At 35.1% G+C, this 143364-nt stretch overlaps 12 protein-coding genes and 2 pseudogenes across 20 annotated transcripts in view; 5 read left to right on the top strand and 9 right to left on the bottom strand.

The window, feature by feature from the left end:
- The window catches only part of NAT12 (nucleobase-ascorbate transporter 12), an 11916-nt gene extending 760 nt beyond the window's left edge, over positions 1–11156 (bottom strand). Inside the window, exons 1-9 of the mRNA XM_059574442.2 lie at positions 10451–11156; positions 10026–10123; positions 9759–9929; positions 8451–8551; positions 3558–3693; positions 3334–3384; positions 2915–3202; positions 1931–2165; positions 505–791 (exon numbers count right to left, since the gene is read on the bottom strand). Coding sequence (XP_059430425.2) covers positions 505–791; positions 1931–2165; positions 2915–3202; positions 3334–3384; positions 3558–3693; positions 8451–8551; positions 9759–9929; positions 10026–10123; positions 10451–10967 — 1884 coding nt within the window. The 5' untranslated portion in view covers positions 10968–11156. The remainder of the gene's footprint in view (positions 1–504; positions 792–1930; positions 2166–2914; positions 3203–3333; positions 3385–3557; positions 3694–8450; positions 8552–9758; positions 9930–10025; positions 10124–10450) is intronic.
- A 6760-nt stretch (positions 11157–17916) lies between these two features.
- LOC132164483 (phosphoglycerate/bisphosphoglycerate mutase family protein) lies at positions 17917–22793 on the top strand. 2 transcript variants are annotated; one of them, XM_059575003.2, is made up of 9 exons: positions 17917–18363; positions 18574–18679; positions 18820–19036; positions 19125–19243; positions 20740–20832; positions 21585–21638; positions 21711–21746; positions 21931–22038; positions 22265–22793. In XM_059575003.2, exons 1-9 carry the CDS (start codon positions 18014–18016, stop codon positions 22637–22639), a joined length of 1458 nt encoding a protein of 485 aa, XP_059430986.2. In that variant the 5' UTR covers positions 17917–18013; the 3' UTR covers positions 22640–22793. The 2 variants fall into 2 exon arrangements, with proteins under 2 accessions (XP_059430986.2, XP_059430985.2); XM_059575002.2 differs by having other exon boundaries at positions 17919–18363; positions 21711–21809.
- A 711-nt stretch (positions 22794–23504) lies between these two features.
- LOC132164202 (PPR containing protein) lies at positions 23505–26320 on the top strand. The gene is made up of 3 exons (XM_059574639.2): positions 23505–23780; positions 23910–24013; positions 26054–26320. Exons 1-3 carry the CDS (start codon positions 23611–23613, stop codon positions 26083–26085), a joined length of 306 nt encoding a protein of 101 aa, XP_059430622.1. The 5' UTR covers positions 23505–23610; the 3' UTR covers positions 26086–26320.
- A 12542-nt stretch (positions 26321–38862) lies between these two features.
- Positions 38863–40481, top strand: LOC132164289 (DUF868 family protein (DUF868)). 2 transcript variants are annotated; one of them, XM_088519245.1, is made up of 2 exons: positions 38863–40212; positions 40410–40481. In XM_088519245.1, the coding sequence occupies exons 1-2, from the start codon at positions 39318–39320 to the stop codon at positions 40436–40438; spliced, it is 924 nt and encodes a 307-aa protein (XP_088375371.1). In that variant the 5' UTR covers positions 38863–39317; the 3' UTR covers positions 40439–40481. The 2 variants fall into 2 exon arrangements, with proteins under 2 accessions (XP_088375371.1, XP_059430757.2); XM_059574774.2 differs by lacking the exon at positions 40410–40481 and having other exon boundaries at positions 38863–40378.
- An 8491-nt stretch (positions 40482–48972) lies between these two features.
- LOC132162800 (uncharacterized) lies at positions 48973–52066 on the bottom strand. Its single transcript, XM_059573028.2, has 3 exons — positions 50934–52066; positions 50795–50836; positions 48973–49157 (listed from the first exon to the last, which is right to left on the bottom strand). The coding sequence occupies exons 1-3, from the start codon at positions 51658–51660 to the stop codon at positions 48973–48975; spliced, it is 954 nt and encodes a 317-aa protein (XP_059429011.2). The 5' UTR covers positions 51661–52066.
- A 217-nt stretch (positions 52067–52283) lies between these two features.
- On the bottom strand, positions 52284–53715 carry LOC132164506 (Stress responsive A/B Barrel Domain-containing protein). Its single transcript, XM_059575027.2, has 2 exons — positions 53568–53715; positions 52284–52655 (listed from the first exon to the last, which is right to left on the bottom strand). Exons 1-2 carry the CDS (start codon positions 53684–53686, stop codon positions 52457–52459), a joined length of 318 nt encoding a protein of 105 aa, XP_059431010.2. The 5' UTR covers positions 53687–53715; the 3' UTR covers positions 52284–52456.
- An 11155-nt stretch (positions 53716–64870) lies between these two features.
- On the bottom strand, positions 64871–65959 carry LOC132164493 (dehydration-responsive element-binding protein 1B). The gene has a single exon (XM_059575014.2). It carries the CDS (start codon positions 65838–65840, stop codon positions 65139–65141), a length of 702 nt encoding a protein of 233 aa, XP_059430997.2. The 5' UTR covers positions 65841–65959; the 3' UTR covers positions 64871–65138.
- Positions 65960–74480: 8521 nt separating this feature from the next.
- Positions 74481–80084, bottom strand: IPT2 (tRNAisopentenyltransferase 2). Of its 4 annotated transcripts, XM_059574548.2 has the most exons (10): positions 79787–80084; positions 79616–79695; positions 78661–78729; positions 78345–78417; positions 78152–78273; positions 76969–77043; positions 75993–76415; positions 75262–75337; positions 74975–75126; positions 74481–74821 (listed from the first exon to the last, which is right to left on the bottom strand). In XM_059574548.2, exons 1-10 carry the CDS (start codon positions 80025–80027, stop codon positions 74690–74692), a joined length of 1443 nt encoding a protein of 480 aa, XP_059430531.2. In that variant the 5' UTR covers positions 80028–80084; the 3' UTR covers positions 74481–74689. The 4 variants fall into 4 exon arrangements, with proteins under 4 accessions (XP_059430531.2, XP_059430529.2, XP_059430530.2 ...); XM_059574546.2 differs by lacking the exon at positions 79787–80084 and having other exon boundaries at positions 74964–75126; positions 79616–79752; XM_059574547.2 differs by lacking the exon at positions 79787–80084 and having other exon boundaries at positions 74964–75126; positions 78152–78270; positions 79616–79751.
- A 3048-nt stretch (positions 80085–83132) lies between these two features.
- Positions 83133–85133, top strand: LOC132164616 (RAB6-interacting golgin (DUF662)). Its single transcript, XM_059575152.2, has 4 exons — positions 83133–83477; positions 84149–84259; positions 84743–84823; positions 84943–85133. Exons 1-4 carry the CDS (start codon positions 83220–83222, stop codon positions 85015–85017), a joined length of 525 nt encoding a protein of 174 aa, XP_059431135.1. The 5' UTR covers positions 83133–83219; the 3' UTR covers positions 85018–85133.
- A 2126-nt stretch (positions 85134–87259) lies between these two features.
- Positions 87260–96705, bottom strand: LOC132162799 (pleiotropic drug resistance protein 2-like; annotated as a pseudogene). The gene is made up of 19 exons (XR_015913009.1): positions 96347–96705; positions 95539–95659; positions 95367–95455; positions 95091–95175; positions 94406–94696; positions 94241–94331; positions 92854–93754; positions 92151–92315; positions 91879–91982; positions 91577–91736; positions 91395–91475; positions 90648–90778; positions 90190–90522; positions 89619–90081; positions 89168–89301; positions 88838–89065; positions 88395–88566; positions 88035–88289; positions 87260–87804 (listed from the first exon to the last, which is right to left on the bottom strand). The product of XR_015913009.1 is annotated as a pleiotropic drug resistance protein 2-like (transcript).
- A 14825-nt stretch (positions 96706–111530) lies between these two features.
- LOC132164679 (protein BUD31 homolog 1-like) lies at positions 111531–112780 on the bottom strand (annotated as a pseudogene). The gene is made up of 4 exons (XR_015912927.1): positions 112771–112780; positions 112102–112198; positions 111810–111997; positions 111531–111719 (listed from the first exon to the last, which is right to left on the bottom strand). The product of XR_015912927.1 is annotated as a protein BUD31 homolog 1-like (transcript).
- Positions 112781–121600: 8820 nt separating this feature from the next.
- On the top strand, positions 121601–122994 carry LOC148584015 (uncharacterized). Its single transcript, XM_088518844.1, has 2 exons — positions 121601–122045; positions 122833–122994. The coding sequence occupies exons 1-2, from the start codon at positions 121625–121627 to the stop codon at positions 122877–122879; spliced, it is 468 nt and encodes a 155-aa protein (XP_088374970.1). The 5' UTR covers positions 121601–121624; the 3' UTR covers positions 122880–122994.
- A 2044-nt stretch (positions 122995–125038) lies between these two features.
- On the bottom strand, positions 125039–125550 carry LOC148584014 (uncharacterized). Its single transcript, XM_088519188.1, has 2 exons — positions 125331–125550; positions 125039–125236 (listed from the first exon to the last, which is right to left on the bottom strand). The coding sequence occupies exons 1-2, from the start codon at positions 125493–125495 to the stop codon at positions 125189–125191; spliced, it is 213 nt and encodes a 70-aa protein (XP_088375314.1). The 5' UTR covers positions 125496–125550; the 3' UTR covers positions 125039–125188.
- Positions 125551–127846: 2296 nt separating this feature from the next.
- LOC132163592 (pleiotropic drug resistance protein 2-like) lies at positions 127847–137165 on the bottom strand. Of its 2 annotated transcripts, XM_088519187.1 has the most exons (20): positions 136614–137165; positions 135809–135929; positions 135637–135725; positions 135366–135450; positions 134685–134975; positions 134522–134612; positions 133138–134038; positions 132450–132610; positions 132178–132281; positions 131876–132035; positions 131694–131774; positions 130996–131126; positions 130539–130871; positions 130140–130430; positions 129968–130051; positions 129517–129650; positions 129187–129414; positions 128743–128914; positions 128383–128637; positions 127847–128151 (listed from the first exon to the last, which is right to left on the bottom strand). In XM_088519187.1, the coding sequence occupies exons 1-20, from the start codon at positions 136970–136972 to the stop codon at positions 127882–127884; spliced, it is 4341 nt and encodes a 1446-aa protein (XP_088375313.1). In that variant the 5' UTR covers positions 136973–137165; the 3' UTR covers positions 127847–127881. The 2 variants fall into 2 exon arrangements, with proteins under 2 accessions (XP_088375313.1, XP_088375312.1); XM_088519186.1 differs by having other exon boundaries at positions 134522–134975.
- Between the last annotated feature and the right edge of the window lie 6199 nt (positions 137166–143364).

The raw sequence follows: 143364 nt of genomic DNA, 5'->3' as shown, positions 1-143364 counted from the left end.
CTGTAATAGACTAGATATAGGGTGGGTCTTATATTTTTCAGTTTTCCGCTAGGGCTGCGCAAATGTATTGTGCAGCTAGCTCCTCATATCTATTTAGCCATATAAATTTGCAAAGGATAAAAGGTAACAGCCGCCAGATAGAATACTCACGACTAACTCCAGAAAGATTGCCAAGCAGTTAAATTGATAAGAACCAATTTATTAGTTGGTCCAATTAAGATCCAGGTAGCTTCCCAAGCAAAAGAGGCTAATTTCCAACTTCTTGCCACCTCGGGTTTTGTTAGGGTAAAGAGGTAGGACAAGGCAAGACAAAATACAGTTATTGTCTACCCCAGACACACCCGTAATAATAATGTGGGCGGATTAGGGGCAATTATTATCGCATTACCCAGCATTTTTTGCTATCATTCAATTGGAATGATCTTTTCATCAGGCTAAAAGAATAAACGAGATTGACTGAATAAGAAACATTTTCTTATACAAAAAGGTCATAGAGAAGCATACCCCTCCATATTTGCTGTGGAACGGCCCATGAGATGCCACAGTGTAAGGCTGAAAATAACTTGGGACAGAGAAGTTGGTATTTGGAGAGATGCCATATTGCTGAAAGTAGGCAGGTATTGAAAGAGAAAAAAACAAAGATAATCCGACTATGATAATATTCCGAGAGCTTCCAGCCTCACTATAGCGTAGATTTGACAAGCCTAATGCCGTAAGCATTGCCCACATGAAGCACAATAACGCAGCCACCATGACTTCGGGAATTGACGCTATAAATCCTCCAACTTTACCTGTGTAAGGCAAAAACGTTTTTAGGTAAGTACATAATAAAGTTTAGGGAATAACACACAAAAGAATGAGCTTTATGCTGCAGCTTGTTTTAAACTTCAATTAATGATAATTTCATTATAATAAGACCGAAATGTCGTGTCCCTACATACCACCTGTATCTACACATTGTTTAAGTAGTAGAGTCTCAAAGTTACTTGACCTGTAAATTTAAATCCCAACAAACCCACACCCTCATCTCCTCTTCTTCCAAAAACTAAATAAAAGAACTTTGACTGCTTAATGAATGGTTTGCAAGCGTGATGATAAAAGTATACCAATTTGGTATATACAGCCAACGTCAGAATCCAACATGTTAATTTGGCAAGACATCTCTTGCACAACATTTGGCAGTGTGTGCGACTTAGCAAAATCATACTTTGTGGTATTCAAAGTGAATGTGGCACTTTTGCACCTCCACTGCTTTGGGTATTTTGACACTAACCTCAAACTAGCCCTTGTTTGTTTCATCAGCTCAAAAGGCTAATTAACCCATGGCAATCTGGGTTGAGTTGTAGTCATAACTTAAAATTCAGTTCCCTATAATCACTTTCATTCAACTTAAAGACGCATAAGCACCATTAGCACAAAGAACCACCAGACACAGAGGTTATGACGCAAACCTGCCTTAGGCCCATTCTGAACTACTCAATCTAGAACTAACCAATATGCACGTATATTATGCTAAAGCTAGACAAGATATGTCAGGACCTGATTATTAATTTAGACAAACTCCAGTTGTGATTTGGTTAACAGCAGAAAGAACACAAACTGCAATATCATTGGAAAGACAAAAGCAGGCCAAAGAAATATGGCATATACAATTGGTGACTGAAAAATTGCAGAGAAATGTTCAGAGGACACCCAAATGGGTGGCAAAGGATTCATCCAAGAGACCAGTAGAATTCCATTAGGTCTTCTAACAATGCACCCAAAGAAACAAAAGTGTCATTGTAGTTACCAATCTGTGCATATACAGCTTACAGTTGATATGCTATGGTGAACATATCTATCGCATAATTGACGAACAATGGCAAAAGATTTTGTATTTAGTTAATATGTTCTTGTTAAAAAAATTTGGAAACAGAAAACAGATTCTCACCTACAAGGGATAAGGCTATCAGAAAGCATGCACCAAACACAACCGCTCTGCGGCTTCCCATTTTGGTCACAGCAATAGTGTGTACATTTTCAGTTAGAGTGGTGGACCCTGTTCCTGTACCCCAAAGACCAGCCAAGACACTGGAAAGACCTTCCAGACCAATCCCTCGACTAAGAACCCCTGGGGTTGGAGGTCTTGATGCCACCAACAATGAAGATGCATGGTATGATCCAATCTAAGAAGTTCAAAAACAAATCAAAATCAGAATCAGACCAACCATATAAGTCTGCATGGCACATCATATGAGCAGATTTATACAACAAAATGTAACAATGAATAAAAAATAATACAAGCATTCATTTATCATTCTTGAGGAACTAAATATGATGTGTTTGACTTATTCAGACATCAATGCGATATTCAAGGTGATTTTATAACAGTAAAACAACATAAAAATCTGTTCAACTAGCCTAAAAATTTCCAAGGATTCTGCAGAACATGTAGAGCTGACTGAAAAACATTGCAAACTAAGGACTGGTTCTGTAATAACATTAGTTTCACTGTCCATTGATTAACTAAGTTTAAAATTCAAAATAAGTCAATAAAGATGGCATCCTTACTAGTGTAGTCCCAAAGTCGGTGTTAATGAGATTTTTAAGGACACAAAATTGTGTACAAGGGCAATATAAGGGCTCTGATCTATCTACCCGTAGTAGGTAGATCAGAGCCCAATACCAAAGCCAGGTCATTTGCTATACACCTTATCTATATAGAAAAGTAAACACCACTTACCATAGGGAAAGTTGAGGATCTCACATTTATAATTACTTATTAGTATGTTATAGAATGATATATAAATTATGAATCCCCACAAGATGTTTTAGCTGTGAACTAACAGAGAAAATTGAAAAGTAGATTAAATTTAAAAGGAAAATGTAAATCTCCAAGAGAAGTGTAAGTCATGAAAAATGACAGGAAACTAACCGAATCCACTGATGAGATAATAGACACCATACACATAACTAGAGCCATTTTCCAGTGGAAGACAGGAGTACCCCATTGTAATGGATAAGGAAATCTGAACCATGGGGAAGACTTTAATGCTTGAGAAGTATCAACTCGGCAATGCTTCATCCTTGAGACATGCTTTCTGCAGTTATCTGATATTATGTTTGAGGCAGGTACATTTGCATCACAGCCTTTGTAATTATAGACTCCAGCTTCAGTTAGAAGGAAAGCAGCTGCCCATGTTATTGCCAGGCCCAATGGAACCTGACAATCAAGTAAGAATAACCACATTACATTAGAAGCGACATGTGCAGTATTATTTCAAACACACACTTTGTTATCAACAATTGGAACAATTGGAAAGAGGACAGAATAAAAATGTAATTCTAACTTACCGCATATATTAGAAATACACGATGACCAAAAACAGATACCTTACGAAGATACTGCAGAGAGTAGGGAAACAACAAATTAGATGTTTCTGGCACACAATCCAATTACAAAGAAAAGTCAGACATTATAACATTTATAGCAAGATGAATTAAACTAAGATGATATTACAAAAGGAATAAAACTCCTATAATTGAATACATATCTACAGTAGCTTCACCATACTTACAAGAGAAAAAATAATAACTAGTAATATCTGCACCGATCCAATCTCAAGACAGGTACCAACTAGTGGGAAACCATAGCTAAAAAAAGAAAGTCCAACAGCAGCAATAGTTGGGGACACAACAACTGGATTGATCAACCTGAAAAGAAAAGGCAAATGAACTGAGGTTTAGTTATTGGGTGTATAGTACAAAACATCTAACACTTAGATGCAACAATTTAGAACATTATGTTTTGCACTCAACAAAGAAAGATACTGCATTTGTAAAACCAGCATTCATGCTCTATGCTTTAGTCTAACATCATGCAAGTGCTAAATGCACAGTAATGACTCAAACAGATTCAAGTGAAAATTTTGAAAATTTATGTTTCTCTAAAACTTTACAGCAGTAAAGCTATGGAAAATTCAGAAAATAATTATCTACATTTTCCCACATCAGAAAATAGTTTCTTATTTAATGATTTAGTCCAATTCGAGTAAACCTGTACATGAATTAGGTTCACATCTTTCCCTGAAAATTCAGACCTCAAAATCCCAAACTACCCATCCATCAGATAGCTTCTAAAATACCAAACACTAGTCTGATCACTGTTCACAGCACAGAAAGTTCCCCATTTTGTCTTCAAACCAAATTGTTATGACCATAGTGTTCCACATGGTTAAATTTATAAGCTCTTCGGCACCGTCCACTTCCAATCAGTTTTCAAGAAGTGAGCTCTACCCAGTGTTTGTATCATTTGGTATTACAGCCAGCCATCACGTCAAGTATTGAACCAGATGCAGTTCATCAACTAAGGGATCAAATAGGTTGCGACTTTGTTGTCAAGTCACAGAGGGGACGACCTATAGGTTGGATTAAAATGTCTTGGTACTATATATGGGCATAACATTACGTAATTGAATACTGAAAAATAAGTGGAGCCACCAAAAGAGAAAGTGTTAGTACTGGATCAATAACGATAGATTGGCTGCCGCGTACGTAGAATGCGGAGTGTGGTGGTATGTTATGATCCTAATATCCCACATGGTTAAGTTTATAAGCTCTTGGGCACCCTCATTTTGCACACTAAATCAAACCAAAAATAAACCACTTAATAAAGCCACAATAAATCAAATGAAGTAGAACCATTTTTTGCCTACAAGTTAACCAAGCCAACTAACCAACGGGAGGCCTAATCCATAAATGTAAGAAGTCAAAGCCTTAATTTAGTCGATCAGCTCGCCCGCCACCCCCCCCCCCCCCCCCAGCCCCCCCCTTGTTCCTAGTCCACGTAAATTATTAACTCAAACCCTAAGCATAACAAGTGAAACAATACTAGCCCAATGTTCATGAGATCCATAGATGCAGGTTTCTATTGTAACTTATCAATATTGAATGGGCTTTTAAGTTAGCATGCAGATTTTAAGTCAGTCATTTATACCACTCTCACCTACACTCTTTTTAACAACAGGAAGACTTGATCCCCTTTAATCACAAGAAATATAGATGTTATAGTTTATTTCACAATCTACTAACCTTGCTTTAACTACACAGACTTAATCCCTATAAGCATGTGAGAATGTGACATAGCATAACCTGCCTCCTATTTTTTATGAAGAGAATGAATCCTTTTATTGAAGGATCAGAAAAAAAGTAGGTCCGGACCTCCTGCGGGAATGATTTGGAAGATCCAAAACCATAGAGCCTGGTTTAATGCAGTGCATTTGGAAAGAAAAGAAAAAAGAATGCTCGAAGTTTAAAAGTTAGTGAGAAGACGAGTTCAAAGCTACAAATTTGTTTTCTTAAATCACTCATTGAGTGATTTTCTGTTAACGACCTTCTCAATATCTCTAGATTTGTAGATTTTGCACTCTCTTTCCTCGTTCTTGATCTTGTTGGGTGTTTTTCTCTTATATACTTACTATGTACTTAGGTTACGCCCCTTTGGTTTTGATGAATTTGCTTTACTTTGAAAAAAAAAAATACTCTATAAAGTATACTAGTCTATGGTATCATTTTTACGATCTATATAATTCAACTGTGAGGGGAAGAGAGGTAACTTTGCCCCCTTTTGATAAACCCTAATCTTAACATGGTATCAAAGCTTTACCATCATCGCCAACCATGCTCCATCTTCTCTTCCAATTCCTTTGCCACCATCTTCCTTACCATGTGTGGATCCAAGATCACCTGTTGCATCAAAATCTGTCTATTGCTCTTCAAAAAGGTACATGCTCTTGTGACACTAAACATCCTATTAATCACTGTATCTTTCCCATTCTTTATCTTCCGCCTTTTTCAGTTTGAGCGTTGCTAGGGCTACTATAGCTTTTACTACAAGCCCCTGACATGGCACCAGCACCAATGATGCCAACCACTTCACCACCTCCTCCATTGCTACCTTTAGAGACCCACAGCCAAGCTGTGGGTCTGTGAGCATTAAGTTAATGTGGCTGAATATGGGGCTATGTGGAAAAGAGGGTTAGGGTTGTGGTTGAATCTAGGTCAGACATGGTAAGTGCAACATATATTGTCACGTTAGTTTGTAAGGAGCTTGTAATAAAGGTTGTAGTACCCCAAACTTTTTTCCTTCTAGTTTACCTCTCAGTTCGTTTCTATTTCTATTCCCGAGATAGTAAAGGATGCATTATCTTATCTGGATTGAAAGAAAGCCATGGAAATGGAATTGAAGCTCTCCACCATAATGACTTGAGATCTTGTTTATTTTCTAGTAAGCAATCAATTGGACGCAAACGGGTGTACAATATTAAATATAATTTGGATGGCTCAATTGAGCCTTTGAAGGCACAGTTGGTTGCTAAACGATACACACAACCCTACAGTATTGATTATAATGAGACTTTCACCCGTGGCCAAGACCTCTTCTATATGGGTGTATTTCTCTTTCCACTAATCCGGACTGGCCTTTATTGTAGTTGGATGTTAAAAATGTTTTCCTTCATGGTAACTTCGTAGAGGAAGTCTACATAGATCAACTACCTAGATTTATTGCTCAAGGGGAGTATCAAGATAGTGTCAGCAAGTTAAGAATGCCTTATTGCCTCTTGTGGTGTCATTGGAGGGAAAGAAACAACATAAGTTTCAAGAAACATGAGAGAACATTGGTGAAGCTTGAGTCTTTTTTTCTTTTCTTTTTTACTCTTTTATCTTTATACAATTCCATTTGTAGCTCCTTTGTTGCTTAGTTTTCATGATTTTCTTGTTTTTTTTTTTTTTCTTCTTCTAAGTAGGTGTTTCTCCTGTATAGTCCATATGTACCTGAATGCACTATTCACTTTTAATGATATTTCAGTTACTTATATAAAAAGCTCTATACAACTTAAACAATTACCAAATGCATGATATTGTATCCAGGTAGAAATGGTTTTTGCTACACATGTTTCAAACCAAAGACTTAAACAAACTTTGATACTTTCTTGGTATTAGAGCCGCTCAGTCTAAAAAGGGTATTAGTTTATCTCACAGGATATGTTTTAATTGATTTGTTGGGAGAACTGATTTATCCCAACTCATTGATGTTCCCATGAACCGGAATCACAAATTTGTGAAGGATGAGAAATTATTTGAAGACCCTGGAAGAAATCATTGACTAGTTGAAAAGTTGACTTACCCTCCAATTACTAGACTAGATATCTCATATGCAGTCAATGTTGCAAGTATGTCCTTAGAAGCTCCTAGAATTCCACATTAAGATGTTGTTAACCGTATCATCCATTATCTTAAGCGAACCCCAAGTCTTGAACCAATGTATAGGCTGAATGGGCATCTTAGAATAGAACGCTCCACTGATGTTGATTGGACAAGCTCTCCTTCATATAGAAGACTACTTCTGGGTATTATTCATTTTCAAAAAGTAATTTCACCACATAGGAGCGTAAGAAACAGACGGTAGAAGCACAATCCAGCACAAAAGTCAACTATAGGGAAAGTAATCATGCCTTTAGTGAGTTAACAGGGTAGCAACATTTTGTGACAATGAAGCCGCTATTCATATCTCCTCTAATACAAAGTCTTTGGATTGTAGTCAGTAAGAATTTATTTGTTCCAAGTTGGACTTATATGATATGTATGCTCCAATTTGAAAGGGACTGAGAATATGAGATGGATGGCATTATGATAACAAAGTATAATCTAAGGGGAACACTAGTCTATTGTATCATTTTACAATTTATATAATTGAACTATGAGAGGTAGAGAGATAACTTTTCCTTTCTTTTGATAAACCCTAATCTTCACAAAGCACACAAGCTACTCAAAGACTACATTACATTGGAAGTACCACATTCAAACATGGGTCAACGAGCCACAAAACCAAGTCAAAAGGATTCCTTAATTGAAAAATGTCTTGCTAGGATGAGTGTATGCAAAATGGAGAAGCACCCATTTTGCAACCTTGTCAGGTAAACATAATCTCCAATTCAACATACATTGCAGTTTGCACAACTCACAAATGGACATTTATAGCCATTAAACCAAGAGTGAATGGGTAAAACTATAACCTTAGATCTCAATGGAAACTATAACCTTAAACATAATCTCCAATTCAACATACATTGCAGTTTGCACAACTCACAAATGGACATTTATAGCCATTAAACCAAGAGTGAATGGGTAAAACTATAACCTTAGATCCCAATGAAACTATCCCTCATATTTTAAGTTCATGTGTGATCAACATAATTGATTCTATGAATATACCAAAATATCAGAAACAGGGACCAACAAACAAATCATAACTTTAAGCAATTAGTTCATCAATACAATTAAAGCAACTTATCCTAATGCCCCTCCAAGCTTCCATCAGTTACTGATTCTTGCTTCGTAAATGGAATGGCACGCATTTGCTAACAATGAATTATCAAAGGTCAAAAGCTATAAAGACGCCGGAATCATACCTCACTAATACAGACATAAGTCCACTATATCCAAGTATTGCTTGGAAAGCTGAAGCTATGATTATAGCGCCCTGTAGCTCCTTCATAATATGCTTAAATTTCTGCATGTTAAATGACTCTCTCAAGTCTTTCAAAAATTCAACAGAGTAAAAGTGCTTGCTCTAAATTAAGATCATTTTAGTGAAAATAAGGGACTAGCATGTAGAAAAATTTTGACAAAAAGAAATTGAATTGAAAAATAAATGTAAAGGTAAAGAGGATTTTTGACAGTTAGGCTGCTAAATGTACTACAACTAAGCATGCCCATATAATTGTGTGTTTATAGATCACAGGTGATGGGTTACTAAATACTAACATGGTATCCTGGAGCAGAAGACGAATTGTGAGGCACAATTATTAGATAGTTAACTAGAGATAGTCACATAGCATTTGTAACAACTTGAGCATTATTGATTGAGTAATGCTAGATACCACATTTTTATCCTACAACTATCATATAATGCTAACGTGACAGTCGTAACCAACAATTGGATTAGTCTTAGTTAAAAATAATAATAATAATAATAATCTTAGGGTTGGTTGAGACTGATAAGTCAACATTGTGAGATAATTGTGTAATAAAAATGTGATTTATAGAATTTCTCTTACTAATTAGCTTATACCGTCTAAATAAATGCTAAACAAAGAAGTTGGGAAAAGTTTGATGACGATTTCATTAGTTAATAACACTTTTCGGCTTTTTTTTTTTTGTGTGTGTAAACACTTTTAGTGTTTTACCATGTAGATGGTCTTAAATAGTTGGTAAATATGATTGATTCACCAAGAGAGAAAGAAACAGAGATTCTCTAAACCGGCTACTATTTTCTTTTTGTTATGGAGAACAGCCTTGTAATTGATTGAGATAAAAAAATAATTTATCTTTGTTCTTGTTCAGTCATTAAACCCTCTTGAGAGTTACCAACAGATCTAGAAACATCCAATTTGCACCATCAGGCTCTAAAAACGCTACGATTTAAACAGATAACTAGACGTATGCAAACAGACTAATTATAATTAGCAGCTGCAGCTCTTGAGACTCTCCTCCATACAATAAGAAACAAGCAGAGCAAACAACATCTGTGACATAGCAGAATACAAGCAAGCTTAATGCTGTAGCCATCAGTAAGTTATTCTATATCCTTTGTATGCGTATATGTGTGCGTGTGTATATAGCTAGACAATATAATGGTACTAAATGGTGACAAACACAAAAGGACAGCCATGAAATTCTATATTTAACTACACCAAAGCATGATAAGATGAGCTTACATTTCCATTCAGTCCTTGAAACTCTGGGGAGTTGATTATTGCCAACACAGGAGCCAGGAAAACAAACGATGGACCCTGTATCAAGGGCAACCTTGACCCAAACGACGTATGCAGAAGTGTGGTCACTCCCGACACAAAGAGCACCGTTGATACCACATTTGCAGTATCCTCCTAAAACCACTAAATCCAATCAGACCAAGCAACCCACAAAACACTTTTACTTTTCTTACTAAACAAACAAATATTATGGAAGTTGTAACTACTCACATAAGTTCCACCCATAGCGGGAACAATTACCAGCGGAATGAGAATCAACGAACCCAACATCGAAATATAATGCTGGAACCCATATAGACCAATGGGAACTGAAAATTTGTAGAAACAAACATAAGCCATTACAAAATATCCATACACCCGAAATAAATAAATAAAATCATTTTTTCCGTCTACTTCAACAACTTGTAACAACCACCAATAAAAAGATAATTCGTTTTAGAATTATCCATAAATTATATAAAAATCACTTCTTTTCTCTCAAAATATCGAATTGCGACAATAAGCGGGGAGTTGTTGGCAATACATCAAACACACCCCCAAAAAAAATTGTAATAAATTCAAAAAAAGAACACATTTTATCTTTGAATATCGAATATAGTAGAGCAGACCATTAAACAAACAAGTGGAAGACTCACCAAGACCAGGGCTATCTCTGAGCTCATACTTCATATGCGCATGCCTACCCACAAAATCATCATCATCCACAATCGGTGGCAACACATCAACCACTTCCTCACTCCTGACCGGCCTCCGCGACGCCTGGTCCGTGGGCCCGCCTTGGGCCTGCCCGTTCTGGCCCGAGCTCTTCGGCGGCCCATCCGAATCCCTCCGTTTCTTTACCGTCCGATCCTTATCCGTCTGCGGCAGCGTCGGAAGAACCTTCTCGCTCTCCCGCTCACCGTTCACGGCCCGAGCCCGACCCGCTTCGAGATCCGGCTGCGCCGCGTCGGGCTCTCTGGCCTTTGGCTGCGGCGGTGGAGGTGGAAGCGAAGGAGCCGCAACCTGGCCGGAATCGCTCGCATTGGTCTCCCCGGAGAACTTTGGCCGGAACCCAGTCCGCTTGGCCCACGAAGAAGGCGGCATTGCCGAGGACTCCGGCACCGGCGGCCACGGACCCGGACGTTCTCGGGTTTTCGGGTCGGAGTTCGACATTTTGACAACAAAAACCAGCAGTATCTATCGCATAGTTCAACAATGCGACCACAGATCTGATCTCCCCCGTTACAGCTTCGAGTTGGTGCACAAAGTCCAACAAATGAAGCCCCAAGATTTTCCACAACCTAGAGAGAGAGAGAGAGAGAGAGAGTTGGGGTGTGAGAGTGAGTGCAGAGAGAGAGAGAGAGAGAGTGAGAGTAAAAGCCAAACGGTACACAACAAATGTAGTGGTGGCCGGAGGAGCTAAAACCGCGTTTTATTTATTTATTTAGTTTACTTTCTATTTTTGTTTTTTGAAATTAATTAATGTCTTCCTGGCTTTTCCAAAATAATTGGATGTCGATGATTTAGGTCGCTGTTAAATTGTTAATGTTTTTTTTTTTTTTTTTTCATGGAAGAGACAAACCAATATAAACTATTTTAAAGAAAATCTAAAGAGAATCTAATGTTGGATTTTGTCAAAAAAATATATTTTTTCTTTTGAAAAAAAAAACATTTCAGTACTATAAATTCGTTTCTTCCAAGCCTTTACCTTTTTTCTAGAATAAAGTTCATAAAAAAATCTATATTGTTTAAAGAAGAAGAATGGTGTAGTGTGTAAATATAACTAATATTTTTTTTTAATAGAATCTTTGATTTTATTCTACTCAATATTAATTTTTTATTTATTCATTATAAAGACAATATACTTGCCCTTTGAAATACGTTCTAGCCTGGTTGACCTGTTTTTAGCCTGTCTACTTCTTACTTTTAATATTTGGGAAGTTTGATTATAACTTGTTGAGCTTTTCCAGAATTTTAATTTATTCCTAGAGTTTTTTAAAATGCACTTTTATCTCTTTAGGTTTTTCAACTTTTTTATTTCATTACTTCTATCCAAATCTGATTAGTTGGCACTGTCTCCATTAATGTCACGTAAGAGCATTTTCAGCAGCTATTTTAAAGTTGATTCATTTTTCTATACAAAGAAAACTTAAAAAAAATCACAAAAACGCATCTACAGCAGCTTCCTTATATCTTCCTTATACATTAAGATTACTACAGATATTGGGTTCAATTGTAGCAATCCACATAGTAAAATAATCATAAAAGGACATTCTCTCTAAACATTCCCAGCAGCTTTCTCATCATTTTTCCTACATTTAATAATCTAAACTACTTTTTGCTTCTTTATGTCAAAATACATCACAATAGCTTTCCTTAATAATTCCTTATATCATTAAAATATATATATTTTTAATTATATTATATATATGAGATGAGATATAAGAGAGAATTGTGAGGCATGAAAAGAGAGATTATATATATATATATATATATATATATATATATATATATAATAATCATAAGGATTGCAATAGTAAAACCCAAAACATTGGGTTCCACTGTAGCAATCATAATGTTTATGATTTATTTAGGGAGTCTGCTGTGAAATTTTTTTGCGATTTTTTGGACATTTCTTAAATTTAGGGAACAGACTCCCTTATAGAGAGTCGGCTGAGAATGCTCTGTAGTTTTGCCACGTCACACGCTGCATGATAAAAATCTTGCAAGAAGGGGAAAGGAGAGAGCACACTCAGTAAAAGGGTTACCGCGCAAAGAAGTTGGTTGTGCAACCACCACTCCACCCGCACTAGAGGGGTAGACTCCCTTTGCAAGGGGGGGTTGCACCCTCTCATTTGTTTTATTTTGGTTAGTTTTATAATATAATAAAAATTAATTCTTTAATATGTGGACATATAATATGGCAAAACGGCTTTAATGTCACTTAAATCAGTTTTGAATAAAGTAATAAAATGATAAATATAAAAGAAAAAAAAATTAAGGAATTAAAATTTAATTTTAAAAATACAATAAAAAAAAAAATTGAAATGAAACAAAATCTCAAAGGAATTATCAAGAAGGATAATGCTAGACATTTTAAAGAATTCTTTTCAAAATACTTTTTAAATGACGTGACAAATATTTTTTTTAAAAAAAATTTATTCTCTCTTTTAAAAATATTTTAAGAAAAAATAGTACTTATTACATCATTTGAAAATGATTTTTAAAAAAATCATTGTGACACCTAGCAGTCATCTATCAAGCAAGTTGTTGATGTTATTTTATAGGGCATGGACGAATGGTCTTTCTTACCGTTGGATAGGCAGGTACAATATTTTTCAAAATGTAAAAGAGGTATCCAGCCAAATTGATAGTAAATAAATAAATAAACGTGGGCCTACTCATGAAAGGAAAGCTCGCGGGAAATTGCCAAAAGCATCGGATTTTTTTTTTTTGAGGTGTGAATTGTATTAAGCCTTGCCCGCAAAACAAGCTTTTGGCATATGATAATGACTGTAAAAGGCTGACTTTTGGATGTCATTGATAATGACTTTGGTAATCAATTTTTTTTTTTTTTTTTTTTTTTTTAAACCAGAACAAGTTGAATCAAGTCGTGGCGTAAATTTAGTGTTTTATACTCTCTAATAGAAAATAGATATTTTAGCTTAAAATACCAAGAAATAATATAACACAAAGTACTTCATTGACAAAATACCCATTAACAAAACCACCATAAAACCATCGAAACCACCATCGTAATTAGTTTTGGAGACTTAGGTGTCGGTGGCTCGGAGGTGGGATGTGGGGTTTGGTGGAGAGTGGTAGGCATTGGGTTAGAGTGAATGAAAAAGTTCATAAGATTGATTGAAATTAAATATGCAATGTTTTTATGCCTATTGCATTTAATATTTTATTTGATGTGTCAAATTTCTATTGAAAACGGTAAAATGGGGTATTAGAGCACGTCATGTTAGAATTGACTCTCTTTTGCTTTTGTCTTTACAAAACAATCTTAAAAATATATAATAAATTTTTACATTTATGTGAACAATTTTTTTAAATCAAAAACAAAAAATACACGTAATATACATTAACAAATAAATAATCGTGTAAGCATAACAAAAATAATGATATAGTATATAGTATTACCGTTTTGTTTTAAGATGGTTTTTAAATTACCCAAAACTCTTTTCCTATTACAATAAGATAATTGTTTTTTTTTTTTTTTTACACGTTCGCAAAAGTACAAGGAAAGTGGATGACGGATTCGAACTAGTAACCTTTACTTTAAGAGGCGTGATTCCAACGAATTAAACTATTTCTTAGAGACTAAAAAAAACAAAGGAATTTTATCCATCAATGTTTATCCAATTAATAAAAAAGACTTTTCTTAAAAAAATAATAATAATAATAATAATAATAAAGACGTTGATAGCAAAACATATGCAATACAGCACATCAAAATAAGATAACAAAACAACTAATGTGACTAGATGGGTCCAGGAACTATGGGAGTGACATGACCCATAACAAGGATTTCGGTGAAAAAGATAAAGTATGATTTGATATATATAATTTTTTTTTTTTTTTTGAAAGGTTGATTTGATATATATCAATGGGTATTGAGGCACTCTTCCATCACGACCAATAAAATCACACAATTAAGCATGTAATGCACTATAAGTGCAACACATTCCCATGCGGCCATGCCCCTCTCTCTCATTCTTAAAAGCTCTTCCATAGTGTCTCCTCCATCGTTAGCCGCCGCTTAACCATTTGTCGACCTCCTTCTTTCTGTACATTTGGACCCTACATGCCATCGTGGAAAACTTGAAGCGATAGTTTTTTATTTTTATTTTTTAATTGATTAACGAAAAGGGTTACATGAGAGAAATATTTCTCTTTCCTGATTCGAAATGAAGAGAGAATGGACGATCCTAAAACCGAAAGAGGGGCGGGCTCCCTAACAACAAACCTAAAACAAACTATAACGGTGCAAAATTAATTACAAAGTGTAAGAAATAGGTCTTGAAGTAATAGTCTAAAACATGAGAAATGTTACTATTCTTTTTGGAGTTTTCCTAATCCTATATGGTTATTGTTTCCTAAAAAAAAATATAAGGGACTAGTGTGGTAAGTTTTTTATGTTTTTTTAGAAAACAATATCCAAGTAGGATCATTAAAAATACTAAGAGAAATCATAACATTACTCTTAAAGCATTTACATTGAACTATTTAGTTTGGCTTTTCTTTAAAATTTTAACAAAACTCACAAAATATGTCATATAACAAATTGTTCGCTCAACGTTAAATTAAGCGTTATGCTTTCATGCTCTTTAAATACAAAGAGCCCAAAAATAAAAGTTGTTTATTTTTTAATGTTCTTTCTAAAGTAACTAACTAAATCAATGAAAGTAGATTTTTAGAATTAAATTTAAAGAAATTTTGAAGAGCTCAATATGAATACCCTTAATCGATAAGACAGACATGCCCCCTTAGGCTCTGTTTACCAAAGGAGTGTACCAGACCCAAAAAAACATCTCTCACTCAAAATCAACCCTAATATTTTTATTTTTTTATATCAAATCAATCATTTTTATTACTATTCAAGTAAAAAAAAATATCACTACAAAACAATTTTTTTCAATTTTTCATACAAAACATTTTTTTTTTCTCACATCAATCAAATCTACTACAATTTCAGTCCACTTTATTTTTCAAGTCCTGTGCCAAACACACCCTCTAAATTTCGTGTGAAACTTATACAAACAGACAAATTCCGGGACCATCCAGCTCTCCACAAATGAAGCAAAATTGATAAAACGATGGATGTTTAAAGGAAGAAGCTAGGTTTTGCAAGCTGGATTCAGTTGTGCGTACCAAAGCAGATAACCCCATTTGGGAAAGCAACCGTTAACTTTGGCTTCAGGTTTTTTTGTACATTTACCAAAATGGCAAAAACACCAACTAGCCGTTTGAAGACGAAAGCGATGTGTCTGAAAGTTCGGTGTAAAACGACACTGCCGTCTCTATTACGCTAGCGTGTCCACAGGGGCTGGAATATGTGGATTATGGATGCTTAGAATGAGTTGTTTGGTAGAATTTCACTAAATAAATTTATCTTACTCTATACTCTATAGCATGTGAACAATAATGAAAAGAATATAAACGTACCTTCTTTGTTTGAAAATGAGTATGTCATCTTCCTCTCTTTGTCCTGTAATGTTCTGTGTGTAGAAGGCATTAGTCTCTCAACCCTAATTATTCTGATGACCTAATGAAGTCTAATGGGCTAACTTCATTATATATGTAGGGTGAGCGTACATGACTTCCTCAAGTGCTTATAGAATTGATCCAGTTTATTATGGACCCAAATATCACAATGACTATGCAGCCCACTAAAAAATGAAATAAAATACAACATTGCTGAGGTAACCTTTTTTGTTCCTTTTTTTAATTTCCTCATTTCTGCCACTTATATATAATGATAAATGAATGTTTGTATGCTGCTGTCTCTCTTCGGTCCTCTTATTTTGTAAAATTACCATTGAATCTATAAATATAGAGGACGGGAGAAGGATTGTTGTATAGGCTAGGGCCCAAAACCGAAGGCCCAATTGAAGTAAAGATTTGTTCTCCTGAAAGTCCCAAAATTGATTAGGCAGCCTCAAATAAAAAACCCGAATCGGCGTTATTCTGATAGTTCTTTTCTTGTTTTGCAAGTACCCGTTGCCGGATCCGACTTTGTAAAATTGGTATCATCAGTTGGTGCCTTTTGTAGGAAACAATGTTTCTCATCTCTATAAGTGTACGGTCTGAGCAAGGCCGACTGTTTCCTTTGAATTTGTGTTCACCGTTTTCTTTTCGAAAAATGCTATAATTACTAAATTTTTTTTCTTCAAAATTGGTTTCCAAATAACACCTCACTTAAAAATTAACTTTAAAGAGTAAAATTTGGTAAATTTAACATTTCTCTACTTTGCATTAGGAAATCTTTGCTCAGCTGTGTTAAATCAACAAGTTACCTCCTAAACATCTCTCTCTATCTTTTAAAGAAAACCACTTATTGGGATTTTTAAACTCACAAGTAAATCCAGGGCAATGAAAATAAAAAATTTCATTAATTCAATAGGGAATTATTTCAACCAAATCCTTAAAAACCATGACACCTCAAAATTTCTCTTAACTTATATCAATTAAAACTTTTATTAACTACTCTATTATGTGCCACCGAGCACTTGTTATAAAATCTCAACTTGATTCATCTTGCCTAATAATTACTCTGGCCAAGAACAAGAAGATAACTTTGAATTTTTCAATAATTTATGAAATGTTTTCATATCAAATTCAATTTCTTCCTTTGAATATCTTAAAATAAGATAACTCTTAATTTTTCATTAATTTAATGTTTACATAGTAAGATCTCTTCTTCTTGATAACTATTTTGGAATTTCAATAAAATAATGAGTTCATAGTAAAATCCATTATTCTTTAATAATTATCTTGGAATTTCGGTTAAATACTTTATTAGTACTTGGGTTTACAGTTTTTTTTTTTTTGTTTTTTTCTACCTAGGGTTCAAAAACTGTCATAAATGGTATTTGACTTATGGGAAAAGACAAACTTAATACTTCCGTTAAGTTCCGTCACACATGTATCATATAAAAATGACACGTGTCATAAAAATTAAAAATAATAATAAAAAAACCAAATTAAAAAAAAAAAAAAATTGAAAAATTCATGGCATACCAGAGCCACCCCCAAGGCCTTTGGGGGCGGCCGGCCACTCCCATTGGCCATGGGGAAGGTCGAAGCCACCCCTAGACTGGCCTTGGGGGTGGCTGGCCACCCTTATTGGCCAAAATGGGATGGCCGGTCACCCCATGAAGTTTTTAATTTTTTTAAAGTTTAGTTTTATTTTTTAATTTTTTTTAGGACATGTGGGATTTTTCTGTGATGATATTTGACATTCCTTTAATTTGGACTATTAAAACCTAACAGAGGTATTAAGTTGATATTTTCGTTTAAATCAAGTACCATTTAGACTGTTTTTGAACTCAAGGTGAAAAGTATTTAACCTAAGTTTTATCAAGTGCGTCTTAGCACGTGGCATTTCCTCACCGTCTCCTCCTCTCTGAGGATTAGACACAACGGTAACCATACAAAACCGTTAACACTCGAAAGCTCCAACAAACACCTCAAGCCAAAGATACTTCCAAATGATTTCGATCGGACACCCTCTCGTCCTCCACAACCGTCTCCTCCTCCTCAACTGTAACCCTAGCTTCTTCCCCTCCACTACCAGACGGAGCCCTAGCTTCACAATCCGATACTCCTCCACCGTCCGAGAGAGAGAGCTGGGCTCGGAGCTGTACGCTTCGGCTCCATTCCCCCCGATAAAGGCCGCGAAGAGGGTGGTCCTGGTGAGGCATGGCCAGAGCACGTGGAACGAGGAGGGTCGGATCCAAGGCAGCTCCGACTTCTCGGTCCTCACCAAGAAGGGTGAGGCTCAGGCCGATACCTCGCGCCAGATGCTCATCGACGACGCCTTCGATGTCTGCTTCTCCAGGTTCACTTTTGTTGCTGCTCAAATCATATTTCGCTACCATTTCTTGCGCAAACCAGCAATAAAGCCAAAAGTAATTTAATTGAATGCCTTTTTTGTGAAACTCCGTTTATCCCTTAACATGTTAAATCATCAATTGTCGGTTAAGATTATAGGAAGTGGTAAATTTAGTTATTTAATCAATACTTTAACAAATGTGGGCTTTTGTTTCAGCCCCTTGATACGATCGAAAAGAACGGCTGAGATCATTTGGGGGGCTCGCGAGGACGAGCTGATTACTGACTCTGATTTGAGAGAAATCGACTTGTACTCATTCCAAGTTAGTTTTTATTTATTTATTTATTTTTATTTATATTTTATTTTATTTTATTATTATTTTAGTTTTGGTTGAATTTGCTTTGAAAATTGGGTGAATTTAGATACTGCATTATGGTTGCTGAGTTTATTGGTGGAATGTAGGGCCTCTTGAAGCATGAGGGAAAAGCAAAGTTTGGGGCAGCTTTTCGGCAATGGCAGTTAGATGCTGCGAATTTCAACATAGATGGTCATTATCCAGTGAGAGAGTTGTGGGCGCGTGCTAGAAGCTGTTGGGATAAAATACTAGCCCATGAAAGCAAGTCTGTTCTTGTGGTTGCCCACAATGCTGTTAATCAGGCTCTCGTTGCAACAGCGATTGGTACTATTTCCTTCGTCTTCTGTAACTTTATGTCGACATGTGCAAGGTGTGATTTTGAATAAAGTTTCTCTCTTTTTCCAAAGAGCAGGTTTGGGAACAGAGTATTTTAGGATTTTACTTCAGAGCAATTGCGGTGTTAGTGTGCTGGATCTTACCCCGCGACCTGAGGGTGGGTCACCATTAATTTGTCTAAATCGTTTAAATCAGGTATATGGCACCTTCATTGATAGAAATTAATGGGAAACTATATATATGTGTGTGTATGTATATGTTATTTGCTAGTACTATCATGTTGAAGATAGTGTCAATAAAATGTAGGTAATGCTGCTTCTAGGTCTGAGCCAGTGAAGGGTGTAAAGACCCAAAATCAGCATTTTTTGAACCAAAATAGTTGAATGGATGCCATTTTTAGGGCATAATTGCCAATTGCACTTGTTCCATTGGAAGGCTTATTTGTTCTGAACTCTATTTGATTATCACTTCAAGGAGCTCTCTCTCTCTCTCTCTCTCTCTCTCTCCCTCTCTCTCTCTTACTTGTTTATCATTTGGAAAACCAAGTCACTCACAAAAGTTAATTCCAGTCCATTTGAAATACTGCTTTTGCTTATGCAAAACTTAGTTAGGGAAATATTACTCAGATGCAGCTACAACTGAAACAACTATCATAATTCATACCACCCAGATGGTGCTTCAACCAAAATAATATGGTTTGATAATCCGTGTGTTTGGATGAAGACATAAGCTTTGTGCTTTGATTTAAAATTTTGAATTCTGTTCTGCATATTTATCGACTTGTGATCTTGAGCTCTTGTATAAGTATCTTTGCTTATTCATACATGCATAATCTGATAAGTGACACAATCAAATATTCTATAAAGAGGTAAGTGGACAGTTATAAGCCATCTATTTGAGGTTTCTATGGGATTGTGCTTGTATAAAAAAGTTAATCATCAAATGTATTTCGATTTGACAATGCAAAGACCCCAGAACAGATTACTATTTTTGGTAATTTTAGTTGTAATTTGGGTTTTGTGACATATTATATGAACTTGAAGAGGCTGTATACTAGTATTTTTATCTCTTGAAACTCATTCGTCTTAGGTTTTCCACAATCCAAGTGATTTTATTCCATTTCGCTTTTAAGTTTTAAGGATTCTGCTGCTATATACTGATTTAACCTGTGTTGCATGGACACACGGCCTAGAGTGAGTAGACTCAATTGGATTCTCTTATTGCTCGCTTTGAAGGCTCAAATGCATTTAGTAATTCCATATTGAGAAACATTAGGTTATTAGTTTTAGGAAAGTGTTGACTTGGAAATTTTATATAATGGAGACTTAGTTAGATACGAGCTGCTGAAGTTCATGGTCAAGTATGTTATTCTTCAATAGAAGTATCAAAGTTGAAGAAGCCTTTTTCAAATGACTTGAACCCAGATGGTAAATTTTTTAGGCACTGCTCTTTTCTGGGACTGAATATTTTTATCTCGAAGCTTTTATATTCTGTACATCATTATTGGAGTTTTAATATTTGCTGGATATATGAATTTCTGAAGATTACCATGCCACTTGCAAATGAAATCCTTTTCTTTTTTCTTTTTTTTTTTTAATTCAAGTTGTTTATGTGGTGCCACAATCTCAATGTTATATAGGTTGTGTAACAGGTTATGCTGTCCTTTAAATGGTATTGAACTATTAATGCAGACCCCAAATTCACCCATTGCTGCTTCTGGAGGCAGGAAAGCAAGTGAGCGGATCATACTCGTCTGTCATGGAGCTACACAAAGTAGTACAGAAGTAAGAAGGATTGGCCAAAAAGTGTTCACTAATTTTCTGAAATCCACAAAATTAGTGTTAATAAAAAAAATGAAAAGATTACAAAAACCTTAAGCTGCAATGATAATAAACCTAAAAGAAGGAAGTGATTAAAAAAATACTAAAAAGAAATTGAAACTATGATTTTGCCTAGAAAGAAATAAAAAAGTGACCGTGATTTTGAAAAGTATTAAGAAAAATTATGAAAGTTGTCACGATTACATAGTTTAAAAGTAAATGGTTCAGTCTCAATTTTGCTAGAGACAGCATTCAACATAATTAATTTCATCGGATTTAAATGAATTGAAGAATATTGTTGTTTTTTCTTCTTTTTTGCATATTGGTAGGCAACTACCAACAATATAATAAAAGTCTCTCAATCTTCGTTTCCAATCACAATCAAGGAAACATGTCCCAAGAAAATGTTGAAATGGTAATCCCATATATATTTACTAACTTATAAAAAAAAATCAAGTTTTTTTTAATGATAAATTTGGAAGGATAAACAAAAATTTGAGGAGGGGTGTGGGGTGTTTCAAAGTTTGCATTTTAATTTAGAAGTTTTAATTGAGAATAAGACTTTAACTAACATATACTAGATATTGACTTTAACTAACATGTACTAATATTCTTGAATTGTCTGACATTCTCCAACATAAGTCTGCATCCACTTGGTTTTGTATCTTCTTTTATGAATGTCATTGACAGATATTATTGCCTTGGATGTTGAACAGGCTAGTGTATCTAATTCTGGGGATTTACCAATGAACATGCTCGGAATTATACAGGTACAACGTCTATACCATGTGCACAACAGGTTAAAAAATCATTATCTGATTTTCTTCAGTGGCAAATGACAGTCCCAGAAAACTGCAGAGCTACTCCTTGATTTGAGAGTGAGTTCTCTAATTAGCAGTCCTATGAAAGCTTGTACTGAGACGGCCATGGCTATCTCCAGAGTAAGTTCATTCTTTATGCTGTTGAGTCAGGATGTTGCAAAAGCTCTCTCTCTCTCTCTCTTAATTGTCTCTTAAGAGGTGGCCTTTCTATTTTTACTCCAGCTAGCCTTACTGATTGTAGGTACAAGAAGCTGCAGATTGCTTGGGTGCTGATTGTGTGCCACGCTATCTGGAGATGAAGCAAATTGAGTACCTTGATGTTGAGAGCATCCTTCAGCAATCAAATAGGGTAAGAGATCTTAACCTTGAAGTTCTCTAGTTCTTGTTTGGTTGTGAAAGGTTGCAAACTAAGACAATATGAAAATCATGTTAGGAAAACTATGACTAAACTAGATTGTTTATATATTCATACTAGTAAGTGAGTAATGGCAAGAACTTATATGGAAATGGACTGCAGTTTTTACATGCATATGCATATATGAACTTACCTATGCTTCTGTGTATGTTATTCTCAGGATGCAACTGAGGTTTCTGGTCTTAAGTCTGGTTGGTTAAATGAATATGATGATAGAATCACATCAACAATATGGCATCAGTCTGAGAAGGCTTGGCAGTCACTATTGAGTGAACTATCCGACGATGCCGAGCCAGAAAAGATAGTTGTCGTAGTCGGCCACCCTGCAATTCACATAGCGTTGATGGGGCACTGCCTAAATTTGACTAAAGATTGGATGGGATCATTTCATCTTGATGCAGGGAGCATCAGCGTTATCGACTTCCCGGATGGACCTACCGGACGGGGTGTTATCCGGTGCATAAATTACACTGCGCATTTGGGGAGATGGTCAATACCCATCACGAGATCGATTGTGGATGATGAAAATTTTTAACTGTAAATGTATATATATGTATATATACTTGTTAAATTAACTCGGAAAGAATTATATTTCCATTCCCAAGTATAGGAGTATCAGTGTATCACTGTATCAAGGTGGTTGTAATCATAATGTAAATCAGAGGAAATGAACTTCTGAATTTCCAACACGCCAGTTAGTATCCCATTCTTTATTTAACATGACTTCTTTGAAGCTTCAAAGGCCAAACGACCAGTCAAAAAAGTAAATCTTTTTCCTTGAAGATTTTATGGGTGCTGCAGTTTTGGGGTTCATATAATGTTTAATCTGCTTTAATCTGCTTTTTTTTTTTTTTTTTTTTTTGGTTTTTGAACTGTCACCCTATTTGTAAATACCCATTAAAACTTTAAAAAATAACAATCGATCTCCTCAAATTATGCAGAACTTATGTTACCCCATTAGCATTTTTCTGTTAAATTGGATGGAAATCACCTAGTGTGACCTACATGTGACCCATTTTTGACTGAAATTGTTCAATATGAATCCGCATCATTACAAAAAAAAAAAAAAAAAAAACAGAAAAAATATACAAACAAAAGCAAAAAAAAAAAAAAATAGTGATTTTTTTTTGACATGTCCGCATAAGAGGGGGATGAGAATTCGAATTAGTGATCTCCACTTCATGAAGCATGATCTTCAGCCGATTGAGCTACTTTTTGGAGACAAAAAAAAAAAAATAGTGATAATCGTTCATCTCAAACTACTAGAAACTTTTTTTTTTTTTTTTTTTTTTTTTTATAAGTACTACTAGACACTTTTACTTTGCCTATGAGAAGCTGAGATCCAATTGAATTCATCCCAAACAATCAGATGGGCCTGGATATTAACGCGGTCGGCCCAGTCTATTCCAGCAAGACCATTTCATTTCAGCGGGCACATCTGGTGGTGGGTTTTGCAGAGGTTTTAGGGTTCGATTCGACTCGAGACTGAGCAAGAAAGAAACAAAAATGGCAGCTTCGGTGGCCGGAAGATCCAGACTAGTGTACGCTTTGTGCAGAGCATCGAAGAATTCTTCTTCTTCTTCTTCCTTTTCAGCGCCCAGAAGATTCTCAGTGCCATTGCGTCCGTCCAATTTGGTGCCTCGTCGGTCTCCAATTTCCCCTCCTCCTCTTCTAAGGTATCACATTTCTGCTTCTTCTTCTTCTTCGTTGTTAAAAATTCACATTTCTTAGAAATTTAAATCTCTGTGTGTGTGATCCGATGCTTATATCTACTTCGGTTTTGAATTTTGATCGGGTTAAAAAAGGTTGGTCCGACGAGAATTGTGCTCTCTTCAACCCGTCCACGCCGCAATCGCTTCCGCTTGCCTCGTCTCCAAGCTCTCCAGCGAAGTTAGCCCCTCCGCCGAAGGTAACTCGCTCTCCCTTCTCTCTAATACATATATTGCAATTACTGGTAGAGTCCAAAGGACGCTGGAGCTTTTCCTCTGTTTTCCTCTCCTCAAATTGTTTCATTGTGACTTATACTATTGAGTTCTGCAACCTTTTTCGGTGGGCAGAATGCTGAAAACTGTTTTGGTGGTGGGTATTGTAGCGTGCAATCAGGTCTTAGTAGAGCTAGATTGATGCACAATTACATACTAGAGAGTGGTGCACATTCTGTGAGAGGACAATTACAATAATGAATAATGTTAATCTTTCAGGCGGATCAGTGATGTGTGAGGCATGTAATATAATTAGTTGTGATAAGCATTGGAATTTATTTGGCTGTGTTGACAATGTTTGATCCATAATTTATCATTTCTTTTGCCAACCATGTGATCCTCCATTGATATGTGGGAAAGAAAAGGAAGTGCTTAAAAATGTTGAATGAAATCTTGAGAAGGATGCCAGTGCAATTTTCTTTTTCTCTTCTCCTTGTACACGTCAAAGAACCTATAGCCATTGGGTCATGGAAAGTTGGTGAAGTAAGAAAATTTATCAATAAAGACCTTGACAATCAGATAGCACAAAAGTTAATGTAACACGATGCCATGTATTGGTGGTCTTTAGAACAATCTATGATAAGAGAACATATGGATAGCACAAAAGTGAATACAGCATGACACCATGTATTAGTGATCTTTAGAACAATCTAGGGCTGAGCGTCGGTCGGTAATGTCGGTTTTGGTAGAAAAATTTTATTTTCGCCTTTCGAACCGAAAATGTCGGTAAAGTCGGTTATTTCACCGACTTATTCCGCCAAATTTTATTTATTTCGCATTTCGAACCGAATGCGGTCGGTAAAGTCGGTGTCGGTCAGAAGTCGGGAAAGTCGGTTTCGGTCATGTCGGTATGTGGAAAAGTGGCAAATTTGTCGGTAAAGTCGGTCGGTATAGTCGGTTCGGTTAAAAAACCTCTTCCGCCTACCGAACCGAAAAATTCGGAATAAAAAAAATCATGCCGCCTACCATCCTCCATCTAGTCGGTAACGGCCGGTGTCAGTCGAAATCGGTCGAAAGTCGGTTAGTCGATAATTTGCTCAGCCCTAGAACAATCTATGATAAAAGAACATGTCAGAACAAATAGTTACTAAATTGTTACATTAAGGGTGGTAGTCTTTTAGGCTAAGAAAAAGAGAGAGAGAAAAAAACAAACAAATGAAGTTGAATGTCTTTATTTAAGGGGGCATAAAAAAATGGAACCTGAAGAAACATTGTCTGAACAGGAGCAAAGATGAAAAAGGGTGAAATCTAGGAATTTAACGGGGTAAAAACTTTCAGTGAAATGAGCTATGTTTGTTAAAGTTTTGAAACTATGTTCGGTGGGTTCATATTTAGAAATTGTTGCCTATAAGGTCCATTTAAGAAAATTGTTTGGTAAGCTTTTTGAAAAGTATTTTGTGTTTTCATAGAAACAAACACTACGTGTGTAACAATAGTTTTTTATTTTTTTATTTTTATTTAAGGTGTGGAAGCTGACCTTTTTACTAATAAAAAAATGAAAAAAGAGAGTGTAGGCGCGGCCACTCTCTATTTTTTTTATTGTTTTATTTTTTTTGGAAGTAATAAATCATCCTTCACACTAAAAAAATTAGCGCATGTTTTCTCAAATTATTCCTATAAGAAGAGTGATAAGTTATCTAAAAAGTTTGTTGTGTTTTATTTTTTGAAAAGTGTTTTGTATTTTGTTTTTTAAAAAGTATTTTGTGTTTTGATTTTTGAAAAGTGAATCGTTTGTTCAATGTTTTGAGAAAAGTGCGCTTGAGAAGGTTAACAAACATAGCCAACGTTTTCATTTTTTCCTCGTTCCCCCTCTCCCTTCAAATGGAAAGGAATATGTAGCATTAAACTTGTTTTATCTGCCCTCTGTTGAAAGGAATATTTGTATTTTCAGGTTTGTTGAAAAGTTATTATTGTTACTCTGAAAAGAAAATTTGTAACATTTGTTTTCTGCCCTCTGTTGATGACAGGTAGATTTGCAAACTATCTCAGTCCCATCTAGTACCAAGTGGATGGAAAGATCAAGAGTTTGTTCTACTTCTTGTTGTTGGCTGATTAGTAGTTTTGTGGAAAAAGTTGGAGTTCAGGTCTTCCAGGCTTAATTGTTGAACATGATTTTTGCCTTTCTTTTACTACAATAGCAACCCTTGAGCTATTTCCTGAAATTCTCCTACTTTGCTATATGATAAATTTGATTTAATTTTGATGAGTCAATCTATGTTTTCCTGTTGTTTTCAGCTATTACCTCATGAATCATTTGCAAAAATATTTGGATGTAGAAGCAGTAACAATAATGTACAATGGTTATGCTGGCAATGATTGAGTTAAGCAAACCATTAAAAAATGATGCATCTCTTTCCAGGTAGTTTCAATAAGGAAATTAATAAAAAGTCATCTTTTGGTTTCTAGAAGCTAATTTGGTAATTGTTTTATGTAGAAGACACTAATATGCTCTCTGTAGGGATAAAATTGGCTAATGTTAGATCCAGATTGTGTTCCAGAGTTGAGGGGAGGATATTTTCTATCATATACTTACAAAACTCTTGCCATTTCTTTTAAGAGAAGTTTGTCTAGAAACAGAAATGTACATTAAACATTGGATAATTCAGACGTCCTAACATTGTTTGCTTGATCTTGGTGAATAACCTGGCAGAAAGTTCGAAACAATTCTAAAAATTGGACAGAATATTACAAGCTTTGGGAATATTTTAGGTCGTCAGTTGGTGGCTGGGACAAGCAATTTTGTGCCCATGCAGATGTTTTGATGTTAAACTGTTGCTAACCCTGAAGCTCTACTTGGCACATCCGCATATTGAAAGAATTGGGGTGAAGCGTGGGGTTGCAAGTTCAAAACCTAATAGCTGCTTGTGTAACTTACCTATATATAATAAAAAAGGATTTGAAAACCTTGAGCATCAGAAATTGTGAATAGCTAAGGTGTATTAGGGTGAGAGATTGTGGAATACATTCCAGATTTATTCATTGCATTAGTTTTGTGTTTTTGTACTAAAGTGTCTTATATTTGCTATAGACTCATCTGAGAGAAAATTAAACAAATGAGAGGTGCTGTAAAGGGGACCTGTGGTCCTCATACTGTTGGGTGCTTGTTACATCATTTATCTTGGCATTGCTTGATATGGTTGCTTGATGTATGATATTGAATACTTCATTGCAGCAGCAGCATAAAAAGAATGTATATTGTGCATCTAATCATGAAGGTTTAAGTTGTAAGGACTTAGGTTTGATTTTATCACAAAAAGTAGTGTGCTTGATGCTCACGATAGTCAAATATGAGAAGCATCGATTGCTTTAAAGAAATAAGTGTCTTGGCCGCCCTGCCTCTGAATAGCTGCTTTAAAGAAATAAGTGTTTTGGCCCTTCCCTTCTGAATAGCTTGAGAATGACTCTTTAATACTTTCATTGTCGGTGGTCTGAGGCTCCCATGTGTTGTTATTCAATACGACATGCTGGGTTGTGATGAGACATTGCTTTTCTGACATGGCTGGCTAGCTATTTAGGCCTGCTCTTTTGCTTTGTAATAGTTTGTAGACCTGTATGCATAGAATCAAGTTGGGCCTGATCCTTCACCACTCCAAAGGGAAAGATGCATAAAAGAATTGGACAAAGGAGAAGAGTGCCTTCACAATGATTATACTCTGTGAATTGGACCAGAACTTCCTTTACGTGCTATAAAGTTATAATACAAGGATTCGAGTACCAATGTTATGTGACCACACAAAATTTCTTATGCGGTTTAGATAGTTTAGGTTTTTGCAAAGGTCCATATAATAAGGTTGTTGAGAGTTAGGGGTGGCGATTCGTGATTGTGTGTCGAGGCATGGGTATAAAATTATGTAGGTCAATTCTAATTCAACCAATTTAATTAAACGGGTTATATTTCTCAACCTTAACTTTACTAATTTTATGTTGGATTCGTATTGATTCATGGATTGTATTAAAAGTTGCCAGCCATTATATCAGGTGTCGGATTTGGGTCGTGTTGAGTCGTGGATATAAGATTATATATGTTAATCTTAACTCAAACCATTTAATTAAACGAGTCAATCTTCTAAACTCTAATTCACTAAGTTTGTTTTGAATTCATATCGAGTTAATAAATCGTGTCAAAAATTGATTACCATATTGATAGAGTGTCACTTTTCAGCCAATAAATATAAGAGGAAGTGAGGAAGTTACCGTTGTGATACACCAAACAGGTTCCTATCTACTACTTTCTAGAAACGCTGTTTCTAGAGAATGGAAGACTTTTTAGGGTCTTAAGAAGGAATGTTATACAAAATTAAGCACCACTTCGTCCCCCAAACTAGCAACCCAAACAAGATCGAAGGAAGAAAGAATCAAAAAAGAGGGCTATTGGGTGCTTAACATGACCTTTCTCTACAAAGAAATGTTCGTAGTACCCCAAAGCTTCTATGAAAATGTGTAATGCACAAACTAATTTGTGGGTTATTATTGGTTGAGGAAAAGGTCCACTCTCACACAACCCCAATGCCGTTGAATTAACAAAATAATAATAATAATAATTAAAAACGTCATTAGCTTATGCTTTGACACCAGAAGCATGTGACACGTGGAATCAATCCCTTGTTAAATGAGCTAAAATTGTTAATTGTACTTTTGCAGGCACCAAAAAGAAACAAAACATCAATTTGTTCGTCTACTACAAAGTAGCAAATCTTGTGAACGAAAACGAAAGCAGATTCTCTCTCCTTCTGACAAATATTTTTTATTTTTATAAAAACCAAAGCATAGAATGTTTCTTTTCTTTTTTTATTTATTTATTGTTTTAGGAAAAAATGTAAAATTAGTCCTTGTGATTTACCTGATTTACAATTAGCTTTATGTAGTATCAAAATGAATTCAAAGGTCCTTGAGGTATGCTATAAAAACAATTTAGTCCATACAGTCAAATTCTGTCCACTAATTTAACATATTCCGTTAGTGTGACACTGATTTAAATGGGACAGATATCACAATTTTATTGGCTTTAACGTTTCACGCTATCAGAATCTGTTAAGTAGTGAACAAAATTTGACTGTAGAGACTAAATCGTTTTTTTAGTATACTTCAGGAACCTTTGAGTTTATTTTGATACCATAAGGAGTTAATTGCAAATCAAATAAATCATATAGACTGATTTTGTATTTTTTTCCTTTATTTTATTTAAAGGGTCAGATTTTCAAGTTTTTGATTGAGAGGAACACTGTCGAGTCTTGTATTTGGTTGTGGGCCATAAACAACGTAAGATTGCTGTTGGAAAGTAACCCATTGTCTCCTTTGTTATTATATACATATTGTCTCTCAAGCATTCGTAATAAATCATTTTCCAATTTTATAATTTCAAGTGGAAATTTAAAAAATAATATTGATAAATTTTATATTTGTTTGTTGATCCACTATTTAATTCGGCTGGTACTACAGAACGTTTTGACCTTCCCAGAAAAATTCCCCATGCTGGCTACATGTGGATGAAAGAACTGAAAACAGATATAAAAATGTATCTATATTAATGCATGCACTTGGTTAAAATATATCAAAATCTCTTACAATTTCAAAAAAAAAAAAAAAAAAATTGTAAATTTTCAAATTATGTGAGTTTAGGCTGTTTTTTTTTTTTTGCATTAAAAGGCTTGAAAAATGCTACTTATTAGAAAGATGGCACGCTACCGAAACAACCAATTTTTATTTTTTATTTTTTCTCAAAATGCTCATTTTTCACTTTTGAAGAGACGATTTTTTTTTTTTTTTTTTTTAAAAAAAAAAATCCTTTTCACTCGAAGCTTTTTTACAACATAAAAAACGAGAACTTGATGAAAATAACTCATTGATAACGTGCCATTTTTTTAACAGGTAGCATTTTTTAAGCTATTCGATGCAAGGAATCGCTTGAATTCACATAATTTTATAATCCCTTATCTGGTTAAAATGGAGAGGAATCATTTCACAATCCCGACTATATTTCACAGATCTAATGATGTATACATGCCATATAAAACTGTATACATCATTAAATGTATTAAAACAAAATCTGAAATATAAAAAATCTTATTTCACCGTATGTAGAGTGTCAACTTACACATTCACCGACAAGAGATGTGTATCCCCTGGATCTGGATGACATAAGAAACTGATGGAAGAAAGAATTGTGAAATGGAGTGTCATTTTCATCAATTAATCAGAGTTTTTTTTTTTGAGTTAACAGGGAAATGAGCTGTTGAGAATTTCCAAGAAGCAACAAAAAACCATTGGCCTCTTCAGTTGCTGTTTATTGTATAATATCTTTGACTTGGTGAATTCATTAATGGTAGCGTGGGACTCTGGATTATTTATTAATTATTTATATAGAGATTAGGCTTGGAAGACTAAAAATAGCACATGCTATTGGATGATCAGATGTCATTGTAGGGTTTCATAATTAAATGGTTCTACTGCACAAATTGTGGTCATGGGGCTAGTGGGTGTGTGAAGAAGACACTCAACTAGCTAGTTAATGCTTCCTACAATAATTATCAACTTTAGCGATGCAAGACAAAGGGAATTTAGGTAGAAGAAGGATATATATAGAGAAAAGGGGAAAAGAAAGCGGATCGAATCACACGATTCAAAGAGAAGGAGAATTTGATAGAATTTCACTATCAGAAGAAGAAGAGAAAAAAAAAATCGTTTAATCATCATTTCGATCTGTCTCATTGGAGTACGAAAGAACACTTGAATAGATACTAACAAAACCCTAATTTTAACTTGTCCGGCATCGTTTAGGGTAATTTTTTTTGTCATGATTGGAGAGCAAATTGTTTACAAGCAAATTGCACTCTTAAGGTTTTGAGGGGATTGTGGACTTGAGAGTCTAACATGCATACACCAATGATCCTTAATTTGATTATACATTGGCTTAAAAGTCTTCTCTAAAACAATCTATGTGCCTCTAGTTTTTATGTCCCTTGATGACTGTAGAAGATAACATTTGCAGCTGAAACTCAATGGCTGAAAGCAGAAACCCTATTATATGTATCTTTTGCTGATATTGGAAAATTGTTTTAACTTTCCAAAAAAGTATAGTCTAGATATGCAATGCTAAGGTTTTTTTTTTCTTTCCTAATTTTGATTTGAAAGCTATATATGTTTGTGACAGTGACTTATAACTAGATGATAATTAAACTCTTGATCTGCATTTATATGCTGTCGATCTAGATGAATTTTACTCCAATAAACCATGCATGTGCCCTGTTTTGGTCTCAGAAAAGTGTTCAACACACTGCTAGCAACCACACATGATCAGAAGCTAGATATGTTTATGACTAAACTTGTTTAAATTTTTTGGAGTATGAATTTTCTCTCTCTCAGCAGTCGATTGTTGAAATATTAAAAAAAATAATAATAAAATATGAAAGAGAAGGAAAAGAGAGCGAAGTGGAGAGACGTATGGGTACATTTTTACTATATTGAATTATCTTAAACAATATTATATAGGTAGATTTATAGAGAGACAATAAGTAACGAACAAGAAACCATAGTAAACCCTAAAATACACAAGGAATGAAATAAACCCTGGGAAGGAAATACAATAATAAAAATATAAAATATTCTAACAAAGAAAATAATATATTCTAAATATTCTAAGAAATTCTAACATATAAAGTAATAGGCATTTTTCTATCCTTTTTAATTCTAATGTTTTCCATCTTTGATTGTCTTGATCAACTCATATTTATGAATGCTTGCAGCCTTCTTCTTCTTCTTCTTGTAACATCCCCACTTGTAAGTTGTAACATGCATTATTTAATATGTAACATATATGCATTATTTAATGTTGCCTTCAAAACAAGTATATATATATATTCTTATTAATAACTTACTTACCACACATTTAATGGGTCCTCAAACAATGTCATTATCCTATGTTTCATTCTTATTTTGGAGAAAAAAAAAAAGAAAGAAAAGAAAGTAATGATTTGAACTAAAGTGTAAACACATATATGTGTGGGAAATTCATGAGCTGGCCAAGTGGGCTTTTCCAGCCAGTTACTTCCTTGAAGTTTCAAAGGAGGCCAATTCAAAAAGTCTCCTGGCCAGGGCATATGAAAAAATTCCCCTTGATTTAATGCACATTTGATGGTGGGTTTTCCTAATATAATCGCTTGTGTTTGGACCGTTTGGTTGGTGGGAATTTCTTGGTATTATTTATGATGAAAAAAGAGAAAAGTTTTAATTTCTTTCTGGATTCCAATCTCTTTTTGCATTGTTGCTCGCACGTCTGGTGTGTTTAGGTAGACTTGCCACTTTTGAGTGTGCATAGCTTTATCTTTACTAATATTTTCATAAAGGAAAAGTTTGGGAAAGTTTTGTATTCCAATATCTGTCTTCTCAACGACCAAATGAAGAATAAAGTTGTTCCTCTAACCATCAACAAAGATTGAAAATCTCAGATTCCTATGGAGATTATTGCTCAATGATCATCATATTAACCAAAGCTCCAACAATTTGGAGTTCTAGCATTCTTTGATACAAGGGTTTATTAGTTTGAGCAAATATTATGGAAGATAGTTATGTTATTCTAGTAGAAATTGCTCATTAAAGCAGCATGTGCCTTTTGAATTTCTTTTATCCATTATATTCAATGTATAAGAACCGATCGGCGAAGAAATGAACGGAATTTGAGGATTTGGGTCTCCTCTTATTCTCTGCCCAAAGAAAACGGAGATAGTGAGAGAGAGAGAGAGGCTACTATGTTGATTAGCGTTATCTTTGCCTGAACAGAAGGTCCTACGGGTAAATTCCTTGTTCAAACATAGCTTCCTTGCTCGGGTAGAAGAGCCTCTCTCATATATTCCTACCCAAAAGGAAAGAAACAAGGATTTCCAATTATGAGAAATCCCGGTCTGGATATGTAAATATTTTAAGAAAAATTTTCAAAAATGGAGCCCTAGTTCCATGCCTTCTCATATGGGGTCCAAACCTAAAAGCATGCCCTTCAAAGGTACCTAAAGAGCAGTGACAATTCCCTTTTTTGATGTTTGTTATGAAAGATTCCCCATCCTTTCTCTGCTTATCATTCAAATGGTTCTTCTTCTTTCTCATTATATATAGAATAGAGACAACATATGTACCTGCTACAACAAGGCATTGTCTTTTTCCTTCTCGTATCTTCACTGTACCAGTTAAACTTCCACTGCAGTTTTATCATATTTATGAATCGTGTTCTGAGGGGAATTGGTGGAGGGAGGAGGGGTTGACCTAAAACTTTGGAAGACTTGATAATCATATTGATTTTAATGTTCTTTCTTCCCCAACTGCAACCACATGATGTTTTTTTTTTTTTTCTTATCAAAGGATGTCACAAGTACACCGGTAGGAATTAAAATAGTCACGCAAGGCTTCTTTGTTATTATATTCTTAATTTCATAATTTGTATTGAGAGTAGAAAACAGGAGACTGAAGGGAGAAGTAAGGGAAGTCGACGAGTTAGTGTTTACAATTTTTGACACGACTCGTAAATCTAACACAAAATTAACAAATTAAATTTTAAATAATCTTATATCTATAATTCAACGTGATTCTAATTTGAGACGCAAACATGTCATTTGCCTTTGCTTTTAATCATGAGCAAGGAGTTGGTGGGTCTGCAGCCCAAATTTAAGTTGTGGGCCAACACTCACTATCATAATCATCACAGTGCTCCAATCATCACTCCTTTTTCTTTTTTCTTTTTCTATTAAACTCTATAAAAAAATCCTTAATTTCATATTAAATGGATTGAGTAGTGATCCTAATCACATTTTTATTCTATAATTATTTTATAATGTTAATGTGACCGTTTTAATTGGACATAATTTTTTTCAAACTAATTTGGAGAAAATTTCTTCTAACCTAATCTAATAAGTGCCAAGTGTTATCTCTCACATGTTTTTTTTGTTTTTAATATTCTTAACACTCATTTCTTGTCATTGTACTAATCTAAGAACTTAAACATTAATTTTTTATAAACTCAAACATGTTGAATAACACTTTTCACTTATTAAAACAGGTTGAAAGAAATTTTCTTCAAACCAGTATAGAGAAAATTTGTATCCGTTTTAATTTTTTTTAAATACTAATTTAAAGATTAGTTAGGATTGTTACATTAACATTGTAAGATAGTTATGAAATAAAAATATAATTTCTACCATTACTATTACATTATAATATTTCTATCATATATATGTAGGGGCGGAGCTAATAGGAAACGAATGACCCTTTTAACTTGTCTAAATTTTTTTTAGACCAAATAGAGTTGGCTTAATTGTCCTGATTGCGCACCCTCATTCGCTTGCTTGCTCACTCACTCACTCACTCACTCATGGCTATCTGGCAAATTGGCAATCTCTTAGCGAATCAAGCTCAACTAGTAGCTCACTTATCTCTCTCCGGGTCTCTAAGGTTGATTTTCGTTTGAGTACTCATATATGTGGGGCCCGTTTGTAGAACCCACATTGACCCACAAATTTAATGATGATTTTGAAAAATAGATGTGTCTTTTTATAATGTGTTTTTTATGTATAAATTGTGATGTGACATAAATGTGAAAGTAGTTTTGAGTGTAAGACAAAAAAATGGTCACCCGCAAGGCGTGTGAGAACTTTTCCATCAAAGATAACGGTATGCACTAATGGAGTAGTAGCCTTCTTGTCCCATAATAGTAGTTTAATATATCCAGTGTCACATATGCCAATTTGTAAGGCTCTTTCGAAAATAACTCAAGGCCTTAAGTATATTTTCCTCATAGAAATGGGCTCTTCCACGAAAGATGCTTGAAGGAGCTCCGAATAAACTCACTATTAAATTTGGGATGTAAATTTCGTCTACATTTGATGGAATTACGAATGGAGTTAGTATTACAAGTTTATTTTGTCTAAGAGAGTATAAAATATATCAGGGACACGTTCTACCACTGAGCTATATATATATATATATATATATATATATATATATATATTAAAAAATGAGCTCTCATTTTTCAAATAATCTAGAAAATGGATATTTATATTTTTGTATTATATTTGCATAAGAATACTGTAATATGTTTGGATTACTATTTTCAGTGGCACAACAAATTTTATCATTATATTTAACAACACAATTATCAAAATTCATATTTTTAATTTCATGTTTTACTATTTGTATCAAAGACCATTAATTAGTATTTGATTTGATTTTTTTTTTTTTTTGAGTTATTAAATTTTTTCTATGATTTGGATGATTACATCATAAGATCAAATATATATATTCTAAACTAAAACAAATAAATGCATTCTAACACAAAACATACACGATTAGACACGTTTTAAATAATAATAGTAATAAGAGAAATAAAATAGTATATATGTACTTTTATATATTACTTTTCTTGAATGTACAATAAAAATTGAGAAAAAAATAAATAAATTTAATCATTTGGATGAATATCCTAAATGAGTTGATTTTTGAAAAGGTCTTAAGAAATTATACTAGGGTAATATATATAAACTATTAAATTTATTTTTTTTTATAAAAAAAATAGACTATCTTATAATCCTTTTTTGTTGTTCTGAGTTTTTAATCAAATTAATAATGTACCTAGTTTTCTTTCTATTTATAATATTTTTTATTCCAAATTTTAATAGATTTTAAAAATTTAAAATCGTATAAAGCATGTTATCCATATAGAAGTCGCTGCCCATGGTTGGAGACTACAGATTGGGGCTCTATGGATATAAATTTAAGTCGTGGGACCAACATTCACCATCATAAATTCATAATCATTTAATTGCCCCTATCCCCTATTTATAAATAAGTAAATAAATAAATAAATAAATGGGGAAATTTTACTTTGACCCCCTAAATTTTCACATGATTTTACAAACTCATATTGAATTTTTAAATCTCTCACTTTTGAACCCTGAACTGCTTTTAATTAGGACCCTTCCGTAAATTTTAGTTGTTAAAATTACAAAAAAAAGACTCAAATATCTCTGATTTTCATTTTTTTTTTAAATATAAAAACGTTTTGGAAGTTTGAATTTTATATAAAAGTCAGGGATATAAACGTCATGTAATGTTTAAAATCTAACGGAGGGGTCCACATTGAGATAAATTCAAAGTTCAGGGGTCCAAAGTGAGAGATTTGAAAGTTCATGAGAGGTTTGTAAAATCGGGTGGAAATTCAGAAGGCCAAAGTGAAGTTTCCTCTAAATAAAATCATGCTCGAAAAATTTATAGCATCAAGTGTCACCCCTTCACATATCACTATGATAAACACTTTTTTAAAATAAATTATAAACGAATTATCTCAACTCTTTATTTCTACAAGAAAGAGATTATTATTATTAAGATTCAAAGTAATTAAAACCAAAATTGCCATTAGTATCTCAAATTTAATGGTATAGGATAATCTTCTTAATCTTATCATGTCCCTTGTCTACTTCAATTTTTATATTTATGTTGGAAGATGTTTGGGTACTACAACTTTTACAATAATTTATTTACAAATGCACGTAACACTTCACATATTATTAAAGTATAATGTAGACTACAACTTCGTAGTTTACATTTTAAATTTTTAAGAGTAATGACACTTTTCATCCTCATTTCACAACAGTGGTGTGTTTTAAGTGTTTTCACTTTTGCCGAATATCAAATGGCTACCTCAATTTTGAAATGTATGGTAGGTGGTACATGTATACATCTAATAAATAGAGATAGTACTTACGTCTATAAAAATTAAAGTTGATCAAACTCATCGTGTTTCAAATCGTGACACCTATCTCATTCAAACCTATTCATATTATTTAAAATTAAAAAATAAAATCTACAAAATGAAAAAAATAAAAAATGAAAAGCGCCCACGGGGGGTGGGCGCGCATGTTAGCCAACCCTAGATGGGGCTGGGATGGCTCGCAGCCACCCCAAACCTCCCATGGGGCTGGCCGCTGGCTATAGGGGAAGCCACCTCAATATATATATATATATATATATATATATATATATATATATATATATATATATATGAAAAATAAGTAGGATTAGGGGTGAGCATATTCACCGAGTGCCGAGTTTCGACCGAGTGCCGACCGAGTTCCGACCGAGACCGACCGAGACCGACCATGACTGACAAGAAGACGGACGGTAGGCGGCTGGAATTTTTTTGTTTCGACAATTTTCGGTCGGCAGGCGGTATGCCTTTTTTGGAAGTCGGTTTCCGACATTACCGACCCGACTTTTACCGACTTGTAAAACGACGTCGTTTTGATATTTATTTTTCATATTAGTAAATATTCGTTATATTTTTCTAACGAAACTCGTCTAGCTCAGTTGGTTGAGCGCATGCCGGACGCCTACTGGTCGTGGGTTTGAGTCCCATGCTGGTCGCCTTTTACTTACATTTTTACTTATCAAAATAAAATATTTTCCTAGTCAAAACGGCGTCGTTTTGTCTTGAATTTGTGCCCTATATAATCTCATTTAGAACCTCTCTTCCGTTTCCCCTAACCCTCGCCGCGGCCGTCACTCTCATCTTCCTCTCTTTGTCACTCTCCTCTCATCTCTTCCTCTCTCTCACTCTCATCTAATCTATGCCTCTCTCTCACTCTCCTCTCATCTTTGCCTCTCTCTATCACTCTCACTCATGACTCCACCTCTATGTTTATTTTTATATGATTTTTATTTTATTTTTTTGCTGTTTGGTTGCCAAGAAAGTGGAGGAAAAGAGGTATTTTCTTGCTAAGCATGTTTTAGAATTTAGACTCGAGTTTCTGTGCCTTTTTTGGTTCAAGTTGTGTTCCCTGATTTAGTATTTTTAATCTAATTAAGAATTCTTTTTCTTTCTGATGTTTGGTTGCCGAGAAAGTGAAGGAAAATTTCTTTTTCTTACCGTTTGGGCTTGATTTTTCAATCTATTTTCTTGCTGATTGTGACCCAGCCCAAACCGACATTACCGACCGTCACCGTAACCGACTCGGCGGTGACGGTCGGTGGCGGTACAAATCATTGTCGGAAAAAGTCGGTGAATTTACCGACTTTACCGACTTTGGAGCGGAAGCAAAAATTTCCTACCGTAACCGACCGTAACCGACCGACGCTCACCCCTAAGTAGGATAGAGTTTTGTTTCAAACTGGGTCAGAGAAAACTCTTCCAACCTATTCTATAAAAATAACATGTGTCCTCTGCAAGTGAAAAACACATGTTTTTTTTAATTACAATGATAAAGTTGGAAGAAATTTTATTCAAAAAGCCTGTGCTTCTCAAGTGACATATATTATTTTTATATAATAAGTTGAAGGACTTTCCTTTAACTCAGTTTAAAAGAAAACGTTGTCCAAATAAGTAGAAAGAGCAGTATTTTTTAAAAATTATAGAAACTCCCATAGCAATCTTTCTGTTTAATTTCCAATAACGTAAAGAGTTTAATTCCTATTTCCAACTCACGGTACTGGTTTGATAACCGGCATAAATTACCGTTGGTGTCAACCGTCAGAAATGTGGTAATGAAACGACGCGGAAAGTCATGAGTCATGACCCTTAAATTTTTATTTATTTATTTATTTAAGGTTTCACTGTTTATTTCGAAGACTTAATGAACAAAAAAAAAAGACTAAACCCAATTAATTAAAATAAATAATAATAATAATAATTCATAACCTTTTCTTTTTCCCCCATTAATTATATCTTTATGCCTAATTACTAAACTCCCAAAGCCAGGAGCTTTAAAGCAGACATAAATCATGTCACAACACAAACCAGACCATGACTAACTCCCTTTTCTACCTTTTTCGTTTCAGTTTCTTTTGGTTTTTTTAATTTCTCATATGAACTGTCACAACTGAGATTAAAGAAAAGAAAAAGAAAACAAGATTTTTTTCTTTCTGCTTCCATCTCTCCTCATCACAAGCCAAGGTGTTTGTTGTGTTGAGAACTGAGAAGAATTGTGTATTTATTACATACGGGTCTGTCAGGAACCCTGGATTTTCCTCCCCTTCCACCTGTGTTTTTTTTATCTCCATTCCTGAGCTTCCTCTTTACTTTAGAGAAGATTAAAGAAGAAAAGCACCTAACTTCTCCAACCTCCAACCTCCAACCTATATATTCATTTTTTTGTTTTTGATTTTCGGGACAACCCAAAAGAGAAAGAAAACCTCCAGATCTCTCTCACACAAAAAAGAACAAAAGGAAGGAAAAAAAAAAAAAAAGAGAGAAAAAGAATGAGAGACATAGTTTCTTGTTTCAGCGAAAGCGCAGTGAGTGTGTCTAATCCTTCATGTTCCAGCTACTCAAACACAGCTTGCATCAATCCAAGCCTTTCCCCTTCAATCCAAAATTCCGTCGCCTGTGTTTACAGAATCACCCTCTCAACCCAGAAGAAAATCTTGATCACAGTCACCTGGTGCAAGACGAATTCCGCTCAAGGCCTAAGCATAAGCTTCGGGGATGACCCATCGGCGGCGGCGACGGCCTTCCGGCTCAACACGAATTCCCGGTTGTTCAGGAAGAAGAAAGGAAGCAAATTGATGGAATCCGGTAATTCGAACATCGAAGTTATCTGGGATCTCTCTAATGCCAAGTACGAAGCAGGGCCTGAGCCTGTCGAGGGATTCCATTTGCTCATCATGGTTGATTCAGAAATTGGCCTAATTTTAGGCGACATAGCCGAAGAAACCGTCGCCAAGAAATTCAAACCGACGACTTCTGCAGCAAATGTCTCTCTGATTTCGCGGCGGGAGCATTGTTCGGGAAATACCCTTTACTCAACCAAGGCCCAGTTCTGCGACGCCGGCATTGCGCACGAGATTTTGATCCGGTGTACCGGAGAAAACGAGGGGTTGAGGTCGCCGGTTTTGTCGGTGTGCATCGACAAAAAGACGGTGATTCGCGTGAAGAGGCTGCAGTGGAACTTCAGAGGGAACCAGACAATTTTTGTCGACAATTTGTTGGTTGATCTGATGTGGGATGTGCATGATTGGTTCTTCAATCCTGCATCTGGATATGCTGTGTTCATGTTCAGGACGAGAAGTGGCTTGGATAGCCGGCTTTGGCTGGAGGAGAAGTTGGTGCAGAAGGATCAAGAGAGAGTTGAATTCTCTTTGTTGATCTATGCCTGTAAGAACCAATAATTTTTTTCTTTTTTCTTTTTTCTTTTTGTTCTTGTTTTTGTTTCTTCCTTTTTCTTTTCATTGGTGTTTCTTCGATTTTTACCTTTCAATATTCTTTTTCTTTTCTGCTTGAAAGGAATAGACGCTTACTCTTTTATATGTAAAAAAATTAACTTGGAGTTCTTTTATTTTTTTTTTTTGAAGGGAACTTGGAGTTCTTCAATTTTACATAGAACGACTTGTTTTGATCTCTTTAGAGGGGTGTTTTTTTTTATTATTATTATTTTTTAATGTTGTTCATATGATGAAAAAGGGTACAAGAAGATATAGGCAAATGAACTTTTGGGATTCTGATAGATATCAAAGAAGATTTGCTGAAAGGCCAAATAATGATTTTCAAAGGTGTGTCCTAGCTATGGAGAGTGCTTTTAACCTTAAAAGGAAAAAAAAAATTAAAAAAATTGAGAATCTATTGACAATGATCGGTGCATTTTTGACTCAGACAAGACAATATGGGATTTCTCTGTTGCTTTTAGTAAGAGTGTGTCTTGTAAGGTTTACCGAACAAATTTTTTGGCTTGAAAAATGTTCATATATGATTGAGTTCACCTCTTTGTGTCATTTCAAGCTTTTCAAATAGTTGGTGATTATTTAACATGCATGATATGTCTATGTAATTAATTTACTCTTTACTTTAATGAAATATTTTTACGAATTGGTTACTCTTTTTATTAACAGAGAGTTTGAGCTTACACATAAAGTAAAGTGGTAAAATATTAAATAAATGGTTAAGAATAATGTTATATACTATATTCCTATTTATTGGCTGATGTGACAGTGCTCATCAACATTTGGATGAGACTGCTACATCAATCCAATAGAATGGAGGTATAGTATGTAGCTTTACGCAATGATTAAATTCACTTGTTTTTATTTACTTAAACTTTTAGAATAATTAGTGATTTATCTGAGTTGCAAAAAAAACACTTATTTTATTTAGCCACACAACTCAATAGTCCTCGATTCATTGCTAGTTAAACCGAGCTTGAGTTTTGATCTTTCAGGTTTGCTTTAATGAAGCTTAGAAATGATATGCATGCAGTGTGTTAATGTAACTCGTTTAAGGATGTATATGCAGAAATTTGAAATGGAATTGGTAATTTATGAAATTTACTTGTTTAGTAACTAAATAGGTTAATTTTAGAAGAAAACAAATATATTTGTACTTCATCTAATAACTACACAATGCACAAAATAATACTTTAATGGGAGCAATATCTCACTGTCTTTATATCTCATATGAAGAGTCTTTATATCCCTTGTAATCCTTTCTTCTTTATTCAATTGAAAAAAAAAAAAAAAAAAGGAGAAAAAAAAAGGTGTCTTTATATATTTGAAAAAAATGTTCTAACAATCCGGTTTCACTTTTTATCAATCGCTTTCTAAGGTTTAAAAGTTATCAAATCACTCTTTTAGGTTCGCACCGTTATTAAATTACTCATTCCATTCTCCTTAGTTGAATTTTTTAACAATATTGAGTGCACACGTGGCCATCAGGTTACATCATGTCTAATAAAAAGAAGATAAATGTCCAAACCATTTAGTCGGTTAACTTACATTAGATACACGTCATGTTGGATTGTTATCTCGACCCATAATTTAAAAATTGTACTTATATGTTAATAAGGAAAAAAAAAAAGCATCTCAAAGGGGTTTAGGAGTCATGGAAAAGAAGCAAAGATTGCAATGAGTTTGGTTGGCAATGTAATCGACATTGACAACACATTCAAATGTGTCAATGCGTTGTTGGAGTAGATGCTCGAATGTGACACAATGCGTACTTGTTCGACAAGACGATGCCAGAAGGCGGGATACCGTCTGATTAATACTTGAGGACCGTGCGATTGTTGTCCCGGGAGCAGTTCATCTAAAAATGCTTCAAACACTTGAATGCTGGATGGATGTTCATGGTCCCCCCTTTGTCATAAAACCAGCACCATCCTGAAAGAAAAAACCAATGAGTGTGCTTGTAATCGCCCCAACACACCTTGCTAAGGATGGTGACCTCCACTCCCCACCAAACAATGTCCTTAGCCCTTTACATTTGTCTTCATGTTAATAACCTAGAAGAAGTACTTCTCAAAAAGGTCTAGAAGATCATGGCTAAGTGTGAAATATTAGAACATAGTTGCTGAGAATAATGGTCAGATGGAAGATTAATGTAGTCCCTCGTAGACAAACGAAACGAAGAATTGAAAATGCTGAATAACATTTCTTCTCCGGTCTCATAAACTTTATTTGGGAGTTGTTTAATTAGTAGGCATGCGTGCTAAAAGATCTGGATATACACAAACAAACATTATTACCTTAGAAGGGACAATTATAATTGCAGCAGCAGGCAACAACATCATAAGAAGAACAGTTTCATGGGCAGTCTTGTCTTAATCATGGCATTAAGGGAGGAAGAGTGAGTGAAAAGGTTGGAAGAATCCCAAAGATGGTGGGATACTAATCATATCATACCAGGATTTGTTGGGTTGGGAATTATTGTTTGGACTATTTTGATTTTTGAGCATAAGTTTTCAAAGATTTTATCATGAGCATTATGAGCACCAGCGGTCAAATTGATTGTACATCACGGCCTACATCTTTGAATTCAGGGCCACCACACTCTAGTGTTGCTAGGACCAGTACTACCTCCCCTAGACCCTGGCTTTCACAACTTCCCTTTCTTTATTATTATTATTATTATTATTCTTTATAGATTTTCACATTTTTAATGTAAGAATTGCTAGCAATTCGAGTAAATTTTAAGCAATCCGTTCAATTGTTGAGGTTTGTATTGAGAAATAATTTCACATTGTCTGTGAATAAGACTTTGAGCATGTTTATAAGGAATAGACAATCCTCTCCTATAAAGCCAATTTTATGAAATGAGTTAGGTCCACAAATTAATATCAAAACCTACTACAGGATGAATGTGGCTCACACTACTTATTCTATGATAAGAACCAGAAAAAATACTAGCCACCCGCACATAAAGAGGGTGTTTAGAAATAATCTCACATTACCTGTTAACAAGACCTTAGTCATGTTTATAAAGAATGGATAATTCTCTTCTATAAAACCGATTTTATGAAATAAGTTAGGCGCTTAAATTTTTTCAGTAAGTAAATTTCATAAAGACTTGCATTTTCTTTCCGAATTGCTAGCAATCCGAACAAAAAATAGTTCACCGTTTCATAGAGGCTTCCGTTTCTTCTCCTCTCTCCAGTTTACTTTGTTTATGCAAAAACTTGAATCATTTGACTATTTTAACCATTGGGTAGCATGAAAAATCCTTCTTGTTTACTCCATTTATATTGGTTGGCTGTTGATATTAAGGTATATTGGATTTTGGGTGTTGGGTGTTGGCAATAAAATAATATTTTGAAAAAAAAAAAAGTAAAGAAAATAATAAAAAAATCATTGAACATCCGAATCCTTTTATTGTGAAGTTGCCTAATTTATGGGAGTAATTAGCGCGTGAGCCAGCTATAAAAGGTAAAACCTAAAAAGGCTGCCGTTGAAACATCCCCTCTGGGAAATTCTGTGTGCAAGCTTTATAGTTTGAAAGCATTTTTAGCAATGAATTAAAACTAAAAGGCTGTTACAAAAAAAAAAAAAAACTAAAAGGGTAGTCCGATCATCAATCTTGTCAACTACTGTGCTGTGTGCTCCTTTACCTACCAATCCCAATTTCTTGATGGTTTATATAATTATATGTTATCTAAATGGCCACCAAAGTTGATCATCGGAAGCAGCAGCTATTTTAAATCTTCTTGCAGATGATAAGCTCATGATTGAACTTGAATTTTCCTAACGGGTGGAAGTTCCACCAACTCTTGGAGGAATTAATAAGCTTGATTGGTTGACAAAGACCAAAAAAAAAAAAAAAGGGGTCGATGCTTTACAAATGCTGCCATCAATGAGCTTTCTTTCTCTACCCTTCTCCGGGGCATATCGTATTTCCAAAGCTATAATTTGATTTCATTTCAAGCCACAACGGATCACCTACCCTAATTTGCCATCTACATAACTCAAAAACAGCCCTTCATAAATCAAAACGACCGTATGTGTTACGATTTTAAGTGTTTCATATGTGTTTGGGTTATTTGACATTAGTTGTAGAAGGAGTTGGTGATTAGTTTATAAGTGTGAAAAAAAGTCTCACATCTTAATCTAATTTTTGGGGTTAAGAGAGGCCTAAGGCCATTCAATAGTAGTATCACAGCTCATGTTTAATCAACAAATTTCGGTCCAATAGTCCACGGGAGAAACGGGTTGTTCTGCTTTGATTCATGGCCCGATGTGTGACGAAAAACTTCACTTCTTGAGCCAACTTTTGGGGTTAAGAGACGCTTAAGATCACTCAACAATATGATTTAAGTGCAATCTTAATTATGTGTATATAAGCTTTTGGACATTATTCCTTTATAAGTCTTATCATTTGTGTTATTTGGGATCTAAAATAAGCTCTACGTTCTGGGTTCGAGTTATAGAGGGGGCCACCAATTATGAAATAGAGTAGAGAATGTCAAATTTGAAAGCATAGTAGTATATTACGCCACAAGTGTTTTATACAATTTTCCAAATTAGGTGTTAACTTGAAAACAAAGATATTAATTTGAGACAATGAAATGTAATTGGATAGAAATTTCCTTGAAACTGGTTTGGAGAAAATTTTCTTCGACCTACTCTAATAAGTGACAAGTGTCATCTTTCACATATTTTCTTTAATATTTTAATAATCATTTGTTGTTATTTCACTAATTTAAGAATCAAAACATTAATTTTTTAAAAACTTAAAAATATTAAATATCACTTACCACTTATTAAAGTTGGTTGAAAGTTGATTCGAAGAAAATTTGTGTTCAAACGTAATTTGCCTTTTTTTCCCTTGTTCTCTTCGTGAATGAGTTTTGACTTTGTTTTTTTCTTTTTAAATTTAAGCGGATGTCACCACTTTGGTAAGTAACTGTCGCTATTAATGATTACAATATTAATTAAGCTGTACGGCAAAGGAAAACCAAAAAAAGTACAAATTATAAAGGAAACCAAACCAAACCAAAAAGGGTGGAAATTAATTAAGCGCATTTTAGCCATTATGACTAGGTAATAAAACGCCCGGTTTGCTTGAAGTATTTAATTTTAGGGATAATAATTTTTTTTTTTACTCCTTAGGATTTAAACTTTTTATTTTTTCATCTTTTAGATTTCATTTTTATCACAAGAGGTATATGTGATTTTCATAAAAATAGAGATAGTACTTTCGTTAAAATTTCATCCAAAACTTAACGGAATGCCACGTTAGCACCAATCAAATGAAAATCATAGGTACCTCTTGTGATAAAAATGAAACCCTAAAGAAGAAAAAAAATAAAGTGTTTAAACCTTAGGAGGCAAAAAAGTATTTAATCTTTAATTTTAATTTCAGTTTTTTTATAAGAAAGAGAAAATACTCTTATCTCACTTCTATACCATTGAGTTGATGTTGTTGTGCTCACAAGTTATTGGATTAACTTTTATTGAAAGAAGAAAAAATTTAAAAGGCTGATAAACACTGCCATATTAGCCCAGTTATATGAAAGTGAGATGAAAGTTGAGTATTTAACATTATTTAAGTCAAAAAGTTGTCGCTAATGAGTCGTCACTAACAACTTTAGAACTCAAAACGAGATGATAAGTCATCAATGACGATTTTTGTGGTTATGCTAATGACTTATCATTAGCAATGATATATTGTCATTGCTAATAACTAATATAGCGAACCAGGAAAAAATGCCAGTCACATTTGCACTACTACCCCAAAAGAACTAATTAATTTGGAGTTTCCTTAAAATCAAATTAATCAATTATAAAACTTAGTTTCATCTAGTAACCAAGCAATGAAAGAGTTAACACTTGTGACTTTTTTCTAAACCACCCACTTTATGTTAAGTATTACCCACATAGAGAATGTGTGGTTTAAAAGAGTGCTCATAAGTTCTAAATCTCACATTACTTACTTGCTAGGTGAACATGAGCTTTATAATTGATTTTAAGTAAGCTCCAAATTGACTATTCCTTTGAAATGATAGCACATACGTAACTAACGGTTATTACAACTAATTATCACTTACGACTTTAGGTCATTGCTTAATTATGGATGAAAACTTTATTTCATTGCTAAAGCAACAATTAGCTAGTTGTTAATAATCAGTTATCAGCAACGTTGTCACTAATAGCATTTTTATTATAGCCTGTGCGCAAAAAAAAAAAAAAAATCCCACTATGACATATAAGCAACAATGCTTATTGGCATGTTTGGAATGTGTTTGAGGAGCCTAAAAATGATTTTAACATTTAAAAAGTCTGTTTGAAAAAAAAAAAAATTCATTTAATAAAAAAATTAAAAGCGTTTTTAAGGGCCCAAAAAGCTTAAAAATGACAAAAACGCACTTTTGACAAAAACTTAAAAATGAAACTTTTTTTCAAAAGTTATTTTTGACTTAAAAATTCTATTTCTCAAACGTAATTCCAAACAAGCTGTATATAAGTTATTTTTCCTGAAATTAGCGACAATCCAAAAAAACATTGCTAAAAATCACTTATTAGCAACGACTCTCGAAAGTCGTCGCAGGTAAGCACTAATAAGTAACATACTCAAAAGTCGTTGCTAAAATCTCGTTAACTTGAGAGAGAGGGAGAGAGGAATAGGCACTACATAGGTGATAGGACATTAAACTGGGCCAGACAGAGACAACAATTGCAAGGCTTGGCCCATACTTTGTCTTTGAACATAACAGGTCCATGCATACCAAAAGAGGTCCAAAACTGGCATATGCCTTAGGGTCTGTTTGAGATTGGGTTAAAGAACTTAAAAAGTACTTTTAGTACCTAGCTGTGTTAAACAAAAGCTGTTTGTAAAAAATTTCAAAAGTATTTTTTCAATTTTTTATTTTTTACTCTAAAAATGATCAAAACGTACTTTTAGCAATTTTTTTTTTTTTTTTTTTACATGTTTACACAAGGGAAGGGGATGAGAGATTTGAACTAGTGACCTCCGCTTCATAAGACGTGGTTCACAGTCAATTGAATTACTCTTTAGGGACACTTTTAATAAAAACTTAAAAATAAAACTTTTACCAAAAAAAAAAAAAAAAAAACATTTTATTTGACTTAAAATATCCAACACAATTTCAAATATGCCCTTAATCAAACACCCCAACCGATCCTTGGGTCGCTCTCGTGCCTTTTCTTTTCTTTCGTACGAATCCAACCATAATTGGAGAAAAAAAAAAAAATACACACCTTTTTGTCTGTCATGACTCATATAGAATCCAATGCCACAATACAATCTCTCTCTTCCTTTTTCCTTTTTATTTTTTTATTTTTAACTGAGCAAAATCAATAATGTCTTGCTTCAAGGGAAAGTATCATGGTAATTATTCAACCTCCTTGCCCTTGTCCTTTATAAGTACTCTATTTTTTTTTTTTTTTCCTAATATGATTTGCATGTATATCAATTTTGGCATTCTATGTTTTTTCTGAGCTATGTGATGAGTTATTCATGTTGTTTGTTTGATCAAGTAGTTGCTAAATGATTAAATAGATATTGAAGTTTTGACACCAACTTGGCGTTTGGTTTGCGAAATATATAACACTTCTCCAACATTTATATTTTCAAGAATGTGATGCTTAGAAATTTGAATTTTTAAGAATATGACTAAACTCGCATTTGAGAATGATTAGTAATTTGATAGGATTCGAAGACTTTGAAACTCTCATATTTGGTTTACTCATAGGCATCCTATAGGAATTGTTTATTCTTCTCAAAATATCATTATGTTTCTTTCTTTTAAGTGTATAAAGTTGTTTGATACAAAATTAAGCAACTTTGTTTACTTATTATAGTTCAATGGCACTCATGTTTTTCTCCTTGTTTATGTTGATGACATTATAGTCATTGCCAATGATGTATCATTTTGCAATGAAGGATTTAGGTCTTTTGGGATTTTTCCTGGGTATCCAAGCTTACAGAACTTCTTCAAGCATGTATATATCTTCTTCAATCTAAGTATGTTATTTTTCTTAGAAAAAAAGTATGTTATATTGATCTCCTTGACAGAGTGCATATGTGACATGTCTAAAGCCAAGCCTTGCCATGCTCCTTGTATTTCTAGCTCTAAAGTTGTCTAAATTTGGTGGTGACCAGTTGGACAATCCCTCTGACTATTGTCATGTAGTTGGTGGTTTGCAATATGTCACTCTAACTCCTCCACCTGACATTGCCTACTCCATCAACCAGCTTTTTCAACATATGTAGAGTCCCACAACAACACACTGGACGAGAGCAAAATGTGGGCTGCATTATTTGAAAGGCTCCATTGATTGTGGCCTACATTATAGCAAGAGTACCAATCTTTCTTTACACGGGTTTTATGACTCCGATTGGGCTGGAAATCCCGACGATAACATTCTCTAGTTTGTTAGTCAGCTAAGAAACAAAACCATTATTTCCTTTCCAGCACTGAGGTTGAGTATTGGTTATGGACTCATGGCACTTGTCATTGCTGAGGTGTTTTGGATTCGAATGCTACTGCATGAGCTGCGTATTCCCCTACATTCTCATTCCATATTATGGTGTGACAATGTTGGTGCTATTGCCTTGCATTGGCTTCAAACTCAATGTTTCATGCTCGTACCAAGTATATTGAAGTTGATTTTCACTTCATTCATAAGAAGGTCAATAACAAGGATATTCAAGTGCGTCATCTCTCCACTGTGGATCAATTGGCTTTATGAAGAGCCACATTGCCGCTCGTTTGTGTTTTCTGCTTGACAAACTCATGGTCTCTTCGCCCGTCAGGTTGCGGGGGTGTATTAAAGGATCAACAAGTTTGGACAACAAGAGGGACGCGATGGCAAAAGCTTGAATAGCAAGGTCAATATTAAAATAAAAATCAGATAAGAAGTGTTAAAACATAAATTAAATAATTAAACTTTTAAAATAAGTGATAATTTTAAAAAAAGAAATGAAGAATTTTCATCTATTCTCAACAGTTTAGCTACCTAATATTGAGTTCTAGCCTGTCTAATCTACTCAGACAGCACACTGCATTTAATTTTGAATTTGTTGGTTGATTTGAATTGTTTTTGTAAGAGTATTTACAGTTTGATAATTTGAATTGTCTTTTCTCAGTTTATTAAGTTTGAATTAATGTGCACCATATATATACACTACTGTAAAACACATTAATTGTAATCCAATATATATTAAATCACCACTTATTTCAAAATCTTAAACTTATAAAAAAAAAAAAAAAAAATTAATCATTTGGTTTAAGATGGATTTTGTTTTTGAGTTTTATGGCCCCTGTACATCTTGTTCTGATTTCAACGATTGTTCTATTGATCTGTCACTGGATCACAAAGGAAAGGCAAGTTGAGCAACAGGATGCTACTGTCGCTTGAGAGGAAAGATGGATGAGCTTTGCTGTTCTGCTTCTTGGCGTTTATAGGCTGGCTAGATGTAAGCACAACTTTCAAGGAGGACGCATTGGATTCTTGAACTAGTTTTTCCTATTCTTCAAGGACAATCACTTCAGATTAAAAAAAAGAAAAAAAGAAAAAAAGGACAATCACATCTGGAGTGGCTCATGGAATACTTCTGCTTAGCTTGAGGCTTCTCCCAAAGCACCCATCTCTATCTCTCCAGAGATCCAATGTATCCATCTGGTCTGTGCTACTTGTGTTCTTATCTACCTTCTTGGCAGTTTGTGCATCAAAGATTCTTTGTTTTAAGGGGTGATTGAAATTAGCAAAATGCCAGTGTGAATGCTGTTTGATTATAAATGTTGGACTTTTATCTAGACTGAATTTGTTGCTCCAGTTAGGTAATTTTAGTGCTTTAAATTGTGTGATATCCTCGATATATTGATGCTTCTTGTAGATCTGCCAATTGCCATAGTCACAACAGGTCACTTCTCACATTTACTTCTGATTCTAGACATCAGCAAAACCCATTTTCCCCTTATATTTAGGGATGACAATTCTAATTTGCATGTTGTGTCGAAACATGGATATAAGGGTATATAGGTAACCCTAATTCGACCCGTTTAATTAAAAATTGACTGCCCTGCAATTATACCTCTCAATTTGTTCCTCTCCTTCATCTGGTGTTGAATATTTTCCTAAAATTTACACCTTGCTGATCAGCTTCCTATCATCGATTGGCTTTATCAGTTATCCATAGAGAAGTGATATCTAAATAACAGCCGACAAATTGAAACATTAATTTGTATGCTTTTCACTGGTATTAGATCATGCAGATATGAATTCATTTTACTATTTTAGGGGAAACAATTATTTGATAAGAATAGATCTGTGATAGATATGATGGTGTTTACAGTTACCTTGAAACTGTGACTTGACAACCATGAGAAAAGAAAAGAGGAAAAGATAAAAAGGCTTTTGCATTTCACATCTGTTTCTGAATTGCTTCCCTTATATATCAATGAGAAAATTAACGATCACAAGGACCAAAGCAAGCAAAGAGAGGATATTACCAAAGGGGTCCACGGATCCGCCCATAGAAATGACCTTATTTTCTGCAAAATCACCATTTTGATCTGTTTAATATCATATATCGAAGATACAGTAAAAATTAATAAAATGAATTAACTTGCAAGAGAGCAGGAAGCTTACTACACTCATTTGGGTGGCAAATGCACCTCAACCCAACTCCACAATTGCCATTAGGCTTCTCACACTCATCACAGGGATTTGGTACATGATCAGGAATGTCAAAGGAAATCCTTGTCCCCAGCTCATATCCTTCATAGCTGTGATGATCATCAGCCAAAGATCTATGTATGTGGCTGTAATGTGAGCAATTTAGATGTTTTGGATCAAAACCCACGTTTACCTTTTCAAGATCATCAACAAGAAAGCATGAAGGAGGGAGTTTTGGCTGTTCTTGTTTTTGAACTTGAGAAGAAAAAGCTCCACATGGATGGAAGAAAGAGCAGTTTCTGATGAAGGGTGACATGGGGTGTATTATTTTGTTTGAGCAGTTGAAGAGAAGAAGTGAGTTGGGAAGTGGAGGAGAAGGAAAACCAGCTGAGAGAAGCGAAGGAGAGACATAGTGGAGTGAAGAAGAACAAGGAGGGTGAGAGATGGTTAGGAATTTTGTAGTGTAATTGATGGCAGAGACAGGAAAAAGACCAAGAGAGGTTCTGAAGTATAGCTTCTGGGATTTGCATTGGATCATGCGGTGTAATAGAGATGATGATTCAGTTGAACTTGAATTCAAAAAGGGTGCTTGGATTCGGATTTTGCCACAAAAGCTTTCTTGAGCTATGGAAGTAGTGAAGAACAAATTGAGAATGAAAAGGAGAGGTTTCAGAATATGGAGGTTCTTGGCAGTCAGCATGATTGATCTTTCAATTGGTGAAGAATTCTGCCGGGATGGTGTGTTTGATGATCATAGGAAATGGTATATAGATAAAGGTAGAAAACCAAGCATGTTCAGAAAGACAAAATGTATTTTCTTTTTGATATTCCCCTTTTCCCTTAAAACCTTCTTTTTTCTTACCCTTTATTTGGATTCCCACTTTGGTCTTTAAAGAGATTCAAATTAGGGGTCTCAGTTCTATCCTTAGGGCCTCTTCTTCCCTCTTTCTCTCTTTCTCTGTGCCCCATTCCCTCTCAATCATAGAAATCTATATAATTTTTCCTTGTTTTTTTTCTTTTTGTGCTTTCCTCTCCTTTCTTATCTCAGAATTGTCGAGCTTTTAGTGTCTGTGAAGAAGAAACTATTGTGTGGCAGACAAAAAAGTTATCATGGGACCTCGATTTGACTAAGCAACCGTTCTTAAATTATCAGATAATTACTTGTCTAAACTGTTGTCAATTTGCCAGTTGTGAATCCGTATCCAGTGAAGAAACAAAGTCAAAAAGTAGGTTTATAGCTTTTTTGAGTTCTCCAAATCCAGATTTGCAAAGTAGGTTTTGCATCAAATCCCACCAATCAGGCAACCTGTCTGCTAATGGAAATGTAAAACAACTGTAACATAAATCCACAGTACAAGCTACAGCACACGGTCACTTGTGACATGTCACATAAATAGTAGTAGCAAATTAACACATATATAAGATGCACACAATAATACGACACAGATACTTGGGGGGCCTTTTTTTCTTAATGTTTAAAAGGTTGTTTCTAGATATCAAGCTGGTGCCTTGGCAAGAACAGCTGGGAAATCAAGAAGCACAATTTTCTCAATAGCTGCAGAAAATGTTGCAGAGAATTCGAGGTGATTGGGATGGCCAAGAAATGCAGTGAAGTCTTCCTTCTTGTGAAATGTCATCAAGAATGCATGAGTGAAGCCTTGTCTAAGCATCTCTTGGCTTTCGATGTCCTGCCCCCTGTGAAGAAGAAGAAGAAGAAGAAGTACACACCATCACATAACATTTTTTGGTGATCAAATAGAATGTCTAAAAATAGGCTTGGAGGCTCAAGGGCTCAAAGTATTATTTCTTCTATTTTCTAAGTTCGCACTTTGTTGATTAAATGGAAAAAAGAAAAAAAGAAAAAAAGAAAAGAGCCTGTGCATGCAGAAGAATTAGCAATTTCTTCCACTCTTTGATAATAATAATCGGTGCTGCTTGCTTAGAGCCTGTTTGAAATTTCGTTTAGAGTTTTTAAGTCAAAAAAACGTTTTTTGGGCAAAAGTTTCATTTATAAGCTTTTGCCAAAACGCTTTTAGGTTTTTTGCACCCTTAAAAGCGATTTTAATTTTTTATACCAAATGAACTTTTTTTTTATCAAACAGACTTTTTGAGTGTTAAATGTATTTTAAACTTTTCGAACGCACATCCAAACAAACCTGTACTCATTTTAGGAGGGATTTTTTTTTTTTGTGATGTGACATGAATTTTTCAAAAATAAAATATTTATTAATATTTTGACTTTTTTGAATTAAAAAAATAAAAAAGGAAGTGTAAAAGAGATTTACAAACGGGTCCATCACTGACAAGTATATTGCAGCTCCTCATGACTTTTTGGGTGAAAGAAGCATAATGGTAACCAAAGAAAGGTACCCATATAGATATAGGTACTTCATCAAGGTAAATTGCCCACGGAAAAAGAACTCATGGTGCTTAAGAGTACACTCAGTGTACTTCTTAAGCGTTACGGGTCATTTTTCGGTCAGCAATTGCCTGGATGGAGTATCTTGTGAGTTCCACTCGCTCCTAATCAGCTTTGCCAGTGTCATTTCTCACCAATTTTTCTTAGTATTATGCAGAAAAGAAAAGGAAAGAAAAAGAAAGATTTACCATTCAAAGGACTTGACAGAATCGATCTCAGAAACCAACTTGGTCATCCCATTCAAAATCTCCTCAACCACAACACCTTCCTTGAACTTTGCAATCACCAAATGCTTGAAGTCCCCCATAGCCACTAGCTGCTGCACCCCTGAGCAAAAAGTTAGGCACCAAAGTCCAGCTTATATACACATCAAATGCAACATTATTTGCATGTCAACTTCAACAGTCCCTATCTACCTATATCTCTCCTCTGTCACACCCCATGCCCCATTTCACCTCTCTTGTTGGCAGCAAGCAAGCAATCAATCAACCAAAGAGCCCCGCCACTCCTTTCCCAGACAGTATCTACAGAACAATATTTGTAAAAAGGTACAACCTCATGGGGCTATAAACGCACTTGTTCACCCAACTCCTTTGCTCCATTGTCCAGCCTAATTGTCCTAGCCTTTGCTTTTGCACATGAATGGGGTCCTTGGTGCAAATTTTTTTTTCTTCAAATGAACATTATCATGACATGACAGAAACTTTTCTCTGTTTTTCATTTTCATCACCTTTTTTTTTTCTCCTCTGCAATCCAGAATGCCAACGCTTTCTGCTGGATTTTTCTCCATGTCCTTCCCATGTGCTCCAAGATATATTATTGGGCTGTAATCATGGATGCCATATCCCTACTTATCTTTAAGGAATCTTTAACTCTCCCCTCCCTGCTCTTCCGATGTGGGATTATGATAGAATTTTGTAGGGTTATATATACCTTATGATGCACGTTTTCAGGTAAGACTTCTAGTTCAACTTTGTTGAATACTATTTTGAAAGTATTCATACGAAGTTGTTATATATATATATATATTGGCATGTCTAAATAAAATTCTTAGACCAAGTAACACTTACATTCCTAACTACGTACATCAAAAGTTATTCATCAATATTTTCTCACAACAACCGTTAAATTATCAATTATTTTAAAAGTTTAAGCTAATATGAGAGAATTGATTTATTGTCGTGGCCTTTTAAAATAACACTAATCAACCCAATGCCTTGTCAAAACTCTAAAATATGTTTATACATGTTTTAGCAGCTGTATATCTTAATATGTCATTTGTAAATAATTAGGGCTTATTTGGGTGTGCCGATAAAAATGGTAATCATGATCTGTGTCACTTTTTCAAACATATAATAATTTTACCAAGTTGCTGGGAGAGTGGGATGAAGCTTTGCTCATCCAGGTGGTTTCACTAGGGTTGATAATTTTTAATAGGGAAAAATATACTTTATTCCCTCAAAGTTTCATCTCATTTGTAATTTGATATTTAATGTTTAAAAATTGACAATGTACCCCAACAAAGTATCAAAAATTCGCAATGTGACCAATCCGTCAGTAATTTTCACTTTCTCTAAAGAAAATTATTGAAAATACCTAATTGCCCTTATATTTTAAAACAATTGGCGTGGCTCGGCCACCCCCATTGGCCATTTAGGGTGGCTTGGGAGTGCTTTCGGCCATCCCCATTGGGCCACTTGGGGGTGGCTCGCCACCCCTTTGGCCATATGGGGGTGGTTTCGGCCACCCCGTAATGGATTTTTTTTTTTTTTTTTTTTTTTAATTTTTTAATTGAGGGTATTTTTGAAATTCTGTCAAAAAAAATATGGGACAATTTTGGAAAGTAGAGACAAAAGAAAGCAAAATTTTCAGTTAAATTAGATGGAAATAGGTAACGGAAGGGTCACATTACAAATTTTTGATATTTTGTTGAGGTACATTGCCAATTTTTAAACATTGAAGGCTAAATTGTAAATGGGAGGAAACTTTCGGAGATAAAGTGTATTTTTCTCTTTTTAATACAACACAAAATTAGCGGGTTAAAGTTGAATTTGATACATTTAATTAAATTGGTCAAGTTATGGTTAACCTATATGATGTAAGACGATATTTACCTTTATTTTCGGTAAAAACAAAAATAAAAAAAATATCAAAAAAAATATTGGAGCAGTGCCGCTTGATCACAATTTTATTTGTTCTCAAACAATGGAAGTACAAAATGAAAGATTGCCACGATTTCCGTTGATTGTCAATTTTATATTAGGATTTTATTTTATTTTATTATGACTTTATTTCCTTTCCTTATAGGGTTAGATTTACTATTGTTACTAGGATTAGATTTAATTTCTCTACTAGGATTAGATTTACTTTCTCTACTAGAAGTAGGTTTACTTTCTTTACAAGTATTTATCTTCTATAAATAGGTTTGCTCATTATGTAAAAAAAAAAAAAAAGCTATTGACTTATTATCAAATCAGAGAATTCTCTCTCAAATACTCTGCGGAGTTTTATTCTTCTTTTAGCCTGCGGGCATGTTTTTATCTTTTTGGATAGAAGACGCTTGCATAATTAAAGACGCTGCTCTTTAATTAGTTACCTTAGTTTTTTGCTACGTCACTATATTTACTTTATACTTATTCAACACTATCCAAAACCGACACACAACACTAAAACTGACAAATTTTGACACAATTCATAAAGTTAGAATAAACTCAACACAAAATTAAATAATTAGGATTAAAGGATCTAATACGTTTAATTAAATTAATCAAATTGAAATTTACTTATATAATCTTAGACTCCAACCTTGTCCGCACCCAACTTTAACACGTAAACACTAATTGCGACCCTTAATTTTAAGGGAAATGCTAGAATGCAATCATTTCCCCACATTTAGCCCATCAAATGCTGATGTGGCAACCCCTCTTATTAGTTTATTATTAAAATTTTGTAAATTTTTAAATCAAAATTAAAAGAATTAAAAACTAAATAAAAAATAAAAAAGAAATTGCAAGGGGTGGCTTTGACCACCCCAGATTGGCGACCACCCCCAAGGGCCTAAAAAAAATTAATTAATTAATTAATTTTTTTTTGATTTAGCCCTTGGGGGTGGCTGAACCATCCCCAAGGGCCATGGGAGTGGCTTCTGCCACCCTCAATGGGCGGTTGATAGGGTTGGCAAAACAGGTACCTGACATGACCCGCGGGTACTCGTTACACGATTAGCCTATACACGAATACAACCTGTTTAGCTAAACGGGTAACCGAGTCTAACATGATTATGACACGAAAATAGCCGGGTAACCCGACACGACCCGTTTAACCCGTTTACAATAAATGGGTCATATCGGGTAGACTCGACCCGGTCTCTTAACCGGTAACCTGACCCGACCCGACAGCCCCGCTAAAAACCCTAATTTTTTTTATTTTTTTTATTTTTAATAATAATACATGAATACCAATACAATTATTAATAAAAACATTCACAAAATTAGCAATTTTCAACTCTACACATATTAGAATATTAGATAGTCCATTTCCATAGTTCTATGTAATGTAATAATGATTTTAGTTTCTCTTTAAGGAGACTCCTTTGCTATGATGACCAGTTTAGATGTTCTATGTTTTACTGTTCATATTAAATTTCACACACACACACACATATATTAGATAGTCCATTTCCATAATTCCATGTAATGCAATAATAATTTTAGTTTCTCTTTAAGGAGACTCATTTGCTATGATAACCAATCTAGCTGTTCTCTGTTTTACTGTTCATATTAAATTTCACACACACACACACACACATATAATAGTGTATATATGAAATGAATATGGATCAAATTAGATTTTCCACGACATTTCCATAATAGCAATAAAGAAAAAGATAATAATAATAATAATAAAAAAAGCTAACAAAAACAAAATAATAAAGAAAAAACGAAACAAAACTCAAAACTACATCATTATTAGACTCATTACAAATTAGGTTCCCATGGACCATTATGCCCGGCGTTGTCTACTTGAAGTCTTGAAGGATCCATGATCCATCCCATGTAATCAAATATATGAATTATGAAACACTACAAATATGCTCTTTTTTTTTTTAAAAAAAAAAAAAAAACGGGTCTGGTGGGTACCCGTTAGACCTGGTTAGTACCCGCCAGACCCGAATAGTAACTGAGTAGACCTGAACCCGATAAGGCTAAACTCAATACCTATTTTTTCGTGTCGAGTTCGTAAATTGTGTCAAAATTGCCAGCCCTAGCAATTGGGGGTGGCCGAAGCCACCCCATGGCCCTTGGGGGTGGATTGGCCACCCCCAAGGGCTAAATCCAAAAAAAAAAAATTAATTTTTTTTTTGCATTTGGGGGTGGCCGAAGCCACCCGTAGCATGAACTAGGGTGGCCGGCCACCCCCGATGGAGTGGCCAGCCACTCCTTGCAATTTCTTTTTTATTTTTTATTTAGTTTTTTTATTCTTTTAATTTTAATTTAAAAATTTTAAAAATTTAAATAATAAACTAATAAGAGGAGCCTACCACATCAGCATTTGATGGGTTAAATGTGGAAAAATAATTGCAGTGTAGCATTTCCCTAATTTTAACCCTATGCCCATTACCTTACCGACAAAATAAGCATCCCCTCGTGGGATGAAAAGAGTCGTCGTACTATAGTCAATCCATAGTCCAATTTGGACCGAAAGTAGACTGTAGATTCATTGGGACAATTGAGTGCAGACAGTCTGCGCCATCATAATGCTATCACTTTAACCTACAAGGTTAGGTAGCTCAAAAAATTAAAAAAATCTTTTTTTATTTTATTTTTTATTTTAGTCCAGGTTGGAAAAAGGATGACTCCTACAAACAAAGATTTATGTTGGATGTGATGGATGACATTAAATTTTAAAAATCTATCATCAAGACTAAATAACTTAGCTGTTGTTACAAAAAAAAAAAAAAAAAACTTAGGTGTCATGAGTGATATGTTTGGCGGAGAATTTAATTAGAATGCAAAATTAGGGAAGGGGAGGCTGCTTAAATGAAAAATGTTTCTCCTAGTGTATTTGTAGTTCTGAGTGGATATTATTTTTTAAAAATTAAATAAGAAAAATAATGATCACTTTTTATATATATATATATATATATATATTAGTCACCTAGGATCAGGAGATTGCACGTAGCATTCCCAATGCTCAAATATTCTTTACCAGACTAATTTATGGAAAGAGATTTGGAGGATTTGGGATCGAGTGTCCGAGGGTAGTAGTGAAGATGTTTTTACGAAGGGTTTGCAATAATATACTCCCAATTAGGGGTGTACAAACGGGACAGTTATAAGTATCCTGCAACTGCTAACCGTATAACCGCATAACCACTTTGGTATGCGGTTATAAAAAACTGCTAACCGCCTAGTGTGGGGTGGTTAGCAGTTTTAGGGGTTAAAAAAATGGTTAATAACCTCTAACCGCCTACCCTTATATATATAACATTAAAACAATGTCGTTTTGGTGTTTGTTGTTTTAACCGGAATAGGGTTTCATCATACTCATTGTTTTTAGGAACACTTTAACCTAAAACTATTTAAAATAAGTCCAAAAAATAGGCACAAAAAGGCCCAAAACATCTCAAAAAGCCCAAAAGCCCATAAAAAAGAAGAAGTTATAAAACTGTCGGTTATTGGTTTGAATAACCGTCGGTTATAAAATAATCGCTAACCACCTAAGTGAAGTGATTGCGGTTATTAAAATCCAATAACCACCTTAGGCGGTTGCAAACTGCTAATCGCAACTGCTTGTACACCCCTACTTCCAACAAAATAAAATCTTTATAAAAGGAGAATTGATCTTAATCCACCAGAGGCAGAGACGCTTGGCCTTATTTGGAGTTGTTTGTGGCCTAAAGATGTTTAGGCTAAATGCAACATGAAGATACAGAAAAGATAGGACGATTTTTCTAGTATTCTTAGTAATTATAGGTGACCTACTTGTATTTTACTTATGTCCTATTAAGAATGATGTGGCTATTAAAATCACCATTAGGCTTTTGATTGATCAAATGGTAATTTTAATAGTTACACAATTCTTAGTAGGATACAAGTAGGACACAAGTAGGCCACTTACAATTACTCCAGTATTATTCTAGCTAGAGAGGTTAATTTAATCTCTCTAGAGTTTCTTGCAACAATATATAGTTCGAATATAATTAAAAATATTTTATTAACTTAAGTTTAAAGAATTTTTTTTTTTTTTTTTTTTCCCCAAATAATTTGAAGTTTTTATGCCATATATATTTAAGATTTAAAAAAAAAAAATACTTGCAAACACGACATATACACATTATGATGAATGATAGTATTTAAATCAAAATAAATTAAAATAATAGCACTTTAAGTACACTATGAGTACTATAAGTTATCAAAACGGGAAACAATGGCCAATTGAAATTATATACTTAACCAACTAGTTAAAAAAGAAAAATAAAGTATAAAAATGCATTACGTGTGCAGAGAGAATGTACAGCTTTCATAAATCATGAGAGATTAATTGAAAATATAGAAAAATAAAGGGCAGAGGGAAAGTTACAAATTAAGGGAAGTTTCTAATTAACTACTAAATTTAAGGGAAAGGAAGATGGGAGAAGAGTTGAGAATACTTTAAAACATTTGGTTAAAAATGGTCCACTTGAAAATGTGGTGCGCACGGCAGTTTGCACTTCTAGAGGTCTCGGAAGCTGACGAAGCTGAAAAACGATTGAGCTTGAGATCTCCCATTTGGTGAAGAGACTTGCTTGAGTAATGGACAAGCACTTGTCTTGCCTCTCCATTTAGCCAGTCACAGTGTGATTAATTAACCTCTAACTTGTCTTTGATCTAACTACCAAAAAGAAATTAATTCTCATACCATTAGATAGAGAGTGAGATGTTTAAGTGTACATAAATTAAATTGACTCATTTTTAAAAGTTCAAGTTTTTTGAGATAAGTGGTAGTTTAAATTGGTATTATTGTACTATATCACGTGTCAAAGGTTTTGAGTTCAAATCTGTTGCAAGAGATGAAGCTTTCACTCACACTTATAAAGTGACCACTAACCCCTTCCACAATTGATGTCGGACATCGGACCCTGAGTCGAAGCAGAGACAACTTGTTTCTCCTGTGAACCGTTGGGCTGAGACTTGTTGGTTAAACCTAGGCTCTGATACCAGTGTTGGGTAGTCTTGGGCCTCTCTCAACCCCAAAAGGTAGTTCAAGAGGTGAGACTTTCCTTTACGCTTATAAACTGACAACCAGCCCCTTCCACAACCGATGTGGGATAATCCCAACAAAATTTTAATTTGTTAATTTACTTTCTATTTAATTAAAATATTTTACGTGTTGAGCTCACTTATTAAAATAGAGTTTTAGCTCACGTATATGTGATAATGTGTGCTAAAATATACTTATTAATTTTTAATTATTTAAACTTTTGAGATAAACGATGATCGAAAAAAATATCTGATCGAGCACTGCCATCCACAACATGTTGTACAACTAGTATTTTTGTCTTTGTCCTCCAAATTTCAAACCATCTTTTCAGATTTGAAGCTCATCCACGATTTCTAATCCAATCTTTTCCTAATTAATGATCCTTTGATTTAAATTAGCATTTAACAAGGAAAACATATACATCCTCTCACTTTCTTGGAAAAATATTACACTGGTCTTCGATATATATGGTTAAGCAAATTTTACCTGAGCAATGATTTTTCTCATAACAAATAAAAGTTAAGAACAAAAAATCGTTCTCAAAATCATTACCCAATTACATACGAGGGCCCCATATAATTTTTCTCATAACAAAGACATGGCTATGACTAATTAACTTCAAATTAGGTATTTAATCACCATATCATGTAATATATAATGACGTACAAATTGTTTGATAAAATTTAATGATCGTATAGATCATAAATACAAGGTAAGAGAATTTTTTTTTTTTTTAGTCGTATGATAATGGGATCGTGGGGGCCATGTGATGAACTTGTGGCTCATTGAGTTTGTGGGACTGTGGGATCGTGCGCAGGGCTGCACGTGCACGTGCGTGTCTCAGAAAACGAGTGGGGTACTGGTGGCACCTTCACCGGCCGGCGGCTCCAATAAGACAACCCAATTAAGGTCACATTATGCGGACCCAACAAGATTTGGTATCTTAAGGGCCCCAAAACAAAACAAAAAAAAGGATTTGGTATCCACTTGTCACAATATGAGTACATGTGTGCGGTGATTATTAACGTTGGGAGTTTTTAGTAAATTCCTTTCAATTTTATTTATTTTTTTTTATTTTTTTTTTCTAAGCCATCGAAGAACATGCTCATCAGTCATCATTCATTCACCTATTAGGACTATGAACACTTCGTTGTCGTTTTCTAATGATAAAAGATGCCTTGATTTATTTATATCTATTCAAATGAGGAACTTGATTATAAGGGAGAGTCTTTCTCATTTGTGATCCAAATGAAAATATGAATAAGAAAGGAAAATGTTAGGTATTTTTTTGATCATATTCTTTTTCTAGGACTAGGAGAACACTAAGAGAACATCTAGCATTTCTCAAAGAGAAACCAATTAGAAATGGTTCCAAATACAAGGTAATGAGAAGCAACTCATCTAGCGAAAGATTTTGATCTCAGATTTGGGTTTGGGTTTAAAGATGTGATCTGTTTAATTAGATATGTTTGATAACATATATAGTTTTATACTCATTAATGTTGGAGTGTTTTCAGGTCCAAGGATTCATTACCTCAACTATTTTCTTAGTGAGGGGCCACTTGCACGACAATGTTGTTCTTGCAAGACAAAGACCTATAGGGTCAAAGGGTCTTCGGCCGGAACCGAAGACTCTCCGATGCTTAAGTTAGCCTTTTTTTTTTTTTTTTTTTTTTTTGAAGTAGGAAAAGCAATGAAAAATTTGTCTCTAGGTTCTAATGAACCAGTGTGTGCGTGAGATAAAGAAAAAGAGAGAGAGGGAGAATGAGAGAGAGAAGTGAGAGCCTCTTAGAGAGAGGTAATGAGAGAGAGACGTGAGGGAGGAGGAAGAGCAAGATGGAGAGAGAGACGCCTCTTTTTCTTATGGAGAGAGGGAGTGAATCCCTCCTTTCTTTTTTTGGTCTTAAGGGAAGAGGAAGAAGAGAAGAAGAAGTCCTCTTTTTCTTCCTCTTTTCTTCTTTTTCCTCTTTTCTTCTTTTATCTAAAGGTGTAAAGTGATGTGCGGTACGTGTCACCAATTGAGTGGTTCATGATATATTGTAAATATGTATGCATAAAAGAATGGATACATTCTTCCCAACACTTATGCTTTGGCACGACTAATTAAACTCAACACCCAACATTTAGTGTTGATAATTTTTTACATGACCTGTAAACCCAACACGAATTTAACACAAAATTAGCAGATTATGGTTGAGGAGTCTAACTATTTTAATTAAATAAGTCGGATTAATGTTAACTTTTATATATATATATATATATATATATATAATACCCATGTCTCAATTGGATATAAATTTAATATGCAAACACTAATTATCACCCAAAAGAAAAATTGCATGTCTTAGGGATGCTTGAGATGAATTTGATGCATGCCCTTTTGGAAGAATTTGGGTCTTAAGCCGGAGGCTATCTCCCATGAGAAAAAGGAAATGCCCATGAGACGGATGTGGGAGTTGGGGTTTAATTTGGTGTTTCTTCAAGTAGGGTATTTCAATATCAATTAATAAAGCACTATAGTGCATGGCTATGATCTCAACTCTCAAGCCTCGTGGGCTAGGACGATAGATTGGCAGGCAGCCTAAAATGAGCCTAAGAGCTTACGATGGGCCGGCCATTTACTCAAAATATAGATTAATTGTATTTTCAAATACAATTAATCTCTCTTATAGTATTAACCATTTTTTCTTAATCCATGCCTTACCCTTTATATATAGTATCTATCTTTTAATTTGGGTAATGCTAAAAGGAAAGTTTCTGTTTTCCCAAAATTGACGTTACTTTTAAAATTACTATTAGATTTAGTAATCTATCACAAATTCAATAGTAATTTTAAAAGTTATATACACATCAACTTCTTTTAATATTAATAGACCCACTTCAAGCCCAAACAATCCCGCCCCTCTTCTTTCAACTCCCTTTGTTACAAATCCTAATCGCCTGCTTGAGTAATCTCATATACTAGATAAGTATCCTATATATATATATATATATAAAACGCTCTCACTATATAACTAAATAAGGGAGTACTCACCATTTTTCTTAAGAAAATGCTTGAATACTACACCTTTTACAATACAAGAACATAAACATTTAGTTGACACTGCCACATCAAGCATGATTAAATTTAATTGTTTAGTTACTGATTTGGTAAGTGTCATGTTAACTTACAAATTGACGCAAGAGTCTGCGTGATAGATACTACGTGACATTGTTATGACAGCCACAATCAAATGTAATTGTTGAGTGGCCGTTTTGGTAACTGCCACGTCGATTTACAAACTAATGTAGCAATACTATACATTGTGCGTTGTTATATTGCCACATCAATTATAATCAAATTTAATTATTTTGTTACTGGTGTGATAAATGCTACGTAGATTGCCACTCGCAATAAGGGATTGGGATCCCCAGCAATAGCTGAGGATTTGCCTATCAATTTTTTTTTGAAATTTTGGTCATTAAATCTCATCCAAGGATCTTCAAACTGACACGTGTCCCACTAATTAAAAAAATAATATTTTATTATTTAAATTGTAAAAATAAAATATAAAACAAAATAATAATAATAAAAATATGGGGTGGCTGGCCACCCTAACTGAATCATGGGGTTGGCAAGAACCACCCCCAAGGGCCGATTAGGGATGGCCCCATGGCCCCAAAAATTAAATTTTTGGCGTTAGGGGGTGGCCGAACCTCCCCTTGGGGCCCTAGGGGGTGGCTTCGGCCACACCCAACCGGTCCGGCCTTGGGGGCCCCAAGAGGTGGATTGGCCACCCCCTAGGACCAAACCCATAAACTAGCCACCCTTAACCGCTCTTTGGGGGTCGCTCCGGCTACCGCCTAGGGCCCCAGGGGGTGGCCGAACCACCCCCTGGGGCCTTAGGGACCGGTCCTTGGGGGTGGCTCCGGGCCCCAGGGGGTGGATCGGCAACCCCTTGGTGCCATGGGGTGGCTCCGGCCACCTCCAACCAGCCTTTGGGGGTGGCCGACGCCACCCCTAGATTGAGCTGGGGTGGCCGGCCACACCCTAGGGGGAAAATGAGGTGGCCGAACCACGTCATGTTTTTTAATAATAAATTTTTTTAAAATTTTATATTTATTTTTAAAATTTAAATAATATTTTATTATTTTATATTAAGTGGGACACGTCGTGAATTTTTAGCTGTTAGATGAAAATGGATGGCCAGGATTTAAAAAAAAAATTGATGGGCAATTTAATGGGTATTGCCGGGGATTCCAATCCCGCAATAAGCATCATCCTTTTTCCTAGCTAATAATAGTTTACATAGGCATAGTACATATCATTTTCTCAACCTTCTTCCAACCATCTTTTTTTTTTGCAAATTCAATGAATCTACTATTGAATTTGTAGACTCATGCGAATCTCACAAAAATTCAATGGTAGATTCACTTATTCACTATATGAAGACGAGTGAAAGATGGGAAGAAGAATTATTTTTATCATTTATTTAGTTTACATTAATCTTATTCATAAAAAATAAAAATAAAAAAGGTCAGTACCATAAAGTTAAGTCCATGTCAGCAGCCATGTCATCCCAATCAAATCCTCTTCGCATGGCTGGTGGTGTAAGAATCAAGCCCTCTGCCATGCTGTCCAACAAACCGGGCATATTGAACAATGCCTCCTCGTCCAAGAAAAACGTGGACCTAGGCTGCTTAGGAACATCCTCAGAGCTCTCACCGCACAAAACATCCAACGACGACAAAGGCTTCAGAACCTTCTTTTTGCTCTCTACACAATGCACCTTCACCAAATCAGAAGCTTCAAGAAGCCTCTTATCTCTTAGAAGAGCGGAGGCGGCCGCTTGTATATCCTTGGGAGAAGATGAGTCGGCTCGCGGAAGAAGCCAAGCCGAGTCGAGAAAATTGAGGGCGGCTAAATCTCCGTGTAGGGCCAAGGCGGCCACGTCATGTGCCCTAGCGGCCATTTCCGGGGTGGGAAAGGTGCCTACCCATATTCTTGTCTTCTTGCTCGGCTCACGTACTTCACAGACCCATTTTTGACCGTTTCTTTGCCTTATACCTCTGTATATTGGGTGGCGTGTCTCTTTGAACTTCTTTCTCCCCGCCTTTCGCTTATGCGATGCACGTGTTGACGCTTGTGATGGATAATTAGGGTTGCTTGGGCTGCATGGATGAATTTGGCTCAAGCAGGAAGGTGAAGATGAAGATGAAGATGAAGATGAAGATTCCATTATCTTAGAGAGAGAGAGAGAGAGAGAGAGAGAGAGAAGGGTGAAGAAGGGTTTAGCAATTAGAGAGAGTGGAGTGTGCGAGAGATAAAAAGAGAGTCATGGAACATGAGAATCCAGCAACCGTACAAAAGAACACGAGGAGCACGCGGGTTGACACGTGAAAAATATGGGAATGAGGAGTTGAAAGAGAACGTGTGAATTCGTTACTATAAATGGTCCCAAATTTGATATATACCTCAATTTCATTATTATTATTGTAAAGACCTACACAGTACTGTGTGTTTAATGCATGGACCGGACCACCTAACTAATGTATATTTGTGCACCACAAAATTTATAATTTAAGTTTTTTATTTTTTTTAACCTTCAACCCCATAATTATTCCACTCGGAACGTACATGATCTGAAATTGGCTTCACACCTTATTCTTTGTTGACTCTACTCACGTACACCTTATCCTTTGCTGACTCTACTCTTTCTTATCCGCTTAAGCTCTAATCGTTGAATGGTGATTCAACAGTGTTCCAAAATAAGTTTTTGAAGAGTGGCCAGCTACCCAATGAACCTCATTTTTTTTTTCTTTGTTCTATTCTTTGTTAGCTTTTTTTTAATATATATCTTAATAAAGTTTCATATTACAATTGTTTTGAAAAAAAAAATAATAATAATATTAAACCTAGACATGTATATAGCACATGATGTACACAACATTTATAACATTAACATATATATAAACGAGACCTAAATGAACTAAACGATTCGGGTTGAGATCTATTAATGTTCAAACCTTGCTCATTTATTAAATGATCCGAGCTCGATCCTACCTACATGAACGGATCCGGACCTCGAATTGTTCATGAACAAACTCCCTTCATTTACATCCCTAACTAGCTAGATTCATCTCAAAAAACAACATGTTCCCACCACTATTTCCTGCCTAAATTAAAGACTCATCAAAACATCTCCAGTCCTTTGTCGATATTGTGGGCCACAAAACAGTGAGAAAACCAGCACAAAAGACTCAGCTTTTAGCCAAAACCAGAAATTAAAGAGCTGTAAACTTCCTAGCTAGCTAGTCCCTACGTACGATGCACCTCTTTTTAATTTTGTCGACAAAGCCAACCCCAAATATCCACTACGTACACACGTCGCTCTTAAAATGGTTGCACATTTCATGTGTGAAATAGAGGTCGATCAACACACAAAATTTGATGGCAGTGGCACCCACCTGTATAATGTACGTTGTCGACACAGCTAGCTTTTCTCGATCTTTCTCTGTTGTGTGGAAATGTTGTTTAATTTCTCCATTGTAAGTCTAATGCAGCCATAAAACAGGATTGCGTGCATGCACTGAATTCCCACTATTAATTCCAACCATCTGACAACATTTAATTACGCTGTGCCCAAAAAATCTTTCATGGTCGTCTGTCTTTCTACAAATATCTGTGTCAGATATTTCTGAAGAGGGATACCCCGTACCGCGTAGGTGAGAGAGAAGTAGAGAACCACCACCACCCGCCACCACATTAATTTCCTCTTCACCTGAAATCATTTTTTTTTATTATTATTTTTGCTGAAAATATGTTATGACGTTTGATTCTTAGAGGAAAAAAGCGACCGTCGGCAACTTTTGGAATGAATGGTACGAAAGAGCGTGAACTTAAAAAATGGTTTGAACTTAAAAGAAGAAAACAATTCTAAGCTAAGAAGGTTTTTCTGGTCAACTAAAAATAATTTTAGTTTGGCTGAGAATTTTCGTTCGTACCGAACACTTCAAGAATTTTTTTTTTTTTAAAAAAACAAAACATTTTCAAAAGAAGTTTTACCTTAAAACCAAGAAAGCCTAAAATTGAAATTCTCGGTTTGAGTTTGCGATTTCAAAATATGTAATTAGAAAACGTGATTTTTAAATACGCAGTTAATTATAGCGTTTGGCAAAATTACAGTTTGCCCTTTAAAATTGTGTATTTAAAAAAAAAATAAAAAAATAAAAAAATTACCTCTTTGCCTGGGATTTGAAAACTCAAAAAATTTGCATTTTCAAATCGCAATTTTTAAAAAATACAATTGCAAACAATCTATTTTCTGCGAATTGACTTAAAATCATATTTTTTGTCTATAAAATTGCAGTGCCAAAAACATCTTAAAAGGTATTGGTTTCAAATTTAGTTAGCTCGAGATCTCCATTCTCCCTTTGTAGTATTGTTTTTCTGTGTCTTATGTATGTCCCCACGTATTCTCCAAGGAATAATTTAATAGGCTGAAAATTATGACTAGATCAAATTCTTATCTCCTTGCGCGGGCATATCAAAACATAAAAAATATCCCAATTGAAGTCAGTCTTCTTTAAAATGGATGAGACCAGTCATCTTGTAGGCCAGGTAGAGTATCATTAATTTATGGCAATATATTATATATCCGGTTGAAGTTTATCAACCAAAGGTTCGTCTTATTCTGATTCCTTTTCCACAAATTCAAAGCTATATATATATATATATATATATATATAGTCTTTTAAACGATCAAAATTTAATTTTAAAATTTTCATAAAAAGAAAAAAGAAAAAATTAAATCTAAGTAGTTGAAAAAATTACATAAAAATTTTATAGTTTTTTTTACATCACCTCAGTCAACAGTTAACCTAGTTCAGTTGCATGTAGGAGTAATAATTTGTGTTCGTGTGTCAAGTTCAAGTTGTCTGGATATAAAATTATAGGTCAACCCTAACCCGACCCTCTAACTCTCTAATTTTGTAGTGCATGGTTTTGTGTTGGATTCATAAGTTATATTAAAAATTGTCATGCGTGTTAGATTCGGGTTGTATCAAGATATGAGTATAAAATCATATAGATCAATCATAACTTATCAACCCTAACAATTTAATTTCATATTAGGTTCGATCACATCGAGTTTGCGAACCATGTCAATAATTGACAACTCTAATTGCAGGCATACCTGACGCGGTGGGAAATGAATAAGTAGCAGTATATATAAGACAAAACTAGGGTTGATAAAATTTAGATATCAAGAATTATAAAAGCTTAATAAATACTCACATTGCGATCTCCTAATTAATGGGACCAACGATAGAATTTATCGGCATGCAATAATGATAAAAGACTTTTTAGGTTATGAAAGTGCTAGCTGCTACTTCAGTGTGTGTATTATATTTGTTATCGATAATTATTTTATGTTATTTAAATGATCCACGTGTTCATCATTTCGTTGTTCAAAAGAAAGTTACAACTCTCACGTTGAATTCCAATAACATGGTTGGAATTGGAAGGAGACTCTGCGAGTCAAGGGACTTTAAGTTTTAAAATTCAAAAGAAAGGAAAAAGAAAGAAAAAAAAAAAAACTATCTTTTAATATTGTATCTTTTAAAATTTTAAGAAATAAACAGGAGACAATCATGAATAATATTAAAAAATAAAATAGTGTATTAATCTTTTAATATTGCACTAACAATGAGAAAACATGATTAATAGCGGGGAAATCACACTTAACCCTTCAAAGTTAACATATTTTTTATACTTATACCTTCGAAAAAATTACAGTTTATCCCCTAAAGTTGACAACGTTTTTCAATTTGAACACCAAAGTTTCAATTTTTGCAATTCACCCCTCCAAAGTTTCAAATTTTTATAATTTGACAAATTGTATCCAAAACTTCTCATATTGCTCATAATTTTTTATTTTTTATAAATTTTTTTTTTTAAAAAAAATCGGAGTGGCCGTAACCACCCCATTGGCCATGACCATTTTTGCACCCCCAAATTTGTTTTAAAATTAAGGGCAATATGAAAATTTTGAGATAATATTAGTCGAATTGAAAAAAAAATTGAAACTTTGTAAGGGTGGATTGCAAAAATTGAAACTTTAGTGTTTGAATTGAAAAACGTTGTCAACTTTGAGGGGGTAAAACGTAATTTTCCATATTCCTTCAAACTTTAAAAGGTGAAAGTTGGCCTTCTTAAACTATTGCACTTTGTTATAAGTTACGTTCTTTATTAGTTTAAAATATACAGAATGCGAATTATTATCTTAAAATATCCAAATTACAAGAAAGCAAATTTGATGTAGAAAGAAGTATATGTTTTAATTTTTCACCAATCGAATTTATTGGACAATATTGTTATGGTCAATTAATTAATTCTTCTGATTTATTTTTTATTCAACATAATATAAATTTTTTTAACATGAATACTTAAATATTCGTATTAAACACTTTGTAATGTAGATTAGGGGAGAGAGATCAGAGAGAGAGAGAGAGAGGGGTGTTTAATTCAGTGCTTAATTAATCAAGTCATATAAAAAAAGGTTTTTCTTTTACCAAAAATTTTAAAAAATAAAATAAAAAATGGAAAGAGGGGGTTTCAGAAGTTGATTGTTGATGTGGAAATAATTAATACTTTATAAATAGTTAATGGAAAACGTGCAATACTGCTACACGTAGTTATATGAGATACGAGACTTAGAAAATAATATTTTATTGAACATGGAAGAGATGTTTTAGCAATAAAATAATATTTTATTGAACATGGAAGAGATATTTTAGCAATAAAGTCATGCGTCAACCATATTTTTGTAACTTTTATTCTTTTTTCCGTGACCAACGCGTGATTAAAGAAGAGAGCACTTTAAGCATGGCAAAACGTGACCACCAAAGACTTCACTTTAAATGTATGGCCCTTAAAGAAGATGAAGAAGAAGAAGAAGAAAAAAAAGAAAAAGGAAAAACTATCAAATCACTTTGGTTTTTTTCTAAGAAAAAACAATAAAAGAATACATTTCTATGTAAAAGTGGTCCTTCAGGAAAATCAATGTCACGTGATTATTTAATAATAACGTCCATGATATATCGACACGTCGCAATCTAACATAAATTATAAGAGAGTTTTTACCATGTGGTTGGTGCATAAAATGCTTATTTTATAGCCTTTAATACATTTTTGACACCTAAGCTAAATTTATCTTAAATAGTAGGATTGAAAAGGCATAATTATTTTGCAGCCCCTTCTTCTCTAGACGTTCTCAAAACAGCAGCCCTTTTCTTCTTCATCGCCGGCCAAATTCAACTGGAAACACAAACCCAACCTCAAAATCAGATTCTAATGCTTCAAAACTTAATTTTTTGACTCAAAACTAAATCTTAGAGGGAAAGGTTAATCCTTTAGAGATTTTATCACCTTAAAGAGATCCACCGGATCTCTCTTTCTCTGTTAAATGACAAGGATAAGGAAGAAGAAGGAAGAAGAAGAAATGGGAGCGGAGTTATTGGCAGGAAGGAAGAAATGGGAGAGAAGAAGAAATGGAAGGAGGAAGAAGAAAGAAATAAGGAAAAATCTAGTGTTTTAGGCTGTAGGAGTTTTGTGATTTTTTGTGCTCTAGGTGATGTGTCAATCGCCTATTAGGGGGTTGCAGAAGACCGCTTTTGTGCTGTTACTGCATTGAAGTTAAATTCAAATTATAAATTTACAACTTTAGAAAACCCCTTTTGAACCTCCACTCATTTTAAAACTACTATTTCGAAGTTCAAAAACTCTCAATTTAGGATTTCGAACTTTCAATTTCTTACAATGTCCTCATCCGTTAGAATTTTCCGTTAAATATTCTTAAAATTCTCAAAATACCCCTATTTTTAATAAAAATAAAATAAAATAAACTGTTACAAAGATTCAGGTGTAGGTATTTTTTTATTTTCCAATTTCATTAAATCCTGACCAATGCCTAATCTTTGTAACTTTTTATTTTATTTTTGTTATAAAAAATATGGGTATTTTGGGAATTTTGAAAATATTTAATAGAAGTGGGACATTGCAAAAAATTAAAAGTTCGATACCTTAAATTGAGAGTTTTTTTTAAGTTCAAAATGTAATTTCAAAATGGGTAAAAATTAAGAGAGTTTTGTGAAATTTTTCCTAAATTTATTTTAGGGTTACTGCCTCTCCCCTCTTTTGTGTGTGGTGACTCTTGGCCACTCAGCAGTTGCCTTTAAAGAAGAGGGTGTAATGCCCTCAATATATTATTCTTTGATTTTTACTTTTACTTTGCTTTTTTGATTTTTAAATATATTATTATCTTCTTGTAGCAAAAACATAATTAATAATTTAATACACAAACCACAAAGCTAGAGTAATTAAAGGCCTAATCTGGTCACCTAAAAGCCCCATGCCCTGATGGCATGACTAGTCTCTTCTACAAACACTGCTACACATAATCGAAGGGGATGTCATCAAACTTGTGCAAGACTTCTTCCGAGAAAGAAATAAACCACACTTTCACTGCCCTTATCCCCTTCTTTAGCAAAAATAGCAGCCCACACCCCATACAAATAGGGGTGTTAAAATGAGGAGGTTATAATCCCTCTACAACCGCTAACCACATAACTGCGGTTATAAAAAATTGCTAACTGCTTAGGGCGGGGTAGTTAGCGGTTTTAGGGTAGAAAAAAAAAAACAGTTAATATTTGCTAACTGTCTACTCTTATATATAATAATATAAATATATATTTTATATTAAGAATATAACATTAAAATGACGTCGTTTTAAATGCGAGTTAGGGATAGGGTTTCATCATATTCATTGTTTTTGGGAACACTTTGACTCAAAACTATTTAAAATAAGCTAAAAAATTAGGCACAATGAAGGCCCAAAACACCTCAAAAAGCCCAAATAAAAAAATAAAAGCAGTAAAAACCGCCGATTATTGGTTTGAATAACTGCTAACCGCCTAAGTAGAGTGATTGCGATTATTAAAATCCAATAGCCGCCTTAAGTGGTTGCGGTTAGCGGTTAGCGGTTTTAGCCAATAACCGTTAATTGCAAAAGCTTGTACACTCCTACATACAAACTATCCAAAACATCCTTAACCTTAACCAGCCTTATAGCCCCTTTTCTCAATTTATCGATGAAGCTTGTTCATATATATTGCCCTCTTTGTGACACTTCCATTGAAACATACCAACATCTCTTCCACACTTGTCAACTTGCTAGAGTAGTTTGAAGGATGTCTCCTTTGCCTCTGGATACTTTTAAGTGGGACTAAATATCATTGACATGATTAAGATCATTATTAGACCTTCAAATTTTATGAGGCATGCAACTGAATCCTCTCATCATTTCCAACTTTTTGCTGCAAATTCCATTGATCTAATATGAATGGCTAGAAAGAACAAAAGTCCACAATGATTCCAAGCCAAACCCTTTGCTCCTCTCCAAACAAACTCACTCCACCATCACAGCCCTCCTCAAAGCACTACACTGTCAGCACCTGGAGCTTCTTTATCTGTCATTCTTTGGTTATAAAAACCACACATCACCACCAATTGGAGAATTGCCCCCATTGTTTCTTTTACTCTTGGTCTTCTCAGCTCCTTTGACAGTTAGACTGCTACCAAGATTGATAGAAACGCGAACAGACATGCTTACAACATTGCTCATTGGGCCGCTACCACCAGCTTTCCCACTGATTTGTATCCCTTGGTAGATCTTTCCCTTGCTAGTGGCAAATATCCATCTTACTAGTGTTTTGAAGCCTTTTTTATTTTTTTTAATAGGCCGTGTGTTTTTTTACTAGTACTGTTTCTGGTTTGTTTTGGTATGGTACTAGCTCATCTACAAAATAAAAAATTAAAAAATTAAAAAATTAAAAAAAAAATGGGGGCAAAACTAGGGTTGGCAATTTTGACACGATCTGTAAACCTGACACAAAGTTACCGGGTTTAGGTTTATCCTTAACAGGTTTGGGTTATAAACGGGTCAACCCGTTTATTTTGTTCTTGGCGGGTCAACATGCGGGTGACCCATGGGTAACCCGCCACACCCGTTTAAATTATTAAAAAAATAAAAAATAAAAACACAAGAAAAAACCCTAAAAAGCTAAAAGCCTAAACCTAAAACCTTACTTTCTTTCTCCCTCTCACTCTCAGCCGCCTCCCTCTCTCGCCACCGCTGCATCCCTCTCTTAGCTCGCGTCTCTTTCTCCCTCTCCCTCTCACTCTCAAAATCGGCCTCATTTTCACTTAGATTTCCAAGGAGAAGAAAAATCACAAAACCGTAACAAGAACTAGGGTTCAAGCTTGAAAAAGAGTTAAGCTTATAAGAATGGGGGCTACTGCTAGGGTTCTTGAGTATTTTGAAGAGAACGAGAGAAACTGAGAGGAACAAGATTAGAGGGAATGAGGCAACGTCTTCGATATCTCTCTCTCTCTTGCTCTGATTTTTTCTCTGGATTGACATTGTAACCTGCTAATTTTGTTGTGTCGAGTCCGGGTTTAGGGGGTGACCCATTTAGCTAAATGGGTCGTGTTTGGGTTTATACTAAAAGGGTGACGAGTCATTACAGGTCATAAACGGGTTGACCCGCCAACCCGTTTTCCTAGCCCTAGGCAAAACTAGCAAGCCTATTGGTATAGACTTGACAGGTCGTGTCATTATACTACTACTATTAGTACCACACGATTTTCCAATGCTATTCACGTGAATTATCCACTTGCCTTATATCTCAAACCCATCTTGTCTTATGCACCTAGAATCTCACTTAAGAAGAATTTTCTTCAATTCAAGTGAGAATAATTTTCTTCAAATCTCAGCCATTGGTTTAGAATGCAATGGTTGAAATGTTATCGTATAGCAATCATTGGCAATTATCACTATTAAAAAGAAAACAGTTTTCACCTCAACTGTTATCCATATGTATGGTACTTCCATGGCAATCCTCTACAATCTCACAGCATCCCTGTTCATGCCGTTCAATGTCATCCAACCATGAACAACAAATATACCACCTTGAAAGGAAGGGATGGATGATAATCATGATACTGAACATTCAAGGTTTCTAGCTACAGTCAGGGATGTTGCTGCTCCTGCAAGTAAAAACCTCGAGACTTCCTAAGCCGCGAAATACGTTTACGATGACAACGCCCCTGTTTGTGTTGTTCCCATTCATGTAATCCTCTAAGCACTTGATCCCCACAAGCCTACCAAATGGAAAGAAAAAAATCATAAAACATGCCCTAATCACGTCTGGAGAGCTAGCTGATTTAAACACAAGAAGAATGATAGCACTAAAACATATGGCAACAGGAGCAAACAGGAATGATATCCCAGAAAGTGTCTCACATATTGCTGACCTTGCATGTATATTGAGTCCACAAGTCCCTCTGGATTAATTTCTCACTCATCCTATTTTGAGCCATTGAGCTACCATTCTCATCAAGGAAAGATCTAATAATTTTTGCTGCGGGTTCGACCACTCGTGAAGCCCATAAATCATCTGACTTGCCTAGAATATGAGAACATTCAATTCAATTCAGAAGATCTGGCAGATATGTTTCCAATGCGAAAACATAATTGTACAGCAGAATAGAAACCAAAAAAAAAAAAAAAAAAAAAAAAAAAAGGTGTATAGTAGGCATACATGATATGGATTCCGTTGCATCAACAATATGTATGTTCCATCCAAACAATGTTTGCAGCCGATTTAGCCTCCTTTTCTGTATGAAAACAAACTTGTATTACTTAAAGCTTTGCCTTGATCTGTGATCATAAAACTGCCAAACTACTACCATGCTGATATGTTCAGGACTGGCACTTACTATTCGGATTCACTCAATCTATGCAATCTATTAGGACATCTTTACTCCTCAAAACAAATAGGTATATAAAGAAAGTAAAGATATATTAATAATAAAGAATTCACATGGGTCAACAGCTATAGAACTGCTAGATTGGTTCTGGGCACAGAGATAGCTTGAAACTCATTTCTTCCCTGTAACATGTTTAATCCTAATCAAGGATGACAAAGTTAATTACACAACTGAAAATTCTTAGGGAGAGAACATTGGAATATCTGAAGGAATGACTATGGGTGAAGGAAATCCACCATGACACATCTAGAAGTGGGGCAAATATTTCTCTTTCAGTACTTAGGCACAATTAGAGAGTTTAATCAATAACCAAGGACTTGACCATGACATACGTGAATACCTCATGATCTATATGTGACACAAATATAACACGACTGATTTTCATAGGAACTGTAAATCTATTGGGAAATATAGCAACTGCAAATCTACTAGGAAAGAAAACCGTAATTTCATAGGAATACATATCTAAGAAATTCATGAAACAGTTATAAACTATACTAACTTGACGATGAACAAGTCTTCTGGTGTTTAATTTCATTCTCTCAATGGCTTGTTTTAGCAGAATTTTGGGCTGCTTATCATTGAAGAGATCCAAGATAACCTCAATATTCTCCATCAACACTCTGTTATCCTCATTGATTGACTTCACGGAGAGGGACCAATCAGTTGAATCACTTTCTTCATCACCCTTGCCTTCGAAAGTACAATCTCTCAAAAAAATTTCAAACTCCCGAACACCTATGGCTTGTCTCAGACCACGAGTATAATCTGCATTTGGTCTGTAAATGTCCACGACTTCATTAAGCAATCCAGCTTCTATCATGCAATCAACTCTTTGTTCCACATGCCGGTCCAATACAGGGAGAGAAGAATCCACACATATAAAACAGCAATTGTATCTAAAATTATCAACTCGACCCCAGTTCTGCCCTGCCACATGTAAGATATTAACAGAATTCAAAAGCATGTAGGCCATATTTGTTTGTATCTCCTCATCAGAACAAGAAAAAAAAAATGTCGCTGGACATTGATCTAATCAGACTACAAATTTTGAAAAGAAGAATAAATTTACAACAAGCCACAAACATCAATCTGACAGAATTGAAGTAAACTATAATATCTTATGCACATGAATCCTTGAGTAACCAGAAGCATCTTAGGCTATGTACACCATTTTAACTTTGTTGGCAGGTACATGCAATTGCAGTATCCATTGGACAAAATTTACCAAGGGAAATATTTGGTTGCAATGCACCAACAGTATAACAATCAGCTCATAGACCAGATAAGAGGAAAACACACTAAAATTATAGGTGAAGATGTCTCAAGGGTGCTAAAACTACAGCTTAAGAAGAAAAGAAAGAAAGAAAAAAGTACTAGAAATTAACTCCTCTGCATTGCAATATATAAAGCCTTTTTGAGAATCACGACAACTTGACACAATTATGACCAAATAAATACAAATCAATATTACAAACCTCAGCAGTCTTTTCCTGAAAAAGTTTGCTAGGGGGAACACCAGAGCGAGCATACAAATTGAGGTATTGACTAATCTGCAAAAGATTGAACCAAAAAGAGTAATTCCAACATTGGTTTCAGATAGATAATGCATTAATGTATACAAGATCTGAACATAAGCATATCTGACTGCAAAAGCTACATAAGATTGGATAATAACTGACATCAAGGCATATTTTAAAACATTTATCTCTTTTTTTTTTTTTTTTTTTTTTTGGCCCCGGGGCCCGGGGGGTGGGGGGGTGTGGAATCAGATAGCAAAAAGTTTTAGAGAATAAATTGAAGTTAAATACATCTTTACTTCTGAGTGACATTTCAAATACTCTTTTCTTTTGTAATATGGACCGACAGGTGCGGAACTAGAATTTTAGACATGAGGGGATGAAATTTAAAAAAAGAAAATTATGGGGGTAAAAATTCGATTTTAGGCGTATTAAAAAAATTTCGGGGAACATTTCCTCTTAGTATTTCTGCTCTTGTGGACAGAGTCATCCAAAGGACATGATCTTGATAACAATTAGAACATTTGATCCTATAACACAATTGATATATAGGCACCAGTGAAATGCTACATATGAACAGAGAATAAGGCCAACGCAAATATAAATAAGAAATAATAATAGAACAGCCACAGAATAAGAATGATGAACCAATACCCATATAGCTAGAAAATCATGTACATAATTTCATACATCTAGTCCAACCTATATGTTTATATGAGACCATGTTGAAATGCAAGCATATAAAAGAGTGATATGCAAACCCTCAGCAACTCCAAATTGAGGTGAGCCTAAAGAAAATGATCAAGCCGCTAGGACTACCCTAGGCCATGCCTTATTTTAGCTGAGGCAAACCAATGTGGCAAGCTGTCCATTTTACTGCCAACAGCTACAACAAATTTTCATTTACAATTATTGCCCAACTAGTAGGAACTACTTCTTCTCTCTTCCAAGTTATCTATGCTCCTCGGTATAACAGTTGATTCCATTGAGAGTAAAGGAAGAAAGATGTTTGTAGAAAAACAAACAGTGTCAATTACACCCCAAAACAAATTTACACTGCAAACAACAGAGGTATATTGTAAATACACCCTGGCTTACAATTTCAAGAAGAAAAGTGTGCATATTAAGTTGGCATCCTTACTTTTCTATGATTATTCGGATGGATTCTGTTCGCTGCAACTGGATCAATGTCTTTGAGATGGTCGTAACTATAGTCCAAATTGTTACTCCCAAAATCCAGCTCATTATCTTGCTGTTCTTCTGCTGTGAAACTATAGAGGTGAGGTGCATTTAAAGCAAGTATGGAAGTTAAAGGCTATAGGATTGCTATTTACCAGGGGGGCCATGTAAACAGCTTTCATCAGTATCTTCTGCTGAATCGTCTAAGAGGAATGGACTTACAAGAGCCTGAATAGAATAAACAAGCCACCAAAGCAAAAAAAAAGGAATAAGCATGCTGTGAAAGTAAAAGCATTGATTTTAGACTTGTAATAATATATTAGAAGAGAAACCTCTTGCATTAATATACACAAAAATCACGCTCATCAAAGATTCACACCATGAGAAGATTACAAAATTTAACAATAATTAATCTTTACTACAAATTTAATCACCTTCACTGATAAAAAACAGGATGAAACAATCCCATACCTGGATATAATAATTTGTACCCCCAACTATGACTGGGATGCAGTTGCGAGACAATATATCATTGATGAGCTGAAATTCCAAATGCCAAGTTAATACAATAAATATCCAGGTCACCATAAAACAATAAACACACACAGAATAGAATTTGAGAAAAAGAAAAAGAAAATACAAACAAATGAAAGGCCAGAAAGAAAGACAAACTATAAAAAGAAACAGGCTTTTGTAGCACATAGCCCGAATTTATATAAATTACAATATTTAAAAACAAAAGGCCAAGTTCATATGAAAATGCAGTAGAAAAAATGCCCAATTATGTCTCTAGATTAACTTCACTGATCTGCACTGACGAAAGGTGTGGCCTATATAAACTTAACCACAAGTGATTGGTCACTAAAGCAAGTTATTGGTCCCCCTTCAATGACAAGAAGTCCCCAGTAACAAACAAGTTTTTGAAGAACGAATTTATGATAGAAATAGCCCATATCATGGGTGGCATTATTTTTTTTTGATAAGTAAATGAGTACATCATGGGTGGCATTATTAAAACTAAAAAAGAGAACATTCTAATGGTTTGTCTATTCCTGAAGAGCCAAAAACACAGCACCCGATGTTTTAATGAAAAGAAAACATGCTCAAGCACACACATATGCAGAAAAGCAAAACAATTCATTACAAATTGTAGTTATATAAACTAAAAAACATGCATATGGTACATGTTACCTACAATTCTGTATTGTAGCATGTCTCATAAGATGTTGAAAATGTACATCTTAGCACACACTCTTCCTTTGATACAATAATCAATGAAATCGCCACTAAATGAATCAGCAACTTTTCCAAAACACTAATTTTACACCATTTTTTATCTATGTGCTTAAAAGGTTCTAAATGTTAGAATCATAGATATACAGAGAAAAACAAACAAACGCAAATAATAGTGGGGTAACTAACTTACAGGAATAGCAGAATCTCGAAAATCCTTGGCCGTGAATTCCACGTTTGGGCTTATAGTCCCCAAAAGATGATGCTTCACTCCTACACCCATGTCACTCAAACGTAAATTTCACACACACAAACCACGGAAGAGCATAGAAGAGAGAGAGAGAGAGAGAGAGAGAGTAGTGACCCTTTTGTTCATGGAGGGGAACCTTGTTGGTGAGAACATCCAGGCCTTGGTAGACCTGCATGGAATCAGCGTTGATGATCTCAATGGGGAAGTTGGACGCCAAATCAATGGCCAGCCTTGACTTTCCCGAGCCTGTGGGACCCATAATCACCACCAATTTTGGCTTCTCTTCCACATTTTCCGGTCTCACATTACTAGGGTTTAGGTCTAAGGCCCCCTGTGCATCAGTGGCGCTCTCCATCTCTCTGGCTCTGAGTCTGTCGCCACAACAAGGTAAGGTAGACAGTTACGTTACTTGGGCCCAAACCATGCTCCCCTTAGGATTTTCCAAATTGGGTCGGATAATTTTTTCCTCTATCTCGTACGTTCGTTAAAAAATGAATACACGTTATTTTTATAGACCGAGTTTGAAGAAGTTCTTTCAAACTGATTTGAAAAAAAACTTTGTCCATATATTACGAGACTCTCCACGAGTTTTTTTTTTTTTTTTTTTAAAAAAAAAATTGTTGGGATTGAGATTAAAGGCAATTAAATGTTTAAATTGTAAATATTTTTAGAATATTCAGGTCCAGTTTAATAGCTAAAATTTAGTTAAAGAATACCTTTTAAAAATTTTAACTAATTATTTTTAAAGCATGCACTCACATTCAAATCAACGCTTTAGCTATTTATTTTCACTATTTTATTTCAAATATTATTTATTTATTTAACTATTCCCAACACAATTGTTAAGCACTAGTCAAATCTTTAGTCAACATGGCTATTCGAATGTAGAGTTATTTATATTACTATCGTCTACAAAGTTAGCCAAAGTATCTATGAAATTAACCTGCTCAAATAAATTTTGAACAACCCGACCACTTAGTTTATAAATGCTATTTGAGTCAAAAGTTAAAAATTGTTATAGGTCCCAACTTACTCTCAACCATCCTGAATTGGTCCGCTTTGAAGTCTTTGAGATGTGTCAACTTCTGTGCACGTTAAGTTGCTAGATGTTCGCTTCGCACTTCGTGTTTGGAAGCATTTTCACCTCTTCTCCATTTTTATAATTATATTTGTTTTAGGAGTTGCAAAAACCCTCGTTTGTGTAATTCATTAAATTCTCAAGAATATTTGTATCTGTTGAGGATGTCTTAAATTTGTCAACCTTGCCTCCCACGACCAGAAACCGAATCCGGCCGTTAGCACGTCCTCTACTTGTGAATTGACGAACCACCAAACCAAAATCAGCAGCCATGCTTGTTCTTCTTATCCACATCTTAAAGACCTCTCACACATGCAAAGGTTTTCAGTTGATCGGGAAATTTTCTTTTAAAACTATGTAAACTGGCTTCTGTTTTTTTTGTTTTTTGTTTTAACTATTTTTCAAGTTTAAGTTTATCTTTCTCAATCGCACACAATGTCTCTCACACTTCATTCTCTGTTACCACCTAAATCTCCCGTCAAAGGTTGTTAGCTGCTGCCATCGGAGTTCACCGCCGGAATCGTCACTAATCTTTACAAGTCAAATGCTGAAAAATATTTTCATGCCAACCTTATTAGTATAAATCACCTTGGTTCCTATTGATGTCCTGGTGGAACGGGCGATTAAGCTATGGCTTAATTGGTCTTGAGGGTTTCCGCCGTCTAGGTCCCTGCACAGTCTCCCGCGGGTTGATGCTACTATAGTCACACACAGGTACAATACCTACAATTGGTCTCCCTGTCCATTAACCTTTTTGCTTAAAAAAAAAAGCCTGAAAAAGATTCAACTAAAATAAGTTTTATGTCATCATTGCCTCTTCGTCCTTAATTTTTCGTACGAGCCAAACATTGTATCAAAAAAAAAGGGAGCCTAAGAGTAGCATAGCTTAGTATTTTCTTTGTATAATTCATTAAATTTTCATGTTTCTCCCCTAGCCGGGCTAGGCCAAGCCCACAGATCTCATTTCTAACAACTTCTCTATCATTTATCTTTGGAGATATTAGATATATCAAGCTAGTAATTCTTTTGATATATCTATATCAAAAGAATAGATATAGATATATATATATATGTTGACTTCTAAACTTGGGATTTTTCTTAACATCAAAATTCAAGTTCAAATGTTATGGGATAATATCTTAGTGTATAAATTGTACTACCACAACCATTTTTATACCCCATCATTACCCTTCATGTTGCCATCATCTTATCGTCTTCATCACCAAATCCACCACCACCAATATATACCATGACAACGTACCCAAATGAATAGCTACATATTTGATATTTCTATGTTACCACAAAGAACCCGATCTACTAATAGAAATTATTATATAATATATTATTAACCATATATTGATAGTGATGGTTTAGTGGTCTCAAAAAAGTTCTTTTATAGTTGGGCAAGATCTAGTATTAATCGCATTGAGTTTTTCTGATGTATTGATGAAGTTGAGTTAGGCGATGGCTTATCTCTCTATTTTGATATATTAAAAATGAAAAAAGTTACTAAAGTGGAGATTCTTTCTTGTGAGTCCAAGCTGTAAGGGTAATGATATGTGATAAAGCCAGCTAGCTAGCTAGCTTGGCTGCTGCCAAACTCATCTACTCTGTCTTCTCCCCCAAGGCTCCCTCATTCTTTCTTTTCTATAGGTAAGCCTTAACTGTCCACTCCCACGAGCTAAAACTTCCACCCCAAGCACCCCTCTTCAAGAAAACAATATAATTACCATAATCTCTCACATTATTCAGCCTGTTTTTAATTACTTAACATCATTGTTAATTACATGAAGTAATAAAAGCAAAAATATTTACCTTTCAATGGGAAAGAAAATGCTCTACATATATTTAACCCATCTTTTTTCTTCATATGAACTGATATTGTACCTTATATATATATATATATATACACACATGCATGTATATATATATTCACATAAAAAATGTTACCCAAATGAGAAGAAAAACAGTTGTTAGCTGCTGAATTTGCCAATGTACCAACTTGAGAAAATAGCTACCTAACCAAAAGAGGCCCATCTACCTAGATTCTTCACCAAGTTTATATATATATATATATATATATATCAAATAAATTTATATATATAATATATACTCATGCATATATATATATTATATATATATATATGCCTGATAATTTCTTCTCCAAGTACAAGGCTTATAACTTGCAATACAAAAGTTTTGATGGTGTTAATTGAGAAGACCTCGAGTAAAATTGAAATTAAAGAAAGCTTAATGTATTTGAGTAGGTCATTTTGGTAATTTTCGAATTATTGTAATATTTATTTGTAATAAAGTAAGTTGTTTCATAGCTTTAAAGGCAGCCATGCTGATAACCAGCTAAGGCAGGAGAAAGAGAAGAATCATTCTTGTGGGGAAAAAGAGCAAAAGAAAAGAGAGAAATAATAAGAGAGTACTACAGCTGGTGTACGTAGGTGGCCGGAGGCAGCCATGGCAGCAGCAAGACAGATGCTAATGGAGCAGCAACAATCACTGCAGGTGCAGCGGGTGAAGAACTCCGGAATCATGAGTTGCAATGGGAGCCCGGTAATGGAGGACAAGGAAGACGAGATGTCACGGTCAGCGCTGGCTTTGTTCCGGGCGAAGGAAGAAGAAATTGAGAGGAAGAAGACGGAGGTTAGAGACAAGGTGCATGCTCAGTTGGGCCGTGTCGAAGAAGAAACTAAGCGCCTTGCAGATATTCGAGAAGTAAGTTGAAAAACATGATATCAGTATCCGTTAAAGTATTGATTAAATGATTAAATTTTCTTTTTAATTTTTTTATTAGTACATAGATTTAACCTTAAAAGCTGAAATTTAATTATAAGTCATATGCCATGAAATGAAAAACCAAGGCCTTTTGGTTGCTTAAGCATTTAGGTCATGTTCAGCAAATTTAATCTTCATTTTAGCTATTTATTTTCATTTTTTCATTTAAATATTTATTTTCAAGAATTTATTTATTCTTTCTTTGTAAGAAGAGATAATATTAGAGATTTTATAATATTTTTACTTTCATATTTGGTGATCAGTCGGATGTAGTTTCTTTTAATCCCATTTGGCTAGCCAAAATAATATACATTTGGCTGGATGAGAATGCATGCATGCAGCAAGAAATAAACGCCAAATTATGGAATTCAGAATAGAATATATATAATCCTATGACAATAGTTTTTAATATTGCTGATTCGTAGTTTTTGAAGTATTAGGTTTCTTCACTTTTTCCACTTATTTTGAGCAATTAACTTAAAAAACTTAAAGAGACATATATCTGTGTATTAATTTATTTATCTCTATAAGTTGTTATATTGATGATATATATAGTGGATTATTATTATTATTATTATTATTATTTTTTTTTAAAAAAAAAACTCTATTAGGAGCTCGAGGCTCTCACAGATCCATTGAGGAAGGAAGTTGGAGTCGTTCGCAAGAGGATAGATACAGTTAACAAAGAGTTGAAGCCACTGGGCCAAACCTGCCAAAAGAAGGTGGAGTTTTATATATACTTCTTTCTTTTACATACTATTGTTGTTTTCTATATTCTTTTTGTCAATCAAAGAAGCTATTTGTTGACAAATTCTAAGCAGAATTTGATAAATTGACTTCCGTATTGTTCTTAGCGGCTTATCAAAACAAAGATTATGAGTTTGAACCATATAATCCAATGTTCACCTTCTTTTAAACCCACACGTCAGGGGCTCAGTTAAAAGAAATGTTAAATATATATCATTGTTGGGAAATTAAGATGATGATTACAAATTATGGACCAAATTATTGTGCCTAAAATAATAGTACGTAGAACATGGGATGGCATAATTAACTTGTATGGCACACTTAATTAAATGAATCATTCAAGCTTCTTTGTCATGATTTATTACCCTAAATCAAATCAAGGGCACGCATTAAGGCAATTGATGTTTTAATTAACTTAATTTTAAAGTTTCTTCAAAAAAATTATTTGTTACATGCAGGAGAGAGAGTACAAGGAAGCCCTTGAGGCTCTCAATGAGAAAAGCAAGGAAAAATCTCAACTAGTTACCAAATTAATGGAGGTGAATTATATATATATAAGAGTTCTTCATTTTCATTAAACATTGGCAACTCAAATCTAACAACATGATTTGTTTTTTTTTGTTTTTTTTCTCCTTTTTGTTGCATGAAATTTGTTCAGCTGGTGAGTGAAAGTGAGAGACTAAGGATGAAGAAGCTGGAGGAGCTCAGCAAAAATATAGATACCTTGAAATAAGATGAGTTAATAATAAAGAAAACCAGATTGGTGTGCTCGATTGATCGTGTGGTGTAATTAGCTAGAGTAGCTATTTTTGAATTTTACATATTTTCTGATTTCTTAATTAATTTCTCTGTATTAATTTCATGACTGGTTTTCCATGGGAGGTTTTCTGATTTAGGAAAGACATCACCCACCAAGAATGTCTGTCACTAGTGAACACTTAGCTTTTGTCTTTTCAATGTTCCTTTATATATATATATATAGAAATGTGAGACGTGCCTATCTGTAGTCATGAAATTAGAGTTGGGAACTGAAATATTTCTTCTTGTGTCACTAAATAAGTCACCTATCTCAATCACCAAATCGATGTGCCACCAAGAATATCACTTCAGATCCAAAATTGATGGTGTGAAAGCACCTCCAACATATATTCCTTCCATAAGTACTGAGGGGATATATGTGTGTAAGATTATGGACAAAGTTTTTCTTTAAATTGGGTTAGAGAAATTTCATTCAACCTAATTTATAAAAGTGACATGTGTCCCTTGAATATGTGAGATGCATATGTTTTTTTAATAGTAGGGTCGGGACAAAGTTATAATAACTTTTATTAAAAACTTATGTGCATTTCATATCTTATTAAAAAAAAAAATGACACATGTCACTTTTATAAAGTAGGTTGAAGAAAATTCATCTAACCTAGTTTGGAGGAAAACTTTGTCCTAAGATTATATAAACCTACCGAAAATAGCCAACATGGCTCATTTATGTTCTCAAGAGATAGTTTAATCAGCTTGAGATCACGTCTCATGAAGCGGAGGTCACTAGATCAAATTTTTCTCCCCTTGCATGGACATGTCAAATATATATATGGTTCGTTTATATGAACCTATCTATTCGCAACAAATTCTAATCCTAAGGTAATTTAAAGTTCTTAAAAAGAAAATAGAAAATGATTTTCTAAATTTTATCTCAAACTCATTTTATTTATATTTGTGAAATCCAAAATTGTTCTAGACCCACTTATTAATTTTAGAGAAATGTTATTCAACATTCTCAAATTTGAGAAAAATGGGGATAATTTTTGTCTCCGAGCATTTTTGTCTATGTGGTACATTCACATCTACATATTAAAAATAAGAAAAATCAAAGAGAATGGTAAGAGATGGACACTTAACAATGCTGAATAGCATTTCTCTTAGTTTTTATCATACGTGGGTGGGTCAATGTAGCAATCTTCAATATTAAATTAAAAAATATTACTTTACCACATTCAAGCATTAATGAAATATTGTAAGACCATTATATTGACATGAATTTAACAATATTCAGTTTAACTCGTATTGTTTGCCCCCTATGCTATCCGACTTAATAATATTCAAAACTATCAAATCCAATAATAATATTAAAATTATTCTACATTACATTTTTTTTAAAAACAATTTTAGGAGGTATATATGATAAGAATTGGTGAAATTGATATATATATATATATATATATATATATATATGAAAAAATGAAAAAATAATAATAATAATAATCATATTGGGAGGCACAAAAATTCGCTCTCTTTGAAGGAAATTAAAGTCACAAAGGTGCAGTAGACCTTCTTTTTTTAAAAGATCTCATCCTCGGACCAACTGGTTGAGCCCAAAGCTGCACTAGAAAAACACATTATTTTGGTCCAAACCTTTCATTGGGCCATTACCTCACAACAACCAAAAGCGGGTCCATTTGGGTTTTCGATTTCAAAAAGTGCAATTTAAAAATAACATTTTTAAATGTGCCATTTGAAAACTTGATTTTTAAAAACACAGTTAAGATTTTTTGTGTTTTCAAATCACAATTTTTTTAAAACACAATACTGAATAATTCATTTTTCGTGATTTCGTTTAAAATTGCACTTTTTGCCTATGAAATCATAATCTCAAACACACCTTAAAACTGCTTCTTCTACTCCATGTAGGAGGTGATAGAGTTGGGTTTCTTCCCTTGAACAATGTGTAGAAGAGAAAGATCTAAAGAAAGTAGAGCTATTAGATTGCCAAAAAGACTTGTGGCACCGGAGAGGATGTTGAAAAAAGATGGCGGAGAGAGAGAGAGAGAGAAAAGAATTGAGAAAGGTGATTAGGAACTTGTACTTTAATTCCATGTTGAAAATAAGATTGTATATTGAATCACCCGTAATATTGTACAAAAGGCTCGGAGGGGCATATATATATATTCTTGAAGGAATACTAGGCTTACAAACAAATTTTTATAAAAAAAAATTTACAAACTGATGTTGCACAATATGATTGGATATGAGATAAATTCAAATTTTGAGAAACCCAATCATATTGTGCCACATCACTTTGTAAAATTTTTTTTGCAAAATATGTTTGTAAGCCTAGCATTTTTCATCTTCTTGTAGCTAGACTCAACTATATATCTATATGTAAATCTCTACATTCTAAGGCTTCCATGGTGCACTCATTAATTTTTTTTTTTAATAAAAAAAAAAAAGCTTCTCTGGTGTACAAGAAAGTTCCTCATCTCTTTTGGAAGTTAAGGAATTTGATGCCGTAGGCAAAGACAAAGAAGAAGAGGACCACCCAACCAATATGGGCAAAGACTACAGGGACAAGAAAGTCATGGTCAAAACCCAAGTAGTCCTTAACGAATTCATCTACAGCCTTTGGTTCTGAACCAGGAATTTCAAGTAAATTCTTCTTGTCACCAACTTGAGATGTGAAAAGTCCATAGATTGTCCAAGCAACTGGGGAAGCCCAGTAGTACCACCTCCACCATATGGGGATCATCTGCAGTGACAAAGCATGAACTATTATGATTAATGCAGTAACAATGAAAGACTATTTCAAAACTAATTAGAAAGTTGACATAATTAACAACAGTCACATTAGAGAGTAAGCAATTAAAAGTGTAAAAGGAGTTCGAATAGCATTTCTGTTTCTATTGTTCCGATGTGGATGGTTTGATTTTGTCGTGCATGACGACGATGAAAATAAGATTTGGTTTTGAAATTACGTACCGGCCTAGGGATGAGGAAACCAGAGAACAAGTTCCAAAAGCTCAAGAAAAAGGACATGACAATTGAAGCAATTTGATGGCCCGGAGTGAGTGCAACAACCATCATCCCATACATTGAGAAGTATGTAAAGCACATGAACATGAAGTAGTAGAAATACAAGAACTTTTCCAGCTTCCATTGGAATCCAATCATTGAGTATAGAAGAAGAGAATACACAAACGATTGAATTGCAACATAAATTGTCTCAATAGCCACCTGCAGCAAAAATGTTGCCCATCAGAATATATACAGAATGCATTTATATATTCTTTCAAGAGAACAAAAGATTTGACTAACTCAGAACAACTTCCAATCTCTTACCTGAGCAAATGCATAAGGCAACTCTGAGTACATTCCAGCTGCTCTTTCACGGTAAAAGACAGTTCTCTCTACTGCCACCACAGATTGCACAGCAGAAGCATTGGTAGCTCCAAGGAAAAAAACAGCAGCATATGTAGCTCCCAATAGATTAGTCAGGTCTTGCTGTTCGTGCCTATTGACAAAATAAGATGCAAATGATTTCATATAAGTACCCAAGTTGCCGGTAAGAAACAAGAAGTACGATATTATTGTTAGAATATTAATTAAATGATTAAATACATCCATTCTTGTAAGCTTAAGCTTTTGGGATAAGCAGTGATTTAATAATTGTTTCTATGTTGATTCCCAAAACAGAAAACATACTCTTAAAAGTGAATTTAGACGGAGCATAATCTCATAGAAACAAAGGAAATGAAATTTAGTATGAAAAATTTTAGACTTACATCTTGTCTCCTTTGCTCCAGAAGATGACACCAAAAAGAATACCAATAACAATCGTCATGAAAAATCGAATTGCATTGTACCGTGAGTTTCTCCAGTATGACCAATGCTGCTTCCAGAAACAAGCCTTGCACTGAGTTATAAAGCTTTGAGAGTACTGTGTGGGGAAGTAAAGATCCTGGGAACCTGGTTGGGGAGTGCTTAGCTCCTTGAGAAGTTCCTGATTTCTCCTGAAGATTTGAAAAGAAAAATTCAGTGACAAATCAGTACCGATGCAGACAGGTTGGCCATAGAAGAGAGAATAAAACAAACAAAATCCTCATATTACTCACCGGTAAAGGTCAGAGTTGGCATAAACTTCTGCAAAATCAATGTCAAGTTGAGCCTCAACTGCAGTAGAACTGACCTCTAACATCCAGGTAGCAGGATTGTATCCTTCTTTGATCTTGGGAACCCCTGGGATAGCCTGGAAAAAATTCTTAATATTAGTCAAACTTGTGCGTAGTAAATTTGGAGAACAAGCTTCATAATCCTTAAAAATTGTCAAGAATAGTCTGAATTGAACAATCTAATTCAAGAAAAGGAGTTTCTCATTAAAGGGATCCAACATTGATAATGCAACTAGAACTAGCAATAGTATGACAATAGACTGCTGGAAGCTTCAACAAAAACATGTTGGAAAGAAGTTCAGCTAAGTGTTTTATGGAATTTGGTGTCAAAAGATTTCTTGACTATACAACAAGAACAACTGGAATCAAGCATTCAAGAAAAATGGGAACTCACCTCAAAGTATTCAACAAGTTTGTGAGAATGGAGACCAAGAGGTCCGGCATAAATTGCTTGTCCTCCCCTTTTCATCAAGAAGAGCTGCAATCATAGGACAATATGAACACATGAAATGATGTAACAGCATACAAGAGCATATAATGGATTGAACAAGCTAAATAAACCATACCTCATCAAATGATTCAAATATGTCCATGCTCGGTTGGTGAATTGTGCAAACAACAGTTCGTCCTGTATCCACTGTGTTTCTTACAGTACGCATGACTATAGCAGCAGCTCTAGCATCAAGGCCTGATGTAGGCTCATCCATAAAGATGATGGAGGGGCTAGCAACCAACTCCACGGCAATGGTGAGCCTCTTTCTCTGCTCAGTTGAAAGACCATCAATTCCTGGAAGTCCAACTAGAGCATTCCTCAATGAGTTAAGCTCAACCAACTCCATAACTTCATCGACAAACATCTATAAGAATCAAGAAAATCACCTATCAACTTTATTGTCCATCTGATTCAGTTTCTCATATTCAAAACAAACTATAGAGTAATATGATAATCAGTTTGACAAACATGCCTTTCGTGTTTCTTTCTTTACATCCGAAGCAAGACGCAGCCAGGCAGAGTGTACCAGAGATTCATAGACAGTAACATACGGGGAATGGATGTCATTTTGTTCACAATAACCGCTGACCCTAGCAAATGTGGCTTGGTTCTTTGGGTAACCAGAGATGCTAATACTTCCTTCAATATATCCACCAGTCTTTCTTCCTGCTAAGACATCCATTAAGGTAGTCTTTCCAGCACCACTGACACCAACTAATGCTGTCAATATACCAGGTTGGAAAGCTCCACTAACATCTCGCAGCAGCTGTAGTCGGGTCTCATCAACCCCCTGGCTCTTCATTTCCTGAAAAGAAGACAAAGTTCTTCTTAAGAAACATCAAAGAAATGTTTATTTTTTTGTATTATTTCTGTTCTTTAAATATGAAGAAAAACACTTCAATATATATTCCTGCTAAAAAAGTGACTTACTGCTGGCATATCAACATAGTAATTCACATGGTTGAAAGCAAGTGAAAGGGGTTGGAAAGGCAAAACCATTCCTCGTTTAGTTTGAACAGAGCTGGCAGTTCCTTGAGCATTTCTCACTTGCATATCAATACCTGTAATGGTTGTTATTATTAGACTAGCAAAATAATTTGATGGTGGCGCTAGCATTCTAGATTTAAAGGCATATGCAGTAAAATTAGTACTACAGCAGGATCACATGGATGAAGAATGGTGCAAGTGGTGATGAACGGTCCATAATTATCACATAATGCTTTTCTTGCTAATATCATGCTCGATGCCCCAACAGTGGTGAAGAGACATGATGTGGTTGGTGAAGACTTTGTGTGGCGTCCCACATCGCTTGAGTATGGAGATGCAGATGTGATTATATGTATACTTACACCCTTTATGACAATAACGTGTTTTAAAGCTGTGATGGTCACGATCCTATCAGAACTCTGTAGTTAACCGAGCTTAAGTGAGAGTAGTACCAGGATGGGTGATCTCTTGGGAAGTCTGGTTTGGGGGAGCTAAAAGCGGACAATATTGTGTGTTAATGGGGTGTAGTGTTACACTTTGGTTCTTGTTACCTTTGAATTTGATAGATAATCCGTAGCATTTATGTCAAATGGCTACTTCAAGAATAGTGCAAACATCCAAGTTATTATACATAAAAATAAATAAATAAATAAATAATTTTTTTTAAAAAAAAGGTATAGTGTAACAAACCTTCTAAATTGGATTCCAATTGTCGCTTGGGCTTGCTTTGGGACTCATCATCCAGAATCACAGCTTTGGTATCTCCGAGAGCTGACATTGAGTTGAAAGGAAACAACAAAAAGTCAGCACATGGATCTCAATGTCATTGCCATATGAAAAACCAATATAACAAGTGCAAAGTATTCACTTACGCTTCAAGAATGTCAGGGCTGCAATGAAAAGAAAATTGAAAAGAAGAGAAAACCCAAAGAGTGCTGCTATACAAATCCAATACCAATATGCTTCAGTAAACAAGCCTCTTCCCTTGAGAAGGGTCTTTCCAACTGTTGGTTGACTAGAGTTGAGCACAGGCTGTACAAAAGAAATAACAAAGATACTAAGCATATATCATTGAGTGCAGATTTGAATTTAACAAGTGTGGAGAGAATTCAATTGAGATGATAAAATTCACTGCAAATCATAAAGATTTTTTCTATCCTTCAGAAGAACTTACAGTGCTCCATCTGTCATCAAGAAACTCATTAATAGAAATTGCATTTTGTCCATACATCATGGGAGAAATGTAGTAGCCCCATATCATCCACGGCTCAATGTCATCTGTGTGCCAAGTTGAGAATTTAATATCTTAGAACATAAGAAATTATATAGAAATTTTTCAATGTAATCTTCTCAAGATTCACAACAATCCTGGTATTAGATGGGTATAGGCAACAAATTACTTTGATGACAAAATACTCTTAACAGTGAACAGAGAAGAATTCTAACCTTTGGAAACAATGAAACCTCCAAGCACAAACACCATTAGTAGTGTAAAGGTACCAAGTGTATTTGCAACAACCTGTGTTCTTCCAACGGCTGCAATGAATCGAAAGAGGCAGAGTGCCATGCATCTGATGTACGCCAAAGAAAGCCAAGAACTGTTTGAAGAACCTAAACATATAGGACATATGTCAACAGAAGAACCTTTCATTTGTCAAACTATCATATTCCAACGTTCATTAAGCATAAAAAAGCTAACGCAAAACTTCACTTACTCCTAATGTTTAGGCACTTTTGCAATCATTCTCAATTTAAAAAGTTGCAATATCAGGTTCTCATGTTTTAAAAGTTTGCAATGCTACCCCTACTGTTAGGGTTTAGGACAGACGGTAAACAGGTGAAATGTCCCTAATACTCCTACAAAACTAATAAAAATAAAAATTTACCCTTAATTAAAAAAAAAAAAAAAAAAAAGCTCTATGATTGTAGTTATGCATTTTTTGATAGGGTATTTTGGAGATTTTGGCATCCTTCATTAGAATTTAACAGAAAATCCTAACGGAGCGGTGACATTGCAAACTTTTAAAACACGAGAACTCAACATTGCAACTTTTTAAAGAGAGTATGATTGCAAAAGTGCTAAAACATTTAGGTGTAAGTGAAATTTTCCCAAAAGCTAACACTAGGAGAACAAATATTTAGTACTTACCTACTAGCCCCGGGTGCAAACCCAATTGTGTAATATGTAAGAATGATCCAAATACCAGATTCCATCAGTGAAATTGGAATTCGAAGCAGCCAAATGGGCACTGCAAAAGCCCATGCAGGGTAGAATAAGAAATCTCTCTGTTTGAAGAACACAGGAAGCCTGAAAATTGTCATTGCAAGTTCTGCCATCCCATTAAACATGACATTAATGAGACTGAAAAATAGTGCTCCCAAAAATTTTGCTCCATCTTCTATTTGACCAGATTTCATTTCTGTTCTTAAGAACACAGTCAATGCGATCGTAGCCATGATTGTTATCTGAGTAGTTTTGAATATGTATATGAATGAGTTGCGCTTCATCAGTAGCCATTCCCTAGAGAAGCAAGCCTTGAAGAGTTCCATGTTGGAGATCCCATACTTTTCTCTCACCAAAGCAGCAGGATGGGCACTGGATTTATCATAAGGAATTCTCAAATCTTCAGAGAGTTGTTGGCCAATGTGAAAGGAGTTAAAGGCCCTTACAAACTCGGATACTGAGATATATCTATAAGGTTGGTTCCTTTTGAACCAGTATTGTTCCTGGTCCTTCTTGGAAGTTACTTCCTGCAGAAAGTCTGCAACACCTTTCCTCTCTGGACATTTGAAGCCTGTGTATTCAAAGAACTCAAGAACATTCTCACGCGGACCCTGGTAGACAATCTGGCCATTGGAAAGAAGAATGATGTCATCGAAAAGATCGAAGGTCTCAGGCGCAGGCTGCAAGAGAGAGATGACCATGGTGATATTGATGATATGAACCATCTGCTTCATGAACTTGACAATTTGAAACGTAGTGGAGCTGTCCAGCCCCGTTGATATGTCATCCATGAATAATGCTTTTGCTGGTCCAGCCAACATTTCTCCTGCATTCAATACAAACACTTCCAGCTTAAAATTCACAAATAGTTTTCTGTCTTCTATTTTCAATCCACATTAACAGCTAGTGTAAGAAGATTACAAAATAACATAAATCAAATAGACAGAATGGATTTCTTACACAAATTAACTCGAAAATTAATTCTCAACATCTAAGACAATTATAGAAATTATTCATCACACATATCAAATTTCAGAGTGTGAAACTAGCAACTTTGTGTTTCTCATTTCCTATCAGCTTAAGCTTTTGAGATAAGTATTGAGTTAACATTGTATTAGAACAGATGTCCTAACATTGTTTCTAACTACTTCAACTTTTGGGACAAGAAGTTATTTAATATAGTATTAGAACTGAAGTAGTGTTAACATTTCTTCTCGGCTTAAGTTTTTCGGACAAGTGATTTACAGTATTATGCCAGAAACTCTTCCTATATGAAGATCCCTCAAAAAATTTGTATGTTATTAACACATACCAGTAGTTACACGCTTCTTCTGTCCACCAGAAATACCCCTTCTCATGTCATCTCCCACCATGATATCAGCACAGATATCCAATCCAAGTATCTGCATTGGAAAACCATGAGTTATATAGCATACAAGAAAAATAAAAAAATGAACCAACAAGCTAAGTGACGAACCCTGAGAACATAATCTGTGGTCAAACTTGTCTCCTGTCCGGCCATAGCTGTAGCTTTCATGAAGGCATCAATCTCCGGGTTTGGTTTAATTCCCCCTTCTTTCTCCCGTTTAGACAACTCTGACAGCATTTCATACCTGGTACCAACTCCTAGACAACGTCCGGAGAAATCTAATGTCTCACGAACAGTCATCTCACCATAATGGAGATCATGCTGGCTAATGTAAGCACTGGTCCTTTCAGGTACAAATTCATTGAATTCATGACCACAGTAGGTGACTTTCCCAGTTACCTGTTCATTGAATACATGTCAAAACTGAAGAAATAAGGAAATAAAGAAAACAAAAACAAAAGATTTACAGGTGGATCGGAGTTAGACACATTCGTCCACCACTAGACAATAGTCCAATAGGGCGACATTTTTACTTTTAGTACTCGATTGATTTATGTTACAAATTACTCCAATTTATAAGAGAATTGGGGTAGGTGAAGATGATACAAATATAATAGGCGGACATAATATCAAATCAATCAAATCTGATTATCTAAAAGATGTGAGATGATATGTAATCAGAATGATTTGAATACAATTAAATCTGATTATAATCATATATTCTAACAAAAACTACTTGGCTATGTGTGCTAGTAGTAGAAACATAATATGTAGGGGGGAGAGAAGGACAAACCCTTAAATCATCAGCCAGTTTCCCAGCAAGTCCTTGCAGCGATGTTGTTTTCCCTGACCCAGGATGCCCTAGAAGCAATGTCATCCTGAGAAAGGATAAATCAATAATAATAATAATAATAATAATAATAATAATAATAATAAAAGAACATTAGCAACTGAACTTAAATAGTATTAACAACGTAATTTCTTATGGGGTTTTAGCATATATAATAAATATGAGATTGCACAGCAAAAGACACTAGCACTGCAGCACCTACAGAATTCATGAACATACCTTGATGGTCTGACTATGCCACTCACATCTTGGAGTATCTTGACAACTCTTTTCTTTGATGGAGAGAGTCCAATGGTTCCAAGAACTCCCTGCTCACATTATAAATTATAACTTGATGAAGAAAATATTGAAAGTTACCAGCAGAATGGTAGAACAAGAGAGAAATTATTACCTCTACTGCATTCAAGGTGGAATTAAGCAGAGTTGGAAGTGCTCTGGTCCCAACATACGCGTCTCCCTCAACCGATAATTTCTGGAATCTAACTTCAATTTTGGGAATCTCTATTCCTACCCTGTTTCCAACAAATTTAACAGTCAATAATATTTTAGATTGGAAGGATAAATCGTTAACGTTTGCTTCTGTCGACAGAGAATAAAAACAAAAGGAAAAACAGAAGCCAAAGAATTCTAAGTCCTATGTTCCCCAATAAATGGCCTGATTTCACCTCAGCAATTCCAAATGGTTGTACTAGGCAAAACCAAGTGGATTTTTATGTTTTCTTAGGTACTAATGGATGTACTAAGACTGAACAAAGCAGAAAATCATTTGCAGAGAAGAAATATTTCTCCCTTAATAATGCTTTGACTTGAGTTGTTCTTCAACACCTATTATTCAATTGCAGAGAATAATTAATGGATAAAGAAAAGAAGTGAGAACCAAACGCCAGTCGATTTGCCTGCTACAACTTTTGCCTTACCAGAGTTGACCTTTTTCTTTTTTCAAAACCAAAAACCACTAGATTCAACATCTAATCCTTTTTTGATGTTCTCCATTTTCCCAGCACCCAAACAAAGAAGAAAACATACAAACATATATACATACGAGTAATGCTATTTAGTATACTGCCGTAAAATTAGAATGGCACGACGTGAAAAGCTTGTAAAAAGAATCATCCAAATGCCGATTTTCACTATCACACCATAATCATACGACGGTCGATAACAGTCTACTAAATAAAAGATCATATATAGAAACCAACCTATCAGTTCTGGCCCTGAGCCTCCTGAGGAACTTCTCATTATCCTCTTCAACAAATTTGAGAATGCTCTCCATCAACTGCTTCTTTTCTTGAGCGCCAAGCTTTGTGACATCAATCTCACCATGCACCACCCTCCCATTGCTCATCACCTGTCTTAGCATCCCTGTCCTCAGCCTATCATACGTCGGCAGCCTCTCTATCGCCGCCCACTTCAGCTCCTCCTCATCGTCCGCCGCCTGCCGCTGGCTGCTCCTCTGAAACACGTCCGGTTCATTCCACATCTCTCTCACACTCGCCGATCGCCAACTCCTACTACTCGTCTGCCTCGCCAAGTCGTCTTCGGCCAATGCCGCCGCCATTTTTTACTCCTCCACCCGTCACCAAAACCTCAAGTTTTTTTTTTTAAATCCTCACTATATGCTGAAAAGTTTTGTCACCCAGCTTAGCAAAATGATCATGAACAACTCTTGGAGTTCTGGAAAGAATATTCAATGAAATGCTAACTATACACAAACTTATGAAGCCTTTGATGAAGCGTAGAGATTATAAGTTTTCAATATTTCCACGCTTTTGAGAATTTGTGCGTTTGGTGTGTGAGAAAACGTGGAAAAAGAAAAAGAGAGAGAGAGAGAGGTTTCTATAGCTTGGTTTTTCATAGTTCCTTTCCGACTGTAATACTTTCTTTTTTATTTATAGGATTTTTCCGGGGGGGGGGGGGGGGGGTGGGTTAGCGGAGTTTTCGTTTAATTAATTTTCCCTTGTAGGTGAAAGTGGGACTCCTACAAGACGACAAGCAATTCAGAGAGTATTAATGAGACACTTCACTTTTCCATTTTTCATTTATTTCCTTCTCAAATTTGCTATTTGCTATATATATGTATATATATATTGAATCATGTGGGTCGTATAAATTTAATAATAAATTTTATATATATGAGAGGTAGGAAATATATGAGAAATTAAAAAATACCATTTATCTAGAGTATTATTCTAGAGTGAAAAATACGGATTAAGATTCTTACAATTTCAAACGGGTTGAAAAATATCACCAACTAAAAAGATGACATGTTATTAAGACCACCCAAAAAAATTTCATTTCTAAAATGCTTAGAAAATCAAAAGACAGTTTTTCATTCAAAACTTTTCTATAACATAAAAAACAAAAACCTTATAAAAATATACTCAATTTTTAACTATAACTTGTCATATGTTTATTAGGTAACTTTTTCAAAGGCGTTTGACACTTGAAAACGGTCTAAATTTCGTAATTAAATAACCTTTTTTTTTAAAAAAAAAAAAAAATGATAAAAGAGATCCTAATAAAAACTAGGAGCTCTCACCAAGGGTTTGTTTGGTAAACGATTTTATTTTGGTTTTGGTTCGATACTGTAACAAAAAGTAATGGATGTGAAAAAAAGTAAAATTTTTTTTTTTTTTAAAAAAGAAAAAGTAAGAATGCTTGGTATAAAAAAATGAAAAGATTTTATTTTGTAGTAATTTTTTTATTTAAATAGTAATAAAAAATGATAGATGTGAAGTAAAAAAATAAAAATAAAAATATTAAAGAAACAAAAAAGTGAGTTGAATAGAGTGCCAAAATCATGGAAAAACACTTATCAAACAAAGCCTTTCTCTTTTTTTTTTTTTTTTTTTTTTATGGCTTTTTCCCTAATGCTCTACTTTCTGACAAGCGTGAGAATTAGGAAAACTGGTCCTAGACTCCTACAAGAGTAGGAGCTAATTCATAGAGTATTAATGAGACACTTTACTTTATAGCACAAGCAATTCATAGTACAAGCAATTCATAGAATATTAATGAGAGACTTCACTTTTCCAGCAATTCATAGTACAAGCAATTCATAGAATATTAATGAGAGCAATTCATAGAATATTAATGAGAGACTTCACTTTTCCAGCAATTCATAGTACAAGCAATTCATAGAATATTAATGAGACACTTCACTTTTCCATTTTTCATTTATCTCCTTTCAAAATTTGTACTTGCTATATATTTTAGAGTGAAAAATTCAAACGGCTCGAAAGATACCACTTATTAAAAAAATGATATGTTATTAAGACCACCCAAAAAAAATTTATTTTTAAAATGTTTGACAATTTTTTGCTCAAAGCTTTTCGACAACATAAAAGGCAAAAATTTAATAAAAAATTATACTCAATTTTTAACTATAACATGAAGTTTAATAGTTAACTTTTTTCAACTTGTTCGATACTCGAAAACGGTCTAAATTTCGTAATTTGAGAACCTTTTTTTTTTTTTTTCTTTAAATGATAAAAGGGATCCCTATTCAAAAACTAGGAGCTATCACCGTTTTCTTTTTTTACATTTTTTTTAACGCCCTACTCTCTGACAAGTGTGTGGATTACGAAAACTGTATCTCTTCTTTTCAAATTTAATGGAGAGTATTTATTTAGTACATTTAGGAAGATAAACTTGTCCAAAAAATTTATCCCTCCAAAAATAAAGACAATATTACTCTTTTAAATGTGCTAAATAAATACTTTCTATTTCATTTGAATAGAAAAAATATATATATATATATATATTTCGTGAATTACAAGAGATATCTCTTCCGTACATGTTAATTTGTGTCTGTAATAATAAAATCCCAATCATCCGTACGTCTAAATTTGCGTGAGTGAATACAAAATTTGACTACGAAAGGGGACGCAATCCATGCAACTGTTTTGCATGACTTTTGACTTTTGAGGGGTTGCGCAGCAATAAATAAATAAATTATACTTGCAACGCGTTCCAGTCAAAGAAAAATAGCGGCTTCGGGGAGAGGCTTACATACAGTCCTTCTAAACTACTGCAATCTGCGGTAGTTTAAAAGGACCGCTGAGATCTTTTAAAGGAAATTTTAACCCAAAACTGCAGTGCTTTTTTTTATATAAAAAAAAAATTGACGGCAAGGAAGATGCCCGTTAAGTACTCCCCAGCCAAATGTTATCTCCCTCTTCCCCAAAACTTCTGTGAGTTCTCTTTGTTCTCTGGTGTGCTATGGGTAGAAAAGCCCAAAATCGACAAAATCTCCAGCCTCTCGGTACTTGTTGACGAAGATGCCCGTTAACTCGCATCTCTCTCGTCTCCAAAACTTCTCTGAATTCTCTCTCTTTCTGTTCTCTGGTGTGCTATGGGTAGAAAAACCCAAAATCGATGAAATCTTCAGCCTCTTGATGCTTGTCGACGCCGGTAGCCCTTAAACGACGGTGACCTTTCTTATGCTTCCAATCCTGTTGTCGCTATGGGTAGAAAACCCCAATATTGATAGACCTAGGATTTCTTAGGGGTTGTGGCGCAACAACTCTACCCAAAAATGGAGTCCTCGCCTCTGCCCAGAAGTCTGCAATGTTGGCCAGTCGTGCAATAAGCCAATAAGGTGCACAGTGAAGAGCACAATGGGAGATGGGCCACACTGTTTTGGTTGATTTTGGCATGTCTTGCCATTATGAATGATGATGGTGCATTGGAACTAACCTGTCAGGAGAGTGATTGACTACCTCTGTAGTTGGAAAGAAAGAGTCCAAGGTCATGGCTTTTGGAGTCTTCAGTAGGGCCGGCGTTGATTAAAAATTTTTTGGGTTTTCTACCTTTAGAGAAGAGAGATAACGTTTGGATGGGAGTACTTAACGGGATCTTCCTTGCCGTCAATTTTTTTTTTTTTTTTTTTTAAGAGAAGCACCGTAGCTTTGGGTTAAAGGGTTAAAGTTACCTTTAGGAAGATCTCAGCGGTCCTTTTAAACTACCGCAGATTGCGGTAGTTTAGAAAGACTGTATGTAAGCCTCTCCCGCGGCTTCGTGGGTTTCACGCCGTCCAATCGTTGTTGTGGTGAAGAGCATTAGATTCCCACGATAGAAAGGTTGACCAGCGGAGCCAATCAAATTAATTTGTGGGTCCAGCTCCACCTGATTATCCACTTGATATTTTTATAATCACTACAACTGAACCAAGAATTACTTTAAGTAGCTTTGCTTATGTAACTGTCTTGTACGACTTTTTTATGTCTTATTTTTTATTTGTTGGTTTTATTTTTTGAGTTGTTTTTTCCGTTTTGAGTTTATTATTGAAAACTCATACATTTTTTGATTTTTTTTTTCTTCTAATCTTTTCCCATATTTGATTAGGATAAAAAACACACACTCTTAAGTCACTACAAAAAAAAAAAAAAATTACTAAAAAAGGTCATTTTAAAGTTCAACCAACACTATTTTTTAATAGCGTCAGTTGAATAGTAAATCATCATTAATTAATGACTACTAAAAAGTGTTCACTATTCAATCGTCATTAATTGGTGATGGTTGAACAGTAATCTATTCAACCATCATTAAGTGGTTGAACAATAAATCGTCATTAATTAATGACAGTTGAACAGTGTTCACTATTTGTAAAGTCAGAGAATTTGAATATTTTCTACTTTACTTTAATCAAGCATAGGCTAATGATATTTATAATCTAGAGCGTTACAATTCAAATATATAAACTCTCTTTGAGATAAGAGATAATGTAATCTATCTATAAAGTTTCAAATATGTAATTTATCATAATCTAAAATACAGCTTGTTATCTTGAGTCTGTTGGGATAAGACTGAAAATTATCTTATGAGAGTATTTATCCTTTACACTCCCCCTCAAGCTCAATGGGGGTGTAACAACTTTGAGCTTGTCTCGTAGATTTGAAAACCGGATTGAAGATAAAGGCTTGGTAAAGATATCTACAACTTGGTCTTTGGATGAGATAAACTGAATGTCTAGAGATTTTGAAGCTACCATATCCCTAACAAAATAAAAGTCGATCTCCACATGTTTGGTTCGAGCATGAAAAACAGGATTGGATGAGAGATACTTGGCGCCTATGTTGTTACACCACAAGGCTGGAAGATGGGAGACAGGGATCCCTAGTTCGCATAAAAGAGATTTTAACCATGATAATTCTGCTGCTGTGTTTGCTAGTGCCTTGTATTCAGCTTCCGTACTTGACCGAGCCACTGCTGTTTGCTTTTTAGAACTCCATGAAACAAGATTTTTTCTTAGAAAAACGCAGTCCCCCCTGTAGACCGACGGTCATCTTGACACCCAGCCCAGTCAGCATCAATGAATGCTTGCAGTTTATTGGTTGTGGATTGCCGAATTTTTAAACCAAGATGAATAGTTTTCTTTAAATGTCTCAGTAACCTTTTTGTAGCCTGCCAGTGAGGTAATAAACGTTTGTGCATGAACTGTGACAATCTATTCACTGTAAAAGCTATGTCGTGTCGAGTGATAAACAGATATTGTAGGGCACCAATCGTACTTCGGTAGAGGGTGGGATCCGAAAATACCTCACCATCAAATGCAGATAAAATAATTGAAGTAGACATCGGAGTGCAAACAGGTTTTGCATCAGCCATTTTTGTACTCTGTATAATGTCTAGTATATAATGATGCTGAGAGAGATGAACACCATCTGGTAGCCGTGAGACCTCAATGCCAAGAAAAAAATTTAACTCACCTAAATCATTTACTGCAAACTCAGATGCCATGCTATGGAGTAAATTATCAATTTTTGATGCAACTGAGCTTGTGATAATTATGTCGTCAACATATATAAGAACATATATAGTACAAGCAGCAGATTTATATATGAACAAAAGGTATCTGATTTTGAAGCCCTAAAACCAAACTCTAGTAATTTATTGCTCAATCTGGAGAACCAAGCCCGTGGTGCCTGTTTGAGACAATAAAGGGTTTTCTTAAGACGACAAACATGGTTGGGAAACTGAGGGTGGGCATAACCAGGGGTTATGACATGCAAACTTCCTCAGATAAATTATCATGTAGAAAGGCATTTTGAATATTAATTTGCCTAAGTGACCAACCAAATGAAATTGCAATAGATAATACCAAACGTATCGTTGTTAGTTTCATTACCAGGTTGTAGGTCTCTAAGTAGTCGATTCCATCTTGTTGGTGAAATCCTTTTGCCACTAATCATGCCTTGTAGCGATCAACTGAACCATCGGCCTTCCTTTTTATACGAAATACCCATTTGCATCTAACTAAATTCTTGGCTGTAGAAACAGGAACTAAACACCAAGTATTATTTTGTAAGAGTGCATTAAACTCAGAATTCATAGCCGTTTTCCAGTGAGGATCCATGGAGGCTTGTGTATAGCATGTGGGTTCTATAACATTCAGATAGGGGTGTCAATGCGGGCGGTTAGAAACCGCCTGCTAACCGCTAACTATTATAACCGTTAACCGCTTAACCGTATTAACCGCTATAACCGCCTAGCGGTTAGCGGTTAAAGGTTATTTGGTTTACTAACCGTCACCGCCTTTTTATATAATATTTTTTATAATTATAATTATAATAATATTTGTACATATAACATAATCACTTGATTATTAAATTAAATTTTTTATTTTTATTTTTAGATAATTAAATCATAATTTGCGTATTAATATATTATCACTATAATTTATATGATTATATCACATGATCAATTGATTATTAAATCATTTGATTATATAATAACAAATTATACATATATAATATGACATAACTCATAAGTATACTAATTTATACTAATACAACAATTAAGTATCTAGAAACTTAGTTTCAATGTATATTATAAATTTATAAATCTGTATATGTTATCATATATATATATATATATATATATATATATATATATATATATAAAAGCGGAGTTTTGACGTAAGGAATGCTTAGAATTGCGACACGTGTCCTCCTAACTCCATCTCCCACGTCTCTCTCTCTCTCTCTCCCTCTATCTCAACTTAAATGTCTTAAACTAATTCTATGGTTTAAGACATTTAATTAATTATGCTAACTCTCACTCTCCTATAATTTGTGTTTCAACCGTTTTTTTTTTCTCTCTCTCTCTCTCTCTCTCCCTCTATCTCCACTTAAATGTCTTAAACTAATTCTCTGGTTTAAGACAATTAATTGTGCTAACTCTCACTCTCCCATAATTTGTGTTTCAATCGTTTTTTTATTTTTTAATTAATTGTGCTAACTCTTTCCCATAATTTGTGTTTCAACCGTTTTTTTGTCTTTCTTTCTCTCTCTCCCTCTATCTCCATTTAATTATCTTAAATCTCTCTCCCATAATTTTATATCTGAATTCGTTTTTTTTTTTTTAATTTTTTAATTAACTGTGCTAACTCTCACTCTCCCATAGGGAATGCTTAGAATTGCGACACGTGTCCCCCCTAACTCCATCTCCCACGTCTCTCTCTCTCTCTCTCTCTCTCTCTCTCCCTCTCTCTCAACTTAAATGTCTTAAACTTTTTTTTTTTTTGATTAAATGTCTTAAACTAATTCTATGGTTTAAGACATTTAATTAATTATGCTAACTCTCACTCTCCCATAATTTGTGTTTCAACCGTTTTTTGTCTCCCTCTCTCTCTCTCTCTCCCTCTATCTCCACTTAAATGTCTTAAACTAATTCTCTGGTTTAAGACAATTAATTGTGCTAACTCTCACTCTCCCATAATTTGTGTTTCAATAGTTTTTTTTTTTTTTTTTTAATTAATTGTGCTAACTCTCTCCCATAATTTGTGTTTCAACCGTTTTTTGTCTCTCTCTCTCTCTCTCTCTCTCTCTCTCTCCCTCTATCTCCACTTAATTGTCTTAAATCTCTCTCCCATAATTTTAGGATCCGGCTTACATGCTGTTATTTTAATAACAGCATGTATGCTGTATTAATGTACAATGATAATGTGATTCATATAATATCAAATTAAGTATTAAACAATTTGTTACTTATAAACACAATTGAAGTATTAATATATTATCATTCTAATTTTAGTAATGTTATCACTATAATTGATATGATTATATCACATGATGAATTGATCATTAAATCATATGATTATATAATAATAAATAATACATATAATCATATATAATATGACATATAATCATATATATCATATGTTTTATTTGAACTTCTTTTATATGTTGTGTTGAACCTTTTTTAAATATTGTGTTGATTTTTTTTTTTTTTTTAATTTATTTTACATGTTGTGTGTGTGTGTGTGTGTGTTTTTTTTTAAAGTTAACTGGTTATGATTTAATATATTAAAAAAAAAAAAAAAGTACAAGTAAATGTAAATTTGGGGTCAAATATTTTTTATTTTTCAATACAGGCTCTTTCTATAGCAATTAGGCCTAAGAAGACACTAAAAATACAACCAAAAAAAAATGAGGGTGAAAAATGCTACTGTAGTAAAAAAAGCAAAAAAAAAAAAGACAAATTTTGAAAAAGCGGTTAGCGGGCGGTTACCTATTTCACTAACCTCTAACCGGCGGTTAGTAGCTAACCGCTAATCGCTTAGCGGTTAGCAGTTGCGGTTAATGAAATTTACTAACCGCTAAGGCGGTTACGGTTAGCAGTTATTGCCAATAACTGCTAACCGTAACCGTATTGACACCCCTACATTGAGAGCACTGTCAGCTATGAGAGCATGTGGGAATGAGTATCTTGTGGAACCATCAGAGAAGGGCTTTAGTTTGGTAATATTATTTTTTGCTCGTGTGAGCATGGGATGGTTATTTACTAGTACGACTGGTATAGAGATATTTGGGTTAGTTTCGGCAATTGGAGAAGAGGATGAAGACATGTGATGGAGGGGTTGTTGAACAGGGGACAACGGCACGTGAGACGTGGGATTTGTTGAGGAGAGAATATTGGGCACATGAGTTGGTGTAGTTTGTGGCGTGGGCTGTGCAGAAGGATAAGTCACGGGTTAGGTGGAGAGAGGAATGGATGGGCACATGGTTTGGACTCTAGTTGAGGGGTTATTGTCGTGTGTAGGTGGGAGTGGGACTATAGCTGGAGGATTATTACCTTGTACGGGTGGGATTCTAACTGCAAGGGTATTGCCGTGTATGGGTGGGATTCTAGATTTGAGGGGTATTGCATAAGGGTAGGTGTCAGACATAGGAGATTGAGGTTGTTGGATAACAATAAGATTTGTTGGGTAGATATGGGTATTATCTGAAGGATTTTGTGTTTCAATGGATAAAGGAGTTTGGAGGGGAAATATGTTTTCTTTGAAAACAACATCTCTGGATATGTAAAGACGACCAATTTTGAGATTGAGACACTGATAACTCTTATGACGTATACTATAATCCAAAAAAATACACTGCACAGATCGAGGTTGCAGTTTATGAGAATTATATGGACGAAGATTTGGCCAACAAGCACACCCAAAAATACGTTAAAGTGTGTAATCCGGAGAATCTTTGAATAAAATTTCATAAGGAGATGAATTTTTCAGAAGAGGTGTGGGCATGCGATTTATGAGATAACATGCAGTTTGAAAAGCTTGTTCCCAATATTTAAGTGGAACATAAGCATGAGAGAGTAGAGCTAATCCAGTTTTGACTATGTGACGGTGTTTGCGCTTCATAGCACCATTTTGTTGGTGTGTGTGTGGACAAGAGAGACAATAAGAAATACCCAAATTTGTGAGAATTTTGTTGAGGGAGCGATATTCGCCTCCCAAATCAGATTGAATGGTTTTTATTTTTGAGTTAAAATGCCATTCAACATATTTTTTGGAATTTCAGAAAGATAGAGTAAACATCATTTTTGTGAGATATTGGAAATAATCATGTATAACGACTATAGGCATCTAAAAATGAAACATAAAATTTATTGCCATTTGTGGAAAACATAGGAGCTGATCCCTAAACATCAGTGTATATCAATTCAAGAGGATGATTAACACGTGTTGAGGAAAAAGAAAAAGGAAGTTGTTTGCTTTTTGACTTGTGACTAGCAGAGCATGTCAAATGTTGATTATTTGAAGAAACTGGTAAATTAAATCTAGACAAAACATTTGAACAAATGCGAAAAGCTGAATGCCTAAGCCGTGCGTGCCAATTTTGTGGAGACGTGCATTCCCCAACATGAGCAGATGCAGTTTTGGGCGACACAGAAGATAAATGAGACTGGATTGTGGACAGAGAGACATATGGAGGTGGACGACTTGGAGAGACCTTGACTGGAAGCTTATATAGCCCACGATCATTTAGGCCTTGAAGAAGAATTTTCCTCGACTCCTATTCCTTTACAAAAAAATACCAAGAATGAAACTCATTGAAAGTATTGGTTTTAAGAGTGAATTTATAAACATATAGTAAAATTTTTGTGATGGATGGAACATGTAAAACATTTTGCAATAGAAAAGATGCATTAGAAGAGGATAGAAGGGTGTCAACCGTGTTTTGAATGGTTAAACTCGTACCATTACCCATATGGACTAGGCCAGATCTGATGAAGTTTGATGGATCGGTGGTTGAGATTATTGAAATCGGATGTGAGGTGATGGGTGGCGCCGGAATCGGGGTACCTATTTTGGTCTAGGCCGCCTGATGGAGTGGAGAAGTTGGCTTGTATGAGGGGATGAGGCTCTCGGGTGGTGATATGCTCTTCATCGCATTGGTAGCAATCAATTGCAACATGACCCAGACGATTACAAATCTGGCAAAAAGGACGTGTGGATGAGAATCCACGGTTGTAGGAGCCATGACCATTTGGAAAGGAGCCACGATGGCATCCACGGTGGAGGGAGGATCCACAGCCGGAGTTGTTGAAGTAGCCTCTACGGTTGCCACGGCCACCACGGCGAGGTGGGTTTCGGGAGGCAAAATGCACGGTTGCCATTGATGAAGGGCAATAGGTATTGACGGGAGGGGGAAAAAAATACGTATAATAAAAAATTGCGGAAGGAGAGAAAAATTGACGTTAGTCTTTTGGTAGCTCTAATACCATGTAAAGTCAAAGAATTTGAATATTTTTCACCTTGCTTTAATCAAGCATAGACTAATGATAGTTATAATTTGGAGCGTTACAATTCAAATATATAAACTCTCTTTGAGATAAGAGATAATGTAATCTATCTATAGAGTTTGAAATATGTAATTTATCCTAATCTAAAATACAACTTGTTATCTTGAGTCTCTTGGGATAAGACTGAAAATTATCTTATGAGAGTATTTATCCTTTACACTATTCAACCATCATTAAGTGGTTTTAAATTACTTAGAATTTTCGTTTTTCTGGTCTAGATTCAACAAGAAATTTATGGTTGTTTTTCTGGTTTGTAGGAGGGATGTATTCCCATGGGTCTTGAGTTGCTGTTGTGGAAGGCCGGTGGACATTCGGTGGTAGCAGAGGTTTCGTTAACTTTGGAGGCTCTATTTGTGGGTAGTTGAGGCTCTAGGTTGACGATAGTGGCCAGTGGCACTGTAACATCGAAGCAGTGGCACTGGGCTGGGTGCTTGCGATGAAGAAGAAGAAGAAAAAGAAGAATGAGAAGAAGAAGAAGACGATACCTTTGGTGCTCATTTTTTAAGTGTTCATTCTCTTGGCAGTAAAAAATATTATTTGATGCTACATGTACTTCAATTTGTTATTTTATTCAGTAGTAATTTTCACTGCCACATAAAGGAATACACACTTGGAAGTATGTGTAGTATTCCTCACGTTTTTAACATTTCTACTCATGATGATTGCCCAATGGATAAAGATTCATGATAATTAGCTACACGAATTGCTAATAATTTGAGCAGTTAATATGAGAAAATTCATATGAAATTCACTTATTCGAATAGGTGACTAGACAATCCAAAATTTATTTGGACATATGAGTCTTATATAGACCATCTCACATTAGCTACCTAAATTACTAACAAGTCGAGCATCTAATTGGTCTGGATCCCAAACCATTGTCCAACGACCTTGATGAGAAACCGCTTTTGTCTAGAAGTTTCATGCCATTATTGATTTTTTTTTTTTTATAAAGTAATGTTACTCTTTACGCTCATTTATCACACTTATTTCACACCAACGTATTTTAATGGACTTTTTTTATAGAAAAAACTTCACTTACCCCCTCCCCTCAACGTATCAACAGTTTTGTAATTATGACCGAGAAGTTTGGTATCACATGCCCAAAATACTATTGCCTTTTAAAAAAAGCTAAAACTAAAATTTCCTTGGCTGACTCATGCTGGATGTGGGTTCCAAGTTTGTTTTGTTTTTTTGTTTTTTTTTTTTTCATTTTTTTAAAATAATTTAATTGTGTGTATTTTCATAAGTTTTACGAGAGTATAAAGGGCATTTTCACATATTTACCGTTTAATTAAACTCTAAACTAAACTCCAAACCCAAGCGATATAGTGAAATTAAAAGAGGCTAAATCTTGAGATATAGACATTACAAAAATTGATACTTCGAAGTCATGATTGTAAAACTACTAATACTTTGAGAGGGTGAGTAAAATTTTTCCTTTTATTTTTTAAGTAACTAATAGAATAAGTTACTTAAAACATACCACATCAGTCAATATAAAATAAGTATAATAAAATGAATGTGAAAAATATCATTACTCGAGAATATTGTCCTGTTTTTTAATATATATACATATATATTCCCTTTATTAAGGTGAAAAATGCGTGGGTGGGGGACCGTGGTCTTTGGGAGTAAATTAAATGTTTTACCACTAATGCATGGAACTTGTGAGTCCCCATTAAAATGTTCCATTTCTTCATGGAAATGCTACTAAGAATCTCAAAAATTACTAATTACTAATATATTTATTCCATTTTTAAGGGTTTATTGTAAACTTTACTAGACCTGGCCAGTGCAATGCAAGGACTCTGGGACAAACACAAAAGTTAGCAATTCATAAATGATTAGTGTCAGTTTTTCTTCTATGGGCACATGAGTAATGAATAAAGTATAATTAATTTCAAGACAAGCAAAGCCACATGGGATGCTTAGATCCGACCACTGCTGAGGCAGTGGTTATGCTCCATGCTGCCCAATTATGCAAAGAAATGGGAGTGAACAATGTAATTCTTGAAGGAAATGCATAAATAATCATCATAGCGCTACAAAATAAGGAGCAGAATGGGAGTAGGTATCATCAATTAATAGAGGATGCAAAATTAATTTTGAACTCTCTATCCAATTGGAAACCTAACCATGTACGCCGGAATATAAATGTTGTAGCCCATCTATTAGCAAGGTTAGCTACTAGAAGTGTCATAGATCAAATTTGGAGGAATGAGATACCCGATTATATTTGTGATATTGTTCAAGCAGAGCAAATTGCTTCAGCTTGATTTTGATTAATGAAGAAGTGAATTTTATTAAAAAAAAAATTAAAAATTTTTAAAAAAGGTCATATATACTAAAACATCTGTGAAATAAGAATGTTGAACATACTTAATTGAGTAATGCTATAAGTCTTCTTAGAGTCCTCCTAGAATCATCCAAAATGTAATGTGGCTTTTAAAATTACCGTTGAATTTGAAATGTGATATATATATATATATATAATTCAAACTCAAAAGCTTTTTGGATCAATCCACATCTACTTCTTTATCTGGAGTATCAAAATATGATATAAAATAACAGCATATATTCTGTAGTTTAAGCAACGGTCAAGATTGAATCTCAAAGTTGCATTACTTTTAGAAGCTTTTAATAGGAGAGAGAAAATGAAGAGAGATTTTGAGAAATTCAATTTTGACCGTTGCTTAAACTACAGCATGTAACGTAGATCCAAATTTTTCATACAAAGCTGCCATTCTCCTTATTGGATGTCCAAACTATGACTATACTCCCAACTTGCAGAACCTTGGAACTGAAATGATCAAATTGTCAACAGAATCTTTTGTCCATATTTTTCATACAAAGCTCCCATTCTCCTTATTGGATGTCCAAACTATGACTATACTCCCAACTTGCAGAACCTTGGAACTGAAATGATCAAATTGTCAACATAATCTTTTGTCCATATTTTTCATACAAAGCTCCCATTCTCCTTATTGGATGTCCAAACTATGACTATACTCCCAACTTGCGGAACCTTGGAACTGAAATGATCAAATTGTCAATAGAATCTTTTGTCCATGTTTTTCATACAAAGCTCCCATTCTCCTTATTGGATATCCAAACTATGACTATACTCCCAACTTGCAGAACCTTGGAACTGAATTGATCAAATTGTCAACAGAATCTTTTGTCCATATTTTGTGTTGGCGATTCATACCAATGGCTTGGATTTTTGCAGAAAATTATCAAGAGAAGTTAGAAGACAGGCAAGGTTTTGCATATTTCAGATTCAAAAAGTCTCCTAAGGCCAACCAAGAGCAAATCACACTGAATGGTGCTTCTATACGGTCATGGCAGAAAACTCATCCACTCAGTACTGTTTGACACCTCAGCAATTTAAAAAAAAATTGCAAGAAACATATATGTTTGCAAAACACAAGATTAATCCTCCTACATCTGAGCCACCGCCTGCCTTAACTTGCCGCTGCCCGGATCCACCCATGCCATACGCCGCTGCCTCGCCGCCTCCTTCTCTCTCTCTCCGTCAGCCTCGTGGGGGTGGCGCTGGCCACCATATGGGCTGTGGGTGGCCGGCGAGCCACCCCTAGGCCATGGGGTGGCCCGCGCCACCCCATGGCCTAGGGTGGCTCGCCGGCCACCCCCACAGGGCTAACGGAGAGAGAAAGAGAGGTGCAGTGGGCGGCAGCAACAGGCAAAGGCAGGGTGGCTGAAGGAGCTGTGTGAAGAAATAATCAAGTGTTTTGTTCTCATTTTATTTTTTTCCTCCAAGCTGATTTGTCATTCATTTAGGTGGGCAAAAAACTCACACTTTTTGCCCCAACTGTATTGAAGATATTCCCAATCACGCTAGATTTAGGCATCCATAGTATTACTTTTCACACACAGCTTTTACTTTGCCATTGTTGGCATACATAGATAATTAGCCTGCCTAATGCAAAGTGCATGTTCAGGATGTTTTACCTCAACTCTAGCCCCCTAAATTCTAGAGGACTGGGCCGCCAGATAGCTTGGGAGTTGGAATTAGGAAGTGATGAAGACAGCCTTTGGAAACACTGGCTTGGTACAAGATTAATTTGACCATTAATAAAGAATTGGACAGTAAGAGTATGAATTAGTCAAGCCGGCTGTAGACTTCATTCATGTTTAATTTCAGTCACAGGTTAAAGTGCCATTGATTTAAGTTACCATAATAAGTTTTTTTCATGCATTGACAACTACGAAGAGTTTAGATACAACGGCTGCAAAAGCTAGGCTCAGGCAAAGAGGACAAATCGCACCTTGAATACCAAACAGTTTACAGAATATAGCCACTCATTCCCCACTTGCACAGCCCCCACATCCACAATGCACACACTCCATAGCTTCCTCTTCCCTCAAGTGCTCAGGGACTCGGCACACACAAGTTGTTCCAAAGTTGTGATCCCTTGGCTGTATGCAACGTAGGCAGCAGAGACTTTCATATCCCGACTGCAGTTCAGAGAAAAAGTTGATGAATAATAGCTTTTAATTATAAACGACCAAACAGGACTTGCCCTTAAAACATTGCCTTGTTTTTACCTTTTTCCACTTTGCAATTAGGTTGCGGTCTGCATAGCCTTGTTCCAAGCAGAATTCATACAGCTCTCTTGATAATTCATTCCTTTTGTAGTAAAGGTCAAAGATGTAGCGGCTCTTTTGATGCGCAATTTTGAAAATAGGCCAGAATGCTTCACACTTTCTTTTGCCATCATTTGGGTCACTTTCAGCTGCCAAAGTGATAAAAGATTAGAGCTTTAGCACAAGAAGTTTAACAAAGCACAACAAAAAATTTACTAGTACAGAATAATAGAGCATCAAACATGTTATCAACCTTCTCTCATCTTGGCATCTAGTTCACAAAGAGTAGGCTCAAAGCTCAATCAACTCCCACCCATCTGGGTATTTGATCCGGTTGGTCTTCACCTTCACTACAAAAAAACGGCCATTTATTCACGTGTTAAACAGTATATTTTTTTGGCACGTCAGCAACTGTTGACGTGTTAAAATTGACACGTCAACAAATTATTTACTGACGTGTTAAAATCTACCCGTCAATAATTCCTGACGTGTTGATTTCAACACGTCAGCATTTACTGACGTGTTGTTTTCTACACGTCAGTAAATTTGAGTCAAATTTAATCTAATATTATTTTAAAATTAATAAATAATTGATTTATTATTTACTGACGTGTCAAATACTAACACGTCAAGAATTGTTGACGTGTCAAACTAACACGTCAAGAATTGTTGACGTGTTATGTTGACGTGTTATTTTGACACGTCAACAATTCTTGACGTGTTAGTTTGACACGTCAAGAATTGTTGACGTGTTATTTTGACACGTCAACAATTTTTATATATATATATATATGATCATTATTAGGGTAATTTAATATTGTACAGTATGATCGAATCCCAATTAACATTCAATAAAATTAATTTTTAGAAAACAAGCACCGACCAGTACTTTAATATATACTTTTCTTCACGTGGCATGTACCGTAACCCATTCCATTTGAACATTCAAAACTTAAAAAAAATTCCAACGGTTAGCCATGTTTTACTCGAGATACCATATATATATATATATAGCAAAACCATGCAAAAGGATATTTATATAACATGAATTTAACGTGCATGCATGGTTGAAATTATACTAAAGGATCTATATATATATATATATATATGTACGTATAACATGCATTTTTCTCGATCTCGTTCATTTAATTGTGAGATACCAAATTTGGTATCTCATTAATTAAAATAATTAAAGTAACAATATTGGTGATCGATGATATTAACGTTTTGACAAACACACACACACACACACACATATATATATATATATATATATATATATATATATCATGTACGCTATATATCAATTAGGTTTTAGCCATGCGTACATTAAAATGAAAATTGTTGTTTGTAAGATTAATTGCACTATTCATGTACATCAAATAAAACCAAATACATGAGAACTCAAATGAAATACAAAAGAGGAAAATGGAAATTATATTAGTATTAATATAATTAATACTATATTATAAACATATAAACATATAAACATGTATATATATATATATATATATATATATATATATATATATATATGCTATTTAAAAGAACATGTATAATTAATTAAATATATTATAACATATATATATATATATATATATATATATATATATATATATATATAATTAATATAGATAATATTTATATTTATATATATATATATATATAAATAGTTCCTGACGTGCCACATAGGCACGTCAGGAGTTCCTAACGTGCCACATGTGGCACGTCAGGAACTCCTGACGTGCCTATGTGGCGCGTCAGGAACGTGCCTTGGGAAGGCCAGCGCCTGCTGGCCGTCCCATCGCACGCACCTGCTACGCACGCCACTTCTGATATTTTTTTATTTTATTTTATTTTATTTTTGATTTTCCCTCCAGCTGCTACCACACGCACATGCGGTTTCATCCCCCTGCACCCAGCTCGCGCGTCTGTCTTCTCTCCCGCCAGTCGCCGGCACCTGGTTTTCTTCTTCTGCATATCTCCTCTCTCACTCTTCCTCATTTTCTTCTACTTTCTCCCATATTTTCTCCGGCCGTGATCAGCTCTATCTCTCTGCCGGAGCGCCGTACGTGCCACTCTAGCTAGCTCACTCCCCGTCGCCGGCCACCGCCTCCACAGCGCCGTTGCCGTCTCCGGCGATTCTCCGGCCGAATCTGCTCCGCCAATCTCCTCCAACTCACCTACAGGCCAGGTATATATATATATATATATATATATATTTTTTTTTTTTGATTTTGTTTTATTTTATATATGCTATTGTTTTTTATTATTGCAGATTAATATATATATATGCATATATTGTGTTGTTTTATTTGATATATACTATTGTATATATATTTGCAGAATATATATATGCATATATTGTGTTGTTCTATATTGTATATATATATTTTATTTTATATAGTTTTTAGGTAATATATATATATATATTGTAGAATATATAAAATATATACATTATGTTGTATATTGCAAAATTTTATGTTTCATTTTGTCATATATTCGCATGATGTTTCAATAATGTATAGGATTGAGTATTTGTGAGCTAAATTTTTTTTTTTTTTTAGGAATATTTATTAATTAATTACTAATTGTACGTTGAAAATATAGATGCATGCAAAATGATAAAGATTCATCATTATATGTTCTTTTTAATTAATTATATGATACACTTTTAAGGCCATATTAATATTCTTTTTAATATGGCCTTAAAAAACTAGTTGAATGCAAGATTCATCTTAATTCATCTTAATGCAAGATTCATATTAATATTCTTTTTAACTTGTTTGCCCGGCTATATAATATGGCCTTAATTAACTGTAAGATTCATCTTAATTTGTTTACCCATATCATTATGTCATTGGCCATATAATTAAGGCCAATGACTTTTTTAAGTAGCTCCATAAATATGAGTTTTTAATTTTGTTCGAGATATTTATTTTTCCGAGTTTTGAGAATATAATGGATTTGAGTGGGTGGCTGAAGATGCAAAATTGTAAATAGCAAGTTACATGATTGCTTTTAATTCCAGAAACTAGAAACTAGAAACTAGAGAGCTTTCTTGTGGAACACGCGGCATTGTCTTGCTTGCTTGGTTTGAACTTTCAACTTGAAACTAGCTTCCAACTTTGACTGCGAAGGCTGAGATGGAGACAACTCATATAGGAATGCATCGAGTTGACTTCCTCTTTGGATTTTTATTCAAAATTTTCACACATGAGAATAGCTATTTTTCTATTCTTCATTTAATTTATATATTTTTAAAAATTTTCTACAGATTTTTTTATTCTAAAAAAAATAAATGAATAACAAGTCTCTTTGTACAAAGTCATGACTTTGTTTGTTACACTATTTTTTTATCACACTTTTGTTTTGAGTGTTTTTAACAAGTCTAATCATAATTAAACACATAACGTAAACACTTGCAAAATATATTCAATTCGATTCTTACTTCATTCTATCCCACATATATTATTTTTCAAACAAAAAAAACCATACAAAACGGTCCAAAGTTTTGGTTAATTTGAGGAACTTATAAGCTTTTTCAAGTTGAAATATAACGCATCAAAATTAATATTACCTAACAACTAGTTGGAATTTTGTTACAATTGTGATTAATATGAAAGAAATTAATCTAGTAATTCATGCCAAAGGCTAACGACATTTAAGCTATATTTATTGTATTTAGGGTCCTCGTAACGAACGTAGCTCGGTAGATGTACTAGAACAACCTTATAAGTTATAAGCTAGCTATAATTAATTTGTTTAGGGTCCCCACCAAAGAAAATGCTTAAATTTTGGATCAAGTATGTTTTTTTTTATTTGGTTTTTCTAGATTAATTATAATAGATAAGGGTTATAAATACACCCTTCAGTACGGTTGAATGTAGATACGCATGAATATGTATATATTTTTGGACATAAACAATTTAACCCTATACGAGAATGTATAGGTTTATATTTCTAATGTGGTTCAAATATTTAGGTATCGGTTTATGTTTATATACATGCATGTGCTTGAAAGTATGTATACAATTTGTAAGTCTTATGTATTTATTCCTAACTCATGTACGTAGATAAAAATGGACAAGAGTTGGATGACAAAGTCTAGGGGTACGAGGGAATACAGAGACGGGTGTAGAATGTTTGTGGAGTTTGCAGTTAGTAACTGTAGAACCCTTGATGGATTCATCTATTGCCCTTGTAAGGTTTGTCGAAATAACCGGCGCCACCCGCCGGGTTTCGTATTCGACCACTTGACAGGGGGAAAAGGAATGATGCCGGAATACACACTTTGGTTCTATCACGGTGAGAAGCATGTACAGGGTCCTGATACCGGGTCTAATTCCAATCGCCCGGCCTCAGATGCGGGTGCATGTGCAAATCAGGGTGGAGACATGCACGGAATGTTGCGTGATTTATTCGGCATGCACGAAGTAGTTAGGGAAGACAATTGTGAGCCTCAGGCCGTAGTGCAAGGGGGTGAGGAAATTGTGACCGAAGAAGCCGCTGAAGGCGATGCACTAAAGTACTATGCCCTTCTAAAAAAGGCGGAGAAGCCACTTCATACTGGGACAAAACATAGCAAATTAAGTGCCACTGTTCACCTGTACAACTTGAAGTGTGTTGGTGGAGTTAGTAACTCGATTTTCTCGGCTTTCCTAGAGTTCATCAATCAGTTGCTACCCGAGACTAGTGAAACTCTGCCAGTTAATACATATGAGGCGAAAAAGTTTTTGCGAGACATGGGACTAGGCTATGAGAAGATTCCAGCGTGCCGTAATGACTGTATGCTATTCTGGAAGGGCAATAAAGAGTTGGATTCATGTACCGTATGTGGAGAATCTAAATGGACGGAAGCAATCAATTTAGATGAGGACGGTCAACCCATATCATCGGGCAAGAAACGTCCGGTGAAGGTGTTGCGGTGGTTTCCACTCATACCACGACTACAGAGGTTGTTTATGTCAGAACATACAGCACGCTTTATGAGGTGGCATGCAGAAGGCCGCACTAAGGATGGCGTATTGAGGCATCCAGCCGACGGCTTAGCATGGAAGTCATTTGACAATTTACATCAGGAGTTTTCAGCGGACAGCAGGAATGTAAGGCTCGGACTAACCTCTGATGGATTTAATCCATTTGGGAATATGACTACATCGCACAGCACTTGGCCTGTAATGGTTGTACCCTACAACTTGCCTCCTTGGATGTGCATGAAACACACATCTTTTATACTATCATTGATTATTCCGGGCCCAAGTTCACCTGGAATGGATATAGATGTCTACCTTCAACCCTTAATTGAAGAGTTACAAGAACTATGGAATGTAGGGGTTCGCACATATGACGCCTCAAAGAAAAATAATTTTGTTATGCGAGCGCAGTTGATGTGGACAATTAATGACTTCCCAGCATATGCAGATTTGTCTGGATGGTCTACCAAGGGTGAGAAGGCATGTCCGTGTTGTATGAACTCGACATGGTCAAAATGGTTAAAACATGGCCATAAATGGTGTTATATGGGGCACAGACGATACTTGCCCATGGATCATCCATGGAGACGAAACAAAAGCACATTTGATGACAACGTAGAACTAGAATGTGCCCCTGATGTGCCAAGTGGAGATGAAGTCATAAGCCAATTAGAAGGGATGGTGTTTGGGGATGAGAACGCCGGTCAGGCAAGGGAGGCTGAGAAAAAAGAAAGAAAAAAGCAGAAGACGAATAATGGCCATGTAGTGTGGAAGAAGAAAAGTATTTTCTTTAGGTTGCCGTATTGGAAAGATAATTTATTGCGGCATAATCTTGATGTTATGCACATAGAGAAAAACGTCATGGACAACATACTTGGTACAATACTGGACATTCCAGGGAAAACGAAGGATAACCACGCCGCCCGCTTAGATTTGCAAGAAATGGGCTTGAGACGTACACTTCATACATTTGTGGACCCGCAGGATGGTAAGACCTATTATCAACAAGCTACCCACACGATGTCCAAGGATGATAAAACACATTTTTTGAAAGTGCTATGAAATGTAAGGGTGCCCGACGGATATGCCTCGAACATTTCTCGTTGTATACGACTGAAGGACCGTACGATATCGGGGTTAAAGAGTCATGACAGTCATGTACTGATGCAGCAGCTTCTACTTATTGCATTGCGTGGTTCACTTCCAAGCAATGTGGTTAGACCTCTTGTTGAGATGTCCACATTCTTCAGGTGCCTATGTTCAACAACATTGACCGAACAGGATATTGACCGACTACAGTGTGACATCTGTATCACGTTGTGCAAGATGGAACAAGTTTTCCCCCCCAGCTTCTTTACGAGCATGGTTCATGTGGTCGTGCATCTTATCCGTGAATGCCGACTCGGTGGACCTGTACAGTATAGATGGATGTATCAGGTAGAGAGGTAAAATTTGTTTACGGATATTCTTCTATTTTTTGGTTTCAGGTGCCAATACATGACAAGTACTAACTAAACTGAAAATATGTATTGGTTCATATTTAGGAGCCTTGGAGTATTCAAATCTAATGTGCGCAACAAAGCGGCTCCTGAGGGCTGCATTGCGGAGGGCTACATAGCAACTGAGTTGGTGACGTTTTGTTCGAGATATTTAGAGAATACACCAACCTTTCACAATAGGATACAAAGAAATCTGGATGGTTCAAAGGGAAATGGAACACGAGTCCGACTCGACCGAATCACAATGACACAGATACACCGGTATATTATGTTCAACTTGGACGAGTTTCATCAATTGCGGACGTAAGTAGAGATCTTTTGTTGGCACATTGCATGCTCAATGAACTTGTGACAATATTGCTCGTATTGAATTATAATTAACATAATTTCGAATTGTAGGATGCACATAGATACGCTTAGGCGATCATGCAATAGGGGACGAACAACAGAGGCTCAGTTGGAAACCCAACATTATGACTTGTTCTGCGAGTGGTACCGTAACTACGTAAGAATGATGTGATGTTTACCTTATCACAATTGTCGGAGTTATTTGCGTGCTATTTTTAAAATCAACTAAAGCTAGTAACCGTGCGTTTCCATTGTACGTAATATATTCACAGGTCGATCGATTGGACGAGCGATCCAGGAATGAACTTGGTGACAAATTGGTAATGCATTGTAGAGGGCCGAGGGAGGCAGCAGTCAGATACAATAGATATGTGGTTAACGGCAAGCTGTTTCGCACTATTGCATCTGATGCCGGAAAGAGGACTCAGAACAGCGGGGTGTGTGTGCCGACTCTTGATGGCGACACGTACTACGGGAAGTTAACGGAAATAGTTGAGGTTGAGTATTACGACAGGACTAAGTACGTTCTGTTTAGGTGTGATTGGGCAGACAATACGAGGGACAAGGGGTATAAGGTGGATGAGTATGGTATAGTACTTGTCAACTTCAAAAACCTTGTCCACACGGGAGACCTGGTTTCTGATGAGCCGTATGTGCTAACTTCACAAGTTGACCAGGTATTTTACGTACAAGATGATAGGTGCCCAGATTGGGCTTGCGCAGTAAGGACCAAGCCTAGAAACATATACGACGTTGGTCAGGTTGAAGGACATCAAGATTCATGTGCCAATTACCACGAGTGTGAGCCTCTTATTTTGCCCAGAAATGTTGATCACGATCTACAAGATCATATCGAATACGTCAGACACGACTTAGATCCAACCGAAGCGTATGTATATTAGTATAATTAATTTTATATTTATGTTTTGATTGGTAGTTGTTCACTACATGCACATTACATCAACACACTTAATTAAGCTGTGCACTATTATTCATGCATACTTAATGTAGTAAATATTTCATACATTGTTTAAGAAATTAATTGGGTTTGTGGTGTTTTTTACAGGGTACCATGAGTACAAAGGGGAAGAGGAAAGCACGCAGGGGCTCGTCCGCAGTGCGGCAGTCTACGTCGCCTGGGTCTCCGGCAGTCCAACTTGATGACAGCGAGCAACAAGACGTTGCTCAGCTTCTTGGGATACAGGAAGGATATCGACCAGTTCTTCCAGGTACGATGGAAGGGGAGACCCCTGTCCATGCTCCATACACTCGGGCAGGCATGGCCCAAACCGAGTTTCGGGTTGATTCGTACCCGTACAGCGAGTTACGACAGAGTTATGAGGGCGATGTCGAGCGGCTTTACACCCAGCATAGCGCAGGTACGCCCGACTGTTTTTTAAAAGATTCAAAAGATTGAAAGTTTCTAACTATATTGGTGCAATATCAATTATATTTAACTACAACTACAACTACAATTTCATAGAATTCTAAACATTATTAAAAACTACAAAGCAGGTCTGGAGGACACTGAGACAGAGGCCCAGGAACACATGGCAGGTGGGGCACAGGCCACAGATGACCCGCAGCCCACCAACCCTGCTCCCGACGCTCGGTTACGCCCTCGGCAGGTCCGGATCATAAGTAAGTGTATATACTTTAATGTCGTTGTTGATTTGGTTTTAATTTACTTGTTACCTAGTATTGAATTCGAAATAACTTACCTAACTAATTTTTAATTTGTTAGGTACTGATTCTGAAGGAAACACCGTTATTGAGGTGTTTACCATTCTTGATTCGCACAGGCGGCCGGGAGTCCCCCCCGGCAAACGGATCATTTTGGAGTACAATGCATCATGCCAGCCCGTTGGATTTAGTGCCGTGCGGTTCAGACGGATGACCGGAGACATAGTTAGGAGCGGAAATTTCGTCCGAATACCGGATGATTGGTCGAAGGTACCGGACCGTACCAAGGAGGATATTTGGGACGCCTTGATGGTATGTTTTTTAATAATAAGTTAAACACTAGTAATGTATATATGTATATATACACTCTAAGTACGCTATATATATGTGTGTTTAGTAAGTAAATGCATATACACATATTTTATTTTATTTTTTAATTTATCAATGTTGAACTTGTGCAGGCATACTTTTTCGTTCCACCCGAGTACAACTTGGAAGCAGTAAAAAATGAAGCATTTAAGGATATGGGCTCCAAGCTGCGGACTTGGAGGCACGAGCTCAAAAAAATATGTGCCATTACGGAGGAAGATACGCCGGACACTATACGGGCAAGACTGGGGGGACAGACGCTAGGCGAGTACAATCCCGTCGATCTGGAAATCTTATTGGAGAGATGGTGTACCCAGGAGAATAGGGTAGGTCATGAGTTAAATTCTTAGTGTTGTGTACTGTCATTTATTGTAATTGTATTGGTATTAACATATTAAAAGTGTTAACTGTGTAGGAGTATGCGGCGAAAATGAAGAGCTTGCGAGCATTAAATGATTCACCACATTGCACCGGATCAATGAGCTATGCCAGGTTGACACATGAGGAGGTACGTGTGTAATTTATCCTATATATATCTAACATTATATCGTATTGATATATTTAAAAATAAATGAATTACCTATTTTAAATGCAGGCCGAACGTTTGGGCCATCAACCCACTCGTGCACACAATTATGTCAAGTCACACACGAAGAAGGGCGGTGGATATCCGAATGATATTGTGAAGGAGAGATGTGTATGATATTCACTTTTCATATGTTGTTTTGCTTGTATATTTGATAAATTATTTGCGATTAACAGTTGTGCGACCCACTGACTCAATAATTAATGTGACATTCAGGAAAAGATGAATGAGCTTATACCCACCGACCCTGCAGCATCGTCTAGCATCACAGAGGGAACGGTCAGGTGGGCGCCAAACGACGCATTCGCCCAGGCAATGGGAAATAAGCCTGAGTATGCCGGTAGGGTTCGGATGGCCGGACCAAATATTCTGCCTGTGCGGGGGACCATACACTCATACTATACACCGTCACAGGCACGGTCAGGAAACGTCAGGTATTCCACGATATCACAAGACACACTTGATAGAGCGCTTGACGCGGAGAGGGCGAAGCACAAGGAAGAGATGGATGCGTTGTTGGCCGAGAACAATGCGCGGGTAGCCCAGCAAGTGGCGGAGCAGATGGCTGAGAACAATGCCCGGGTAGCGCGACAGGCAGCTGAACAGGAGGCTGAACGTCAGGCAAGGTTTGACGCCCGTTTTCGCCAACTTGAGGAAATGATCCGGTTTCACACCCCACCAGACAATGCTTCCCCACCCTTTGCGATGGTGCGATCGTCGGTCGACAGTGGATCAGGTACTGACTTTTTTTAATAGTCAATTTAGTTTTATAACTGTCCCTATATATATATATATTTAGAATTTGGATATGTTGTAGTCATTCTAAATAATTAATGATGTTGTAAATCTTGCTTAAATTTGGTTTATATATCATGGTTGGTTTGGTGATGGATGTGGGTTAGAGTTTTGCTGGTTGAGATAATTATTTAGAGTTATTCATGCACGTATAAATGGATATAACTGCATGGCACGAAGCAATACATGCATATCAATATCATCAAGACCAGTTCTTCATAAACTTAATTTTGTAACTCTAACTATAAATAGATATAAATGCACTCAATGCTAGGGAGGGCGCTTTCCCTTTGTGTTTATCATATCTTCCATTGAACCCCCAACATTAATAACCTATATGGAAGTTCTATAATTGCAATGGAAAAAAGAAGAAGATCATATGTCTCACATAATTGCCATGGGAAAAACGAAGTTCATTGTCTCATGTCTATATATTATTGATTGCTCTGTGACCATGCATATATATATTGACTTAATTTTTTTTCTAATTTTTTTTTTATATCAAAGTTCTGCTAACTTCAACGTTTTACCTATTTTAGTTATATCATTTACTGTGTAATAATTAACAACTGAGTTAGGTGAATATTCGGGCATTTTTCTTTCACTTTACCGACGTGATTGTTTGTATTCGGGCTCAATGATTGTTTGTATTATCATCTACCGTTAGTGGATTTTATTTGTTTGGTGGTTGTTTTATTGGTGAATATTGTTTGTTTTATCATTTGCAGGTAATGGACATCGTCGAGAGGATGCTATGGATGTCAATGATCGCTAGTCTGGTCGAGAATTTGAGGCTATTCACAGTTGTGTATAAGTTGATGTAATTGTATTTGTGTATATTATGTTAGTATGTGACATTTTTGGTGTGTTGAAGTTAGTTTATATATATATTTGTGATTGGTGTATATATATTATGTTATTTGTGTTATTATGGTGTGTTGAAGTTAGTTTTGATGGGTAGTTTGTGATTGATGTTAATGGATATGATGTATGTTATTTGATGGAAAAATTGTATATTATTTACATGGTTTTGATGGATAGATTGAATATCAGGTGAATCGTAACACAAAATTCGGGTATAGTCCTGAAATAAATCACAAAAAATATAGGGGGGAGGGAAAAAATCTGGTTCAAAACGAACCAAATTTGCCGACGTGTCAAAAATTGACACGTCAGTAATTACTGACGTGTCAATTTTTGACACGTCGGCAAATTTGGTTCGTTTTGAACCAAATTGCTGACGTGTCAAAATTGACACGTCAGGAAATTGCTGACGTGTCAGTTTTGACACGTCAGGAATTTCCTGACGTGTCAGTTTTGACACGTCAGTAATTTACTGACGTGTCAGTTTTTGACACGTCAAGAATTCGCTGACGTGTCAATTTTCACACGTCAGAAGATTTACTAACGTGTGAAAATTCAGCACGTCAGTAATTCCTGACGTGTCAATTTCGACACGTCAGGAATTCCGATTTACTGACACCCACATTCTTCACGACCGAAACACGTCAGGAAAGCCCCGTCAGCAAGATTTACTGACGTGTCAGACGACCTGACACGTCAGTAATCATGGGTCAGCAAAAAATGTGTTTTTTGTAGTGCTTGGGCATTCTTCCACCTACTGCTAAATGCCATTGAATTGAATTAACTCTTATTTATGTAAGGATAATCTGCATCAACATATTTCTTCAATTAAAAAACCTAATTGACATCTTGGGCATTCTTCCACCTACAGTTAAAAGTCATTGAATTGAATAACTCTTATTTTATATTAAGGATATATTGTATCAACACATTTCTTCAGTTTATAAACCTAATGAAAATCTTGGGCATTGTTGAATAATTATTATCCCATATACATTGATCATCGCCTTTCTTCAATTATACCTAATTAGCCTTGATGTATGTACTTACCAAAAGATCTCTACATTATTTGTAACAAAAATTAAAAGGCTACAACTTACTTAAAAAGATTAAAGGTTACAAGAACTGATATTCTTCAGGACATTGTATTTCCTTTACTCTTTTCTTCTTGTTTGTAGTTGAAGATCGAAGTACTATTCTTCAGTTTTAAAATTTTTCTTTAACTAAATTAGGCAGCTTAGGTAAGCCAGATTGCCACCCAATCAAGTGCCTTAGATTGAATTAACAACAACTAAAACGACGTGCCCTACTCTCAAGAATTATACCCAAGTTAGAGAGAAATTTGAGTTTAATTTTTGTTTTTTTTTGTTTTTTTTTTTTTTAAAAAAACCAACTTCAAAACTAAATGAGCGGTAATTTTTTAATTGAGAGAATATTTGCATTTTTATAAATTTTATAAGGGTATAAAAAACATTTCACTTTTTAGTCGCTTGAATTAATAAAATAACCTAATGACATCGAATACCCATATTACAACTTTTAATAGTTTAGTAACAACATTGTAAAGGTCTAAGGAGAGTAAGCGAAGTTTCCTGATATGGCAAAATGTCAACCATTTAATTGAGATTTAAAGAAATTTACTTAGTAAAATATATTGAAAAAATCAAATTAGTAGTTAAAATAAACTCCTGTATTTTTAAGATATTTTACTAAAGAGATTTTAGTCATGCCACTTTTTTTTAAGACAGAATTTTCCTCTAAATTAAGTTGAAAAAATTATTTGCCCTTTTCACATGCATTAATTAAAAAAAATACAAGTGAAAATTGCATGCTGTATTAAAAATGTATAGGAAAATTAAAAGTACATACATATAAAAAGATGCAAAGTTTTTTTCCCCCCAGGTTCAGGCAAGAAACTAAGATTATGTCCATCAAATCTGGAGAAAAGCATACAATTAAGCCGGACCACAAGTGGCGCGCTAAAAATAGAGAAGAAAGAAAAGTGGCTTCAAACAGGAAGTAGGAGCCTGAGATTATCACGCAATATGCAATATAAAAAACAAAAAGATAAAAAACCCAATAATGATCAATTTCCAATTTCCAATTTCCATTGGTAGTAACAAGTCTGCAACTAGCATTTATTAGAGGGAGTAGTAACAAGATACTTCAGGAAAACAGAACTCCAAACCAGAACTTAAAAACAATGAAATCTGAGCTGCCTCATTCTTTCTTTCCAATGCCATGTGACATATTATAGATCCCTCGTCCCTGGTGAATGCATAGCATATATTAAAGATTAGCGCTAGCAATGCAAATGGGATCAAGCCTAATTTTATTTATAAAGCAGTATAACAGAACTCACAATAAGAAATAATGAAGTGGCCGCCAAAGTAACTGGAATGGGAACTGAGGTTAGCTTATCAAATCGTCCTTTGAGGTATGTGTGTTTGTGGATGTTTTGGAAATATTTTTGCTTCTCAAGAAGCTTCTCCCGTGGTCGAAATGGTTGTTCTGTGACTTCTGTCATCCTGCATGATGGAATTAAAATCTTCTGATCAATTTCATTACATTATATATTATATTTACAAAGTTCTTGAAACTTGGGATACCCTTGCCCTAAAAAAAAGGCAAAGTGCATATGCACAATTCAATTAACAATCCCTTGAGGCTCTCAATGAGAAAAGCAAGGAAAAAGCTCAACTAGTTACCAAATTAATGGAGGTGAATTATATATATATATATATATATATATATATATATATATATATAAGTTCTTCATTTTCATTAAACATTGGCAACTCAAATCTAACAACATGATTTGTTTTTTTTTTTTTTCTCCTTTTTGTTGCATGAAATTTGTTCAGCTGGTGAGTGAAAGTGAGAGACTAAGGATGAAGAAGCTAGAGGCGCTCAGCAAAAATATAGATACCTTGAAATAAGATGAGTTAATAATAAAGAAAACCAGATTGGTGTGCTCGATTGATCGTGTGGTGTAATTAGCTAGAGTAGCTATTTTTGAATTTTACATATTTTCTGATTTCTTAATTAATTTCTCTGTATTAATTTCAGTGGTTTCCATGGGAGGTTTTCTGATTTAATTAGGAAAGACATCACCCACCAAGAATGTCTGTCACTAGCGAACACTTAACTTTTGTCTTTTCAATGTTCTTTTATATATATATATATATATATATATAAATAAAAGATTATGGGCAAAGTTTTCTTCTAAACTGGGTTGGGGGAATTTTTTTCAACCTAATTTATAAAAGTGACATGTGTCCCTTGAATATGTGAGATGCACATATTTTTTCAATAGCAGGGACAAAATTGGAATAACTTTTATTAAAAACTCATGTGCATGTCAAATGTTATTAAAAAAATAACACATGTCACTTTTATATAGTAGGTTGAAGGAAATTCCTCCAACCTAGTTTGGAGGAAAACTTTGTCCTAAGATTATATAAACCTACCGAAAATCGCCAACATGGCTCGTTTATGCTCTCAAGGAGTCAAGGGATAGTTTAATCGGCTTGACATTACGTCTCATAAAGCGGAAGTCACTAAATCAAATATCCCTCCCTTTGCATGGAAATGTCAAATATATATATATATGGTTCATTTATATGAACCTATCTATTTGCAACTAATTCTAATCCTAAGGCTATTAAAAAAAAAAAAAAAAATTCTAATCCTAAGGTAATTTAAAGTTCTTAAAAAGAAAATAGAAAATGATTTTCTAAATTTTATCTCAAACTCATTTTATTTATATTTGTGAAATCCAAATTTGTTCTAGACCCGCTAATTAATTTTAGAGAAATGCTATTCAGCATTCTCAAATGTTACTCTCCAAGCATTTTTGTTTACGTGGCACATATTTAAAAAAAAATAATAATAAATAATAATAATAATCATATTGGGAGGCACAAAAATTCGCTCTCTTTGAAGGAAATTAAAGTCACAAAGGTGCAGTAGACCTTCTTTTTTTAAAAGATCTCATCCTCGGACCAACTGGTTGAGCCCAAAGCTGCACTAGAAAAAACACATTATTTTGGTCCAAACCTTTCATTAGGCCATTACCTCACAACAACCAAAAGTGGGTCCATTTGAGTTTTCGATTTCAAAAAGTGCAATTTAAAAATAACATTTTTTAAATGTGCCATTAGAAAATTTGATTTTTAAAAACACAATTAAGATTTTCTGTGTTTTCAAATCGCAATTTTTTTAAAACGCAATACTGAATAATTCATTTTCCGTGATTTCGTTTAAAATTGCATTTTTTGTCTATGAAATCATAATCCCAAATGCACCCTAAAACTGCATCTTCTACCCCATGTAGGAGGTGATAGAGTTGGGTTTCTTCCCTTGAACAATGTGTAGAAGAGAAAGATCTAAAGAAAGTAGAGCTATTAGATTGCCAAAAAGACTTGTGGCACCGGAGAGGATGTCGAAAAAAGATGGCAAAGAGAGAGAGAGAGAAAAGAATTGGAAAAGTGATTAGGAACTTATACTGTGATTCCATGTTGAAAATAAGATTGTATATTGAATCACCCGTAATATTGTACAAAAGGCCCGGAGGGGCCTATATATATATATAAACTAATGATTGGCTATCTTCTTGAAGGAATACTAGGCTTACAAACAAATTTTATAAAAAAAAATTTACAAATTGATATGGCACAATATGATTGGATATGAGATAAATTCAAATTTTGAGAAACCCAATCATATTGTACCACATCACTTCGTAAAAGTTTTTTTTGTAAAATATGTTTGTAAGCCTAGCATTTTCCATCTAGACTCAACTATATATCTATCAGTAAATCTCTACATTCTAAGGCTTCCATGGTGCACTCATTAAATTTTTTTTACAAAAAAAAAAAAAAAAAAGCTTCTGTGGTGCACAAGAAAGTTCCTCATCTCCTTTGGAAGTTAAGGAATTTGATGCCATAGGCAAAGACAAAGAAGAAGAGGACCACCCAACCAATATGGGCAAAGACTACAGGGACAAGAAAGTCATGGTCAAAACCCATGTAGTCCTTAAGGAATTCATCTACAGCCTTTGGTTCTGAACCAGGAATTTCAAGTAAATTCTTCTTGTCACCAACTTGAGATGCGAAAATTCCATAGATTGTCCAAGCAACTGGGGAAGCCCAGTAGTACCACCTCCACCATATGGGGATCATCTGCAGTGACAAAGCATGAACTATCATGATTAATTGCAGTAACAATGAAAGACTATTTCAAAACTAATTAGAAAGTTGACATAATTAACAACTGCCACATTAGAGAGTAAGAACTTGAAAGTGTAAAAGGAGTTCGAATAACGTTTCTGTTTCTATTGTTCCGATGTGGATGGTTTGATTTTGTCGTGCATGACGACAATGAAAATAAGATTTGGTTTTGAAATTACGTACCGGCCTAGGGATGAGGAAACCAGAGAACAAGTTCCAAAAGTTCAAGAAAAAGGACATGACAATTGAAGCAATTTGATGGCCCGGAGTGAGTGCAACAACCATCATCCCATACATTGAGAAGTATGTAAAGCACATGAATATGAAGTAGTAGAAATACAAGAACTTTTCCAGCTTCCAGTGGAATCCAATCATTGAGTATAGAAGAAGAGAATACACAAACGTTTGAATTGCAACATAAATTGTCTCAATAGCCACCTGCAGCAAAAATGTTGCCCATCAGAATATATACAGAATGCATTTATATATTCTTTCAAGAGAACAAAATATTTGATTAACTCAGAGCAACTTCCAATCTCTTACCTGAGCAAATGCATAAGGCAACTCTGAGTACATTCCAGCTGCTCTTTCACGGTAAAAGACAGTTCTCTCTACTGCCACCACAGATTGCACAGCAGAAGCATTGGTACCTCCAAGGAAAAAAACAGCAGCATATGCAGCTCCCAATAGATTAGTCAGGTCTTGCTGTTTGTGTCTATTGACAAAATTAGATGCAAAAGATTTCATATAAGTACCCAAATTGCCGGTAAGAAAGAAGAAGTACGATATTATTGTTAGAATATTAATTAAATGATCAAACGTAACCATTCTTATAAGCTTAAGCTTTTGAGATAAGCAGTGATTTAATAATTGTTTCTATTTTGATTCCCAAAACAGAAAACATACTCTTAGAAGTGAATTTAGACGGGGCATAAACTCATAGAAACAAAAGGAAATGAAATTTAGTATGAAAAATTTTAGACTTACATCTTGTCTCCTTTGCTCCAGAAGATAACACCAAAAAGAATACCAATAACAATCGTCATGAAAAATCGAATTGCATTGTACTCTGAGTTTCTCCAGTATGACCAATGCTGCTTCCAGAAACAAGCCTTGCACTGAGTTATAAAGCTTTGAGAGTACTGTGTGCGGAAGTAAAGATCCTGGGAACCTGGTTGGGGAGTGCTTAGCTCCTTGATAAGTTCCTGATTTCTCCTGAAGATTTGAAAAGAAAAATTCAGTGACAAATCAGTACAGATGCAGACAGGTTGGCTATAGAAGAGAGAATAAAACAAACAAAATCCTCATATTACTCACCGGTAAAGGTCAGAGTTGGCATAAACTTCTGCAAAATCAATGTCAAGTTGAGCCTCAACTGCAGTAGAACTGACCTCTAACATCCAGGTAGCAGGATTGTATCCTTCTTTGATCTTGGGAACCCCTGGGATAGCCTGGAAAAAATTCTTAATATTAGTCAAACTTGTGCTTAGAAAATTTGGAGAACAAGCTTCATAATCCTTAAAAATTGTCAAGAATAGTCTGAATTGAACAATCTAATTCAAGAAAAGGAGTTTCTCATTAAAGGGATCCAACATCGATAATGCAACTAGAACTAGCAATAGTATGACAATAGACTGCTGGAAGCTTCAACAAAAACATGTTGGAAAGAAGTTCAGCCAAGTGTTTTATGGAATTTGGTGTCAAAAGATTTCTTGACTATACAACAAGAACAACTGGAATCAAGCATGCAAGAAAAATGGGAACTCACCTCAAAGTATTCAACAAGTTTGTGAGAATGGAGACCAAGAGGTCCGGCATAAATTGCTTGTCCTCCCCTTTTCATCAAGAAGAGCTGCAATCATAAGACAATATGAACACCTGAAATGATGTAACAGCATACAAGAACATATAATGGATTGAACAAGCTAAATAAACCATACCTCATCAAATGATTCAAATATGTCCATGCTCGGTTGGTGAATTGTGCAAACAACAGTTCGTCCTGTATCCACCGTGTTTCTTACGGTACGCATGACTATAGCAGCAGCTCTAGCATCAAGGCCTGACGTAGGCTCATCCATAAAGATGATGGAGGGGTTAGCAACCAACTCCACGGCAATGGTGACCCTCTTTCTCTGCTCAGTTGAAAGACCATCAATTCCTGGAAGTCCAACTAGAGCATTCCTCAATGAGTTAAGCTCAACCAACTCCATAACTTCATCGACAAACATCTATAAGAATCAAGAAAATCACCTATCAACTTTATTGTCCATCTGATTCAGTTTCTCATATTCAAAACAAACTATAGAGTAATATGATAATCAGTTTGACAAACATGCCTTTCGTGTTTCTTTCTTTACATCCAAAGCAAGACGCAGCCAGGCAGAGTATACCAGAGATTCATAGACAGTAACATACGGGGAATGGATGTCATTTTGTTCACAATAACCGCTGACCCTAGCAAATGTGGCTTGGTTCTTTGGGTAACCAGAGATGCTAATACTTCCTTCAATATATCCACTAGTCTTTCTTCCTGCTAAGACATCCATTAAGGTAGTCTTTCCAGCACCACTGACACCAACTAATGCTGTCAATATACCAGGTTGGAAAGCTCCACTAATGTCTCGCAGCAGCTGCAGTCGGGTCTCATCAACCCCCTGGCTCTTCATTTCCTGAAAAGAAGACAAAGTTTTTCTTAAGAAACATCAAAGAATTGTTTATTTTTTGTATTATTTCTGTTCTTTAAATATGAAGAAAAACACTTCAATATATATTCCTGCTAAAAAAGTGACTTACTGCTGGCATATCAACATAGTAATTCACATGGTTGAAAGCAAGTGAAAGGGGTTGGAAAGGCAAAACCATTCCTCGTTTAGTTTGAACAGAGCTGTCAGTTCCTTGAGCATTTCTCACTTGCATATCAATACCTGTAATGGTTGTTAATGTGATGGTGGTGCTAGCATCCTAGATGTAAAGGCATATTCAGTAAAATTAGTACTACAGCAGGATCACATGGATGAAGAATGGTGCAAGTGGCGATGAACGGGCCATAATTATCACATAATGCTTTTCTTGCTAATATCATGCTCGATGCCCCAACAGTGGTGAAGAGACATGATGTGGTTGGTGAAGACTTTGTGTGGCGTCCCACATCTCCTGGGTATGGAGATATGGATGTGCTTATATGTATACTTACACTCTTCATGACAACAACATGTTTTAAAGCCGTGATGATCATGATCCCATCAGAACTTTGAAGTTAAGCGAGCTTAAGTGAGAGTAGTACAAGGATAGGTGATCTTTTGGGAAGTCTGGTTTGGGGGAGCCAAAAGCGGACAATATTGTGTGTTAACAGGATGTGGTGTTACACTTTGGTTCTTGTTACCTTTGAATTTGATAGATAATCCATAACATTTATGTCAAAGGCTACTTCAAGAATAGTGCAAACATCCAAGTTATGATGCATAAAAAAACAAAAGTATAGTGTAACAAACCTTCTAAATTGGATTCCAATTGTCGCTTAGGCTTGCTTTCGGACTCATCATCCAGAATCACAGCTTTGGTATCTCCGAGAGCTGACATTGAGTTGAAAGGAAACAACAAAAAGTCAGCACATGGATCTCAATGTCATTGCCATATGAAAAACCAATATAGCAAGTGCAAAGTATTCACTTACGCTTCAAGAATGTCAGGGCTGCAATGAAAAGAAAATTGAAAAAAAGAGAAAACCCAAAGAGTGCTGCTATACAAATCCAATACCAATATGCTTCAGTAAACAAGCCTCTTTCCTTGAGAAGGGCCTTTCCAACTGTTGGTTGACTAGAGTTGACCACAGGCTGTACAAAAGAAATAACAAAGATACTAAGCATATATCATTGAGGGCAGAGTTGAATTTAACAAGTGTGGAGAGAATTCAATTGAGATGATAAAATTCACTGCAGATCATAAAGAGTTTTTCTATCCTTCAGAAGAACTTACAGTGCTCCATCTGTCATCAAGAAACTCATTAATAGAAATTGCATTTTGTCCATACATCATGGGAGAAATGTAGTAGCCCCATATCATCCACGACTCAATGTCATCTGTGTGCCAAGTTGAGAATTTAATATCTTACAACATATGAAATTATATAGAAATTTTTCAATGTAATTTTCTCAAGATTCACAACAATCCTGGTATTAGATGGGTATAGGCAACAAATTACTTTGATGACAAAATACTCTTAACAGTGAACAGAGAAGAATTCTAACCTTTGGAAACAATGAAACCTCCGAGCACAAACACCATTAGTAGTGTAAAGAGACCAAGTGTATTTGCAACAACCTGTGTTCTTCCAACGGCTGCAATGAATCGAAAGAGGCAGAGTGCCATCTGATGTATGCCAAAGAAAGCCAAGAACTGTTTGAAGAACCTAAACATATAGGACATATGTCAACAGAAGAACCTTTCATTTGTCAAACTATCATATTCCAACGTTCATTAAGCATAAAAAAGCTAATGCAAAACTTCACTTACTCCTAATGTTTAGGCACTTTTGCAATCATTCTTAGTTTAAAAAGTTGCAATATCAAGTTCTCATGTTTTAAAAGTTTGCAATGCTACCCCTATTGTTAGGGTTTAGGATTAAATCAGACGGTAATCAGGTGAAATGTCCCTTATACTCCTACAAAACTAATAAAAATAACAATTTACCCTTAACAATTACTCTATGATTGTATGTCTGCATTTTTTGATAGGGTATTTTGGAGATTTTGGCATTCGTCATTAGGATTTAACAGAAAATCCTAATGGAGTGGTGACATTGCAAACTTTTAAAACACGAGAACTCAACATTGCAACTTTTTAAAGAGAGTATGATTGCAAAAGTGCTAAAACATTTAGGGGTAAGTGAAATTTTCCCAAAAGCTAACACTAGGAAAACAAATATTTAGTACTTACCTACTAGCCCCGGGTGCAAACCCAATGGTGTAATATGTAAGAATGATCCAAATACCAGATTCCATCAGTGAAATTGGAATTCGAAGCAGCCAAATGGGCACTGCAAAAGCCCATGCAGGGTAGAATAAGAAATCTCTTTGTTTGAAGAACACAGGAAGCCTGAAAATTGTCATTGCAAGTTCTGCCAGCCCATTAAACATGACATTAATGAGACTGAAAAATAGTGCTCCCCAAAATTTTGCTCCATCTTCTATTTGACCAGATTTCATTTCTGTTCTTAAGAACACAGTCAATGTGATCGTAGCCATGATTGTTATCTGAGTAGTTTTGAATATATATATGAATGAGTTGCGCTTCATCAGTAGCCATTCCCTAGAGAAGCAAGCCTTGAAGAGTTCCATGTTGGAGATCCCATACTTTTCTCTCACCAAAGCAGCAGGATGGGCACTGGATTTATCATAAGGAATTCTCAAATCTTCAGAGAGTTGTTGGCCAATGTGAAAGGAGTTAAAGGCCCTTACAAACTCGGATACCGAGATATATCTATAAGGTTGGTTCCTTTTGAACCAGTATTGTTCCTGGTCCTTCTTGGAAGTTACTTCCTGCAGAAAGTCTGCAACACCTTTCCTCTCTGGACATTTGAAGCCTGTATGTTCAAAGAACTCAAGAACATTCTCACACGGACCCTGGTAGACAATCTGGCCATTGGAAAGAAGAATGATGTCATCAAAAAGATCGAAGGTCTCAGGCGCAGGCTGCAAGAGAGAGATGACCATGGTGATATCCATGACATGAACCATCTGCTTCATGAACTTGACAATTTGAAACGTAGTGGAGCTGTCCAGCCCCGTTGATATTTCATCCATGAGTAATGCTTTTGCTGGTCCAGCCAACATTTCTCCTGCATTCAATACAAACACTTCCAGCTTAAAATTCACAAATAGTTTTGTCTTCTATTTTCAATCCCCATTGACAGCTAGTGTAAGAAGATTACAAAATAACATAAATCAAATAGCCAGAATGGATTTCTTACACATATTAACTCGAAAATTAATTTTCAACATCTAGGACAATTATAGAAATTATTTATCACACATATCAAATTTCAGAGTGTGAAACTAGCAACTTCGTGTTTCCCATTCCCTATCAGCTTAAGCTTTTGAGATAAGTATTGATTTAACATCGTATCAGAACAAATGTCCTAACATGTTTGTACCTACTTCAACTTTTGGGACAAGTAGTTATTTAATATAGTATTAGAACTGAAGTCGTGTTAACATTTCTTCTCAGCTTAAGTTTTTCGGACAAGTGATTTACAGTATTATGCGGGAAATTCTTCCTATATGAAGATCCCTCAAAAAAATTGTATGTTATTAACACATACCAGTAGTTACACGCTTCTTCTGTCCACCAGAAATACCCCTTCTCATGTCATCTCCCACCATGATATCAGCACAGATATCCAATCCAAGTATCTGCATTGGAAACCCGTGAGTTATATAGCATACAAGAAAAAAAAAAATGAACCAACAAGCTAAGTGACGAACCCTGAGAACATAATCTGTGGTCAAACTTGTCTCCTGTCCGGCCATAGCTGTAGCTTTCATGAAGGCATCAATCTCCAGGTCTGGATTAATTCCCCCTTCTTTCTCCCGTCTAGACAACTCTGACAGCATTTCATACCTGGTACCAACTCCTAGACAACGTCCAGAGAAATCTAATGTCTCACGAACAGTCATCTCACCATAATGGAGATCATGCTGGCTAATGTAAGCACTGGTTCTTTCAGGTACAAATTCATTGAATTCATGACCACAGTAGGTGACTTTCCCAGTTACCTGTTCATTGAATACATGTCAAAACTGAAGAAATAAGGAAATAAAGAAAACAAAGACAAAAGATTTACAGGTGGATCAGTGTTTGACACATTCGTCCACCACTAGACAATAGTCCAATAGGGCTACATTTTTACTTTTATTACTCGATTGATTTATGTTACAAATTACTCCTATTTATAAGAGAATTGGGGTAGGTGAAGATGATACAAATATAATAGGTGGACATAATATCAAATCAATCAAATCTGATTATCTAAAAGATGTGAGATGATATGTAATCAGAATGATTTGAATACAATTAAATCTGATTATAATCATATATTCTAACAAAAACTACTTGGCTATGTGTGTTAGTAGAAACATAATACGTAGGGGGAGAGAAGGACAAACCCTTAAATCATCAGCCAGTTTCCCAGCAAGTCCTTGTAGCAATGTTGTTTTCCCTGACCCAGGAGGCCCTAGAAGCAATGTCATCCTGAAAAAGGATAAATCAATAATAATAATAATAATAATAATAATAATAATAATAAAAGAACATTAGCAACTGGACTTAAATAGTATTAACAACGTAATTTCTTATGGGGTTTTAGCATATATAATAAATATGAGATTGCAGCAAAAGACACTAGTACTGCAGCACCTACAGAATTCATGAACATACCTTGATGGTCTGACTATGCCACTCACATCTTGGAGTATCTTGACAACTCTTTTCTTTGATGGAGAGAGTCCAATGGTTCCAAGAACTCCCTGTTCACATTATAAATTATAAATTGATGAAGAAAATATTGAAAGTTACCCGCAGAATGGTAGAACAAGAGAGAAATTATTACCTCTAGTGCATTCAAGGTGGAATTAAGCAGAGTTGGAAGTGCTCTGGTCCCAACATATGCGTCTCCCTCAACCGATAATTTCTGGAATGTAACTTCAATTTTAGGAATCTCTATTCCTACCCTGTTTCCAACAAATTTAGTAGTCAATAATATTTTAGATTGGAAGGATAAATCATTAACTTTTGCTTCTGTCGACAGAACAAAAACAAAAGGAAAAACAGAAGCCAAAGAATTCTAAGTCCTATGTTCCCCAAGAAATGGCCTAATTTCACCTCAACAATACCAAATGGTTGTATTTGGCAAAACCAAGTGGATTTTTATGTTTTCTTAGGTATCAATGGATGTACCAAGACTGAACAAAGAAGAAAATCATTTGCAGAGAAGAAATATTTCTCCCTTACTAATGCTTTGACTTGAGTTGTTCTTCAACACCTATTATTCAATTGCAGAGAATAATTAATGGATAAAGAAAAGAAGTGAGAACCAAACGCCAGTCGATTTGCCTGCTACAACTTTTGCCTTACCAGAGTTGACCTTATTCTTTTTTCAAAACCAAAAACCACTAGATTTAGTATCTAATCCTTTTTTGATGTTCTCCATTTTCCCAGCACCCAAACAAAGAAGAAAACATACAAACATATATACATACGAGTAATGCTATTTAGTCAACTGTCGTACAATTAGAATGGCACGACGTGAAAAGCTTGTAAAAAGAATCATCCAAATGCTGATTTTCACTGTAACACCATAATCATACACGGTCGATAACAGTCTACTAAATAAAAGATCATATATAGAAACCAACCTATCAGTTCTGGCCCTGAGCCTCCTGAGGAACTTCTCATTATCCTCTTCAACAAATTTGAGAATACTCTCCATCAACTGCTTCTTTTCTTGAGTACCAAGCTTTGTGACATCAATCTCACCATGCACCACCCTCCCATTGCTCATCACCTGTCTTAGCATCCCTGTCCTCAGCCTATCATACGTTGGCAGCCTCTCTATCGCCGCCCACTTCAGCTTCTCCTCATCGTCCGCCGCCTGCCGCCGGCCGCTCCGCTGAAACACGTCCGGTTCATTCCACATCTCTCCCACACTCGCTGACCGCCAACTCCTACTACTCGTCTGCCTTGCCAAGTCCTCTCCGGTCAATGCCGCCGCCATTTTTTACTCCTCCACCCGTCACCAAAACCTCAAGTTCTTTTTTAAAAAATCCTCACTATATGCTGAAAAGTTTTGTCACCCAGCCTAGCAAAATGATGATGAACAACTCTTGGGGTTCTGGAAAGAATATTCAATGAAATGCTAACTATACACAAACTTATGAAGCCTTTGATGAAGCGTAGAGATTATAAGTTTTCAATATTTCCACGCTTTTGAGAATTTTCGCGTTTGGTGTGTGAGAAAACGTGGAAAAAGAGAGAGAGAGAGAGAGAGAAAATATATACGTTTATATAGCTTCGTTTTTCAAAATTCCTTTCCGACTGTAATATTTTCTTTCTTTTTTATTTATTGGATTTTTTTTTTTTTTTTTTGGAGGGAAGCGGGGATTTCATTTATTTATTTATTTTTCTCTTGTGGGTGAAAGTGGGACTCCTACACGAGTACAAGCAATTCATAGAGTATTAATGAGACACTTTACTTTTCCATTTTGTCATTTATCTCCTTTTTCAAATTTGCTATTTGTTATTGAATCATGCGGGAAATATATATATATATATATATATATATATATATATATGAAAATAGATGAGAGGTAGGAAATATATATGAGAAATGAGAAAAATAACATTTATCTAGAGTATTATTTTAGAGTGAAAAATACGGATTAAGATTCCTACAATTTCAAACTGCTTGAAAAATATCACTTATTAAAAAGATGACATGTTATTAAGACCACCCAAAAAAAATTCATTTCTAAAATGCTTAAAAAATCGAAAGACAATTTTTTGTTCAAAGCTTTTCTACAACATAAAAGACAAAAATCTGATTAAAATATACTCAATTTTTAACTATAAACATGTCATATGTTTAATGGGTAACTTTTTCAAGTCGTTCGATACTTGAAAATGGTCTAAATTTCGTAATTTAAGAACCGATTTCTTTTTTTAAAATGATAAAAGGGATCCCTAATCAAAAATTAAGAGCTCTCACCATTTTCTTTTTTGACTTTCTTTTTAATGCTCTACTTTCTGACAAGCGTGTGGATTACGGAAGCTGGACCTCTCCATTTCAAATTTAATAGAGAGTATTCATTTAGTGCATTTAGGAGAATAAATTTGTCCAAAAATTTTTCTCTTAAAAAATAAAGACAATATTATCCTTTTAAATGCGTTAAATAAATACTTTCTATTTCATTTAAAACGGAGATAATCATTTTTCCATTAATTATGGGACATCTCTCTTTCGTACATGTTAACTTGTGTCTGTAATTCTGTTATAATATTTATTAGGGAAAAATATAAAAAAGCCCCCCAAACTATCAGTCGTTTTCGATTTAGTCCCCTAATGTTCCAAAAGTGATAAAGTAACTCCTCAAACTACCAAACTATTGCATTTTAGCCACTCCGTTAGTCAAAACCGTCAGTTTGGACGGAAACTACAAAACGACGTCATCTTATTGGGAGGCTACTTTATCACTTTCTGAATATTATGGGGATAAAATGAAAACGGCTGGTAGTTTGGGGGGTTTTTTTATTTTTTTTTTCAAATTTTTTTTTTCTTCATAAAAGAGCATTGTAGTAACTTACCCACTACAAAACGACGTCGTTTTGTAGTTTCCGTCCAAACTGACGGTTTTGACTTACGAAGTGGTCAAAATGCAATAATTTGGTAGTTTGGGAGCTACTTTATCACTTTTAAAATATTAAGAGACTAAATCGAAAACGACTGATAGGACTTTTTTATATTTTTCGCATGAGAATTGCTACACTTACAAACACTTTTTACAAACAAACCTTACAAACTGACGTGGCAAAGGAAAAAGACAAAACAATTTTATCCAATGATCCATTTGGGATGAACTCATAAAAAAGAAGCCGAGGCATCCCAGGACTGCAACAATAGCCAAGAAGCTGCAACTTCTGATCTAAACTCCTTCTTCCGACGCTCCTCTCCATTGTTAATCCTTTTCACAGCAATTGCAGTGCCGTCGTTTAGGATCCCTTTGAAAACGGTTGCAAAAGCTCCTTGGACAGCTTGAGAAAGACACGAGAAACTATGATGAGAATGATGAGGGCAACCACTGTTGTAACAGCAACTATGTTTGCTTTTTGTCCTCCATCAAAGCTTCACTGTTGTTGTTTCTGAGTAGAAACTTTCATTTCTTTTGTGAAGGATTTTCATACGAAGGTAAGCCATTTCCAAACCCAGGCGTGCGTCTGCTCGCAACCCAGCTGGTCTCTTACGGGCAGCTGGTCCCAAAATTATTTTGTCTTTTGCCTTTGCCACGTCAGTTTGTAAGGCTTGTTTGTAAAGAGTGTTTGTAAGTGTAGCAATTCTCTTTTCCCATAATTATACATTCAACGCGTTCCAGGCAAAGAAAAACAGCGGCGGCTTCATGCGTTTCACACCGTCCAATATTTGTGGTGAAGAGCATCAGATTCCCACGATAGAAAGGTTGACCAGTGGAGCCAATCAAATTAATTTGTGGGTCCCAGCTCCAACTGATTATCCACTTGATATTTTTATAATCACTAAACCAAGAATTATTTTAAGTAACTTTGCTTATGTAACCGCCTTGTGCTTATTTTTTTTTTTTTTTTTAAGGGTTTATTTTTTGAGTCGTTTTTTCCGTTTTGAATTTATTATTGGAAAACTTATACATTTTTTGATTTTTTTTTTTTTTCTTCTAATCTTTTCCCATATTTGATTAGGATAAAAAAAACACACACACTTAAGTCACTACAAAAAAATCTACATTTAATGACAGTTCGATTGAACAGTAAATTAAACAGTATTCACTATTTAACCGTCATTAATTGGTGATGGTTAAACAATGATCCACCGGTTGAATAGTAAATAGTCATTAATTAATGACAGTTGAGCAGTGTTTACTGTAAATTTTACTAGACCTGGCCAGTGCAATGCAGGAGTACTCTGGGACAAACACAAAAGTCAGCAATTCATAAATGATTAGTGTCAGTTTTTCTTCAATGGGCACATGAATAATGAATAAAGTATAACTAATTTCAAGACAAGCAAAGCCACTGGGAAAAGAACAGGAGCAAGAACAAAGGCCATATATACTAAAACATCTGTCAAATAAGAATGTTGAAAATACCTAATTATTGGATTACTCAACACAAGAACCAGTCCTTGATTAAATTGCTGGAATTCCATAAAAGTCTAACATAGCAACGAGCATAGGCAATTGCTGTGACTAGTGGAGTGAAGCCTAGCCATGAAAAGAATCCACTTGTTACTTCATTAATAAGTATGACTGTGACTAGTGGAGTGAAGCCTAGCCACGAAAAGAATCCACTTGTTACTTCTTTAATAAGTTATTATATATATATATATATATATAAAATTCAAACAAGAGATAAATAATAGAGACAAAATTCAAAGTCAAAAGCATTTTGCATCAATCCACATCTACTTCTTTATCTGAAGTATCAAAATATGATATAAAATAACAACATATATGTTGTAGTTTAAGTAACGGTCAAACAACATGTAAGCTGGATCCATATTTTTCATACAAAGCTGCGATTCTCCTTATTGGACATCCAAACTATGACTATACTCCCAACTTGCAGAACCTTGGAACTAAAATGATCAAATTGTCAACAGAATCTTTTGTCCATATTTTGTGTTGGCGATTCATACCAATGGCTTGGATTTTTGCAGAAAATTATCAAGAGAAGTTAGAAGACTCCCAACTTGCAGAACCTTGGAACTGAAATGATCAAATTGTCAACAAAATCTTTTGTCCATATTTTGTGTTGGCGATTCATACCAATGGCTTGGATTTTTGCAGAAAATTATCAAGAGAAGTTAGAAGATAGGCAAGGTTTTGCATATTTTAGATTCAAAAAGTCTCCTAAGGCCAACCAACACCAAATCACACTGAGTGGTGCTTCTATACAGTCATGGCAGAAAACCCATCCACTCACTGTTTGACACCGCAGCAATTTAAAAAAAAAATGCAAGAAACATATATGTTTGTAAAACACAAGTTTACACAAGATTAATCCAATTCTAATTTTAGTAATATTATCACTATAATTGATATGATTATATCACATGATGAATTGATCATTAAATCATATGATTATATAATAATAAATAGTACATATAATCATATATAATATGACATATAATCATATATATTATATGTTTTATTTGAACTTCTTTTATATGTTGTGTTGAATTTTTAATTTTTTATATGTTGTGTATTTTTTTTTTTTAAAGTTAACCAGTTATGATTTAATATTTAAGGAATTTGTTTTTAAAGTACAATTAAATGTAAATTTGGGGTAAAATATTTTTGATTTTCAAAATATGAGCTCTTTTTATAGCAATTAGGCCTAAGAAGACATTAAAAATACAAAAAAAAAAAAAAAATGATGGTAAAAAATGATACAGTAAAAAAAAAAAGGCCAAAAAGCCCAAACAAAACCCAATTTTGAAAAAGCGATTAGCGGGCAGTTACTTATTTCACTAACCACTAACCGGCGGTTAGTAGCTAACCGATAACCGTTTGCGGTTAGGTTAGCAGTTATTGCCTATAACCGCTAACCGTAATCGTATTGACACTCCTACGGGCGGCGGCAGGCTGAGGTAGGCGGTGGCTCAGATGTAGGAGGATTAATCTTGTGTTTTGCAAACATATATGTTTCTTGCATTTTTTTTAAATTGCTGAGGTGTCAAACAGTGAGTGGATGGGTTTTCTGCTATGACCGTATAGAAGCACCACTCAGTATGATTTGGTGTTGGTTGGCCTTAGGAGACTTTTTGAATCTGAAATATTCAAAACCTTGCGTGTCTTCTAGCTTCTCTTGATAATTTTCTACAAAAATCCAAGCCATTGGTATATATCACCAACACAAAATATGGACAAAAGATTCTGTTGACAATTTGATCATTTTAGTTTCAAGGTTCTGCAAGTTGGGAGTATAGTCAAAGTTTGGACATCCAATAAGGAGAATGGCAGCTTTGTATGAAAAATATGGATTCGGCTTACATGCTGTTTGACCGTTGCTTAAACTACAACATACAAGTTGTTATTTTATATCATATTTTGATACTCCAGATAAAGACGTAGATGTGGATTGATGCAAAAGGCTTTTGAGTTTGAATTTTGTCTCTATCATTTACCTCTTGTTTGAATTGTATATATATATATATATATATATATATATATATATATATATATATATATATATATATATATTAGTCTTACTTATTAATGAAGTAAAAAGTGGATTCTTTTCATGGTTAGGCTTCACCCCACTAGTCATAGCAATTGCCTGTGCTCGTTGCTATGTTAGACTTTATGGAATTCCAACAATTTAATCAAGGCAGCGTGACTGAAGGGGCTGTGTGGAGAAATAATCAAGTGTTTTGTTCTCATTTTATTTTTTTGCTCCAAGCTGATTTGTCATTCATTTAGTGGTGGACAAAAAACCCACATTTTTTGCCCCAACCATATTGAAGATATTCCCAATCACGCTAGATTTAAGCGTCCATAGTATTACTTTTCACACATAGCTTTTACTTTGCCATTGTTGGCATATGTTGATACACAGTTTTCCGGGATGGTGATGTGGCACGCCTTCAGGTGGTGCGATGGGCTTCGGATGATATTTCAGACTACACACAAAAGAGAACAAATAGGATTAGAGACCCCTGGGGGTGTCCCGGTGGGGGAACTCCGATACCTAAGTTAGAAACTGAGGAAAGAGTGTTTAAGTAATCAAAGTTTTCAAAGCCAGAATTGCACTTACCTTTAATAGAAATCGAGAGCTGTATTTATAGGCATGGAGTAGAGTTTGTCTCCTGTATATCTTGGGACTCTTATTCCTGAATATCTGGTTTGCAGTTATTCTGTTAAGGGATGAATCTTGGGATGAGGCAGCAAGTCGTCGTTAGACGTATATTGCCTTTTGAATTTAAATTTTCTCTTATCCCGCTAGTAAAGGGATTGTTTGTTGAAGGCTTCTTTCAAATGTAGGATAATGTTTATTGAAATGAATTTGAATATTTGGATATCCTTAACTGTATAATGGCAACTTTACCCTTGGTATTCTGACTTATTCACATTCGGTATAATGTCTCGGATCTGACGTCTGACTCTTATCCGAGAGACGGTCTCGGAGTCAGATACCGAGACTGTGCCGGTTTATGAGGCCTTCTTAGGGAAAGCTATTCTGAGGCCTTGTCAAATTTCCCGCTTTGTCAAGATCGGGTTTGGAGTCTATTGGGTTTAAATAGCGGATTCATGACCCAACAGTTACCCCCCAATTTCCTGATTTGTAAGATCATAGAAATTTTTGCTTAGAAATGGATCAGTGTTCTGGAACTATGCTTGGAGAAAAATCCGAGACCTTGGC

The sequence above is a fragment of the Corylus avellana genome, chromosome 8, assembly GCF_965113065.1.
Source record: "Corylus avellana chromosome 8, dhCorAvel1.hap1.2, whole genome shotgun sequence".
NCBI classification, from domain to species: domain Eukaryota; kingdom Viridiplantae; phylum Streptophyta; class Magnoliopsida; order Fagales; family Betulaceae; genus Corylus; species Corylus avellana.
The sequence above is the reverse complement of the archived record's forward strand: the minus strand, read 5'-3'. Positions and strand labels throughout refer to the sequence as shown.

Bases quoted from the DNA above. Each gene is read 5' to 3' on its own strand.
- LOC132163592 (XM_088519186.1), bottom strand. From the start codon at position 136,972: ATGGCGGCGGCATTGACCGGAGAGGACTTGGCAAGGCAGACGAGTAGT. The intron at 132,036-132,177 runs GTAAGTTCTTCT...TCTTTTGTACAG, and splicing joins TTGATGACAGATGGAGCACT to CCTGTGGTCAACTCTAGTCA. The intron at 130,872-130,995 runs GTAAGTCACTTT...TCTTCTTTTCAG, and splicing joins ACTATGTTGATATGCCAGCA to GAAATGAAGAGCCAGGGGGT.
- LOC132164616 (XM_059575152.2), top strand. From the start codon at position 83,220: ATGGCAGCAGCAAGACAGATGCTAATGGAGCAGCAACAATCACTGCAG. The intron at 83,478-84,148 runs GTAAGTTGAAAA...AAACTCTATTAG, and splicing joins GCCTTGCAGATATTCGAGAA to GAGCTCGAGGCTCTCACAGA. The intron at 84,260-84,742 runs GTGGAGTTTTAT...TGTTACATGCAG, and splicing joins GCCAAACCTGCCAAAAGAAG to GAGAGAGAGTACAAGGAAGC.
- LOC132164289 (XM_088519245.1), top strand. From the start codon at position 39,318: ATGAGAGACATAGTTTCTTGTTTCAGCGAAAGCGCAGTGAGTGTGTCT. The intron at 40,213-40,409 runs GTAAGAACCAAT...TTTTTTTTGAAG, and splicing joins CTCTTTGTTGATCTATGCCT to GGAACTTGGAGTTCTTCAAT.
- LOC148584015 (XM_088518844.1), top strand. From the start codon at position 121,625: ATGGGAAATAAGCCTGAGTATGCCGGTAGGGTTCGGATGGCCGGACCA. The intron at 122,046-122,832 runs GTACTGACTTTT...TATCATTTGCAG, and splicing joins GTCGGTCGACAGTGGATCAG to GTAATGGACATCGTCGAGAG.
- LOC132164483 (XM_059575002.2), top strand. From the start codon at position 18,014: ATGATTTCGATCGGACACCCTCTCGTCCTCCACAACCGTCTCCTCCTC. The intron at 21,639-21,710 runs GTACAACGTCTA...GGCAAATGACAG, and splicing joins ACATGCTCGGAATTATACAG to TCCCAGAAAACTGCAGAGCT. The intron at 22,039-22,264 runs GTAAGAGATCTT...TGTTATTCTCAG, and splicing joins TCCTTCAGCAATCAAATAGG to GATGCAACTGAGGTTTCTGG.
- LOC132164202 (XM_059574639.2), top strand. From the start codon at position 23,611: ATGGCAGCTTCGGTGGCCGGAAGATCCAGACTAGTGTACGCTTTGTGC. The intron at 23,781-23,909 runs GTATCACATTTC...GGGTTAAAAAAG, and splicing joins TCCCCTCCTCCTCTTCTAAG to GTTGGTCCGACGAGAATTGT. The intron at 24,014-26,053 runs GTAACTCGCTCT...TGTTGATGACAG, and splicing joins AGTTAGCCCCTCCGCCGAAG to GTAGATTTGCAAACTATCTC.
- LOC132162800 (XM_059573028.2), bottom strand. From the start codon at position 51,660: ATGCTGACTGCCAAGAACCTCCATATTCTGAAACCTCTCCTTTTCATT. The intron at 50,837-50,933 runs GTAAGCTTCCTG...GTGATTTTGCAG, and splicing joins TTGCCACCCAAATGAGTGTA to AAAATAAGGTCATTTCTATG. The intron at 49,158-50,794 runs GTAATATCCTCT...TTGCTATTCAAG, and splicing joins CGGATCCGTGGACCCCTTTG to CTTTTGCCATCGCGTCCCTC.
- IPT2 (XM_059574548.2), bottom strand. From the start codon at position 80,027: ATGGAGAGCGCCACTGATGCACAGGGGGCCTTAGACCTAAACCCTAGT. The intron at 78,418-78,660 runs GTATGGGATTGT...TATTCTATTCAG, and splicing joins GTACAAATTATTATATCCAG to GCTCTTGTAAGTCCATTCCT. The intron at 75,338-75,992 runs GTTAGTATAGTT...GTTTTCATACAG, and splicing joins GAAGACTTGTTCATCGTCAA to AAAAGGAGGCTAAATCGGCT.
- LOC148584014 (XM_088519188.1), bottom strand. From the start codon at position 125,495: ATGACAGAAGTCACAGAACAACCATTTCGACCACGGGAGAAGCTTCTT. The intron at 125,237-125,330 runs GTGAGTTCTGTT...TGCATTCACCAG, and splicing joins CCACTTCATTATTTCTTATT to GGACGAGGGATCTATAATAT.
- LOC132164506 (XM_059575027.2), bottom strand. From the start codon at position 53,686: ATGGGGGACTTCAAGCATTTGGTGATTGCAAAGTTCAAGGAAGGTGTT. The intron at 52,656-53,567 runs GTAAATCTTTCT...TCTTCTTCACAG, and splicing joins TCTGTCAAGTCCTTTGAATG to GGGGCAGGACATCGAAAGCC.
- LOC132164493 (XM_059575014.2), bottom strand. From the start codon at position 65,840: ATGGAATCTTCATCTTCATCTTCATCTTCATCTTCACCTTCCTGCTTG.